Here is a 144,179-nt window from a genome sequence, read left to right as displayed (position 1 = left end):
CTATTCTCGTCCTTGATTTCAAATCTCCCTATGGGCTCACCTCTCCATATCTCTGTAAGTTCCTCCAGCCTCTGGGAATTATGTAGGAGACATTCATTAAGGTAATACCCAAGATGGGAGGCTTTAGTCATGAGGAGAGACTAGAGAAACTGGGGCCCTTTTCATTAGGAAAGATGAGGAATTCTAATAATGGAGTTCAACATTAAGAGAAATTTTGATAAGGTAAATTTGGGAAAAACTCTTTCTGCTAGTTAATGTTTGAATTCCTCCATTCAGATTTCTGCTCCAATCAAAGTACTGAATCAGTTCCTATTGAAGAGACAGAGGGAGACAGACAGAGACAGATGGAGACAGACAGACAGAGAGATGGAGACAGACAGAGAGACAGAGAGTGAGAGAGAGACGGAGGGAGAGGGAGACTGAGTGAGAGAGAGAGAGAAAGACAGAGAGAAAGACCAAGGCAGAGAGACAGAGTGACCGAGATAGAGAGAGAGAGAAAGACAGAGAGAAAGAGAGACTGAGAAAGAGAGTATGCGGGGGATAGCCAGGTGAACATGCAAGAGAGGGGTCTGTGGGTTCAGTGACTGCCTCCTGGGGAGCAAACTGAGGGTGGGCATGGTAGGAGGAAATGGTGAGAATGAGAGGGGGCAAAGGGATGGGAAGGGTGGGAGGGTGAGGGTGTGTCGGTAGCGGTAGAAGGGACGGCGAGGATGGTTGGCAGGGACTTGGAGGCAGACACGGACACTGGGGGTGGGAAGGAGGAGATCAGGGAGGTTAATGTGGATGGGGGTGGGATTCTCAGGAAGGTAGGGAACATGTACATTCACCTGGACATCCTGGAAAGACAAGATTTTGGTTTGGTAGGTGATGGTAGGGAGGTGGAAGGTGGTTCAAGGGGGATCGACAATGATGAGGAAAGGACATGGGTGGCTGGGGGAGGGGTAAGGACAGGGGAGTTGAGCAAAATTTTGACTACGACCATCGTTGTCGAAATCAAAAGTGAGCGGAGCCTCGAGTTGGATGGGCATAGGTCAGCTCAGATGGACAACTGAAAGAGAACCCCAGCAGGCAGCATTGAAAATGCTCTGGACAGTGAGATGAGTGTGATGGATGAAGGCTCCATGTGCGTGGGAGAGTGCTTGCATGAGGCTCCAAAAGGATCTGCCAAGTACACTTCTCCCTCCAGAATTGCTCGTGGTCCAGCTGCAGGCAACTGAACTGCTAGTGGGGGAGGGGGGTTGGGGGGTGGTGGGGATGCAATGGAAGGACTCACGAAGCCTGTCAGTGAAGCTGAAAGACAACTTTACACATTATTCAGTGAAGGTGAATATATTTTCAGATTATAAAGTGACAAAAATGTGTTCACCCGTGCAACCGCTTGTGATCAGAAATTCTTAACTTTTCTAGGCCTACCATTTTTTTCTAGGTGCTGCCCTAACATCCGCAGAAGGGGTGAAGACAGCATGTGCAATGCTTGGCCCTGCTGCTTCTGATGACTTTGGCATGGGTCCTCTGGAGAGCCAAGGCCTTGAGGGCCCTGGTTTGCTTTGGCTGCTCTCCTGTGGGCCAGCTGCTCCCTTTGTAGTGACAGAGGATGAGGTTGAGGGGGGTCACAGGCAAAGAGGACTCAGAGGGAGAGGACAGCCTCTGAGATTCCTGAGTGGATGATTCAGGAGTGCCCAGCTACTGCTCCTCCCTTCGGGGTAGAGTACATCATGGTGGCCTTCCACTGCATCCAGCAGGCATCCCAGGGAGGTGTCACTAAATTTGGTGGTTGTTGTCTTCTTTGCTTTCAGGGCCATCTGTCACCTGGAGCAGTCCTGGTCTGTAGATATGAAAAAGGCTGCGCTCTGGTGTGCTTTAAATATGGTGCTCGGACCAAGGAAGCGCTGAGGTCACGCCATAGTGGGCAAATCCGAATCCCTTGCCAGTAATTGTCATTTTTATGTTTTGGGCTATTGGGTTCACTTTGTCCAACGAATGTGAGCTGCGCCCTTGATATTCACACATTAGTTGGTGCTTGAAACAATACAGGCAGAGAAACCGATTAACTGAACAAACACAGGTGGTTTATTGGAACTATGAACTGGACACTAACACAATGTGTGCTTCTTTAATCAGCTCCAGCTCTAGATTTACATTTACCCAAGTAGACCCTGCTGCATAGCGATTGGTCGATATAGTCACATGGTCAGTTAACTTCATTCTCTTAAATTAAAGGTACATAGCACTCCACTTTACCATAGGCATTTTCATGTGAATGCATTATTAATGAGGTGGGAAATGCCGGAAATGGGATGATATGGCGCAAAAACACGCCATTGTGGCTGACGGGTAAAACAACTTTTTCCCGCCCACTACCACACTTTGTGCAAATCTGGGACGACTCCACCCTAAGATTGGAACACATGATTCATTTCCCTTCTATAGTGTGGTAATGCTGGTATACCTTAAAGGCATATTACAACATCCTTATTTCCTTTTAAAGTTACGTTCCCCATTTCCAAAGAAGTATAAATTGTTACATTACATGTTCATGTTTGGTTACCATCACATAGGTGTATAGAACTGATGAATCTGTCAGTCTTTAAATCGTGGAGGTAATCTGCTGGTATGCCCAGACCTTGTGATGGTAACCTTGTCTGGAGGTTTCTTTGATTGCTCACAGTGACCTTTGGAATTGTTATTTTTTCATGTTGGTTGCATTCGGGATCTTGTCTGAGATGCAGTAGGACAGTACAGTGGTTGAGGAGCCGGAATGGATCTGATTTACCCTCAGTTACGTCTCACTGTTGCGCCTCTGTGTGTAATGACTTCATAGGACCTTGGTTCCGAACAAATCCTTGTCACCCTGGCTGGTTGCCCCATGTCTTCTGTGGGATCCTGGATGTGAACTTGTTGTCCCAACTGTAAACTTGTCAATTCTGTATCCACATATTTATCATGCACGTTGGTCATCTTCTCTTGCAGTTTTAAAAGTAGATCTCTAGTTTCTGGGAGAGTAGAACGGCTAAGAGTAGGTAAATTGGTATGCACTGGTCTGCCAAACATGAGCTGTGCCGGTGATGGAATAGTTGCACTTAAAGGTAAAAACAGAATACTGCGGATGCTGGAAATCTGAAACAAAAAGAATTAACATTTTGTATTTGACTCGGAACGTTAATTCTGTCTTTCTCTCCACAGATGCTGTCAAACCTGCTGAGTTTTCCCAGCAATTTTTGTTTTTGTTGCGCTTAAAGGTGTTGGTCTCAGATGTTACATTGCAGTGTATAGATTTGGTTGGTCTGTTTACATTTGAGAATTAGGGATTTCACCATGTGGATCATTTGGCTAGGCCATTAGATCTAGACTAATGAGGAGAAGAAGTAGTGTGATTGATATTGCACTTCTCACACATATCTGGAAATGGCTTACCAATAAGCTATGGACTGTTATCTAAAATGATCTCTCTAGGCACATGAAACAAAGTGAAAATAACATTTAGAGTGTTGTGATAGTTGCGCTTGATGTTGTATGCAATTGTCGGATAATGAGGCACTTGGTAAAGTAGTCAATGATGGGTAATGAATTCAGTGCCATTGTCATGAAAGAGGTCAGATGCAATTTTGAACCAAACTTGGGTAGAACTTCATGTAGAATCAATGGTTCTTTGTGCCGACTTGGCATATGCTCTTGACAAGCCTTATACTTCTTGACGATGACTTCAAGGTCATTGTTCATACCTGCCCAATTGACTGTGTCTCTTGCAAGTCTTCTCATCTAATTTATACCCATATGTGATTGATGAAGTTGAAGAATATCAGGTTGCAAAAATTCCGGTATGATGACCTGCCTGCCTTTAAAAATGATTCCCCGGGAGATGCCTAGTTTGTCCTGGTAAGGCCAAAATGGTCTCATGTGTTCATGGACGTGCTGAATTGAATCAGGTCATCCTTTGATGATGGTTTTCCATAGTTTCTGAAATGTAGAATTTTTTGCTGTTTTTTCTTTTAGTTGTTGGCATTTTGTTGTGCAAAATGTACCAGGTCAATTTGGAGAACATCTTCAAGTTCAATGTCAATGAAGTTAACTTGTAGATCCAATGAAACATCTTCTGCTTTCATGGGGTTAGGCAATCTTCTAAGTGTATCTGATGTGACCATCAAGTTACCTGGTTTGTACCTAACATCACAGTCATAACCTTTAATCTTTATCAAGAGACATTGCAACCTTGGCACTGCACTGGTCAATGGCTTTTTGCTGAACCATCTCCAGTGGCTTGTGGTCGGTCTCTACTACAAATAATTTGCCATATAGACAGGTATGAAAATGCATGATTCCAACACTAAAGCTAATGCTTCCCACTCAATGTTGGAGTTCTTGGATTGTATTACAGACAGAGATTTTGAAGCGAATGCAATCAGTTTTCCTTTTTGTAGCATGCATGCTCCCAGACCTTTCTGTGAGGCATCTATCTCCAGGGTAGTTGTCTCCCTAGGATCGTAAAATTGCAATGTCGATGCTTTTGATAATGACTGTTTCAGAGCTTTGAAGAGGTATTGGTGGTCTTTGTGCCACAGGAAAGGCACATCCTTTCTCAAAAATTCCCTTTAGATTTTAAGTTTTTGAGCAAAATTGGGAACATACGGAGACAAGAAATTAAAGAGATTGAAACATCTTTGAAGATTGTCCTTATCTTGAGGAGTTGACATGCTTTAATATTTTACTTGGATTGGGACATTTGCCAGCACTGGGATAAACAGAACCGAAAAATTGATCGGCTGCCTGTTGTTGATGTCACATTTCAGACTGTTGAACACAAATCCTTCATTACATGGCCCTTGCATAAATAAATGCAGATTGTGGTCATGTTCTTGCTTTGTTCTTCCCACAACTGCTATATCATTAGCAATACAAAGAGATTCTGGCTAACAGACAGCTCGAAAGGAAGTCGCTGAAAATAGTATTGTCCGATTGGGGTACAAAATGTAGTAAGCTCTTGGGAGTTGTCTGCGAGACGTACTGACCAGTAGACATGCTTGGATTCAAGCTTCAAGGAATATTTTGCACCTGCAAATCTCGGATTTAATCTACTAATGTGGACATTTTGTAAGGACGACGTTTTAAAGCCGTGTTTAAACATTGTGGATCGAGGCACATTTTGTAATCCATTCTTCTTTGTGGCACATGTTATTGAGCTGCACAAATCTGTGCGCTCCTGTACTCTTCTAATGATTCTGTCTTTCTCAATTTTGTCTAGTTCGACCTGCAATTTGTCTTGTATATGGTGCTACACTCGTGGTGATTTGCATTTTCCTGCAACTGTGATGTTGCAGCTCCCTTGAAACTGCCCATTTTGTCAAAACATTCTGGATATTTTGATGTCAGGTCGTGGACTAACGTGATAGGAATAGTTTCTGAGGTTGATCTCCCTTGTGATGTTTAACTGCACTGTAACTCCTGCCAATGCAAGATGACCAGTCTGTGCATGCGCAATGGCCTGAGCATCAGCAGAACATCGGTGATGTCATTCCTCTGGGCCTAGCCTGCCAGTACACCTCTGTGCATGTGTGAAAAGCTTTTATATCTATATGGACAAACTGCCTGCAATGCATGTGGTTGGGAGTTTAGGTTTAGCCTGAAGAACAATAAAGTTATCTATTAATTAACTAGGGGCAGGGTCAGGTATCCTTCCAAATTCCAATGCTGAGCCAGCCAAACTCATTAGACTGTCCTGGTATACTGTGTACATCTCTGACTCATGTGTCAAATTGTTCAGTCTGCCAGAGAGGATAGGCTGAACCCCAATCTTCCATGGATAGAATTCATATCTAAGGAGACCCTGCTTAACAGGAGCTGCATGAAATTACAAGAACCCAAAACAAGCAGTAATGACACATAAAAGATTTTGAAGATTGTTTAGCTGATCAAGAACCATTAAAATGCTTTGTGTGAAGCACCCCTTATTTCAAGACTGGACTTCAAGCTTGCTATTAAATTTTGTGCTTAAATTCCACTTGCATGAAATCATATGCCTAGTTTAAAAATAAAATGCTAAAATGAAAGTATCCAGTTTTTTTCCTGACCACTTTACTGGTCTGCTGCTAACTCAAATATGAAAAACTACAAATACAAGAAATCTGAAATAAAGTCAAAATATTGAAAACACAGAGTAAGTCTGTTGGTATCTGATAAGAGAAAACCAAATTCCCGATGTAGAATCTTTGCCAGAGTAGCAGTTGAACAGAATTCTTCTGCTCCTAAAGCTTCAATAGGTGAGTTTGGAAAATAGAAGCACAGTACTGTACAGGTCAAAATAAAAACAGAATTACCTGGAAAAACTCAGCAAGTCTGGCAGCATCGGCGGAGAAGAAATCAGTCAACGTTTCGAGCCCTCATGGCCCTTCAGCAGAACTGAAGCATAGTTTCAACAAGGGAGAAATATAAATTGGTTTAAGGTGGGTGGGGGGGAAGAGACACATTGAGGGTGTGGTGTGAGCAGATAATCAAAAGATGTCAGAGACAAAAGGGTCAAAGAGGTGTTGAAGGTGGTGGTCTTTGTCTGAGAAAAGTGCTAATTAAGAATGCAAGACAGGATATTCAAAGTACAGCTCTAGTGGGGGTGGGGTGGAAAGACTAAAGGTTTTAGTTTTAGATTTAAAAATAATGGAAATAGGTGGGGAAAGAAGAATCTATATAAATTATTGAAAAAAAGGCGGGTGGGGGGGGAAAAGAAACGGGGTGGGGATGGGGGGAGGGGAGTTTAAGATCTAAAGTTGTTGAATTCAATATTCAGCCCAGAAGGCTGTAAAGTGCCTAGTCGGAAGATGAGGTGCTGTTCCTCCAGTTTGCGTTGGGCTTCACTGGACAGGTATTCAGTTGCAGATTGCATGCGTTATGGTTATACAAATCACTGCCGGTATTTTTAGGTTTGTGTATGTACACATCTGAAAGTCCCCCGAATTCAGACTCTGTAGGCTGGCATTAAAAGACATTAAAAACACCATTTTAAGTTGTCTGTACAAACCATGATGCATTGGATGTTTTTATGTGGTAAATTTAATATTGACGCCAGGTTTAAAATAAAGAGGATACGTTTTAAGATTTCTGCCTTTCTTCTTAAAAAGATATCAGCGAAGTCATTATTTATAAAGGTAATTAATTTGAGTTCTGAACTGAGAATTGTAACATCTTTAAAATGGGGGTGGCCTAAATAGAGGAGAAAAACAGCTGTGATTATTTGAGTGGCACCATTTTTGGTCCTGGCTGCTGCCGACGCTGTTGCTCGCTACGACACAAGGGAGCAACAGAATCAACTGCACATGCCTGGCATTGCTGTGGCGTTAGCAACAAATGCAGCCTTGTTACTAATGTGAGGTCCTGAAATGCCAGTAGACCTGCGATCGCTGGGCCTTTAGTTTCCACGAGGTAAAACATCTGTGACACCCAGGAAGATTGATTGTACTTGCACTCCGGGACTAAGGATCCTGCACATAGAATTAGTGAACTGTTGTGTGCTGGAAGTTTCACAGCGGTAGGCTCCATCATGTCTGTGGATACAAATATTTTAGAATTCGCAGAGGTAGTGTGTTGTTGGCACTTGCTCCTGTGTTAGTCTTGGTTAATAATGAATAGTTACCAACTTTCTTCGCACAGATAATTTGAAATTGGCAAACATTTCGGATGGTGTGATGGCATGAGATTGACAGTGTGAAACATGTTCACTGCTCTTCGTCTCGTTGTGCACATCATCATCATTTTCTGGTTTGTCAATCACCTCATGTGTATCTTTCTGAAGGGATACCAGACGGTCATTCCTATTACTTGAAGGTACCCGTTGTGTACGGTTTGTTTGGACCAGTACATGGCTGTTTGCAGCTGCATCTGCCTTTGCTTTAGTGCACTCCCACTGCCACATGCCTTACAGAATTGATGAAAAGCTGGGCATTTCCTTGGTGCATGCAGAAGGCCACACCTCTCAAATGTCTTGCTAGATTTGGGTGTTCTAGTGAGTGTGTCAACAATTGGGGTTGTACTTAGGACCTGTAAGCATTGTCAAGCTGTGAGGATCGCTTCGTACTTATAGCCATCCTTGAGTAACTCTTCGATGACATATGTTTTGGGCTCGTCTAGCAGATCTTTCTGGAATGCTTCTATGGGAGTGGGTTTGACCATCAACTCAACAATTCTGCTAGCTCTGCGTTTGAAAAATCACAGTATGTACCCTTTTCTCTGCATTTGCTGACCAAGTAGTCTATGGATTCCGTAGACTGTTGTCGAAATGACATGAACTCTAGTCGATGACCACAGAAATTTAACCTGATTCAGAATTGGTCTTCCAATGTAGTCCATATCTTTTGAAATCCATTAGCTCTTTTTTTGTTAATCCTGATGTGTTCAGCCTGTGTAGACCTTCATTCCCAATTGTTAGGCAAATTTTTATGGCTTGCTTATCTGGTTCAGATAGACCTGAATCAGGAAACTATAGCTCTGTAAGCCATTCAAACATTTTGATTTTGGATAGTAGGTCAACTACATCCCAATTCAAACTGGGGAATTCTGTGGACGTTCTGACAATATCCTTTTGACATTCCTTCTTCTGTAGTACCTGGGATGAGGGTTGTTGTAGATGCTTTCATGCACTTTTCCAAAGCTCTCTGCCCATGCAGATGAGTTGTGATAGTAATGCACTATAGAGTAGTGGTGTCTGAAGAAGGTACATCCTCCGATCCTGCAACTATCACATAAGCCAGTTGAAGAGGAGAAGTTACACTCTCCGATCACACAGCGACCACAGAGACTCAGGCTTCCTTTAACTGGTTTTATTCAAGCATATGCAAGGGAGCCACAATCATTCCTAAGAATGAAGGCCCAGCTCCCAGTTTGATTACATTTCATTACTTTTGTACTTTTCCTTATCATAATACATTTGAGTACATTTGAATACATCCAATCGGTAACCAACACACCGGTCCCATGCTAATTCTATCCTATTGAGTACATAAACATGTGATTTTATTAACCAATTATTCTAAAGGAGGTATACATAATTATATTATCCAATCAGAATTAAAACACGTACGCAAAGACCTTGGTTCTCACAAGTCAAGACTGTTTGTGTTTCATCAAAGCCCCCTCTTTGTCCATTGTTCATCTTCCCATATCTAAGTTAAAACCTATGTGAGAAGGGAGCACACTTAATCTAATTTATGTCCTGCTTGTGTCTCCAGTCTGACTCTCAAGGCTGTGTAATGTTCATCTGGTAATCTTCAACTCTTAATATGTTTAGCAGCCATATCTGCCTGGAGATTTTAAGGGTTTTTCAGTAAATTCTTACAGTGTTCTCTTTTAGCATTTTTAATTTCCCCCTAACAGTGCCCTTGCTTTTCATTCAGTTTATTGTTCAGCAACTCCCACACCCACCCCTTATACTCACAACCTTCTCTGGCCTGATTTTTATGATGACTTTTTTTTGGATTAATTCTCCCTTGCTTGCTATCAATCCAGCCCATGTCCTGGTCACTCACCTTTCCTGATTGAGCTAACCCAGTGGCAGTCCTCTTGATGCGTTGTTCCACTCACGGAACTGACAAGCTATGCGCTGCAATCTCTCCACGAGGGATCTGCCTGTTTACCAGCTCTTTATTCGAGCATTAACTCAGCGCTGTGTCTCCAAAGCTTTTCTTCCTAGTGATCACGCTGTATTTTCAACACTTTCTGATGCTGCAACTTTATTGCGACTTGACCAAAACGTCGAGGGTCTTCTCATGCCATGCAGCACGATCCAAGGCTGTTCACCATGTTGTACCTGTGCTTAATCTTGCTGCCACCGGCCTTACCACTGCTGATCACCATGTTGTGTTATTTTAATGATATAAGTCCTTAAGCTTATTTGGTGTATAAGACACAAAGCACCACTTGCGCACTGCGGGTTCATATATTAAGACTAGACACATGAGAACAGTTGGATAAAGCTTCAAGACATCAGAGCTGTGTGTGTGCTCTGCTCAAAGTAAAAGTGAAACAAAGACTGGATGACATGACACATTTCCCTTCTAGTGATGTCATGTATCAAAATAATATTACAACAATGACACCCAGCTCTATCTCACCATTACCTCTCAACCCCTCCACTCTCTTTAAGTTATCAGACTGCTTGTCCAACATCCAATTTAGGATGAGTAAAAATGTCTTCCAATTAAACACTGGAAAGAGTGAAGACTTTGACTTAGGCTCACACTACAAGCTCCATTAACTCTATCTCCCTTCTTGGCAGCTGTCTGAGGCTGAACCAGATTGTTCGCAGCCGTGGCCTCAAATTTGACCTGAAGATGAGTTTTCTATAACATATCTGCACCATCTCCATGAACACATATTTCCACGACTGTAACATCACTGGTCTCTACCACTGTATCGTCTCTTCTGCTGCTGAAGACCTCATCCATGACTTTGTTACGTCCAGACTTGATTATTTTAATGCAATCCTGGCCAGCCTCCCATATTCTGCCACCTGTAAACTTCAGGTCATCCAAAACTCTGCTGCCCTTGTCATAACTCACACCAATCTCACTCACCCATCAACCCTGTGCTCACACTGACTCCTAGGCAACTCCTCAATTTTAATATTCCAATCCTTGCTTTCAAATCCCTCCACGGTCTTGCCCATCCATTTCTCTGCAGTCTTCTCCAGCCCCACAATCCGAGTTATCTGCAAATTCATTTAATTCTGGCCTCTTGAGCAACCCTGATTTTAATCGCTCCACCATTGGTGGTCATGCCTTCAGTCACCTAGGCCCTAAGCTCTGGAATATCCTTCCAACACCTCTCCGCTTCTTTACCTCACTTTCCTCCTTTAAGATACTCCTTAAAACTTACCTCTTTGACCAAGCCTTTAGTCATCTGCCCTAACATTTCCTTCTGTGGCATAGTGTCATATTTTGTTTTCCAATGCCTTTGTGAAGCACGTTGGGACATTTTATTACATTAAAGGTGCTACATAAAACAAGTTGTTGCTGTAAGAATTGGTAACTAGAGGGAAAACAGCACAAGAATACTGGAAGAAATTGAAGGTTTTTTAATGCAGAGAGTTGTAAGGACATGAAATAGGTACCCTACTAAAATAGTGGTGGCGGCAGAATATAAATAAATTTAGCATTGAGGTAGACAAATATATTAAATAGAAAAGTTCACAGGATATGGGAAAAGGTAGGAGAACAGATGGCTCTTTCAGAGAGCCAGCATAGGCACAATGGGCTGAATGGTCTCTCTCAGTACTGTAAAATACTGAGATTCTCAACCATTTACTTTTTAAACCTTTGAAGTATACTGGCCATGCAAGAATAATACACTAATCAGCTAACATCTGAATGGTATCTTAGTGTAATAATAGGTTGCAGAATCACAGTGTAGGATCTAAATTTACTTATTTATTTTCCAACTAGATAGTACAATATTCTGTGGGGCTGCTGGTGGTCCAAGAGTTAATGGAAAACTGTTTTCGTTGTGATTGATAACTCCTGTAGAAAAATAGAACTGCTTGTACTTGACCTTTTTTGAATCGATTTATCAGGTTAATTTGGATGAATGAAAGGCTGGCTGCACTGTCAGTGCTGATCAGTGCTGATGTTCAACATTCCAGTTTCCCTGATGTTCATACTGTTCAGGGCTGTGGCTTAACACTAGAACAACTGCCCATCAAATGGTGGGCAGGTAACTCAAGCAACAGTCATGTTAACTTTTTACTTTAAAGAATTTTCTGTCTAAAATAATGTGATATCCATTAGATAATTGGAATTTTAAGAAGTAAGAAAGGACATTCTGTATTTGGGACAACAGAATTGAATCCCTAGCAAAGGAATCTCATCATTAGGACCTTGTAAAAATGAAATGGTTGGGCAATTGAGGAATATTTTTTCTTTAAACACTCCTGTTTCGCCTTTAGGTGATGCAAAGGTTTAGTTACTGCACTTTCTGTGTGGTGCTATTAAGTAGACCATTGGCCTTTCACCTTTGGGATCTAGGTTAAATTCTAGTTCAGACTGGGAGGAGTGAAAGTCTCCTCTGTCTGTTGCCTGGAAGACTTCTTATTGTGAAATGAGTTTGAATAGTTTCAGTTATAAGTGGGCCTGCAGCTAATTTGACACCACGGGCCTGACACCAACCCAGAGGCAGGCTCTGAGTGGAATAACGTGGCGATTAGCAGCAAGAAACCCGGTAGAGTGTTTGGTACGTACATCAAAATGTCTGACTGCAATTGTAATTTTTATTCCATATTTTGCATCTCCGTTGATGCACATCCATAATCTTAACTCTTTAAATGGCCAATTCAAAAATGAAACTTGGAAGATTTGGGAGATTTTAGAAAGAGATGGCAAGCATATAGGATTGACCATCGATGTTCAAAAACATTTTTTTCTTAATTTGCGGATTGTGGGTGTTGCTAGAGTGCCAACATTTATTGCCCATTCCTAATTGTGCTTGAGAAGGTATGGTAGAACTGTTGTAGTCCAAGTGGATTATATGATGCCACGATTTAATGACACCTCACTTGAAGTACTGCTCCATACAGTAAGGAGCAGAAAGTAGATAATCTTCTCCGGTAATGTGAAAAGGATACCTGCTGCTGTCACCATTAGAGGTGACTGAGGAGGTCAGCTGCAGGAATATTGTGGCCTGTATCTGGATTCAGTGCAGGTAGGAGTTTAACGACCTAATGAGGCCAGGCAAGGTGAGTACAGTTACAGAGTCACCTATCTCCTGTAATGTATGCCTCCAACCCTCTCGCTCCGCCTTGTTAAGACTACTCCATCAAACCACTCATATCCACTTAAGTTTGAAGAGTAGCTAGCATTCACTTTCTGTGCACTTCCTCAAATCTATTTATCTATTTACCACTGGCACTCACTCCAATCCTAATGGAGTCTAATGCATCTGCCTGATGGGCACCCTCACTAGATGCACTTGATTTATCAGGTGAAGACATTCCTTACAGGCACTCATGGGTCTGTCTTTTTCCCCGAGGAATGAGAATAAAGCCCAGGACACAAGAGAGCAGGAGAGAACCTGGCCTGTGAAAAATTGTACAGCTAACATCATCAGAGGAAGAGGCTGTGGAGATCAGTGACATAACTATAACCCTGATCACTGGAGGTGGAGAGACTGGGACTTTGCAGCTCCATCATGACAGCACGAACAATCTCCACCCAGGTCTGGTATAAGACTCAATGATGTTGATGTAATTTCAACAACAAGTGAAATGTGATCATATTAATTAGTAGTAACATTTTTACATGACCACTATTAATTCATATCCATCTCTTCTCTGCTCCAGGGCCTTCATGTAAAGAACAGCAGTTGGTGGACCTTCCGAATAGCAATTACTCAGAGGTAGGTGCTGAAGGGTTCTCAAAATTCCCACATTTTTCATATCATCAACAAGGATATGATTTTTGGACTTTTATGGCAGAGGACCCAACTGCTGAGTTAAGTGTAGAACCCTGCAGACAGGAGGCAGCCCATGAAGGCCTGGGGCTGGACATGCCCAGGCTTGTTGCGTGCAGTGTGGATTGTTGCCTGTAACCAGACAATGAGAGGAGACATAATACGCATTCTTCCCTTTAAAACAATCAACCCAGAGAAAGACTTTATCTTACACGAAACTAAAGCCCATCAAAATCTTGCATAAATAATCACTACTAACTACTAAGGTAGGAAGGCAACAATCAATGCAATTATGCAAACCCAAAAATACTCCACATATACAATGGCTTTCAGTTCAAAACTAGATACAGGGGCAGGAAGACAATGATACACATCATGCGAGCCCATTAAAAACAACGAGACAACAATCACCTGAGAAGCCCACCAAAAATCAGATAAAGAACTAACCTTGATTGGATTTGGATAAGAAATTCAAAAAAAAAACAGTATAACTGGGCCACCAGTTATGAAGGTGGAGCAGTTAAGGAGGGTGAGCAGTTTTTGGAGTGGTTGAAGCAGTGTTTAAGTAGGGAGAGGTAACTGAGCCAAGCGGAGGGAGGAGATCTGGAGGTTTGCAGGCCCGCAGGCAACATTACTGCGAGGGCCACGGGGTGGCAGGCTCAACCGAAGACAATAAGGCCACAAACGCAGCCCTCCATGAAGATCGACCACCCACAACCGTGCCCTCCACCCAACTGAAGAACCTTCGCAGATTCCACAGACCAGGACCACGTGGGGACGGCAGGCCCCAGAGGACACAAAGAGCGTACCCCAAAACTGCAACCGGCTTACCTGGCTGGATTTCAAACTGTCAAGGAATCCTGGTTGGTTAGCATGGTCCCTGACCTCTCCTAGTTCAATTTAGTTAGGTTTTGGGAGTGGGACAAGGGTAAGGGGATTAGTAGCGTGATTTTCCCTCGTTATGCCGTGTGTTCCCCATTCTTAACTAAGTGTGCTTTGTAGGTCTGTATAATCTCAGTGTAATCCTAATGTTATAAGTTCATTTGTGACTTCAATAAATCCAGTTTTTTTTCTTGCACCAAAACCAGTTGTCTGCTGCACTTTGTCACAGCCCCCAAATAAGTCCAAGGTCTAGAACCCAGGGAGTGGGAGCAATTCGAACCGCTCAGAAATCAGAGGTGAAGCTGACACACACACCACCACCCCCTACAGTGCATCATTGTAGACCCATGGTAACCAGGCACCAGTGCAGATACTTGTACTTCACTGGGTTTAGTTTGACTGATCATTGGGTTAACACCTGATGACTCTCATTTCATAAGTGAACACAAGAAGCTGTGGCAGGGACAGCTGTAAGGAGCTCTTGATTGAGGATGCAATCCTGTCCAAAGAACAGGACGCCTAGGGGCATTGATGAAAAGGATAATCATAGGGGGACAGTGACAAATCTGAGAAGTACTGGTGATGCATACTGTCTACAATGGGGAAGGAGATGGAGGAGTTCAGCTCAAGCAATTTTGGATCTATGTCTTAAGGATGTTTTCTTCTATGGATGGACTGATCACCTCCTAACCATGGCAATCAAATGTGCCTATGCTGCAGACCTTTAGCTGTCAACATGATTGCTGCCTTAAACAGGATGACAGATACCTAGGCATGTCCTTACAACATGCCACTGATCGGCACCAAGCTACTCCACTGCGGAGAGGTAGGAGTGATGCACTGCTGGCCCAGGAGGAGCTGAACTGTGTATCAAATGAACCTATTGAAACAAGTTTGATTGTAAGTTATCAAGATTACTTCATAAGTTGGGAAGTGCCAGGGAAGGAAAATGGCTAAGATAAAAGCAAAATACTGTGGGATGCTGGAAATCTGAAATAAAAACAGAAAATGCTGGAAAAACCCAGCAGGTCTGACAGCTCTGAAGAAGGGTCATACAGACTTGAAATGTTAACTCTGTTTCTCTCTCCACAAATGCTGTCAGGCCTGCTGAGTTTTTCCAGAAATTTCTGTTTTTATTAAGGAAAATAGCTGTTTGGCTCCATGAAGCTCGTGCCTCCCTCTCAGGGAGTTTTGAAGTTTACCATGTGTCCTGGGCTATACCAGCATTGTCATTGCTCATGGCTTATTCACAAATCCTGAATCTGTGGCTGGGATTTTCCGTGCCCGCTGGCGTTGGGTGTGTTGGGCGATGTGAGCAGGCAATAGGGCACGATTGCGATCATCCGCTGAGCCCACTGATGGCGGGCCACGTTTCCCACTATCGCACGTTGGGAACCTCATTGTAATACATCTGCACATCATTATTAGGCCAGCCCACTGGAATCGTCTCCCCCCCTCCCCCCCACACCGCTGAATCATCTGCCCAACGCTAACGTGTTTCACAACAGCATGTATAATGTGTGCTCTTGGCAGGCTGCGCTTTGCTTGGGACATCAAGGTTTGTTTGCCTACCTTGCTAGAGTCAGCACTTGCATTCATCAGTGCCAGGCTTCACAGACAGCATCAAATCACTTTAGGGAGGCTCACAGGTAGGTGTCTACCTACTCGATCAGCGATATGTGGGGGGCTTTTCAACGACTGCAGGGAAGGTCTTGCTTGGGGAAGGGGGAGAAGTGGCCTCAGGCAAGAGAAGAGGCTGTAAGATGAGGGCTGTACTGGGGAAGGAGGGTATCCCAGGGTATGTGTGGGGACACATGTTGATCTGTGCAAATGACCTCAAGAGGGTGAGGGCTGAGGAAGCAGTCTCCAGAGGTGATGAGGTCAGATAGAGATGTGAGGGTATGTGTGTGAGAATGGGTGGTGATGTCCTTTGAGCTGGCAGTGAGGGAGATGCCAGTGAATGTGTGATGGGCTTGAGTGTGTGGGTTTAGAGTGATGAGATGGTTATCTTACCCTGGCAGCAGGGATGAGTTCATTCATCCTCTATCTGCATTGGATGGCCAACACTCTTCTGTGCAGCATTGGCACTGATCACCACCGCCATCACCTACCAAGCCGGAGTAGTATTGTAGCTGCCCCTCCTGTGGCCAGAGTGGGGGTAGAGGACATCACAGTGGGCCTCCACGGCGTCCAAAAGGCACTCAAGGGCTGCAGTCTTCTTGCCGTTTGGGGAGATGTCTTCTTTGCTGCAGTCCTGGGCTGGAAGCATTGAGCACGGCTGTACTTTAAATGTGGTGCTTGGCGTGATGAAGTGGCGAGGGGACAACGTTGCAGACGAATCAGAGCCCACCCGCCATGGAAATGGTGTGTATCCCAGGAAAGCATCATTAATACGGCGGGTTTGGGATGATCTGGCATGAAAAGCCACCATTGTGGCTGGCGGGTAAAGCATCATTTTTCCAGCCCGCTACTGCACTTAGTGCAAATCTGGGACAATTCTGCCCTGTGGATAGTCTTGCTACATGAAATTTTGCATGGAAAATAAAAAATACAGATACCTCTACCTTCTCTGAATCATGCATTCAAATTTTCTGTGGGCATGATAAAAAACTTACCTGACTTGTGTCATGACCATGGGTCATAGCCCCGAATTACTTACAGACATATTGGACACCCCCAACCAACTGGAAAGGATAGAGGTGGGGAGAGTGATAGGAAACTGAGCACCCATGGGAGCGAGGGAAATGCTGGGAGCCCTCCCAGGACAGAAAGGGTGGCGCTGAAATGAAAAGGGTGTTTTAATTGCCGGAAGGTAGGGCACATCTGGGCCAGCTGCTGGAGGTTATGGGAAAAACCAGTGGGATTTATCGGGGCCCATAAACCCCTATGCTGAGAATGGGAGTCAGTCAGACGGAATAGCAGACCAGGCTATAGTTCTGACTGTGGCTGCAAATCCCTGTAGATCCACCCCCGAGAGTGCGGATGAGGTCAAATACCTGAGAGTTACAAGGATTTTGTACCCACAGGAAGGATGGCCACATTTCCCTAGGGTGAGGTGAATAAACCTGTAGTGATACTGAGGGGCACAGGGGCTAGCCAAAATCTACTGCTGGGAAAAGGCATGACCTTCCCACCAGAGAGTGCAGTAAGTGCCAAGGTGTTGGTAAAGGGGTTGAAGCAGGGTACATGCCCATCCCCTTATACTGGGTACATCTGGAATGTAACCTTGTGTCAGGACCAGTGACCGTGGGAGTTGTCCCCAGTTTGCCTGTGGACGGGGTAAACCTGCTCCTCAGCAATGACCTGGCAGGATCAAAGGTTATAGCATCCCCAGTGATCTCAGAGTAACTGACTGAGGCCAGGGAGACAGAACAGCTGTGGGAGAAAGTGCCTGGTATTTTCCCTGACTGTGTGGGAACATGGTCTGTGGCCAGACAAGCTCCGTCAGTGGAGGCTGAAGTGGCACTGCAGACAGAAGACCCTACGGTCTGGTTATCAGGAACCTTTTCCGGAAGTCTAGAAGACCCTAGGGATGTAATAAATAGATCTTCCCTGGTTGCAGCCCAGTAAGCTGACCTACTGTTAAAAACATTGGCCTAACTTTGCGCTCGGTGGGCACGCGCAATCAGCGGGCCCGGGAGTGGATGGGAAATGGGCCCCTGACCACGATTTCATGCCGACTGGCCAATTAGCGGCCAGCCAGCGTGAAACTCGACCTGAGAAAGGCTCAGCACTGCCAGTGGGGGTGGGAAGAGGGCGGCCTCACCGCAGGTGCGGGTGAGCACTTCCACTGAGCTCCCTGAAGGCAATCAGCTGCCTCACGGAGCTGCAGACCTCCAAATAATAAAAGAAAGCCCAAAAACGCTGCAAAAAATGCCCATGCAGCACAATCAAGTACCTGAAAGCAGACCTCATTAAAATGCTGTCCCCAGATATCTCTTTTTATTTTATGTCCTAACAGAGATTACATCTCGCCCTCGGATGGGGAAATGATTAAAACGTGAATCCCGCCCACCCCGCTTTGCCCGTGCGAGCGGCTTAAAAATCACATGGACAATGTAAAATTGCAGTCAATAGACATTTTAATGACCTTTATTGGCACTTTAATTGTCGGCGGGTGCTGCTCTGACCCCTGCACGCTTCCACCGACCTCAATATTTAATGTGTGTGTGATGACGTTGGGATGCACGCCTGACATCTTTTCGCGCAGCTTTATGTGCGTTTGGGTCAGGCGCGCGCCCGACCTCGGAATGCAAGATTCAGGCCATTAGCTCAGGCTGCAACACACTGAAGCTGAGGCAGAAGCAGCTCCTGGATGCTACTACATCAAAAATGAAGTGCTGACGAGGAAATGGAGACCTCCCCACCGGCCTGCAAATGAGGAATGGACAGTGATCCACCAGGTCGTGGTGCTGCCAAGGTACCGTAGACAAATGTTGCAGCTAGCTCACAAAATTCTGATGGCTGGGCATGTCGGTATATGCAAACCCCAAGCCTGCATCAGCCAGCATTTTTACTGACCTCACCTCCAAAGGGATGTAATAAGGTTTTGCAGAACCTGCCACACCTGCCAGGTGGTGGGGAAACCCGAGCCTGCAATAAGACCTGCACCTATGATTCCCGTGCTGGCTTTTGGGAACCATTCAGCAAGGTGTTAGTGGACTGTCCAAAACAAAAGGGGGCTACCAGTATATCCTTAGCATCATGGCTACCCGCTCCCCAGAGGCTGTTCCCCTGAGAACAATATTTGGTGAGGGAATTCACCCAATCCTTTACTTGGTGTGGTCTGCCCACTGAGATCCAGTTGGATAAGAGCTCAAATTTCATGTTCAAAAATTCCAGGAAGTCATGGGTAACCTGGGCATGACCCAGCTGAAGTCTTCAGTGTATCACCTGCAGTCGCAGGGGGCTCTAGAACGGTACCACCAGACCCTTAAAAACAATGATCGGGTCATGCTGCCACATGTACCCCCATGACTAGGGTAAAGGAATAGGGCCTTGCGTTTCAAGGTCAGGCGTGTGCCTGAACCGAATGCACATAAAATAGTCCAAAAAGATGTCGGGCGTGCGTCCCAATGTCACCACGCACGGGTGCACTATTAAGGTCGGCAGGCACGTGCAGGAGTCGGAGCAGCTCCCGCCGACAATTAAAGGGCCAATTAAGGCCATTAAAAATCCTATTGACTGCGATTTTACATTGCCCGTGTAATTTTTAGCTCATTGCATGGGCGGAACGGGTGGGCGGAGTTCATGTTTTTATCACTTCCTCACCACCGGTAGGATAATAGGACCCTGGAGCAGCAGCACTTTCTCTGTCATTGCCCGTCCTTTGCTGTGTGAGTACAGAGTTGCGCAGAGTTTCTTGGCATCTCATTTGATTGTCAAGCCTGCTTCTCAGCATCTCAGGTCTTCATCTTCCCTGAGTATTGCAGCACAGCGCTCCTTCATTTTCAAGGCACTGCTTCTCTGCATCCCATCTAATGGGGATAGTGTATTCCGCAGGTGGAACCCGCTCTGAAGAGGAAGAGAGGGGCAGGAGGGAGAGGAGGCCAGGTGGACGTGGGCAGCATCCCAGGGACAGACCTTCAAGAGAAGAGACACAGACTCAGTTGATGCAGGGCCAGTAGGGAGGCCAAGGCAGGAGGGCACGCCAAAGATGCCACTACCCAGCATCTAGAGTGTTCAGGCAGCGGTCCAACTACCCCCAGACGTCCGACGTCCAGTGTGGCAGGAGGCTCCGCCTCTCCAGGGACACAGTGACATCAATATGTCACATGATAGATCTGGAAATTGCCTCCAACTGTGTCATAGTGGCCCTCAATGTCTCTGCCTCCGGTCCTTTGCAGGCCTCAGTGGGAGGCTTGTGCAGTGTTTCTCAATCAGCTGCACACAGTTGTGTCAAGTTCATGACTGATGTTATCTTTAGACACGTTCGCACGTTCATCCACTCCCAGACAGATGTGGCGAGCCAGGCAGAGAGAGCACGAGGCTTCGCTGTGATGACTGGGTTCCTCCGTGTAATAGGTTGCACTCATGTGGCCATCAAGGCGCCAGCAGGTGAGCCTGGAGCTTTCGTAAACAGAAAGATGTTCCACTCAATGAATGCTCAGATCGTTTGCGACCACAGGACACAGATTCTCCAAGTTTGTGCCCGTTACCTTGGGAGCTCACACGATGTTTACATCTTGCAGCACTTACAGGTACCAGGACTGTTTGTTGCTCCTGCACTAGTGGATGGATGGTTCCTGGGTAACAAGGGCTACCCCTTGAAGAGGTGGCTGATGACAGCACTCTGTCACCCAATAACTGAGGCCAAGGAGAGCTACAACAGGAGTCATGCCTCCACAAGGGCAGTGGTGGAGAGGACCATCGGGCTGCTGAAGATGTGCTTCAGATGCCTGGACCGGTTAGGGGGAGCATTGCTGTATCCTCCAGAGCGTGTCTCCCTCATAGTCACCGCATGCTGTGCCCTGCACAACCTGGTTCTGGCAAGTGGGGGGGACCCACTGAAGGCTGAGGAAAGCAAGGAAGTTCCACAAGCCACTGTTAGGGGAAAATTAAAAATGCTAAAAGAGAACACTGTAAGAATTCACTGAAAAACACTTAAACTCTCCAGGCAGACCTGGCTGTTAAACATATTAAGAGTTTAAGATTACCAGATGAACATTGCACAGCCTTGAGAGTCAGACTGGAAGACACAAGCAGGACATAAATTAGATTAGGTGTACTCCCCTCTCGAGTTTGTTGCAGAATGGGGAGGTGACCTTCACCTCGCCAGGAAGCATAGAAAGCTGATCAGCAAAATGAAACAACAAGTGTGGCAGCTGAGCGACCCAGTGTTACGATCCAAGGAGTGGTGGAAGCTCAGACTAATGATAAACCTGACAAAGCTACAGTATTCATTCTGAGTCTGTATCTGCAATAAACTAATCTAGAAATATCTCGGTTGAACTGCGCCAGTCACAGCGGCAGATTGATTTCTCCCAGGGGCCACCAACAGATATTGGGAATATGTGGAAGGATAATTGGGACTTGAAAAGTCCCCTACTGAATTTTTGCTAAGTTTCAAGAGCTGCTTGTGCTGAAGAGAGAGAGAAAGAGAAAGAGGGGACCCCTAAGGGTGTTATTGAGCACTGACAGGCAGCAGCAGAGAAAATGTGAGCTACAGTCAGTTTGATTGTCCCTATAGGTGGAGCCTCCAAGATCTCTTTATTCCCCCCACTGCTACTTGAAGCTTCATTTAGAGTTAAGTTCAATATTATAGGAATATAAATACATACCTTTATATATGTGTTTGTTTGTGTGCAAGGAAGCATTTGTATGTGAGCTTTAATGTGTTTTCGTCCCTGAATTGTCTTTTGTGTGTGTAGTTCAGCACTTTAGAGTCGAAAGCCCCATATTAGATTAAAGGAAAAGTATACTCAAACATTTCAAAGTTTTGAGTATAAGATTTGAGTTGAGATTTCTGGCAAAAATCACAATTTGAAGGTATTGTAAAGATAAAACAGGGCTTGCCTTTGTTTGAGATGAACCAACCCTTGTACCACCCCCTTGCAGACTAGTAGGGAATAACCCTTATCATCAGCTTCCAAGCTGATTGGGATTGGTACATACGAGTTGGTGTTCTAAAATTCTGAGGGAAAAAAAGATTACCTGAAATTCAAAAGGATTCTAGGAAAACCAAAATACGTAAACACACGGTCCAGGTGGTTCCAATGGATAAAAAGGGGTTTATTTTGAAGAGATGAATTAAATATTAAAGGAAATCTGCATTCCAAAAGCACTCTAATTTGAATTTGGGACAATCTTGAAATGTAAAGTGCAATGTAATTTAACAGGTTACTTTTGAATAACGAGGATGCTATCCAAAGATAAAGAATATGTCGATAAACATATGGGACTTTCAATCTGGATACAAATCATTATACATGAAAAAGAGATTGTTTTAATTTTGATAGTGTAAATTACAGTTCTTACAAAGTTTAAAATTTTGAGGTTTGGTTCTTGATAAAGTTATCAAAAGGGAATTTTTATTTTAAAAGGTTTTTGACAACAATTGGCACTAATTCAAATGCTGCAAGCTTTTGTGTTTGTAAGTCTGTTCTCAAAATGTGAAGTTAAGCTCAAGACCTTGACAAAGTTTTGCAGAAATCCAATTTTTGGCCGAGTTAATGAATCTGGGATAGTGTAAAAAGAAGTCAGACATAATTTAGTGGGTTACTTTTGAGACAATAAGATGTTGTTTGAGAAGAAGATAAGGAAACAAAACATGTCAATGTCCGATTTCTGCTTTAAAACTGTTATGAGAATACTTTATTGGACTGTAAGGTCTCTCCAGACAACCTGAACAAGATAAGATGGTAGCTATTGCATGTGTAAAATGGTATGAGGAAAGGATTAAGGGTAGAAGAAAGAGTTAGGGAAAGAGGACACCATAATGTACAAACTGTTTTAAGGGAACTGAATTTGATAATCTGGCCATCAACTGAGACATTGGAACTGCACAGGGGAAGATAAGCAAAGATCTAGAGACAGAGATCCCCATTGACATGGAATAGTTAATATGGCCTAAAGAGTAAGGAAACATTTAAAATGATCAAAACAATAGGGAAACTGACCTCTAGAGAATCTTAGGATGATCGTGGTCAGGGAAAAAGAAGTGTTAGAGGTAAAACTATTCAGAATCTGTAGTTGAGGCAATTGAAGGGTAAGGAGAAATAATACTTAACAACAATTTACCACAAGATGGATACAGGCAAAGGGAAAGCTGGGAAAAGGCTAAATAGATGTATTACTGAATATATTAATGTGCATGCGAGCTACAAAGAGTAAGACCACAGGATTAGCACCCTGATGACAGGTCGAGTTAAGCGGCTCCCAAAGAGAACTGCCACTGGAAGTGAAGATACTGAGGCTTCGAAAGATAGGATAAAGAAGGTACATTTTAGAGTTGCGTGGGCAGCTTAAGGAATTGAGGTCCGACATCAGACAGCAGCAGGAGATAGTAAACTGGAAGGAGTGGGGGTGCCTACCCAGATGGATTCAGATCAGGGAACTCATTTTACGGGGGTGGGGGGGAGGGGAGGGGTGGGGGGGGTGGTGTGTTATTAAAGAAACGTGTAAACTCATGGGGATTAAACAGAAGTTCCATATTCCTTACCACCCGCAGAGCTCAGAGATGGTGGAAAGGATGAATCGAACTTTAAAAAATCTATAGCCAAAGCAATTCAGGAGACAGGGAACAGCTGGTCACAGAGTTGCCCAGCATTCTGATGCCCCTTAGGGCTACCCCAAATAGGACCACCGGGTTCACCCCATTTGAATTGATGACAGGCAGGGCCATGCAATTACCCGAAGGGATTATAGTAGGAGGAGGAGGTGTAGGGCTGCTGAAAGGAAGAATATGGGGCAATGTAAGGGAATTAAGTAAGTAATTACATGAGTTGAGAGAGGAAGTTAGACAGATGATTAAGGATATGGAAACAGGCAAATCCAAAGAGCAACAACGGACCCCCCAAGTGGGGAATAAGGTGATGGTAAGGTGAGCCCTGAGCGAACAGGATTTGCCCCAGGTGGCATGGACCATACGAAGTAATTATGACAGGTGATACGTGTGCACTTGTAGATATGAAAATGGGAAATAAATGGAGGCATTACACACAGTTAAAGATATATGATGAATCACCAAGCGGTAACCTGGACAACGGGAGCCAATGTTAATGTTTCCACAGGTCCGTGATCCTGGCTATGGGCGTGTCAGCGCTGGCATTGGAAGCACCAATGGTCAAAGTCAATAATGACACCTGCCTTCACCCTGGGCAGTACGTACTACTTCCTCAAGGAGGAAGTGGGGAACGGATAAGAAAGCCCAACACCTGGATTACGGATCAAGTCACCACATGGACACATCAAATGAACAGTTGGGAACAGGACCCCCACGTGTGATCACACAAAAAGTTGTAAGAGTACTTTACATATAACAGCACCAGGGCAGCTAGTTCGATTGACACCACTCGAGTGTAACAACGGGAACTTCACGGGATGGTGATACTTACCCAAGGGTAAAGACAATGATGAACGTACGCGCCCCCTACCAGTTTTTCATCAACAAGCATTTGGATGTATCAAGAGATTAATGTGACTGCTGGATGGACAGACCTACCTCCCTTTGTTTGGGAACCGGGTCTTGAGGGACAATATTGTCAAGAAACATGTAAATATGTAATAGATAGGCATGATTGTTATGGTACACAATGTTTTACTTTGACTATGTGTGGATATCAAAGACCCACTCAATGTCCAGATGTAGTAAGTCCCCCGGATGGGATAGTCAGGATAGGAAAGTCAAAACCACTATTACATGATGTAACTATGAAAGTGAAATATAATGTCTCAGAACTCCTGTCAGTGTTACATACTACTTGTCACAGCCACCAGAATGCCATAAAATGGGCTAGAAGCCAACTGAAAAGGGTAGTTAAAGACTATAAATTTTGAATCGTCCCGGGAATTAGAGCAAAAGCACAGGTTAGGTTAAAAAGAAGTATATTAGGAGACATCGGAGGGCTATTTGGGAGTGCCAATTCCATACTTAATTTCGGTCAGATCTATGGCTTAAATGATGATGCCTCCTGGGTGGCTGCTGAGACTGCCCGAGGACTGCACTACAGTGCACACGGGACAGGATATACCCTGACAGCCATGGAGCTACAAGGAGAAGGTCTGCTACGGATCCTTAGGCAGACCGCAGACGGGATAATAGACACAGCCGAATCACAAGCCACAGGGAGGGCATGCGATATGCTAGCACGAGATTTAATTGATGGGGTAAAATCTGACATTGAGGATATCAGGTTCGGAACAATTCCCGAACACATGTTTGAGTCAGTTTACCAATTAAACCTCATAAATTTACGCAAGAAGCGGCAGGAATTGGTAATTACGCAACCTCAAGGTGGAGGAGAGGATGGAATTATAAAATTTATCATGGCCATTCCCCAAGAACATCATCCAAACAGGGCTTTCCTGAACAGCTATAGGTTCGAGTCCCTAGGAGTAGATAAAGGGGGGATGGTATTCCGTGTAGGGCTACGTGGATATATATTCTATGTAAAAGACATGGTATTGATGAGTACTAGAGACTGTTGTTCAGAATCAAGAAATTACATTGTGTGCTCATGCCAAATGCTGGAGGTATTTACAAACACAAGCAAAGTTTCACTCACCATTTTACTGATTCAGGAAGCATTTAAGACAATGGAGCTTCCTCAACTCAATGGCTGAGTTCCTTTATGGGGACTTACTTTGTGCTACCAACATAAAACCTGGAAAGGGACTCTCCAGGCACAGACAGTAACAAACCAAAGGTGTGCATCAGTTCCCCGACCTATGTATATTTCAAGGGGGAGGACAGGAAAAGGGAAAGTTATGTTATACAACCAGGTGGTTTAGGATTCCTCTGGCGATCTGGACGACTGGCCACCCAAAGGACCAGAAGAGGAATTCTCAACTTAAGGTGTGGCCAGCTTGGGCTTTGCCAAGGGCCAATAGGGGGGACTGTTAGGGAAAATTAAAAATGCTAAAAGAGAACACTGTAAGAATTCACTGAAAAACACTTAAACTCTCCAGGCAGACATGGCTGCTAAACATATTAAGAGGTGAAGATTACCAGATGAACATTGCACAGTCTTGAGAGTCAGACTGGAAGACACAAGCAGGACATAAATTAGATTAGGTGTACTCCCCTCTCACATAGGGAAGGGGCAGATGGTTTTAACTTAGATATGGGAGGGCATACAATAGACAAAGAGGGGGCTTTGATGAAACACAAACAGTCTTGAGTTGTGGGAACCAAGGTCTTTGCGTATGTGTTTTATTTTGATTGGATAATATAATTATATATACATCCTTTAGAATAATTGGTTAGCAAAATCACATGTTTATGTACTCAATAGGATAGTTTTAACATGAGACCGATGTGTCAGTTACCGATTGGATGTATTCAAATGTACTCAAATGTATTATGATAAGAAAATGTACAAAAGTAATGAAAAGTAATAAATCTGGGAGCTGGGCCTTCATTCTTAGGAATGATTGTGGCTCCCTTGCATATGCTTGAATAAAACTGGTTAAAGGAAGCCCGAGTCTCTGTGGTCGCTGTGTGATCGGGGATTATAACTTCTCCTCTTCAACTGGCCTAGGTGGTAGTTGCTGGATTGGAGGGAGTACCATCTTCACCATGGAGGATGACTCGAGTGCTGGCTCAGAGGAAGAGCCTGGGGAGGCGCAGGGTGAGGACCTCGAGGCTGAGGACAGGAACCCTCATGGAGGCAGGGACACCAGGGACCCTTTGATCCAGCAAACTTTCTGTTAGGCATCCAAGGCATCGATGCCTCGTCAAGCCATTGACACTGTCTCCTCTGCTAACAACCAGTAAATGAGAACCCAACCCAGTACATCAGCACCACAAAAAACTACACTTTTAGAAGCCTGTGCTGCATCTATTCAAACCATCCAACCTACTCAGCTCAGTTAAGCAAAATAAATGTTTATGGTTCTTAACATGAACAAAGAACAAGCAAAGTGTCCATCCCTAACATGAGAGAAAAAGAAAACACAAAAAACACCCCTGTTGTGTTCAAGGTGCCTTTAACTAATGTCTGCGAGTGCTGCGTCTTGGTGCCCCTCCCTATCACTGGCAGTGGCGTTGGAGGCAGCCTGCTGACTGCTTCCTGGTGGCCCTGATGACATTGACGGTCGTCCTCTGGCCATCGGAGCCTGAGTAGGCTGCGCCTGGGAGGCTGCATCCAGCCCCAAGGCTGGGCACTCTTCAGATGTGGAATCATCAGATACAGCAGCCAAATGGCAGCAGGGTGGAGGAGCTGGTGCTGTCATCCAGAGCACCCTGAGAGAACTCCACAGAGATGACAGGCAGCTCGTCTGCCAGTGTTAGGGGCGTTTGCACCTCCCTGCTTACCATTGATGGACAGGGACCTAGCAGGGAGACTAGGTGCCTCATCCACCTCTCACAGTGGCAGTGACCTCCTGAGACCACTGACTGTGTGAGGGCTTGTAGGCCTGAGTGCAACCCCAGGGACCCCTGAGTCTGCTCCTGAAGCTGCATCTCCATGAGAGCCGCCACTCTCTCAATGAAGGAGGCTGTGCGCTTGGTGTTAAGGGCCAATGCAGAACTTAAGCTCTGCATGATGGAGACCATGGCACACAGGCCCTCATGGATCTCCGCCAGCTCCCTTGTGCATCCTGCTGGTCATCCAGCATCTGTCGCTTGATGGACAACTCCAGAGGCTCGTCATCTGCCTTGGATGCAGCATGGTCCTGGTCTCCAGCTGTGCTCTCATTGTCTGCTCCTTGGGGCCTCTCAGCCTCTGCCAGCTCCTCAAGCGAGTGTGATGTGCCTTCACCGCTCTGCATTACCCGTGGAGCCGAATAGCTAATGCCACCGACATGTGAGTATCTGCGCTGGAGCCTGTTTCAGAGACACAGTGTGACGCTGATACAGGTATGATGTCTTCCTTGGAGCTCAGTGGGGGGTCCTCAGGGTCACTGGCAGTCCCTGCGGATGACACATCTGCAGGAGGAAGGCAAAAGATCAGGACATTCAATCATCAAAGTCACTATGCACGCTAGGCGGGCTGAGGAGACAGTGGAGACCTGCTGCATGGTGCCACCTGCATTGGAGCTTCAATGGGCTCTCTGGCTACGACAGTTCAGTTTCTGATGAGAGGAGCCCGTTATGTTTCCAGTACCCACCGTACACGCATCTGTCACCTGCACTCTTACCTTCATCTGAGACCCCCGCCTCACCACGACCAGAGGAACGAGCTGGCCAGTGGCATTCCACATGCAGTGCATCACTCTCCTGCTTCGTGAGGAAGCAGATTTGTCACTCCTCCCACCAGTTCTGCAGCGCTCCGCAGTGTTATGACTTCTCTTCTCCTGACAGGGAAACATAGCCTCATTATTGCTCCCCCTCCCTGAAGGGTACTTTCCTGGTTCCAACCCATCCTCCCACCTGGGCATTAGGCAGGTGATGTCACCGTGGCACATCTGTGGCAATACACTGAGGCCAGTAGTGCTGTATCCCAGCCTTGGGCAGGACAGGCTTAAGTGCTAAACACACTCTTTGACCCCTGAATGTTTGAGAAATGGGCATCTGACTAAAGTTCCCCGCATGGTCCATGCCATTTCTGCACTTACCCTTGCTGACCACAGCAGATCATTGAACCTTTTGTAGCCCTGAAGCCATGTGCGACACTCCACATCGTGTCCACTGACCTGGGTGGCAACATCTATCCAGGCCTTCTTGCCCGTCCTTGGGCATTAAGATGTCCGGCACTAACCTCCTCCACCAGCACTCCCTGGCACTCATCTGAGAAACAGGGGGCAGGGTGACAACCCAAGTTACCCTCCCGCCTTCCATGACTTCCAAGTGCTGATGCTATGACTGTACACCAGTCTACTGCTTGAGCAGCTTCCAGCCAGCTCCCTCAGCCTCCCCACACAACTCCTGGCACCCTTCAGGGAGCTGTCTCTTCTGTTTCTGAACACCCTATCGGGTCTCCATTGGACCCGGCACCTGATGCGTTCCCAGCGCACGGAGAACGCATGCGGCAGCCACGTTTCACACTGGGCAGGCCTTAATTGGCCACCCAGCAGAAAATCGTGTTCACAGTGCGATCTCGGCCAGGAGCGGGTTTTACAATCACTTCCAGCCGCGCTGCCCTTGGGCGCCCCCCGAGGGTAAAATTCAGGCCTAGGTTTTCTTCTGTTCACTACCGGGGTCTCACTCAATGAGTCACCGGTTTTGCTAGGTTTGAATTAGTTTACAGGTATCAAGTGCGAGGGCCTCTGAAACTAATCAAGGAGCAAATTTTAGAACAGAAGGAGGAAGTTTATGAAGCAACAGGCAGACAAACATGCCAGGGCCCGAACCTTTCAGCCAGGAGATTGTGTGTTAATACTCCTACCGAAACTGGGTGAAACCTTAAAAGCCCAGTTCAGTGACCCTTACAGAGTAGCAAAGAAGCTCGGAGAAGTAAACTATCTAACTGCGACCCCAGATCAGGGGAAAAAGCAAAGGCTGTGTCATGTCAACATGATAAAGCTATATCACAGTCGAGAAGGGGACAAGTAGGTAATGGTCTGTCCCATTGCCACTGACCTAGAGGATGAGGGTAGCAGTGGGGTTGGATTGGAGGGAGACGTGGGTGAGGCCCACATTCAACCTCCTACTATCCAGCTAACCAACACAGAGATACTAGTGAACTTAGACTCCTTATACACCCACCGAAGTGCAGAACAGCGAGCAGACTTGATGAGGCTGCTCATGGTGTTTAATGATTTATGCAGGGATAAGCCAGGCTGCACCACACTAGCTTTACAAGATCTGGGTGTGGGAGAGGCCCCTTCTATAAGACAACAACCCTATCATCTAGGCCCAGGGAAGCTGGCCCAGGTTTAGCAGATTAACTACATGCTGGAGCACCAACTAATAGAGCCTAGCTGCAGTAGCTGGAGTTCCCCGGTTGCACTTGTGCCCAAGCGGGATGGCTCCACAAGGTTCTGCATTGACTACCGAAAAGTTAATGCAGTGACTCCTACCCGATACCTCAGCTGGAAGACTGCATAGATAGGGTAAGTAAAGCAGCCTACATTACAAAGATAGAGTTACTCAAGGGATACTGGCAGGTTCTCTTGACTGCCCGCGCGAAGGAGATATCCACCTTTGTAAGTCCGGATGGGTAATACCAGTGTTGAGTCATGTCATTTGGACTCTGAAATGCCCCAGCCACCTTTCAAAAGCTGGTGAACAAGGTAGTGGTGAGTTTATCCAATTGTGTAGTGTACCTAGACGACCCCCTAGTGTACAGTGACACCTGGGAAACTCACTTTGGAAGCCCTCTTCCAAAAAGTACAGTCAGCAGACCTAGCTGTCAATCTGGCAAACAGTAAGTTCGCTAAGGCTCAGGTGACCTATTTTGGACACCTAGTGGACCAAGGAGAAGCATTGCGCAAGGCTGCAAAGGTACAAGCATTAGCACGGTTCCCCATTCCCACAACAAAATAGAAAATCATGAGGTTCTTGGGGATGTGTGCGTTCTATCACAAGTTCGTCTCAAACTTCAGCACAGTAGCTGCCCCACTGACAGACCTACTGCAGAAAAAAAGCAAAGGTAGTATGGACTGAGAAATGAAAGAAAGCTTTCCAAAAGCTGAAAGCCATTTTAATAGGCGAGCCTGTTCTTGCAACTCCGAACTTTAATCAAGCATTTAAAGTAACCACCTATGCGAGTGACATCAGGGTAGGGGCTGTCCTTCTCCAGGAAGATGAATCAGGGGTAGAGGGACCAATTGGTTACTTCTCCAAAAAACGAAAAAAGCATCAGAGATGGTACTCCACAGCAGAGAAGGAAACCCTCGGTTTATTCTTTGAGATATATGTCCGAAATGGATACAAAGAGGCCACAGTCTATACTGACCACAACCCATTAACCTCTGTGGAAAAGTTTAAGACACGGAATGCCAGGTTATTCTGTTGGAGTTTGTTTCTCCAACCGTACTACCTAAAAATCACCCACATCGCCAGGAAATCAAATGCAATTGCAGATGTCCTGTCCAGAACTTAGAGAACCATTAGAACTGAAGAGATAACCAAGGCTAGGAGAATGAATATGTGTGTGAGTATGTTTGTTGGTTTATATTTAATTTTTTTTCTCCTTTTGTAATGAAATGAGAATGCATCTCATTTCATTTGTCATATGGGGAAGTGTCATGACCGCGGATCATAGCCCTGAATTACTTATGGGCAACTTTTGAGTAAGATGTGTTTTTTTAAAAAGGGCCTATAAGCAAAAGCTGGTTGAGACCGTAAAGTAACCACTTGCTGGAAAATTCCTATGTGAATTACTTATGACCAACTAGTCCAGAGAGAACTGAATGTCATACCTAAAAAGGCATCAAGGCCTCCTTCAGACAGAGACACTACAAAGGAAGAGATGCAATGCAAAAATAATTGATTACCATCTCAGCCGAAACCATCTCCTGTTGAGTTATACCCTAGAGTGTGAACATGATCTGAGTTGAAAGAAAGCAGTTTCTGGGTGAAAGACATGTTTGTTTATCCCTTTCAGGAATACACAAAAAAGCTAACTGCAACCCTAGTGACTGTGTGCTAGGTTTGGTGTTTTGTTCTGGTGCTAGTGTGTCCTGTGCAGGTCACAGCTGAAGAACATCAGCTAGGCATCTCTGTGCTTGCAGGTAAAACGTCTCTCTCTGATTGCTGGAGCCAAGTCACAAGTCAGCAAAGCCGCAGTTGAAAAGGAAACAGGAAAATTCTTTTCAGCAAACCTGCAAAACCCAGAATCTCCAAACCAACTGTTCAACCGCCAAAGTCAGTTTTACCGGAATCATTCAAATTAAGGGCCACCACGTTTCACTATGTACTCCTCATGGACAAGCCAAAGGCTGATTGATATATCTTGTTTAACTTTTATTTTTGGAATCACTTTTCATTTCTAATATCTGTGTATGTGTTACATTTTTATTAGTTTTCTTGTGTTTAGTAACTGTCACAACTCACTGGGGATAGTGCGCTGTAATATCAAGCCTCACTGTTCCCCGAGCGATGACAAATGTTAAAAAGTTTGATCAAACCACCAGATTGCCCCAATTCCGCCTAATTGTTTAATTTAGGTTAACAGAATACGAGCACCAGGTTTATAAACTTAATAAGTAAATAACTGTTTATTGAACAAACTGTCATTAACCAGTGGCAAAAGAAAGAAATATGAACTGCTAACTTCTAACACTATAACTTAGACTCTACCCACTTCTTAAGTCCCTATACACATACATACAATACACTTAGGACACACAAAAATATGGATTTTAAGCGTGGGATAAAACAGTTCAATAGCACCAATTCCGGAGTACAGGATTCAATGGGTTGATTTTGATCGATGTCTTCCAAATTCCTTTCAGTTCTTGTTGATGACACGAGGTGGTCTTCCAGTACTTTTAGTATTTAGTTCACTGGTTGAGAAATTGCCTTTCAATGTCTCTAACAGTGATATTCCCCTTTGCCTCTTGACAAGGGTTTTCAGAGAGAGCAGGTTATAGAGATATGAGGAGAAAAAAAACCAGCTAACTATTATTGTGGTATTACTGGAATCTTCAACACACAGGAGAAAGAGATTTTAGGTCTTGTTCCTTTCAGGGTAGGAGCTATTCTGCTCTGCTCTCACACAAAACCTGGTCACCTGGTCAGGAGCCAATTAAAATGCTGTTGTCAAGCAGCTCCCTTGGTCCAGGACTCCTTTCCAGCACCATCCTGTCTTTCATGGCACACTCTGTTCCAGGACTGCAACATTGTGTATATCTCTCATCCTGTTCCAGCGGACATGCCCTTCAACCTGCAGCCTTCCAATTCCAATCCACAGTCCAACAGAAAATAAAAAGATATGTTCTTTACAACAGCCTAACAGAAATAAAAAGATATGTTTGTTACATAACTAATAAACTCGCTCTTCCTTTGACTCAAGACAGCCTGTTTAAATTAGCTCCTTCTAAAACATAAATGCATTTGGACTGGGAAAAGGTAATCCACGAGAGAAGGGATCCCTTTTAAATGAACTTTGTTGCGACCAACCAAGGGGGTTGAATAAAGAATGTGAGCCAGTTCATTCTTCCTCACCCAGGAGCATAACAATTTGGGATACGTGGTCTGGGATCATAACAACTTGGTGGAGCCTCACCCGTGGACCAGTTATAACAAATGTGAGAGAATCACAAGTATTAGCAGTGCTTCTGCACAGAGCTATACCTGCTTTTAATATGCAACAATAAGTTCTCGCATGTTGTTCAGCATTGTGCAAAGTTTCATTTGAATTAAGTAATAAATTAGTCTTCAGAACCCATCCTGGAGTTGAGATCTGGGCCAGAATTCCATTTTACAAATATCCAAGAGTAATCAATTCAAAGGAGATCAATAAAGGAATATTTTATGGTTAAAATATGGTCATTGCAGTAAAAATATTGGCCCAGCATTTCTGTTCTCTGGATGGTTGTACCCAGGCAGTACCCCCCAAGTTGCGCTAGAGGACCCCTCGGAGGTCCCCATGCACTGACAATGCAAGAATCGCCTGGGAAGTCTGGACTTCCTATGGGCAATTAGTCTGCATCTGAAACCCTCCAAAATTCAGAGTTAAAGTTGGAGACTTTAGATGCTTTTCACTTATTTACCAGTATAGTTACCCAGGAATAGTTAGAAGGATTAAAACCAGTTTTAACTCCTGGGTAACTATACTGCTGACTCCCGGACTACCACCCCTGACTACCCTCCACTCCGCTGACTACCCCTCCACCAACCGATTACCCCACCCACCCCCTGACAACCACCCACCCCTCGACTACCCCTCACTCTCCCCCCACCCCCCGAATGCCGCCACCCCCCAACTACCCTCCAACTACCCCCGGATCCTCTCGACTATGCCCCCCTACCTGACTACCTCATTGACCCTACCCCCATGACCTTAACTTGCTGAATGCTAGTGCTGTAAAAAGGGGAAGCTTGGCTTCCCCGGATGCTGCTGCATGATTAAAGAGGACTCCACTCTCCATGGGCAGGATTTCCTGCCTACCGGGTGGGCGGGTCCGACCCAATCTCCGGCGGGCGGGGAGCCGATCCCTGCCGGAGAAGCGGGCCCCGCTGCCATTTTACGTGGGCGGGCCAATTAAGGCCTGCCCAGCGTGACGTCTGGTGGGTTTGCGCTTCCTGTGCGGGCGGGGGGGGATTCCCCAAATGCGAGAGTGCGCTCTTTTGCGCATGCGCACAAAATAGCGCACATCTCCCTGAGGCTAAGTGCTGCCTCAGGGAGATCGCTGACAGCTGTTTAAATTTTAAAAATAGAAAAAAAAAACTCTTAATGTGTCCCCCTCATGTGATAATGTCACATGAGATGGGACATGTTAATAAATTTCACTAAAACTTTTTTTAAACCCTACATGAAACCTCATCCCGCCGGTGGTTGAGGTTTCATGTTTTTTCTATTGCCCGCTGGGGCTCCTGGCCTGCCCGCCAGCCTTAAGGTTGGACGGGCAGGTCCTTTAATTGTTTTAATGATCATGTCAATGGCCTCAATTGACCACTGACAGGTCGGCGGGCACACAGCTGATTTGGCTGTGCCCCCACCTTCCTGAAAATTTAAATGTGACTGGGATGATGTTGGGGGTTCCCCCTGACGTCATCCCGCGTCATTTTGTGCGTCGGCGAGTGGGCCCTGCCCCCTGCTCGCCAACGGAAAAATTCAGCCCCACATTTCTGTGGAGGACCGGTTCAGAAGTTTGGATGGGAAATATGGAGATCTCGTGGAAGATTAGTAAATAGGAGCGGAGGGGCAATCCGACAGTCATTGCCACTCCTTGGAAGATTCTGCCCATAGTTATTTTAAGAAAACAGACGTGTTTCTGCAATTGTGAGAATAATAGAGCCAATTGTTTACAGCAAATCCTTTGTAAATTAATGAAATTACTCATAAATTATATTAAAAATGAAAGCAAACTGTTATAAAATTGGCAATGTATTGAAACCTTGAACATATTCATTTTAAAATGATTGTTCTCATCTTATATTTAAATGACTTAGAATTACATGGAATTTAATGCACAGAAACAGTCCATTTGTCCCAACAGGTCCATGCTGATGTTTATGCTCCACACAACCCTCTTTGCACCTTTCTTCAGGTATCTCACCCCATAAACATAACCTTCTCATCCTTTCTCCTTCATATACTTATCTAGCTTCTCCTTAAAAGCATTTACGCCATTCGCCTCAACTACTCACGTGATAGCAATGTCCACATTCTATCCACTTTCTCAATAAATAAGTTTCTCCTGAATTCCTTATTAGATTTATTAATGACTGTCTTATATTTATAGCCCCCAACTTTGGATTCCTTGAGAATCAAGGAGACACTGGATTATAGGGAGTCTTTAGAACACAACATTTCATCTTATTAAAAATGCTACAACTGACAGATGGATTAAAGTGCCAGATAGAAGTCCTTTGTCAAGACACCTTTGTAGTACAAAGGGTTAACAGATGGGATGTGCTAATGGATGATGTAGATAATGATGTACCACTGACACCAGTCGGTCATGTGTTAGACCAGGGATCACCAACATGACAATCGTGAGCAACTGGTAGCTCACCGTCTGCCAATGAGTAGCTCGCAATCAGATTTGGAAAAATAACCAATAGCATTACAGGGTTCAAGTCATCTACTTATTTATCTGCTGCAAATTAACTAGTTTGCCAACTTTTGTAAACGACACCAGTGCCTGAGACAGGGTCATGCCAGGAGTGCGAGTCCGACCGCCGTAAGTAATAACATGCGATCTGCCGTAAGTGAGGATTGCCATAAGTCGAGGAGCATCTGAACTAGCACAACTCTGCTGGGACATCATGGATGCAGAGGCAGGTCCATCCAAAAAAAGGCAAAAGACATACTATTTCATCAGGAGTGGGAAAACGATTTTTTATTTTCAACAAATACTTTAACAAATCATCTGCTTAATTGATCGCAATGAAATTGATTCAAGTATTAAATTGGTGATTTAATGGTGACCTATAAAACCTGCTGGGCTGGGGGCTCTCCAAGAGCAGTGTTGGAGATCCTGGGTTTAACATGTACCCTTATCAATCCATATATTTTCAATATATGTTTTAGTAGCTCGGGATATTTTTCATTAATCAGAAGTAGCTCTCATTAAAGAAAAGATTGGTGACCCCTGTGTAAGAGTCTCTCAGGGAGGTTGGAACACCATGCCAAGAAGCAACATGCCTACTCCGTGGAAGGGTCATTCAGGCTCGAAATGTTAACTCTGTTTCTCTCTGCACAGATGCTGTCTGACCTTCTGAGTTTTCCCAGCGTTTTCTGTTTTCATTTCAGATTCCCCGCATCTGCAGTATTTTGCTTTTATGCCTACCCTGTAACCTGTTTAGAAGTATGCTAATAAACAAGTGTTAAACAGATACCAGAGTATGTCTACAGTCTGTCTGCTAACCAAGTACCACACCTAAAGTCCCTTGATAGAAGAACCATCTTAGAACAGCCTTCAGTATCCTTCTCTGTGTCATTTAATAAGGAGAGCTGGGATTCATGCTCACAGCTCCAACCAAACATTCATGCAGTGCGAACAAGCCATTTGTTTCTCAGGCTCATTTGTGTGCTCTTCTGTTGTGACAACTGAAGGATAGGCCACAGAGTGGGAATGACAGTTTCTGTGTTTTTTTTATTTTCCTAACAAGATCTTTGCTTAGATCTTCCTCAACATTGAAAACTTAGTTCTGTTATATTGAAGTGTGAGAAACTCTCTCCCTCCTGTGTTGGGATGCTGTGCATTGCGCCTATCATTAAAGCTTCTTCTTGCAAATTTTTTAAGGCTCCCTGGATTAATCAGTCAGTTTATCCAATATATATCAGTATGTGAACTGTACACATCAGTACATTCCCGTATGGTAAAGGGTTAACTCTAATAATAGCTACTGAGCATGTAGGTAAGGAGCTCTGTCATAGTGAGGTCACTCACTGAGAGAAGGCGAATGAGAAGCACCTAGGAAAGGAGCTGTAGCTCCCTCTTAATGTTCTGTAACCTTGTATCTAGTTAGTTATGTAAATAAAAGAGTTTTGAAGTAAAGACGATTGCCTTTAGCAAGATCTCTTCTAGAGTAAGAAAACAAGTATCACCCAAGATAGCCCACCAATAATAGAAATCCCTCAGTTATGTTCAGTTTGCTGCTCTCAGCAGGGATGGCAAACATGGGTTCTACAATTTGACTCAGAATACCTGGGCTAGGGGGGTGAAAACAGCCATAGGCAAAAAGTGGCACTTCTCAATTGAATGACCCAATGACCCCCTACTGAAAGTCCACACATTTGGACATTCGATGAGGTCAGGATGGGCTCAGATATGGATAGCCTGGCAGTTGATTGGTTTGCCTGCACTCGCTGTCAATGTTGCTTAGGTGGGAAACCAGACTCTGCACAAAGGTCAACAACTACAGAGTAAGCAGGCAGGAGAGAAAATTAGTCAAGGAAGAGAAAATAAAAACTTCAGAATAATGAGGTGTAATAGCAAAACAAAAACTAGAGAAAGCTAGGAAACTGCAAACTGCAAGATTATTATGGTCTGCTGTATGCTTTAAAAGGAACTTGGTGATTTCAAATGCTTTGAAGGTGATGGTCCGAATACACGATAGTAACACTAAAGTATGTTATGCTATTAAATTTTTATTGTTTATACCCCAGTCAACAAATGGAGATCATTTTGAACATGGATTTGTGTAGCGCTTTCTGAAAAAAGTCACTATTGACTGCTATTATTGGTCTGTTCGACTGTTGGAGAAACTGGGACTTTGCACTTATCCATTAAATAATTGATTGAGAAGTTATGAAGCCATACTAAAAGATAGACAAAATCTGCAGGCTATGTGAATTCATCCACCATTGGTGTAATGGCCAATGCAGGCAAGCCTAGTAAGCAGTACGGGCAGTATGAACTCATGCACACACTAAGAAAATGCCCAACTTTTAATGCTGTTTGCAAGGCATGTGGCACCAGAGGACATTGGAAATGTCAATGCAGAAAGCAAAGGCCAAAATAAGTGGTTCAATGTCACAGAAGCAACAAACAGAGGCTAGATAGATATAGCATTCTAAATAACCAAGAGCACGTACCAAACAAGATCTATGAAATGTCTAGCCAAGCTACACAATAAGACGATAAGGATGACCAGGCCATCGACACACAAAGTGAGCCAACATGCAGCACAGGTGAATATCAAAGAGTGTATTGGCACAGTAATACCAATAGAAGGCTTTGCCACCATCAAGATTGTATGCCCAGAAATAAAGGGTCAGCACAACCTGTACACAAAACTGGATACCAATGCAGATGCAAACATTCTTCAATTTTGTACACTAAAATATATGTGCCTAGAGAAGTGGCAAGTGATGATTGAATCAACCACAGTGTTGAGCTGGGCTGCTCACGGTGGGCAGCCCTGGGTGTTGAGCTGGGCTGCTCATGGTGGACGCCCTGGGTGTTGAGCTGGGTTGCCCGCGATGGGTGCCATGGATGTTGAGCTGGGCTGCTCACGGTGGGCGCCGTGAGCGTTGAGCTGGGCTGCTCACAGTGGGCGCCATGGGTGTTGAGCTGGGTTGCTCACGGTGGGCGCCGTGAGTGTTGAGCTGGGCTGTTCATCATGGGTGCCGCGGGTGTTGAGCTGGGCTGCTCATAGTGGGCACCCCGGGTGTTGAGCTGGGCTGCTCATGGTGGGTGCTGTGGGTGTTGAGCTGGGCTGCTCACGGTGGCTACTGGGATACTCTGGGATGACAGCATTGTGTGCTGCAGGCCTCAGGCAGGGTCGCACTCTAAAACAGAAACCAGCATGGCGACCGGTGGGCGGGGGAAGCAGGGTGTGGGGGTTGGGGGTGGGAACCAAAGATGGAGAAATGAGGGTGAAGGAGGGTGGTGTTTGGTGGTGGTGGGGGTGGGGGTGGGGGTGGGGTGGGGCATGATGGCAGGCAGAGGGAAGATTGTGGGTGGGGAAGCTGGAGCCCAACATGGAACACCAGAGCACAGACACGGAAGGGGAGTGGATGGGACTGGGATTGCATGAATGCAAGGGGATGCACGCAGACTCTCGAGTAGGAAAAGGTGGGGTTAGTGGAGGTAAGGGTTGCACATAGACTCATGAGTAGTGTTAAGGGGTAGCGGTTGATGCTTGCTTAAGAGGGACAGAGTCTCATGGAGGGGAAATGGTCTTGCGCCAGTCATGAAGGAACCGGAGAGCTGAATGAAAGACAGACATAGTCCTTGCACTGGAGCAAGGAGGTTTGGCTGAAAGATTAAAGGCAGCCCTAGGGCTTCACAGGCCATGCTAAGGGCTATGCATGGCACGCACATTATCTTCCTGCCCCAGGGAGGGGCAAGGCCTGTGTGCTCAATGGGGGTCAGGTACAGCTTGGCGTGCAGGATGTGGTTATAATCTCACATTTGGGGGTGATAGGGGAGTCTGGCTTGGTGCTGAGCTGCAATTGGAATGGTCATGGTCAGGGGGGCATCTGCAGCCTGTAAATTGGGAAAATGTAATGGGGGGGTGGTGGGGTGGGGGACGCTACTCGAAGCTCTCTTATGGGGGGATTGCCTCTATATGTCACTGTCCACACAGCCTCAAGATGGGGAGGGGTGAGGTCCACATGGGGACATTAACAGTGATGGGTTCCGGGAGGAGGGCAGGAATGACAAATGGATCTAGGGTCACCGGAGGAGGCTGGAGAATCACTGGAGGGAGTTCTACCTGTACATCGTTATGTTTGCAGAAGATCGGGGGACCCAGACACTGACAAGGGGAGGGTTGAAGCTGGTCTCGAAGTAGCAATGAAACACCATCATCTTGAGACCTCAAAGTTATGATGCAGTTTAAAATTAAAACTGGAAAAGAATCTGCATGAGAGGGATCTGAGGCAGTGTGGGACAGCCCACAGCTGGACTCAGGGGCATTCTCAGGGGATACCCTCATACCCACAAACTGCTTAGAGGAATAACATTGGAATAAAGTCTGAGCTGATAGAAGTCTGGAAGAGTGTTTTGAGAAGGTGCAATTGGAACCATGGACATTTGGAGCACTTTAACTTGAGAGTGCAGAACTCATTGAGGTCACAATAAAAGAGATCAATTTGAACATTAACAGAGACGAATGTGAGAATGGGAGATGCAGCCAGCCATTAAGAGAGCACAGCTGCCCAATATCTGCAAGATGATCAACGAAAGCCTGAAAGTGCTTTCTCCAATTGGCATGGCTAATGGGCCAAAGGTCATCCAGTCATTCCAAAAGTGCTAGTTAGGCATAATCAGTGTACCAGAGCCGGCTTAGCAGGGGTGCCTTTGGTAAAGTTGAACGTATCATGGATGCCTCTTTCAATCTCTCAGGGATTGAGATGTCAAATATCTGGGGTGGCATCTTGGTCACCTAGATCTGTGAGGTAGCATCTCAGCAAGAATACTGGGTCAGGGAAAGGCGAGCAGTGCAAACGCATCTCGAAGGTATGACAGTGGTGCTCTGATTACAAATGGGAGGTCGACTATAGTTGCCCATCATTCATCAATGTGTTGCATCTATCTGTCCACAGGGAGAAGGAGTGAATAATAGAGCCTGCACTCAGTGCTGTCTTCTTGATGGCTGTGTCCCAATTGAGGAGGAGAAGAAGGGCTCTGTGCCACCTAACGCAGTTTCGAGAGGAGGCCAGGCCTGAGGTCCATGATCCAGGGAAGCCCCAACAACACCCAGAGGAGAGGAGGTCAGCTCCATCCCATGGAGGCAACTTGCACAACCAAAGGTCTACTGAAGACGCCTTCCCTATCTGGAGATGAGCGAGAGACAGTGCCGTGCACGTCTACACTTGTCAAGAGATGTGGTGGCTTATACCTGCCACGTTCTGCAAGAGGATTTCATGCCAATGGGTTGTTCCAAGGATCTACTGGGGACCCACGCAGCATTTCTCAGTCCTCAACACATAAATGCATAAAGGAGGTGACAGATGCTCTTTACAGTAAGGCTCATCATTATGTGAGGTTCACACTGGATGAAGCTAGCCAGGCTGCTAGATTTCTGGGGTTTGCAGCTATCTTGGGCTTCCCTAGGATATAGCGTGCAATCAATTGCACACATGTGGCTTTGAGAGCTTCATGGCAGCAGCCCCTGATGTTCAATAATAGGAAAGGGTTCCACTCCGTAAATGTTCAGCTGGTGTGCGATCATCAGAAGTACATCATGCACATCTATGCCAGGTACCCTGGTATATCCCATGATTCCTACACCCTGAGTCACACCCAGGTGCCTCAGATATTTGAAGGGCCGCAGCGCTTACAGGGCTGGCTGCTGGGTGATAAGGGGTGCCTGCTGAAAAGATGTCTCCTGACACCCATTTGTCATCCTCAAAGTGCCTTGGAGGAGAGATACAATGCCATGCTTAACTCGGCAAGATCCATCATACAGGGGACCACTGGAATCCTAAAGGTGTTCTTCTGATGCTTGGACTGCTCAGGTGGGCTTTGCAGTATTTCCCACAGAGGGTGACCCGCATAATAGTGATGTGTTGCACCCTACACATTCTGGCACTTCAAAAGGGAGAAGACTTGCTGGACCTTTCAAGGCAATTGAGCATGTATAACTCCATGGCGTCTCCATGGCAATTTGCAGTCACCGTCAATAAAGAGCTTGACACATCTCTCTGACATTACACATCGGGCAGGTAACTTAAATGAGTCAGCTAGACATCACATGAATTGAGGCTCGCAAAAGGAAGTGATCATGGAGTGGGAGCTTGGTCAACCTCGCAATAAGAGGACACATAGATGCATGTGAATGACGCATTCAAATGACTAAACCATTGTCAGAAGCAACAAATATATTTACAAAGATGCATGATATAAAAAGTGAGTGAACACCTGTGACCCAGAAGTGATATCGATTTTTTTTAATCTTTCTAACCCTACCACTAAGTCTTGGTGCATCCCTGACATCTGCAGCAGAGGTGGAGGCAGCCTGCTGAATGCTATGCCCTTTTGTCTTTCATGACTTTGGCTGCCATCCTAAAACCATAGAACCATAGAAATGTCATGGTGCAGAAAGGGGTCATTCAGCCCATCATATTTGTGCCAGCCAAGTAAGAGAAAAAAGAAACTAGCCGCTCATTTTAATCCCATTTTCTAGCACCTGGTCCATAGCCTTGCCAGTTACAGCACTTCAGATGCAGATCCTGGTATATTTTAAATGAGTTTAGCATTTCAGCCTCAACCACCAGTTTAGTCAGTGAATTCCAGACACACACTACCATGGGCGAAAAAGATTTTCCTCATGTCCCCTCTAACCTTTCTATCAATCACCTTAAATCTATGCCCCTGGTAATTGATCCCTCAGCTAGGGGAAACAGGTCTTTCCTGTCTACCCTATCTAGGCCCCTCATAATTTTGTACACCTCAATTAGGTCACCCCTTAGCCTCCTCTGTTCCAAGGAAAAGAACATAGCCCATCCAATCCCTCCTCATGGCTCCAATTTTCAAGTAAATCTCCTCTGCACTCTCTCCAGAGCAATTATGTCCTTTCTGTAATGCAATGACTAGAACTGTATACAAAATTCCAGCTGTGGCCTAACCAGCATTTTATACAGTTCCATCATTACATCCCTGCTTTTGTATTCAATATCTCGCTCATAAAGGAAAGGATTCCAAATGCTTTTTTGACCACCTTATCCACCTGTCCTGCCACCTTCAAGGACCTGTGGACATGCACTCCAAGGTCTCTCACTACCTCAACCCCCCCTCAATAACCTGCCATTTATTGAGTATTCCCTTGCTTTGTCTGCCCTTCCCAAATGCATTACCTCACACTTTTCTGGGTTGAATTCCATTTGCCAGTTCTCTGCTCACTCAACCAAACAATTGATATCATTCTGGAGTCAACAGCTATCATCTTCACTATCAACTACACGGCCAATTTTTGTGTCACCTGCAAATTTCCCGATCATGCCTTCCACATTTAAGTCTAAATCATTAATATATACAACAAGCAGCAAGGGCCCCAACACTGAGACCTGTGGAACGCCACTGGAAACTGTTGTCCATTCGCAAAAACATCCATCGACCATTATCTTTGGTTTCCTGTCACTGAGCTAATTTTTGATTTAACCTACCACCTTCCCCTGTATCCCATGCAAGCACAATTTCCTGACCAGTCTGCCACGTGGGACCTTGTCAAATACCGTACTGAAATCCATGTAGTCAACATTCACTGCACTACCATCATCAATCCTCCTTGTTACTTCCTCAAAAAATTTGATTAAGTTAGTAAGACACAACCTTCCCCTAACAAAACCATGCTGACTGTCCCTGAACAATCCGTGCCTTTCTAAGTGACAGTTTATCCTGTCTCTCAGAATTGTTTCAAATAATTTATTAATTTCAATAATAAGGGGAGGCGATGGAATAGTGGTATTGTCGCTGGACTAGTAACCCAGAGATCCAGGGAAATGCTTTGGGGACCTGGGTTTGAATCCCGCCAAGGCAGATGGTGGAATTTGAATTCAATAAAAATCTGGAATTAAAAGTCTAGTGATGACCACGAAACCATTGACAATTGTTGTAAAAACCCATCTGATTCACTAATGCCCTTTAGGGAAGGAAATCTGTCATCCTTACCTGGTCTGGCCTACACGTGACTCCAGACCCACAGCAATGTAATTACCTGGAATTACCTAGTGCCATTTTAACACTCTACCCTGCTCTCTTGCCCACATGTCTGTCCTTGGCGAGCTGCATTGTTCCAGTGAAGCCCAACGCAAACTGGAGGAACAGCACCTCATCTTCCGACTAGGCACTTTACAGCCTTCCGGGCTGAATATTGAATTCAACAACTTTAGATCTTAAACTCCCCCTCCCCCCATCCCCACCCCGTTTCCTCCCCCTCCCTTTTGTTTTTTTCAATAATTTATATAGATTTTTCTTTGCCCACCTATTTCCATTATTTTTAAATCTACAACTAATACCTGGTCAATCTTTCCACCCCCTCCCCACTAGAGCTGCACCTTGAGTGTCCTGCCATCCATTCTTAATTAGCACTTTTCTTAGATAATATCACCACCTTCAACACCTCTTTGATCCTTTTGTCTGTGACATCTTTTGATTATCTGTTCCTATCACTGCTTGCTTGATCCTACAACCACCCCACTTCTCTCCCCCCGCCCCCCACCTTAAACCAGCTTATATTTCACCCCTCTCCTAACTATACTTCAGTTCTGTTGAAGGGTCGTGCGGACCCGAAACGTCGACTCTTTTCTTCTCCACCGATGCTGCCAGACCTGCTGAGTTTTTCCAGGTAATTCTGTTTTTGTTTTGGATTTCCAGCATCCGCAGTAGTTTTTTGTTTTTGCCACAGCAATGTAGTTGACTCTTAAATGCCCTCTGAAATGGCCTAGCAAGTCACTCAAGTTGTACCAAACTTATACAAAGTCGCAAAAAAGAAATCAAACCAGATGGACCACCCAGCATCGATCTAGGCACCGGAAACAACAACGGCAAACTCAGCCCTGTTGACCCTGCAAAGTCCTCCTTACTCCTGGGGGCTAGTGCCAAAGTCGGGAGAGCTGTCAATCAACAGCCTGACATAGTCAACCTCACGGAATCGTACCTTACAGATAATGTCCCAGACCCCATCATCACCATCCTTGGGTATGTCCTGTCCCACTAGCAGGACAGGCCCAGCAGAAGTGGCGGCTCAGTGTATACTGTTGTGAGGGAGTTGCCCTGGGAGTCCTCAACATTGACTCTGGACCCCATGAAGTCTCATGGCACCAGGCCAAACATAAGCAAGGAAACCTCCTGCTGATTACCACGTACCATCCTCTCTCAGCTGATGAATTAGTGCTCCTCCATGTTGAACACCACTTGGAGGAAGCACTGAGGGTGGCAAAGGTGCAGAATGTACCCTGTGTGGGGCACTTCAATGTCCTTCACCAAGAGTGGCTCGGCAGCATCACTACTCACCGAGCTGGTCAAGTGATAAAGGGCATAGCTGCAAGACTGGATCTGCGGCAGGTGGTGAGGGAACCAACAATATATTTGACCTCATCCTCACCCACCTGCCTGCCGGAGATGTATCTGTTCATTACAGTATCAGTAGGACTGACCACTCCACAGTCGTTGTGGAGACAAAGTCCTGCCTTCACATTGAGGATACCCTCCATCGTGTTGTGTGGCACTACCATCGTGCTAAATGGGATAGATTTTGAACAGATCTAGCATCTCAAGACTGGGCATCTATGAAGCACTGTGGGCCATCAGCAGCAGCAGAATTGTACTCAAACACAATCTGTAACCTCATGGCCGACATATCCCCCACTCTACCATTATCATCAAGCTAAGGGATGAACCTGGCTCAACGAAGAGTGCAGGAGGGCATTCCAGGAGTAGCACCAGATATACCTACAAATTAGGCGTCAACCTGGTGAAACTATAGCACTGGAGTACTTGCATGCCAAACAGCATAAGCAGCAAGTGATAGACAGGGTTAAGTGATTCCACAACCAACGGATCAGATCTAAGCTCTGCAGTCCTGCCATATCTAGTCGTGAATACTGGTGGACAATTAAACAACTCACTGGAGGAGGAAACTCCACAAATGTCACCAACCTCAATGATGGAGGAGCCCGGCACATCAGTGCAAAAGATAAGGCTGAAGCATTTGCTACAATCTTTAGCCAGAAGTGCCAAGTGGCTGATCCATCTCGGCCTCCTCCGGTGGTCTCCAGCATCACAGATGCCAGTCTTTAGCCAATTTGATTCAGTCCACGTGATATCAAGAAACGGATGAAGGCACTAGATACTGCCAAGGCTATGGACCCTGACGATATTCCAGCAATAGTACTGAAGACCTGTGCTCCAGAACGTGCTGCGCCCCTAGCCAAGCTGTTCCAGTACAGCTACAACACTGGTATGTATCTGGCTATGTGAAAAATTGCCAAGGTATGTACTGTACACAAAACATAGGACAATCCAACCGTGCCAATTACCGCCCCATCAGTCTACTCTCGATCATCAAGAAAGTAATGGAAGGGGTCATCAACAGTGCTATCATGTAGCACTTGCTTAGCAATGACCTGCTCACTGATGCCTAGTTTGAGTTCCGCCAGGGCCACTCAGCTCCTAAGCTCATTATAGCATTGGTTCAAACATAGACAAAAGAGCTAAACTCCCGATGCTTGGTGAGAGTGACTACCCTTAACATCAAGGCAGCATTTGACAGTGTGGCATCAAGGAGCCCTAGCAAAACTGGAGTCAATGTGAATCAGGGAGAAAACTCCCCACTGGTTGGAGTCAAACCAAGCACAAAGGAAGATGATTGTGGTTGTTGGAGATCAGTCATCTCAGCTCCAGCACAGCACTGCAGGAGTTCCTCAGGGTAGTGTCCTTGGCCCAACCATTGTCAGCTGCTTCATCAATGACCTTCCTTCCATCATAAGGTCAGAAATGGGAATGTTCGCTGATGATTGCACAATGTTCAGCACCTTTCGTGACTCCTCAGATACTGAAGCAGTCCATGTCCAAATGGAACAAGACCTGGACAATGTCCAGGCTTGGGCTGAGAAGTAGCAAGTTATATTTGCACCACACAAGTGTCAGGTAACGACCATCTTCAACAAGAGAGAATCTAAGCATCGCCCCTTGATGTTCAATGACATTACCATCACTAAATCCCCCACTATCAACATTCTGGAGGTTACCATTGACCAGAAACTGAACTGGACTAGCCATACAAATACTGTGGCTACAAGAACAGTTCAAACGGTAGGAATCGTGCGACAAGTAACTCACATCCTGACTCCCCAAAGCCTGTCCACCATCTACAAGGCACAAATCAGGACTGTGATGGAAAACTCCCCACTTGCCTGGATGAGTGCAGCTCCCAGAACACTGAAGAAGCTGGACAGTATTCAGGACAAAGCAGCCCGCTTGATTGGCCCCACATCCACAAACATTCACTCCCTCCACCACTAACACAAAATAGTGGCAGTGCACACCAGCTACAAGATGCACTGCAGCAATTCACCAAGGCTCATTTGACATCACCTACTTAACCCATGACCACTACCATCTAGATGGACAAGGGCAGCAGATAGATGGGAACACCACCACCTGGAAGTTCCCTTCCAAGTCACTCACCATCCTGACTTGGAAATATATCGCTGTTCCTTCACTGTTGGGTCAAAATCCTGGAACTCCCTCCCTAACAGCACCATGGGTGTACCTAAACCACATGGGCTTTCGCGGTTCAAGGAAACAGCTCACCATCACCTTCTCAAGGGCAATTAGGGGTGGGCAATAAATGCTGGCCCAGCCAGCGAAGCCCACACCCTGTCAATGAATAAAAAAAAAAAATTGCCCACCACCGAAGTCAGACTGACCAGCCTATAATTCTCTGACCTATTCCTTGCAACCTTTTTAAACAATGGTGCAATGTTCGCAGACCTCCAATCCTTTGGGACCTCGCCTGTATCTAGTGAAGATTAGAAAACGATCCCCAGAGCACCCGCTATTTCCTCCCTGGCTTCCTTCAACAGCCTGGGATACAATCCATCTGGCCCTGGTAATTTATTCACCTTTAAGGATGCCAGTCCCTTCAGAACATCCTCCCTCACTATGCTTTTTGTATCTAATATTTCACACTCCTCCTCTTTAACTAGAATGTCTGCATCATCTCTCTTCTTAGTGAAGACAGAGACAAATTACTCATTGAGAACCCTGCCCACATCTTCAGCATCAACCCACAAGTGACCATGTACATCTCTGATAGGCCCTACCCTTTCCTTAGTTATTCTCTTGCTCTTAATATGCTGGTAAAACATCTTAGGATTTTCTTTGATTTTACCTGCCAATATTTTTTCTTATCCTCTCTCTGCTTTCCTAGTTTTCATTTTGACTTCATCCCTGTACTTTCTATACTCCTCTCGGATTTCTACAGTATCAAATCTTTTGTAACTGTCATAAGCTTTATCTGCTTTATCTTGGCCTGTCTGCTTCTGGATAACCAGGGGGCTCTAGATTTGGCAGTACCACCCTTTTTATTTGTGGGGCCAGGCCTACACTGTGCCCGTAGAATCTCGTCTTTGAATGTCTCCCACTGATTTGACACAGATTTTCATTCTAATAGCTGTATCCAGTCCCCTCTTGCCAGCTCACCTCTCAGCTTTGTAAAATTTCCCTTCCCGCAATTGAGAACTTTTACTCCTGTTCTATCTTTGTCCTTTTACATGCTGATGCTAAATCTAACTGTATTATGGTCACCGTCTTCAAAATGGTCCCCCACTGCTACTTCGTCCACTTGACCAGCTTCATTTCCTAAGACTAAATCTAGAATTGTGCCCCGTCTCATTGGGCATGTTACATGCTGGCTAAAAAAATTCTCCTGAGTGCATTTCAAGAATTTCGCACCCTCTGTGCCCTTCACACTGTTCGTATCCCAATTGACATTAGGTAGTTGAAGTCCCTGACAATTACTGCCCCATTGTTTTTGCACTCAGAAATCTATCTACATATTTGCTCTTCTAATTCTCTTCCACTATTTGTGGGTCTATAGTACACTCCTAGCAGTGTGGCTGCCCCATTTTTATTTCTGGGCTCAATCCATATGGCCTCATTAGATGCTTCATTTAGTATATCATCCCTCCTCACAGCTATATTGATTCTGTAACCAATGGTGCTACACACCTGCCTTTTTTTATCCCCCTCTCTATCCTGCCTGAAAACCCTATAACACAGGAATGTTGAGCTGCCATTTTTGACCCTCCTTAAGCCAAGTTTCTGTTGTGAAGCCTCCGGAGGATTGAGACCTGGAGGCCCTGGCTTACTTTGGATATCCTGCTGTGGGGCAGGTGTGCCACCCTTGGCCTGTGCAGCTGGAGGTGAGGGGGTCACAGGCAAAGGGGTTTGTCATTGGCTGGACACGCTCGGAATCACGTGAATGGATGGCCCCGAGGTGTCCAATTGCTGGTCCTCCTCCCTTTGGGTGTCCGAGGGCCCCTGCCTAACTCCTTGAGGTTACAATGTTCCCCCCACAACCGCCCCTCACCCCACCTCCTGCCTTGATGGGCCCCACCAATGCCTATAGCGATGGAGTGCAGGTCCGAGCGCAAATCTGGCAGAATCTGCTGGATCAAGGTCTCCAATGTGGCTGCCACCCTTACCATGGAGACCTCAAGGTGTTCGCATGGTGGGGCCATGACATCAGAGAGAATGCAGACGGACACCTCCGCCTTTTGCTCTAGTCTATTGACTGCCTCTTGCAACTCTGCCTGCTGTCCCGCCGCCTGTCGCTGCATCTCCAGCATGTTTGCGACGGCCATTCCCAGAGGCTCATCATCTGACTTGGACTCAGCGGGTTCCTGTTCTCCAACAATCCTCCGAGTATCAGAGACCTAGGCTGCCAGTGCCTCCAACTGCTGTGGAGATGTGCCAGTGAGGCATTCCCCAGAATGTGGCCCTGAGCCTAATCTAGATCTGTGACTCACCGGGGCATGTGTCTCTGCACTAGTGGAGGGTGCAGATAAATGCAGTGACTTGTCTTCTTCATATGAATCCTCATCAATTTCCTCTGAGGTGGTCTGGGGGGTTGGGGCTTATGTTGCCTCTGCTGGTCTGTCTGGACCTGCTGCTGCCTGTGAGAGAGAAGAGAGATTTGCTTCATGAACAGGTTGAATACAACGTTGCATGTCATTCACTGTGAATGTCAGAATGTGATCAACTCATGAAGGGGCCATCTGTACTGGCTTGCTGGGAGAGGCCGATCTGACCGTCACCACAGGAGTGATCTCTGTCCTCCCCTGCCAACTTGGTGGCAGCCTCCTCGAATTTGGAGAGTTCCTGGATGTCAGCAATCTCTCCTCCAGTCTGGGATCTCTCTCTCTTGTTGTGGGTAAGATTGACCTGCATGAAGCTAAATGGATGGGATGTGATGAGAAGGGGTGAAGCAAAGGTTTAGAAGCATACATGCCTACTGTGTGTGCTGAGCCCTCCCCAGTGAGGGCTGAAGACACTGTTTGTGCAGGATGATAAATGAGATGTTGGTGAATAGTCTTTCAATGCTGATATCTTCCCCGCTAATATTGTGTGAGATCCCTGAGCTATGAGACGCTTTGAGTACATAATGCCACGATGAGAGTGTGAGTTTGGAGTGAGCTGAAGGCTGACTTACCCTAACGGAGCAGATGAGATCATTAATCCCCTTCCTGCACTGGCTGGCGGTTGCCAGCGGAGCTGACCTCCTTCACGACCGCCTCCCAGGCTGGCAAGGTGAGGTTGGTGGATCTCCTGGAACCACGCCTGGGAAAATGAACTGCCCAGTCCTGCTGGACACCTCTAACTAAAGCTTCCAGGGAGCCGTGGCTAAACATTGATGCACACTTGTTCCTTGAGGCCATCTCCGGAACTTCTGACCACACATCGGTCTGCAGAGAGTAACGTATGTGTTTGGGTGGCATTAAAATGTGGCGGCAGGAACTTTGAACCCATAAGGTAATGGCGGGCCGGACGAATCAGTGCCCAGCCCGCCATGTGATTCGGAGTGCTTCTCACCGATGCATAATTAATGAGCTTCTGAGTGTGAAATTGGACATGATCCCCCCCCCCCCACCCCAGTCGCTTAGCAGGAAACGCATTGCGAAAGCCACCTACCACCGCACTTAGTCTCTGGAATGGAAAATTCCACCCGGAGAGTGGGAATGATCAGATTGTTTTCAGGTTGGCAGGCTGTAACTAGTGGAATGCCACAAGGACCTCAGCCATTTACAACCTATATCAATGACTTAGATGAGGGGACCCAGTGTAATATATCCAAGTTTGCTGGCATTACAAAACCAGGTGGAAACGTAAGCTGTGAGGAGGACACGAAAATGTTATGAAGGAACATAGACTGGTCACGTGACTGCACAAGATGATGCGAGATGGAATATAATATGGGAAAATGAGAAATTATCCCCTTTGGTAGGAAAAATGGAAAAACGGGATATTTTTTGGAAGCTGAGAGACTTGTAAATGTCGGTGTTCAGAGGAATTTGGGGACCCTTATACACAAATCTCAGGAAGTTAACATGAAGATATGGTAAGCAGTTAGGAAGGCAAGTGAAAGGGTGTTGGAGTATAAGAGGAAAAAAGTCTTTCTGCAACTATATGGTGCTTTTTTGAGATCACACCTGGAGGACTGTGTACATTTTTGTTCTCCTTACCTAAGATGGGATATACTTGCTTCAGAGGAGGTGCAATGAAGGTTCTCTAGATTGTGTTGTGACAAATAATGACACTAAACCTGAGTTTGAGAAGTCTTCAGCTCCTCTACTTTTCATTAATGTCCAGGTTAATACTTTTGTGACGGTCGTGTCATGTTTGTAAAGATATTTGGGCAGTGGACTCAGTATTTTGTTTTTAAAATAGTAAGAAACATGGAATAATGGACAGCATGCCCTCTCAAAATGGTTGCTGTAAAGTCAGATGAATTCCATTTGTGGTTTCTGGGCACACAGAGACCATACGACTGGAAAGTTACTTAACGGGGTTACTTAATGCAAATGGGTTTTCCAGGAGTAAATTGACTGCCCTCACCGGCTCAATGGAAGAGATTTAACAGACAAGGGTTGCCAGACCTGTCGGGATCATGAGGATGGCATATCAAACAAAGTCTCTCAGTGAGTTAATCATGACTGGTATGATTATTGGGGTATCGATCATCATTCCCTCGCCATTGTGTATCAAATACCTCAGCTCCAACCCATTATGCAGACAATAGGAGACACCAAAACTTGCCATCAAATGATCAAAACTATCTGGAGGGCAGTCGAGACCTTATTACTCCACAGGAGAACCCAGCAAGGCAACCTGGGACCAACAGGGCAGAGGGATCATCACCCACAAGAAGAATTGGGAACCCTGCCTATACAGCCAGTCATCTTAGGCAGTGAAAAGAGGGACTAATTTATTTTCACCAGCAAGATTATAGTTTCTTCTCTATAGAAGCTCAGCCACAGTTTCACATGAAAAACCCTGAAACTTCCAACCTCCATTATCTCCAAAGAACCAAGAGAGAGAGCCATTTCAGACCTGTAATGCTGTTTTATCTTTAAAGACTGGCTACGAATACATGACTTGTTTATTGCCATTCTGTTAGCAATCTAAGTGCATTCTTCAGCTCCAGAACTCATTTTTTGTTTTTTTGAGGGAGTGGGTGTTGCATTGTGTTTACATTTTGGGTGTTGTGTAAATAAACATTTGTCCTTTCCTTTGAATTAAACTTATCAGAAATCTTGTTCTGTGTGTATTCTTTAAAGTCACAATACTTAAAAGGTTTAAAATACTCCTTCTCAAAATATATATCTTGTTGTGGTCAACTCAGTGGTGAGGTAAAGAGGGAAAACTTACCCCACCACCACTTCCTGTCCACAACACCTTGAAGCAGTTGGGACCACCTCATCGCATGTGCACCATTTTGTACTGCAAGCCAGTTAATAATCTTGAGATGTTGTGAACTGATCTAGCAGCAACAGTAACGCATAATTCCTGATTTTTAGGCTCCCCACATCCCCTGTTCTCCGACATCCAGAAACCCATACTATTTGACAGTAAATGAGCATACATCATGCGGTCAGGTTGGCTTACAAGATTCCCCAGCAGTTTCAGCAGTGCACAAGGGACCGTTAACAATTGATGTGCTTCTGGCTTTGTTGTTGCCTTTCATTTCATGGATGCTAGCACCCATCAGTGGAACAGGACTAATAATGAAGCTATAATTTAACAAGTGTAGTGGGAGCTAGTGCTAAGACTTCAAGGGGCGAGACTGTGTTGGGTTCTGTGCTTGTCATCCATATATTGAACTGCTCATTGGATTCTAGCCTGAATAAATTCCAGTTTAAAGGTCCTTAGGACACTTCACAAAACGTAGGAACAGTTTTGCACTTATGTGGGTGTCAGATATGTACACAAAGTGGATGTAACATTTTCACTGTTAAATACCCGCTTAAAGTCTAGGCTCATGTCTGAACAGATTAGCTAATTATATGACAAGATTAAGGATGGAACTGTACTCCTGAATCAGTCGTTATCTTCAGGAAAGGTGGGCAAGGGGGACAATATTGGAGATGAATTAAAAAGATATACCTTGCTTGGTAACAAACTCTTGTGGTTTAGGCTACAGTTCAAACAGTGAAGGATAACATCTTTGTCATAAATAAAAACAAAAAACTGCAGATGCTGGAAATCCAAAACAAAAAATAAAAAATACCTGGAAAAACTCAGCAGGTCTGGCAGCATCGGCGGAGAAGAGTACAGTTGACATTTCGAGTCCTCATGACCCTTCAACAGAACTAAGTAAAGTTAGGAGAGGGGTGAAATATGAGTTGGTTTAAGGGAGTGGGGGGGGGAGAGAGAGAGAGAGAAGGAGGGGTGGTTGTTGGGACAAGCAAGCAGTGATAGGAGGAGATAACCAAAAGATGTCACAGACAAAAGAACAAAGAGGTGGTGATATTATCTAAAAGAATGTGCTAATTAAGAATGGAGGCAGGACAAGCAAGGTACAGATAGCTCTAGTGGGGGTGGGGTGAAATAAGACTAAAAGGGCATAAAAGGTATAGATAAATGATCAGTGGAATACATTAAAAATAATGGAAATAGGTGGGAAAAGAAAAATCTATATAATTTATTGGAAAAAACAAAAAGGAGGGGGAAAAAACGGAAAGGGGGTGGGGATGGAGGAGGGAGTTTAAGATCTAAAATTGTTGAACTCAATATTCAGTCCGGAAGGCTGTAAAGTGCCTAGTTGGAAGATGAGGTGCTGTTCCTCCAGTTTGCGTTGAGCTTCACTGGAACAATGCAGCAAGCCAAGGACAGACATGTGGGCAAGAGAGCAGGGTGGAGTGTTAAAATGGCAAGCGACAGGGAGATCTGGGTGATGCTTGCGGACAGACCGAAGATGTTCTGCAAAGCGGTCACCCAGTCTGCATTTGGTCTCTCCAGTGTAGAGGAAACCGCATTGGGAGCAACGAATACAGTAGACTAAGTTGAAGGAAATGCAAGTGAAATGCTGCTTCACTTGAAAGGAGTGTTTGGGCCCTTGGATGGTGAGGAGAGAGGAAGTGAAGGGGCAGGTGTTGCATATCTTGCGTTCGCATGGGGAGGTGCCGTAGGAGGGGGTTGAGGAGTAGGGGGTGATGGAGGAGTGGACCAGGGTGTCACGGAGGGAACGATCCCTACGGAATGCTGCCAGGGGGTGGGAAGGGAAGATGTGTTTGGTGGTGGCATCATGCTGGAGTTGGCGGAAATGGCGGAGGATGATCCTTTGAATGCGGAGGCTGGTGGGGTGATAAATGAGGACAAGGGGGACCCTATCATGTTTCTGGGAGGGAGGAGAAGGCGTGAGGGCAGATGCGCGGGAGATGGGCTGGACACGGTTGAGGGCCCTGTCAACGACCGTGGGTGGAAAACCTCGGTTAAGGAAGGAGGAGGACATATCAGAGGAACTGTTTTTGAAGGTAGCATCATCAGAACAGATGCGACGGAGGCGAAGGAACTGAGAGAATCGGATGGAGTCCTTACAGGAAGTGGGGTGTGAGGAGCTGTAGTTGAGGTAGCTGTGGGAGTCGGTAGGCTTGTAATGGATATTGGTGGACAGTCTATCACCATTCCGTAGGGATCGTTCCCTCCGTGACACCCTGGTCCACTCCTCCATCACCCCCTACTCCTCAACCCCCTCCTACGGCACCTCCCCATGCGAACGCAAGGTATGCAACACCTGCCCCTTCACTTCCTCTCTCCTCACCATCCAAGGGCCCAAACACTCCTTTCAAGTGAAGCAGCATTTCACTTGCATTTCCTTCAACTTAGTCTACTGTATTCGTTGCTCCCAATGCGGTTTCCTCTACATTGGAGAGACCAAATGCAGACTGGGTGACCGCTTTGCAGAACATCTTCGGTCTGTCCGCAAGCATCACCCAGACCTCCCTGTCGCTTGCCATTTTAACACTCCACCCTGCTCTCTTGCCCACATGTCTGTCCTTGGCTTGCTGCATTGTTCCAGTGAAGCTCAACGCAAACTGGAGGAACAGCACCTCATCTTCCAACTAGGCACTTTACAGCCTTCCGGACTGAATATTGAGTTCAACAATTTTAGATCTTAAACTCCCTCCTCCATCCCCACCCGCTTTCTGTTTTTTCCCCCTCCTTTTTGTTTTTTCCAATAATTTATATAGATTTTTCTTTTCCCACCTATTTCCATTATTTTTAATGTATTCCACTGATCATTTATCTACATCTTTTATGCCCTTTTAGTCTTATTTCACCCCACCCCCACTAGAGCTATCTGTACCTTGCTTGTCCTGCTATTCATTCTTAATTAGCACATTCTTTTAGATAATATCACCACCTTCAACACCTCTTTGTTCTTTTGTCTGTGACATCTTTTAGTTATCTCCTCCTATCACTGCTTGCTCGTCCCAACAACCACTCCCACCTTCTCTCTCTCTCTCACTCCCCCCACCCCCACCCCCACCCCCACTTAAACCAGCTTATATTTCACCCCTCTCCTATTTTTACTTAGTTCTGTTGAAGGGTCATGAGGACTCGAAACGTCAACTGTACTCTTCTCCGCTGATACTGCCAGACCTGCAGTTTTTCCAGGTATTTTTTATTTTTTGTTTAACATCTTTGTCAACTCTCACCAGCCTATAATGCTGCTGTGTGATTATGTCCCACGTATACACTGAATTCTGTAGTTACTTAAACAACAAGTTCATTGTAAAGTGAGACAGTGTTGTAAGCCCCCACCAAAAGTTTCTTTTCATTTTATAGTTGTTATTAAACTTTACCACTTGATGGCAGCAAACAGTTGAGCAATTCGGCAAGAATTCCTTATCTATCTGAAATGGCTAGACTGCTTTCATTGTGCGTTGTGCAATTCTTCTGTACTGAAACTGCAAACATGGTACATATTCCACTGACCAAATTTGAAGAAGAAATTTAATGGTGGCAAGCGGGAAAGAATTCTATTCCACATATGTATTCCATGAATTATGTTGGAATAACAAAGAATGAAGCTGAGGAACATCTAAGAGTCTTAGTGGACTTGATGCTTATCAATTCAATTTTCTAAATATATTTTTAATCATAAATGCCCCTCTCAATGTTAACACTTTCTCATAAATGCCCCTCTTAACATTGATAGTGCTGATGAAGTTAGAAGTTATATTTCATCTTGACCTTCTGTTACTGGATCCTACTTTGATATGATAAGTCCATTTATACTGATAAGATGCTAAAATCACTGCTCTCTAACCACATTACTAAATGAAATTACATTCAGCGTATAATGAAATGATTGACTTGGCAGAATAACTTGTTCAGCTGTACTTAGTCTAAGGAGTGTTCATTCATATGCATCAGAAAAATGACAGATAGAACAGCTTGTTCTACAGCTGGATGAAACATTATTCACAATTCATTGAGCTAACATTTCAGGTAAGTACAGCAGTCATTTCAGAAGTGCCCTAATGCAGTATATACCGAGTGATGATGGTGTAGAGATTAAGTATTGTGCACAGTGCTCTACATGCTCTGTAGTGTTATTGGACATGCAATTGCAACTATTTTTGCAGTACTTTACAGCACAAATGCATTTTTTCTTTCAAAGTGCCTGTTACAGAAAATTGAGTTGATAACGGTTTAGGCAGTAAGAAAAGGACTATGTGAAGATATCTCGGTATTTCCCGGGTGAAACTCTTTGAAAATTTATTGCACCTCATATCCACAGGTGGTTATCCAAATCGCTTTCATCCTGGCCAATGTTCAACTTCACAGATTATATTTTTTTCTGAAGTTAAAACCTTTTTTGTTTTTGCAAAAGCTGATACTGAATTATTGTTTCCTCAACTGTGTGTAAAATTAAAATGGTTAGTTATACTCAAATGTACCTGAGTTAATAAAGCAGCCTGGTAGGTAATAAGGCAATTTCAATTAAGCTCACTCAATCATTGTTCAATTTAAATTCAGATGTAGAAAGTGTCACCTAATATCGCTTATCTTGGATTTCACCATCAATCTTTCTTCAATTGTTGACATTCTCCCTGACCTTAAACAGGAGTCCGCTGGCAAAGCTGCTTCTAGCAAGCTGGGATGTCAAACATCTTGACAAGTCTTAACTCTCTTGGGGTTTAAATCTCTCGGAGACTTAAATCTTGTTCTCCTGTAAACGAGGTTCATCTGGGAACTTGATTGAATTCATGGACAGGACACAAGAAAAAATGTCTTCTGGCAGGCATTCTTTTCTCACCTCTGCTCTTCAACCCTCCTCTCTCTCTATCCTAAGCTTTCTTGTCTGTCCTTTGCCATTGATAAACTATTTTAATTGCTCGTGTACACATTCCTTTCTTTTCATTCCAAGCTGCAAATAACCCATCCTACAAAACTGTTCTTTGCCTCCATGTGTTCCTTACTCTTACAATCTATAAGCTTTTAAATCCTCTTGTTGTCATCATTTAACCAAAACTCTTTCATTCACTATATCTTTTAACTTACTGTTGTTGGTGACCTGTGTTTTTAGTTCTTACCCTCTACCTAGGTTTTGCAATAGCAAAAAGTGGACAATAATTTAACTCTTTCAGCCATAGCACAGTTTGTAGCACTGAAGCCGAAGTTTCCAGGTTCAAGTCCCACTCTAGCACAAAAATCAAGGCTGACACACCAGTGTAGTACATGGGGAATACTGCACTTTCAGAGGCGCTATATTTCTGATGAAACATTAACCTGAGGCCCCATTTGCCCTCTCAGGTGGATATAAAAGATCCCATGGCGCTATCTGAAGAAGAGCCTGTGTCCTGGAGTTCTTCACTCAACATCAGAAAAACAACTTATCTGATCACTATCATATTGCTGTTTGTGGGAGCTTTCTGTGCAGCAATTGGCTGCCACATTTACTACATTACAACAGTGGCTATACTTCAAAAGAACTTTATGGGCTGTAAAGATCTTTGAGTCATCCAGTAGTTGTAAAAGGCACAGTATAAATGCAAGTCGTCATTGTCTTCCTTGCGCAGAAACACCCATAATTTAATCCTGTGCTCAAAATTGTTAACAAGCACCATTATTTGATTTCCAAAATGCATTTGGCAGCTTCATATAAAAAGCCATCAGTTAAACTGAAAGCTGTGGGGATTCAGGTATGGGTAAGAAACTGGCTGAAGAGCAGAAAATAACCAATACAGAAAATGATGGAAGCATTCTGCAGGCAAGTCTGGCAGCTTCTGTGGAGAGAGGAAGGTTAGGTTAACATTTCAGGTTGAGGATCTTCCATTAGAAGTGATAATGGTGTGACAAAAGAAGGCAATAATAAGATGCGTCAAAGAATACAGCAGAATAGGAAAGCAGCAGGGAATCATGTTCCTGTCATTTTATTATCTCACATCCTCCACTTAAACACAAGGACACAAGATTCTTATTGTCCTCCCTGCCCCTTTTTCCTCACCATTTTCCTCATTATAAACCGGTCACCTATAACATCTCCCAGTTCTGATGGAAGATCATTTAACCGAGATGTTAACCCTATCTTCCCCTTCCTGCAGATGCCGTCTGACCTGAGGGTGTTTCTAGCATTACTCAGATTATTTCAGATTTCTAGGATCTGCAGTTTTTTTTTATTTTTTAATTTCATTGTGTTACGCTGGCCCCTGGGCATGGTCCTCCAATTTGTTATGATCCCGGACAAAATACCCCAAATTGTAAACTTCCCGAATGGGACCCCAATTTTGTTGAGCTCCCAGATGAGAAGGAATGAGCTGGCTCCCCTTCTTTACTCATGGATACCTTTTCGTGGATACCTTTTCCCAGTCCAAATGTATTTATGCCAATTTATTGACATTCTCCCTGACCAATTTAATCAGGCTTTCTTGAGTCGAAGAAAGAGTAAATTTACTAGTTTTTAAAAACCCGAGAAAAAATAATAAAAATGCAACACACATACACACAGATCAGAAATGGGATGTTGAGTCCAAAACTAAAAGTTAAAAAGATATATGAACCAGTCTTTGGCTTGTCCATAAGGAGTAGATGGCGAAACTTGTGGCCATTAAGTTGGGTGATTCTGGTAGAGCTGACTTTGGCAGTTGAGCATTTGGTTTTGAGACACTGGGTTCTGCAGGTTAGCTGAAGGAGCTTTGCTGACTTGCCTTGAGCCACAGAGAGAGAGAGAGAAAATACTTTTCCCTCAAGCTGCAGGGATGCCTAGTTGCTGTTTTTCTGCTATGACCGTCACAGCACATACTTGCACACCTGAGCTAGAATACACCGATCAGGTTTGCAGCTGGCTTTTTAACCCCTTTTCTTGTGTATTCCTGGAAGGGAAAAACCAAACATATCTTTCACCCAGAATCTGCTTTCTTTCAACTCAGATCATTTCCACAATCTGAGATATAACTCAACAGGAGATGGTTTCTGCTAAGATGTTAATCAGCCTCCATTGTATTCGTAACCACAGGAGTCTTTTGTATTGCATCTCTCCCTTTCAAGTGTCTCTGTATGAAGTAGGCCTTGACACCTTTTTAGGTACAACATTCCAGGGCTTCTCTGGACTAGTTGGTCAAATATAATCCACATAAGGGTTTTCCAGAAAGTGGTTACTTTACAGTCTTAGCCAGTTTGTGCTTGTATGTCTTTTTTTAAAAAAAAAACGTATCTTCCTCAAAAATGTTCAATATGTCTATAAGTAATTAAGACTGTAATCCACTGTCATGACAATTGTTAAACAACTAGTATACTTTGGAGGAGTGCAGATGTGGGACCACTGACTGGGGTGGGGGAGAGATGCAGGGATTAGTGTTGGAATCACTGCTTTTCCAATTTACATCAAACATATGGAATCTGAAATTCAGTGTAATTTGGTCAAACTTGTAGATAATAACTACCCAAGAGAAGCAATAGCATTTGGTATCACTGTTCAGAAATTACTGAAGGAGTTAGACAAAATTAGTAGGTGGGCAGAACAATAACAGTTGAAAATTTAATGAAGACTAGTGCAAATTATGTTACATCAGAATAAACAATAGATGACTGATATATGTATGTTTTGAAATGTTGAATAGCTAGGAATCTGAGTAAACTCAATGTTCATATGTCCAACCGATGCAGAGCAGCAGTAAACACAGCAGAATATTGAACAACATAGCGAGAACAGAAGAATACAAGCCAGAGGAAGTCATAATCCACGTTGAGCACCGTGTGCAATTATGGTCACCAAGAAACAAAAGCCATGCAACAACTGCAGGCAATGCCATTGAAAGCTGCAAGACAAACTCGTGTGTTAATTCAAAGATTTGAGGAAAAACTAGAGGTGGGTGTGGGGTGAGATATACACAAGATAGGAGGATGAAAAAGGTAAGTTGGGAATATTACTTTAAATTAAATTGCAGAAGTAGGAAAATGATTTTTGAGATCTTAAACAAACGTACATCTTTTCAAGCCCAGGTCCTAATGCCTGATCCAGTGAATTTCTCTTTCCTCAGCTCTCTTACTCTTTCTTACTTGGGCAAGGAGCACAACCACAGTCGGTGACATGTTGGTTACACTGGTGTGATGCTGGGGGAGGATCTGCTTGGAACTCTGCTGTTTTGGATCTCTCGGTCTTGCTACAGTTGCGACAGATTAGGCAATCTCTGGCTGCTCGTTACTCCAAATCTGCTGGGAGTGGAGCAACCCTTTTAAAAATCATCGGTTATGGGTGTAAAATAATTTAAAGGGGGAAAAATAATCACTGGGTCAACATCTAGCTCTAACCAGAGTGACCAATCATCTGAACCTTCCTGACTTGACATGTATGCAACAACAAGGTATTTTTAGCAACGACCATTACCAGATTGAAACTTTGCTATTCAACACTGCCTGCTGCCTTCTGTTCTGGGTCCCTGCCTCCTCCTTATATGATGCTGCCTCTATACCACAGTACTGCTGCCTGCGGTAATCAATCTTTAATACCCTTGCACCAGAGCCCAGGGTAATTATAGCATGGCATTTGCTGTAAGGTTTCTGTGGTCCCTTACCTGAGTAATGCAGTTTTTTTCATTAACATGAACCATTTCTCAAATACAAGCAACAGTCTGGAAGCTTAACCTTTTCCCTTTTAGTTCTGATCCTGCATTTCTCACGTTTTTCTTCTTTTTTTTGAATTTTAAGTTAAGAATGGCATGGATAGTTTGTAGAGTAAAGTACTGTCTATTTTGCCCAACAATAGACCTCCACCCATACTGTAGTTGAGCACCGCAGAGTGACCATTGTAACATAATTTCCACTTCTCACACCAGTCATCCTGTGTCTTTGAGTGAGATTAGTGCTAAACTGGGGGAGGTTTTCCCACCAGGAACTACATTGAGATGGCCTAAGCTCATTCTGAAGAGAACTCTGATGGTCAACAGACAGAAGCAAATTTTACTAGTCAGCCTGAGTTACATTTGAACTAAATCCCACCAGGAGAGGCAAGTATCAAACCCACTGCATCCCCTAGCCCCGTCATTTCCAACTGTTTACAAGTCATCTCTGTATGGTGGACATGTTACATTTTCCCATTGCCTGCTAATCCTTTCGGAGGTAGAGCTCAATCACATATAATAGATAGATTTTCTTCTGTAAATTCATTTTAATCAGTTAAGAATGCTATGATTAAGTTAAGAAGAGAAGCAGAATTTACTTAAATCTTAGACTATTTTTGCTGTGTATCTGCACAAATGGATTCTCTTGTGTTCTTGAGGATGTTAAGCACTCTGACCCAGAGAATATGAATCAATGGAGCTTTGTCTGCTAACAGATCATACTTCCATCCTGTTAATCGTATTTGGAAACTCTGTCACTATATATTTGTTCAATGCTGATGGATTTGCATCTGAGGCTGCAGATGGGATATTTAAATTTCAAAGTTATTTTGCTCAATGGAAATAATCACTTGTTTGTTCTCCAATAAAACACAAATTCTGGATGCATTGACATTTTCTTATTTTAACTGCCTATTGTCTCTCATTTATTGTAATACCATTCATTCAGTGAAATCACTGAAGCTTTCCAATTGCAAACATCAAGGTCAAGCTTAAATTCACAGCTATCAAGGACTGGCAAATGTTTACAGGAACAAAAATATTGAAACCAGATCACCATTGGCACAATCCTCAAAAAGCCTTGGGGCGGAATTTCCTCAGAAGTGCACAAAGTGCAGTAACGGGCGGGTAAAATGGTGTCCTACCCAACGATGAAAATGGTGGGTTTTCACGCCAAATCTTCCCAAGCCCGCCTCATTATATATTCATTCCCGCGAAACATGCCGCTTCCATGGTGGGTGGGCTCTCATTCGCCCGCTCGTCATCACCCTGCTGTTGCATCACGCCAGCCGCCATCTTTAAAAGGCAGCTGCCAGCAAAGCGCTCATCACCACCAGCTCACCACCGCTGCCTGGGAGACATGGCCAGGAAAGACAAAAAGACTGCAGCCCCCCCGCTTCAACGACAAGTCCCTTGAGTGACTGCCGGATGTCGTGGAGGCCAGCCGGGATGTACCCACTATACCCCTGCTCTGGCTGCAGGATGGGTAGCATCCAGTTTGGGAGGCGGTGGCAGCGGTGGTCAGCGCAAACGCCCTGCAGAGCAGGACAGCCACCCAGTGCTGCAAAGGATGAATGATCTCCTCCGTTCTGCCAGGGTAAGTCACTCTTTTCATCACTCCCAACTCACACACTCACAACCTGATCACACACCCACAAGGCCCTCACTCACTGCCAGTGCAAGGGACATCACCATTCAGTCTTTCACACACACCATCATTATCCTCATCCCGTCCATGGGGCCACTCACCACTCACACAGGCCAGGCATACTTATCATCAGATAAAAGCAAAAAACTGTGGATGCTGGAAATCCAAAACAACAACAAAAATACCTGGAAAAACTCAGCAGGTCTGACAGCATCTGCGGAGAGGAATATAGTTAATGTTTTGTGTCTGAATGACTCTTCATCAGAACTAAGGAAAAATAGGAAAGAGGTGAAATATAAGCTGGTTTAAGGGGGGGTGGGACAGGTAGAGCTGGATAGAGGGCCAGGGATAGGTGGAGATGGCCAAAAGATGTCCCAAAAGGACAAAGAGGTGTTGACGGTGGTGATATTAGCTGAGATAAGTGCTAATGGTGACATTAAGGATAGAAAGCAGGACAAGCAAGGTACAGATAGTCCTAGTGGGGATGGGGTGGGGGGAAGGGATCGAAATAGGCTAAAAGGTAGAGATAAAACAATGGATGGAAATATATTTTAAAATAATGGAAATAGGTGGGAAAAGGAAAATCTATATAAATTATTGGAAAAAGGGGGATCGGAAAGGGGGTGGGGATGGAGGAAAGAGTTCATGATCTAAAATTGTTGAACTCAATATTCAGTCCGGAAGGCTGTAAAGTGCCTAGTCGGAAGATGAGGTGCTGTTCCTCCAGTTTGCGTTGAGCTTCACTGGAACATTGCAGCAGGCCAAGGACGGACATGTGGGCACGAGAGCAGGGTGGTGTGTTGAAATGGCAAGCGACAGGGAAGTCTGGGTCATGCTTGCGGATAGGCCGAAGGTGTTATCATTATCAGGCCTGGCAGGCGTCCCGATACACTCTCCCCATCTCTATCCATGCTGAAAAAATTGGCTCACAACAGGAGGGAAAGGTCGCGGACAGGTAGAGGGATGCTGGAAATCAAAGTTCTGACAGGATTTGAAAACCGTTCCTGTGCTAACAGTGAGGTCGGCGCTGCTCTACCAAGTGGGGATTCAGCAGTGCAACATCCATCAGACAACCATGCTGTGAGTGATGTGTCCTGTTTCACAGGCCACTGCCATGCGCCAGTTATCTCCCCTTGCTTTCACAGGCACATCTGCCAAACAGCTGACAGAGTCCATGACCCAGGGCCTCCAATCAAGCCCCGGAGAAATCTCTGAAGAGGAATTTGAAGGCACCCTCCCCGAAATACCATCACAGCGCTCATCCACACCCTCCATCAGCGCAGAGACACACACCTCTGTGGGACCTAGCTTTAGAGTAGCCTCAGGATCACAATCTGGTGAGCACATCACACCATCTGATCCACAGCAGGAGGAAGCAGGTCCCTCCCCAGGTCCCTGGCCCTTGGTGGACTGCTGGAGGCCAGAAAATCGCTGAGTCCAAGTCAGATGACGAGCCTCTGAACTCGGTCATGTCGCAGTTGCTGGAGCTGCAAAGGAAAGCTCGGGAATATCGGGAAGGGATGTCTGCTGCACTCCTCAGATTGCAAGGCACCTTGAAGGAGTCTGTCCGCCTTCAGGCTGAGGTGATAGCGCCGGCATTGCAATGCACCGAGGTCAACACTGGCAGGATGGCGGCCGCCATGGAGGCTTTGGTCCAGGACATCACTCCTGCACTGCTGCGCGGGCTGAACTTCATCACTGATGCCACAGTTGGCCTCCAACAGTGTGTATGCAAGAGGGGTGCTGGGCAGCTTGATCTCACTCCAGCTACCCTTCTGCTCACGGAGTCAGCCAGGGGCCCTTGGGCACCCATAGGGAGGAGGATCAGCAGGAGTACACGCTGGGGCCATCCACTCAGGTGACTCTGGGAGTGACCGGCTCATCTAACTCCCCCTCTTCCCGTGACCTCTGCAGATCCAGCTTCACAGGCTGAGGAGGGTGCCACTGCCACACAGCAGGACCCCAAAAGCAGGCCGGGGCCCTCCAAGTCTCGACCCTCCAGAGGACGCCCACTAAAGTCATCACAGACAGGGTGTCACAGTCAGCAGGTTGCCTCCACCTCCGCTGTGGATGTTCGGGGAGCACCATGAAGTAGCGGCAGGGTTAGGAAAGTTAGATAAAAGTAACTCTTTCGAGTTATCAACAGTCACAGAATGTAACTCTTTTCGAGTACATTCACAGTTCTTGGTTTCCGGGAGTGGGACATGAACCCGCAATCTTCTGATTCAAAGGCGAGGGTGCTATGGACTGAGCCACAGAAAGTAACTCTTTTGAGTCAAAACAATAAACTAAATTAACAAAAACAAGGGAAGCCACAGAAAGTAGTTGCACAGCCTGGACAAGGGTGTTGATCACTTGTACATACTATTCACTATTGTCAGCAAACTCCTAAGAATGTCACCCTGCCTGTGGCTGGCTCCTTGTTCTGATGAGCAGTGTTCTTGTCACTCAGATGTGAAACCTTTCTGCACAAGATAAAAGCAGGTGTCTCAGTCCAGGGCCTCTTCAGACCACAGTGATGATCCAGCCTCACACTCCCTGGAAACATTATTGAGGCCTGCACCTCGGCAGTACTGGTCATTGCTGCCAGAATGTAGTGGGTAGGTGCCACAGAGTTCCCTCATACTCCCTGTGCTCTCAGCACCTTTAAGATGGGGCTGGCCCCTATCACACCAGCCTCTGCGACCAGTAATGTTGTGCACCAGTTCCTGAAAGGTTGAGGTGCTGAAGGCGAACACAGCAGCAGATGATTCTAATGTTTCATGGCTGCGTCTCTGAGATGGCCCTGATCATGGAGCGAAAGCGAGTTGCCCTCGGCCAGACAGGAATCAGACATTCTCAGAGGCCATGTGAAGATCTATGGAGTGTCCTCACTGCATGTTGTCATCATCCTCCTGTGATCGAGCAACTATTAGGGCCTCCACTGCATCTCCATGACAGGAGCATTCTCACAGAGGGTATTGGCGCTGCCATAAGCCAGACTGGAGTCAAAAGTTCACAACTGTAATGTGAGGATCTATGGAGACACCTCACTGCATGTCGTCATCATCCTCCACAAATCTGGCAGCTATGAGGGTCTCCCCAGTGTGCCTGCCTCGTCTAGCCAGTACGAGGGTCTCATCCCCATCGTCATCACTGCCGAAGACCCCCTCACCCTCATCCCCATCGGTGTCCTCCTCATCGGAGGAGGCATGCAGCTCCCCCATCTCCTCCTCAGCCAGCTCCTCACCCGGTTGCAGCGCCAGGTTGTAAAGGGCACAGCAGACGACGATGATGCATGATACCCTCTGCAGACTGTATTGCAGGGCTGCACCAGACCGGTCCAGGCACTGGAACTGCATCTTCAGCATCTCGATGATCTGCTCCACCAAGTTGCGAGCTGCAGCGTGAGCCTCATTATACGATCACTCTACTGCAGTCTGAGGCCGCCGCACGGGTGTCATCAGCCATGGCCTCCGTGGGTAGCCTTTGTCCCCAGTGAGCCAACTCTGCAGCTTCTGTGGACCCTGGAAGATGGCAGGGATCTGTGAGTGACTCAGGATGTAGGCGCCTTGCACACTCCCTGGAAACCGTGTGCACACCTGCAGGATGCGTTTCTGGTGGTCACTTACCAGCTGCACATTGTGTGAGTGGAAGCCCTTGCGGTTGATGAAGTCCACCGAGTGTAGTGATGGAGACCTGAGTGCCACATGAGTGCAGTCAATCGCACCCTGCACCTGTGGGAATCCCGAGATCTCAGCAAATCCAATGGCCCTTGCATCCTGGCTGTCCCGGTCCCAGGCAAAATGCACAAAGTTGTGTGTCATGGGAAGATGGCATCTGTGACCTCATGGGTGTATTTGTGAGTGGTGGATTGTGAAATCCCACAGAGGTCACCTGTGGAGTCCTGAAAGGAGCCACTGGCAGAGAAATTGAGCACCGCAGTCACTTTCATAGCCACTGGCGGTGGGTGCCCTCCATGTCCCCTTGGCGCCAAGCCCTGCAATAAGTGGCAGATGTGAGCCACCAGGTCCCTGGACATGCGCAGTCGTCAGTGACACTGGTTCTCAGTCATCTGCAGGAATGACAGGCGGCGTCTATAGACCCTGGGTGTCGCTAGGCACTGACCAGCCATGGCTCACTGTCACTCCTGGGCAGCGTGTGCGAGAGCTCTTGCTGCCCCTTCTTCATGAGGTTGCTGCTCTTGCCTTTGTGCAGCCAGGAGCCTCAGTCACTCTCTCCTCCACCTTCTATGGTCTCTGTAGGCCATCAGGCATACAGTTAGGTCACCAGGACCCATGATCCTGACGTGGTCCTCCTGCAGCATGAAAGAGAGAGAGACGTGGTTATCATGGCTGTACTTAGCACCTTGCCTGGCCCTGTGTGACCATCTCTTAATGCTTCCCAGAGAGTGCTGGTCACCCCTTAGATGGCCAGAGATGGGTGCGCTGCATGGGGGACACTGGGGGACACTGGTCCAAACCAGGATGCTGAGATTGCAAGGGGCTGTGAGCACCTCCAGCAGTGACTGCTACATGGCCAGCGTTGGCGAGGAGATTGTACAACGTGTGCAGTCCAACTGCTCCGCGGTCCAGTAAAGTTGTGGCGGACTCGAAGTCTGTGCCGGGGATGGGGATGTGGGAGAGCGGAGTAAGTTATGGAGCGCTTGGTAGCCCTTTGGTGCCTCTGCGTTGCTTGCATGGGCGGGCAGGCTAGGAGCCTGACACCAATTATATCACTGTGGCTGTGCCTGGTCTGTTTCAGTTGCGGAGGCATGGTCAATTTGTACAGGTATCCCTAGTGCATGGCCACTCCCCTCACTTACCCTGCCCCCCCCCCCACCTCGATTGCCCGTGTGCGAGGTACAGCGCCAAGGCAGCATTTGACCCACCCTCCTCAGCAGTCACCTCCGAGGCTGGCCAGAGTTGCCCCCAGAAACCCCCCACCCCTCCAGTTGTCTGTGGGGCCAGGCATCAGTTTCCCCAATGCCCTGGCACCCCTGAGGCCTGTAAACAACGGGTGAGCTGTGGAGAACGCTGCTGCTCACTCACCTCAGTTCCCCCAAAGTGAAGACCACCAAGTGCACGTCGCCTGTGTGCTGTTGTGAAACACGTCGGCGTGCTTTCCCACCGACGTGGATGGACAACATGGCGGGGTTCCAAGAGCCTGGTCGGATGGATGGCCTTATAGTTGTATGCTAATACATTACCATTAGCTCCCCGCCGGCCGATAGCGGGAAATGCGGCCCATGTCAGTGGGCTGAGTGGAAGACCGTGACCTGTCTTTACACCGTCGTGAAGTGGATCCCGCCACATTTTCCGCGCATGCCACCTATCATGGCCGCCGTCAGCGGGCTGGGAAAATTCCGCCCCAGGCTTCACAATAACTGTCAAGTAAACATTTTTTGTATTGTGTTCGTAAGCGTGAGAGAGTTGGAAGAGATGCCATAGAAAATTGGATGGAGCTGTGCTTCGTAGAGTTTGGATTTGCATCTGAGACTACGGATGGGATGGTATTTAATTTTCTAAATAACTTTGTTCAATGGAAATAATCACTTGTCTTTTCTCAGATAACTAACAAGTTCTGCATGCATTAGGATTAAGTTCAAATGCAAGTCAGGCTGACTAGTTAATTTTGCCTCTGTCTGTTGACAGTCAGGGTTCTCGACAAAACCAGCTTGTGGGTAAACCTCCCCCAGTTTAGCACTAAACTCACTGGGCAGAATTTTTCCGTCGGTGAGCAGGGGGTGGGGCCCGTTCGCCGATGCGTAAAATGATGCGGGATGATGTCGGGCGGAAGCCCTGACGTCACCCTGCCCCATTTAAATTTTCAGGAAGGCGGGGGTGCAGCAAAATCAGCTGTGGGCCCGTCGACCTGTCAATGGCCAATTGAGGCCATTGACAGGATCATTTAACCAATTAAAGGACTTGCCCATCCAACCTTAAGGTTGGCAGGCAGGCCAGGAGCCCTGGCAGTGTCGGAGATTAATCACACCAAGGCATCACTTAGTACTTAGAAACCCCATTTATTACTTGTGCTCAAGGGAGACAATATAACGAGAGCTATTGTACCGTCTCGTAGCAGAATACACGCAGACCTGTTAAAAGCATTTTTACAGCCAATCAGTAAATTTTGCACAAACCTATCCGCTTATTTGCATGGTTAACTGACCACTCCATATTTCAGTAAATTTTCATTCCCAGCACAACAGATGTTGCGCTTACGCAAATGCTTATCACCATCCTGATTACATTCGGCCTGAGAAAGAACAAAATAGAATGTCTCAGCGCTCATCCTACAACTGTGGTCAGACAAGATGGTATTATTTCTCAAGGTTACAGTATTTTCCTCTTAGGCCTAGGCATATAATTCAACTTCCCCATTAACCCTTTTAGCACTAAATGGGTTCCCTGTAGTTGCCTCGGCCACCACACTGCTGGCCCGCCAACCTGTCAATGGCCAATTGAGGTCATTGACAGGATCATTTAACCAATTAAAGGACCTGCCCGTCCAACCTTAAGGTTGGTGGGCAGGCCAGGAGCCCCGGCAGCAAATAGAGAAAACATGAAACCTCATCCACTGGCGGGATGAGGTTTCATGCAGGGTTTTAAAAATTTTAATAAAGTTATTCTGTAAATTATGAACATGTCCCAACTCATGTGACATTGTCACATGAAGGGGACATGTAAGGGAATTTTTTTTTCTGCTTTTAGTATTTTTCAAAGTCCAGGCGATCTGATTCTCGATTTCAGGGATTCCCCCCCGCCCGCACAGGGAGTGCATAGCGCTTCACGCCGGACGTGACGCTGGGCAGGCCTTAATTAGCCCGCCCACTTAAAATGGTAGCGGGGCCACTGGAAAGGGTTGAAACCTGAAAAATCTTCATTGGTCACAAGACTAAAATATTATAACCCATTCACTTGTGGGTTTCAAAGGACATTGTCTTCATAAAGCACCCGTAAGATCATGTTAGTTTTTAAGATTTAACTTAATTAGGTTTTCTTTTTTTTATAGGTTTGCATCTGTTTTACTTACATTGGCTCCGCTTTGCTTGTTCCTAACCATTTTAAAAATGGGTCAAATATTACATCTTTCAAATGATTTTACAGATCTCTAGCCAATTTCCTTGCCTTTCAATATGTCAGAGAAAATCTTGCTTCTTCAAGTCTAACCAAGAAAATGCCATCCCTTGCCTTTGGCTCCACCTTTCTCCATCCCTGTACGTACTTAATTTCACTTTTAATGGAACTCACACATTTCCTCCATTGTTAAAAATGCATCTATGAAATTTGACCTCCATTTTAAAGGTAAATACTTTCTTTTCCCTCAACAACTCTTCTCTCTATGAAGCCCAACTCCACCCAATGTTCTAGGGCATCTCTTCCAACCCTTTCCCCACGTTCCTGAACACGATATAAAGAAATATTTTCTTGACATTTATTGTGAACATAAGGCTTTTTGAGAATTGTGCCAGTTCTTGACAGCTATGAATTTTAGCTTGACTTTGATGCCTGCAATTGGCAAACTTCAGTGATTTTACTGGCATCTGCAGAACAGCTTTACTAATAAAGTGAATTGATTTAATTAAAAAAAAACACGCTATAAAGACTGATGCACTAATATTCCTAAATTACAAACGGAAAGATGCCATTTTGAATACAGGCATATATAATAGGAACACTGCTCTGTGAATATAGATTCAAAAACAATAATTTATAAACAAATCCTTAAAGAGTAAATAAATAAGAAATTTTGTATTAAACATCTGAACAGATCTTTGAAGCCTTCTGTAATAAATAGAGTTTCAGTCACCTTGCATCTCAATGGCACTCTTTGCATGCAAACAACAGAACTTATTATTTCTGTACCAATTTAGGTTCATTTGCATGTCTCCGATATAATTTGCCCACTTTCTAGATAGGCAAAGGTAGATTATTTGCCCAGCAAAAAGAAATAATGAAGTTTTGAATTGGGTCTGTCCATGAACAATTTGTTCAACATCAAGCTGTTACTAAAGACATTTTGAAGTGCATTTTGAGGCAAAATCTAATTGTGCTTTGTGCGCCTAGGTCAACTGATATTAGCCATTCTGTGTTTGGGAATCAGTGCTGAAAGTAAAACTTTTCAACATCTTGAGCAATCTCATTGGAATTGTTATTTGCTTCTTTTTGTTGATTGGCTGAATACCTGAGCAGAGAGCCAATAAGAGACTGCATCCCTTAAAGGGAAGATGCATTGCAGGTGAAGCAGATGCTGGCAGTTATGCAGGAAGTGAACCTGGCCTGTGAAACATTGAATAAATGCACATCATGGAAGAGAATAGGCTCCAAGGTTTCTGGAGGCTGAATGCAGTCCTTTGTTGGGGAGGTGGAAAATAGGAGAGATATCCTGTATCCACAGGAGGCCCTCCATACACCTACTCATAAGGAATTGGGAGCAGATAGCTGTGTGGTCACTGCCAGTATCGAGCTCCAGAGACCTGGATAGATGACCTCACATGAGTGGCCAAGGTCATTGACTACATCTTCAAATGCCACATCCCACCACCTGCACTATCAGCCTCACACACTGCTCAATTTATCACACTCCCCACCCGCCTACCAACAATATTATTAATCGGCCTGACATTCACGTGCTCCACCATATTGTCACACATTGCAGCAAGCCTTATGCCCGAATATCACACTGCCAGCTATTCAACCATGACAGCCACATCACATAAAGAAATTGCATGACAAACACTGACGGACTTTTCCTCTCTCTTGCAGGACAAGCACAACCAGAGGCAGCCAGAGCTAACTAAAAGCTAATGTCAGCATAATCTAAACCCCCAAGGAAGAGGTGGGACTGACCATTATTGGGACCGACGCTGTAAAGGCTCTGACCAGCACCGGCGCTGAGACTCTCAAAAGTGTTGGTTTCTGGATACGTAATTTTTTCTGCTCACATCCCACTCTCCTCTAATTAACAACTGCAGATGGTGTAAGGATGTAATTCTTACTTTCCCCCACCACATTCCCACTCTTGTGTCGTTCTGTTTCCAGACACCCAAGAAGTGAAACCTGCTAAGGTAATGGAAGAGCAGCAAGAAGACAGTGACGATGAAGTTAGACCATCACTTGTTCTAACACTCTCAGTCACCAGTGCAGATACTGACCCTGATAGTGATTTAGAGGTGGGATCTGAACATGGTGAGACAACCGGCTGCAGGCAGGGCAGGAGAACTGCGGGTGCCAGCGCACCAGACACCAAGGTCGGACGAGAGTTCTTCTGTAGAGGACCCAGATGAGCATTTTGATAAGGCAGATTCTGAAGAAGGCTGATGGGTATGCACAACAAAATATTTGGTGCTTTGGGAGCCTGCCAGAAAGCCTGTGTTCAATGACAAGAAGCGTGGAGGAGTCAGGGTTTTGCAAAGAGCTTGGAACCCATTCATTCCAGCATGGAGGTTGGGACCATCTCCATTCTCACACTTGTGAACGCAACCATGATGGAACATCTGATGGCTGATTTTGCAGCTTCTGTTGCAGCAGAAGCAGCAGCGATACGATGTCTGAGTAATGGAAGCTCTGACTGATGGCATGCTAACACCATGGCTTTGGATTACAGTGTTTATTTTTTATTCATTTATGGGATGTGGGTGTCACTGGTTAGGCCGGCATTTATTGCCTATCCACAATTTCTCTTGAGAAGGTGGTGGTGAGCTGCCTTTTTGAACCGCTGCAGTCCATGTGGTGTAGGTACACCCACAGTGCTGTTAGGGAGGGAATTCCAGGATTTTTACCCTGCGACAATGAAGGAACGGTGATATATTTTCAAGTCAGGATGGTGAGTGGCCTAGAAGGGAACTTCCAGGTGGTGGCGTTCTCATCTATCTGCTGCTCTTGTCCTTCTAGATGGTAGTGGTTGTGGGTTTGGACGGTGCTGTCTAAGGAGCTTTGGTGAGTTCCTGAAGTGCATCTTGTAGATGGTACACACTGCTGCTACTGTGAGTCGGTAATGGAGGGAGTGAATGTTTGTGGATGTGGTGCCAATCAAATGGTCTTCTTTGTCCTGGATGTTGTCAAGCACCTTGAGTGTTGTTGGAGCTGCACTCATCCACGCAAGTGGGGAGTATTCCATCACACTCCTGACTTGTGCCTTGTAGATGGTGGACAGGGTTTAGGGAGTCAGGAGGTGAGTTACTCGCCGCAGGATTCCTAGCCTCTGACCTGTTCTTGTAACCACAGTACTTATATGGCTAGTCCAGTTCAGTTTCTGGTCAATGATAACTGCCAGGATGTTGATTCTGTGATTTTAATGCCATTGAATGTCAAGGGGCGTTGGTTGGATTCTCTCTTGTTGGAAATGGTCATTGTTTGACAATTGTGTGGCACGAATGTTACTTGCACCTTGTCAGCCAAAGCCTGGATATTGTCCAGATCTTGTTGCATTTGGACATGGACTGCTTCAGTATCTGAGGAGTTGCAAATGGTGCTGAACATTGTGCAATTATCAGCGAACATTCCCATTTCTGACCTTATGATGGAAGGAAGGTCATTGATGCAGCAGCTGAAGATGGTTGGCCCTAGGTCACTATCCTGAGGAATTCCTGCAGTGATGTCCTAGAACTGAGATGACTGACCTCCAACAACCACAACCATCTTCCTTGTGGTAGGTATGACTCCAACCTGCGGAGAGTCATTCCCTGCTTGCCATTGACTCCAGTTTTGCTAGGGCTCCTTGATGCCGCACTTGGTCAAATGTGGCCTTGATGTCAAGGACAGTCATTCTTGCCTCACCTCTGGAATTCAGCTCTTTTGCCCGTGTTTGAACCTAGGCTGTAATGAGGTCAGATGCTGAGTGACCCTGGTGGAACCCAAACTGGGTGTCAGTGAGAAAGTTATTGCTAAGCAAGTGCCGCTTGATAGCACTGTTGGTGACCCCTTCCATCACTTCACTGATGATCGAGGATAGACTGATGGAGCGGTAATTGGCTCCAGTGCACAGAACATACTTGGACAATTTTCCACATAGCCGGGTAGATGCCAGTGTTGTAGCTGTACTGGAACAGCTTGGCTAGGGGGGCAGCAAGTTCTGGTGCACAAGTCTTCAGTACTATCACTGGAATATTGTCAGGGCCAATAGCCTTTGCAGTGTCCAGTGCCTTCATCCGTTTCTTGATATTATGTGGAGTGAATCAAATTGGCAGAAGACTGGCATCTGTGATGCTGGGGACCTCCGGATGAGGGCGAGATGGATCATCCACTCGGCACTTTTGGCTGAAGATTGTTGCAAATGCTTCAGCCTTATCTTTTGCACTGATGTGCTGGGCTCCTCCATCATTTAGGATGGGGATATTTTCACAGCCTCCTCCTTCAGTGAGTTGTTTAATTGTCCATCACCATTCACATCTGGATGTGGCAGGACTGCAGAACTTAGACCCGATCCATTAGTTGTGGGATCACTTAGCTCTGTCTATCATTTGCTGCTAATGCTGTTTGGCACGCATGTAGTCCTGTGTTATAACTTCACCAGGTTGACACCTAATCTTTCGGTATGATTGGTGTTACTCATGGCATGCCCTCCTGTACTCTTCATTGAACCAGGCTTGATGGTAATGGTAGAATGGTGGATATGCCGGGCCATGAGGTTACAGATTGTGGTTGAGTACATTTCTGCTGCTGCTGATGGCCTACAGCACCTCATGGATGCCCAGACTTGAGTTTCTAGATCTGTTTGAAATCTATCCCATTTAGCACAATGATAGTGCCACACATGATGGAGGGAATCCTGAATGTGAAGACGGGACTTTGTCTCCACAAGGATTGAACAGTAGTTGCTCCTACCGCTACTGTCATGGACAGATGCATCTGTGGCAGGCAGGTTGGTGAGGATGAGGTCATGTATGTTTTTCCCTCTTATTGGTTCCCTCACCACCTGCCGCAGACCCAGTCTAGCAGTAATGTCCTTTAGGACTCGGCCATCTCAGTCAGTAGCGGTGTTACTGAGCCACTCTTGGTGATGAACATTGAAGTCCCCAATCCAGAGTACGCTCTGTGCCCTTGTCACCCTCAGTCATTCCTTCAAGTGGTGTTCAACATGGAGAAGCACTGATTCATCAGCTGGGAGAGGGGATGTGCGGGGAAAAGTTTGTGGTAATCAGCAGGAGGTTTCCTTGCCCATGTTTGACCTGATGCCGTGAGACTTCATGGGGGCTGGAGTCAATGTTGAGGACTCTCTCCTGACTGTACATCATTGTGCTGCCACCTCTGCTTGGTCTGTCCTGCCAGTGGGACAGGACAAACCCAGGGATGGCGATGGTGGTGACTGGGATATTGTCTGTACCGTATGATTCCACGAGCATGACTATTTCAGGCTGTTGCTTGACTAGCCTGTGAGACAGCTCTCCTAATTTTGGTACTAGGCCCCAGATGTTAGTAAGGAGGACTTTGCAGAGTTGACACGGCTGGGTTTGCCATTGTCATTTCTGGTGCCTAGATTGGTGCCAGGTGGTCCATCTGGTTTCATTCTTTTTTATTGACTTTTTTGCAGTTTTATACAACTGAGTGGCTTGCTAGGTCATTTCAGAGGGCATTCAAGAGCGAACCACATTACTGCAGATCTGGAGTCGTGTGTAGGCCAGACCACATGCGGACAGCAGATTTCCTTCCCTAAAGGGAGTCACAGCAATCTGGCTTCCAACAAAATGCTAGGATTGCTGAGGCACTGCCCTAGGGCTCCATGAAGCACAAGCTTTCTGTCCTATCTCTAGACAGCAACATTCATCCTCCCATCCTGCTACTTGGTTAGTGTACTATGGTTGTCTGCCACCCGATGTTGATGCCCCACATGCTCAGATGGCCCAGAGCTCCTTGGTGTCAGCCTCCAAAGCCATCTGCAGTCTCCTCCACTGAAAGCCCAGCAGCCTTTCCCCAGCCATGCTGCAGTCACTAGGGTAGCACTGTGTGAGAGCATTTGGACAGGTAAAGCCACATGGAAGACTTCAGGCACTGAGGGGATGTGCAAGGGTGATTGTTGACTTCTGTATGCAATATAGTATGCTTTTATTTATAAATTTGGTTTGGAGTATTTATTTTCTCTTCACTTTTCATTGAGGTCATGTGGTCCTGTGATGTTCAGTAACACAGGGAAGGCCTGGAATTGTTGGTGAATGTGAAATTAGGCATTGTAGTTATGCAGTTACTGGTAGTTCAGTCAGATGAATTCTCCCGGATAGCCGAAGCAATTAAGGGCTGACCAGGTTGCCTCCTTCCTTCCTAGTCTCTTTCTCCCTCCTCTTCCTCCTTCCCCTCATGCTCCTGTTCCTCCGCTGCTCACTGAATAATTGGTGGCAAGGGTTGACCTTTCATGATGGTGAGGTTGGGCAGCCTTCAGCAGACCACTATGGATCTTGACACCCTCTCTGCCGCATTCTACAGGACTTGGGCAGAGCGGTTCAGGCAGTGGAAACATTGCTTCAGCACACCATTGTCTGCTCTTTTGCCTTTTGTACGCTAGCAAGGCTTTCATTGTACATGTGCTGCATATGTGTGCATTTTTTGTATTCTGTAGTCATCAGCTATGGTCTCAGCCCAGTAACCACCATTTGGCTTGCTATGATGGCTGAAATACTGCTGGCACCACAGACTGCTACAAAATGAAAGCATCATGACTGTTACTAGGATACCAGGAGTTGACCTGCTAGGTCGGTGCCAGGTGGTCCATCTGGGTTCATTCCCTTTTATTGACTTTTTTGCAGTTTGATACCACTGAGTGGCTTGCTAGGCCATTTCAGAGGGCATTCAAGAGTGAACCACGTTACTGCAGATCTGGGTCACACCAGCTGGTCATTGAGGGAATGGAAACCCTTTCTGTTCCGTATATGTCAGAGTTGACATGTGCCATCCACAATGCTATTTGCATGCAGACGATGGCAACCTGGTCAATGGGAAGCCTACAGTTCTCATGATGTTGCGTGCTCGCTCATTTTGCTGTTCTTTGGCAAGACAGAACGAAAAGTAGTCAGCTTTCATCGAGTAGAGACTCTCAGTGACTCCCTGTGGATGTCAAACTGTGAGATCACAGAATCACAGAATTTTAATGGCACAGGAGGAGGCCATTCAGACCATCGTGTCTGCACTGGCTCTCCAAATGAGCATTATGACCTAGTGCCATTGCCCTGCCTTTTCCCGGTACCCCTGCACATTGTTTCTATTCAAATAATCTTCTAATGCCCTCTTGAATGCCTCGCTTGAACCTGCCTCCACCACATTGCGAGGCTGTGCATTCCAGACCCGAACCACTCGTGTGAAAACGTTTTTTCTCAGGTCACATTTGCTTCTTTTGCAAATCACTTTAAATCTGTGCCCTCTCGTTCTTGATCCTTTTACGAGTGGGAACAGCTTCTCCCTATCTACTCTGTCCAGCCCCCTCATGATTTGAACATCTGTACCAAATCTCGTCTCAGCATTCTTCTCTCCAAGGAGAACAGTCCCAACCTCTCCAATCTATTCTCATGGCTGAAGTTTCTCATCCCTGGGACTATTCTTGTAAACCTCTTCTGCATTCTCTCCAATGCGTTCACATCCTTCCTATAATGTGGCGCCCAGAACTGTACACAATACTCCAGATGAGATCTAATGAGTGTCTTATATAAATTCAGCATAACCTCCTTGCTCTTGTATTCTATGCCCCTGTTAATAAAGCCCAGGATTGTATATGATTTATTAACAGCTCTCTCCACCTGCCCTGCCACCTTCAATGGTCTATGCACAAAAACACCCAGGTCTTTCTGATCCTGCATCCCCTTCAAAATTTCAGCCCTTATTTTATATTGTCTGTCCATGTTCTTCCTATCAAAATGCATTACCTCACACTTCTCTGCATTGAACTTCATCTGCCATCTATCTGCCCACTCCACCAACTTGTCTTTGTCCTTTTGAAGTTCCACACCATCCTCCTCGCAGTTTACAGCACTCCCAGGCTTCATATCATCCGAAAATTTGAAATTGCCCCCTGCACACCAAGATCTAGATCATTAATATATATCAGGAAAATCAAGGATCCCAATACCGACCCCTGGGGAACTCCACTACAAACCTTCCTCCAGTCTGAAAAATATCCATTGACCATTACTCTCTGCTTCCTATTTTTTGTATAATTTTATACCCACATCGCTGCTGTCTCTTTTATTCCATGAGCAATAACTTTTCTCACACGTCTGTTGTGTGGCACTGTATCAAATGCCTTTTGAAAGTCCATGTACACCACATCGACAGCATTACCCTCATTGACCTTTTCTGTTACCTCTTCAAAAAACTCCAGCAAGTTCATTAAACATGATTTCCCCTTTAGAAATCCATGCTGATTTTCCTTATCAACCCATATTTTTCCATGTGACTACTAATTCTATCCCGAATAGTTGTTTCTAAAATCTTGCCCACCACTGAAGTTAAACTAACTGGTCTGTAATTGCTGGGCTTATCCTTACAAGCATTTTTGAACAAGGGCATAATATTTGCAATTTTCCAGTCCTTTGGCACTTCCACTGCAAGGTACTGCAAATATCTCCATCACCAGCTCTAACCTGGAAGGAGCCAGAGGCATAAATATTCATCACCACCATCACCTTCACAGCCTTTGGCAAAGTGGTCTTTTCCCTGCTCTGAAGTTGCAGTTGTGGATGCAGCAGGTGGCAGATTTCAGTGAGGACGTCCTTAGTGAAACACAGATGGCTGACACCTCCTTTCTGAGGTTCAGGTGCGAGAATTGCTCTCTGAAAACAATGGGCAGATGTGGCCTCCTGCTGAAAGCCCATCTTCCCTTCATCCTCCTCACTCTTCTAACAACTTGTCCTTTTCTGTGTTCCCTCTGCTTATTCTCCAAGTCATGCTGTATTCCAAGGAGAATGCCTATTAGTATATCCATGTTTGAAAGCAGCTGGTTTGTGCAGGAGCCTTGAAGTCAGCAAAAATTCCTTCAGAACCTGCCACACCACTCCCTGTAGATGAACTTGAAACAACTACAGAAATACTTGTGGAATTGAAGCAACAGCCAGAAGAATTCAACCAAAACCATCCCATAAGCAGTACATTTAAATAACACTGGCCGGATTTCTTCCTGCTGTTGGACAGTCGTGTGAAATTAAGAGAAGGCATTAACTGGCGCATTGAGCTCTAAAATAGCACAGCTGACATTGAATCAGAGTTGTTAGCTGATTGACATTATGATCTGCCCGCTCTGCACACTTTTGATGGCCATTCATTGCATGCTTGCTAATGCTCTGAATAATATGGTTCTGGTGCAGCTTGGTTAATTGGCACAAAAGTGTGCCTGTACCACAGGCACCATTTTGGAGGTCTAAGGGTACTCTTAACTCAAAAAAGAGTGCAAGTGATCATAATTTCTCACCCTGTAATTCTCTTGCTTTCCATTTCCTCTCTAACATATCGTATCTTCACCCTCTTTCACTCAGTGTTAAATTCCCCATAGTCGTTTCAAAGAACCCAAGTTTCATGTCTTCATCAATACTCAACTTTTCTCAGAATTATTCATAGATTACTTTAGTCGAAGTAATTAAATTACGTAAACTATAATCAGCTCACAAAAATGACAAGCGTGTATAGTATGCTTTCAACCGAGAATACAAGTCGGGCAAGTGTGCTCCTGCAAACCCCAATGCTGTTGTGACGTGATCAATTATTCTGACATGGATACATCAATCTATCAGTCAAACATATTGAAAATTGGCTGTGTCTACTTGCTTGGAGAGACTTTGGTTCTGCTTGTAGGTAGTCTTTCCTGATGAATTAATCCTTAATGAAGTAATTGGCTCTGGTGTATTAGTTTCATCCTTATTTAAGTCTGAGCTACAATTCCAGAAATGAAGGACCTATTTTGACAACTTACTTGTGAGAACACTGAATCCTCCAGAGACTCTGTTGTATTAAACTGAAGTTAGTAATGTGCTTGTTAATTAATCAACATGCATTGCATGATTTCCTTCTTATGACTTTGCTTGACAGGTTAAACTTATTTTTGGTACTTCTGCATCTTTCATAAATTGATTTGGTGACTAATATTCTCTGCTTTATTATAGGTAAGGGGGAATGACGCGAATGCTCAAAGGTCAGCCACTGCATACCACTGCAAATATTAAAGGAAATGCAGGAAATGAATGTCTAAAGGCATTCACCATGTATCATAGCAAATGAGTGGTGAATGATGGAAATGTGAATGACTCAGTCCTAACATGTCAAAATAGAAATGATTGCTAGAAATATAAGAAAGAACTTGTATTTAAATAGCTTTACAGCCAATGAAGTAATTTGTGGTGCAGGACTCCTTATAATGTAAGAAAGTGGCAGCCAATTTGCACACAACGAGCTCCCACAAATAGCAATGTGATACTGATCAGATAATCTGTTTTTAAATTATACTGGTTTTGGATAAATATCGGGTAGGGGACCAGGGATAACTTGTCTGCCCTTAAGGCCTATGTGTGGATGACTGTATAACACTTGGTGTGCTAATGAGCTTTTTCACAAAGCTGTTTAAGACTGGCCTTTCCCTCGATTCCCCATATATGGATTTTCTATCATAGTTTTGCAATTTAAAGCAGGGAGTCTCAAAGAAAGATTGCAAATTTGAAGATCCAAGTGATCACAAGTTACTCACCATCTAATGGTCACTTATAGGGAAGCGGGCAAGAGTTGTGATGAAGGAGTGCAGAAAAAATAAAGCAAAGTATGAAGAGTGTGCCAGCCAAAACCTTGGGTAGTCTAATCATCATCTATAGTGCCATAGAGCCATTAAAAAACAAAACAAAGGAGGCCATCTGGTCCAATCTGTTTGTGCTTAGTTTTTGCACGAGCAATCCAAAGCTAATCATGCTGGCCTACTCTTTCCCATGTGCCTGTGTCTTCCTTTGCTTCAAAAATAAATCAATTTTTTCCCTTAAAAGATGTAATCAAGTATTTTATTTTAAAGTTTGTCACCCTTTGCAACTTAAGGGTTAATTCTCTTGCATTTTCTGTCATCACTGAGGGAATAGTCCAAATAAATTATTTGCTTCTATTTAATCATGCATTAACGTGCATGCATTAGAAAAATTATGAATTTATTGCTGCCCTCCACTGCAATGAAGCATTTATTTTGGTTCTTGTGTTGATCTTTCAAAATTGGTTGATAATTTTCCCGGTAACTGTTGCCCTGGCATAATTTAGTTGTTAAATTAATTGTAGGTCTCATGTTACAAATGGCTTATATTGTGTTCCATGACATTAAATGGGAATTGAAGTGATAATTTGTCATATAGGTAACACTTCCAGTGTCAGTTTCCAGCTGTACTAACTAAATATTGTACAGTATCAGAGATTGTAGAGCTATTACCATTCATCATATTGTCTTTAAAACCAGTTCAAATTTTATTTATCAAAGGGTGCAATTTTTATCAAATGAGAGAGGAAGGAGTTGGAAGAGAATTAATTTATCTTGCTGCAATTGTGTCACAAGGAAGTTTTACAATTATATTTTATGACATAGAAATTATTGAATTATATAATGACATCTATGTCACAGGCAAAGCCATTTCTGACCATCATCTAATACCCCTCAGCATCCACATCCCTACACTTTCCCATTCCACTTCCTTCTAACTCCAGCACTTGTCCCCCAAGTCACTTACAATTACACTATGCTCCCTACATCCATTACCATATTTCTGCAGCTGTCAATCTGCTCAACTACTGCCTCTCCTCTGCCTTCGTAGCCTGTCATAGCCTTTACTATGCCTTACCCTGATCTTTCCTTTAGTATGGCCTCCATGTTCACTCCCACAAATTCAAGGAAAGCAGATTCGATCTGGTACCCAGCTGGTTTAGCCAAACATTACCAAATTTGTCAGGAGCACATCGACTGAAATAAAAAGAGAAACTCAGCAGATCAGGCAGCACCGATGGAGAGAAACACAGAGTTAATGGGCTGAATTTTCCCCCCGTCGAGGGAGTTGTGCGTGGGCGGGCAGGAGTGAGCGCGAACCCGATCGGCACCCCTGATTGGGTGCGCGCCGCCATTTTACGTGGGCGGGCCAATTAAGGCCCGCCCAGTGTGATGCACACCCAGAAGTGGTGTGCGCTCCCTGTGCAGTCGGGGGGGGATTCCCTGAGTCGGGGCCTGCGCTCCTTCGCGCATGCGGGCAAAAGAGCACAGAAATCTCCCTGAGGCACGGTGGTGATTAGCTTATATCTTGAAAAATGTAATAAAGGTCAAAAAGAATTGTAAGGACATGTCCCCTCATGTGAAACTGTCACATGAGCTGGGACATGTCCATTAATTTTTTCAAAAAATTTTATTTACTTAATGAGCCCTTCATGAAACCTCATCCCACCCGTGGATGAGGTTTCATGAAAAATGTGAAGGCCGCCTGGGCTCTTCGCCTGCCCACCAATCTTAAGGTTGGACAGGCAGCATTCTTAACAACTTCAATTGCTTTCTTAATGGCCTTAATAGGCCTTTGACAGTTCGGCGGGTGCACAGCTGACGCGGCTGCACGCCCGTCAAACTGACAATCTAAATGATGCGCGGTGACATCGGGATCTGCTCGCTGATGGGAAAATTCTTCCCAATATTTCAGCTCTGTGACATTTCACTACTGAGCTGCACTGTCCCAAAACGATATGGTTCCAAGTCAGGATGGTGTGAGGCTTGCAGTGGAACTTGCAGGTGGTGGTGTTCCCATGCATCTGCTGCCCTTGTCCTTAGTTGAGGCAGCGGGTTTGGAGGGTGCTGTTGAAGCAGGCTTGGAGAGTTGCTGTAATGCATCTTATATATGGGACACTCTGCTGCCACTGTACTTTGGTGGTGTAGGGATTGTGCGGTTATAGCTTTTCTTTTTTCATGGGATGTGGGCTTCGCTGTCTGGGCCAGCATTTATTGTCCATCCCTAATTGCCCTTGAGAAGGTGATGGTGAACTGCATTCTTGAACCACTGCAGTCCATGTGGTGTAGGTACATCCACAGCACTGTTAGGAAGGGAGTTCCAGGATTTTGACCCAACAACAGTGAAGGAACAGCAATATATTTCCAAGTCAGGATGGTGAGTGACTTGAGGGGGAACCTCCAGGTGGTGGTTTTCCCATAAGTCTGCTGCCCTTGTCCTTCTATATGATGGTGGTTGTGGGTTTCGAAGGTGCTGTCAAAGGAGGCTTGGTGAGGTCCTGCAGTGCATCTTCTAGATGGTACACACTGCTGCTACTGTTCGTTGGTGGTGGAGCGAGTGAATGTTTGTTGATGGGGTGCCAATCAAGCAGGCTGCTTTGCCCTGGGTAGTGTTAAGCTTCTTGAGTGTTGTTGGAGCCGCATGCATCCAGGCAAGTGGGGAGTATTCAATTGCGCTCCTGAATTATGCCTTGTAGATAGTAGATGGGAGGCAGGAAATGAGTTATTCGCTGAAGAATCCCCACCCTCTGACCTGCTCTTGTAGCCACAGTATTTATATGGCTCATCCAGTTAAGATTCTGATCAATGGTACCCCGCAAGATGTTGGTGGTGCAAGATTCTTTGATGATAATGCCACTGACTTTCAAGTGAAGATAGTTAGATTCTTTCTTGTGCCACACAAGTGCCAAGCAATGACCATCTGCAACAAGAGAAACACAGAAACATGGGATATAAGATCAGGAGTAGGCTATTCGATCCCTCAAGACTGCCCTGCTAATCAACTTGATCATGGCTGATCTTCTACCTCAACGCCAATGTCCAGCACTATCTTCATATCCTTTGATATATTTAATATCAAGAAATCTATCGATCTCTGTCTTGAACATACTCAATGACTGAGTCTCCAAAGCCCTGTGGGATAGAGAATTCCAAAGATTCACTGCCCTATGAGTGAAAAAACCCCTCCTCATCTCAGTCCTAAATGACCCACCCCTTATTCTGAGATAATGTTCTCTGGTTCTAAACCTCACCCCAACCATGGGAAAATCTTTTCTGCATCTACCCTGTTGAGCCCTGTAAGAATTTTGGATGTCTCCATGAGGTCACCTCCCATCATTCTAAACTCTAGAGAATACAGGCCCAATCTCCTCAATCTTTCCTCATAGGCCAATCCCACCATCCCAAGAATCACTCAGGTGAACCTTTGTTGCACTCCATCTATGGAAAGTGTATTCTTTCTTAGGTAAGGAGACCAAAGCTGCACACAATACTCCAGCTATGATCACACCAAGTCTCTACACAATTGCAGCAAGACATCTTTACTCCTGTACTCAAATCCTCTTGCAGTAAAGGCCAACATACCACTCCCCTTCCTAATTGCCTGCTATACCTGCATCTTATGAACAAGGGCACCCGGGTCCCTTTGGACATCAATACTTCCCAATCTCTTACATTTAAGAAATAGTCTGCATTTCTGTTTTCCTACCAAAGTGGATAACTTCACTTTTTTTCTACATTATATCCCATCTACCATGTCCTTGCCCACTTACTTAGCCTGTCATTTCCCCTTAAAGCCCCTTTGCATTCTCCTCACAACTCACATTCCCAGCTAGTTTTGTGTCATCAGAATACTCCAAAATATTACATTTGGTCCCCACACCCAAGTCATTGATTTAGATTTGGCCCAAGCACTGATTCTTGTGACACCCCACTAGTCGCAGCCTGCCAAGCTGAGAATGACCCATTTATTCCTGATCTGTTTTTTGTTGTTAACCAGTTCTCAGTCCATGCCAGTATATTATCCCTAATCCCACGAGCTCTAATCTTGTGTGGGACCTTATCAAAATCCTTCTGAAAATCTTAATACACCACATTCACTGGTTCCCTCTTATCTATTCTGCTAGTTACATCCTGAAAGAACTCCAACAGGATTGTCAAATGTGATTTCCCTTTCATAAATCCATGTTGACTCTGCCCAATCATATTATTATTCTCTAAGTATCCCTGTTATCACATCAATTATAATAGATTCTAGCATTTTCCCTACTACTAATGTCAGACTAATCGGTCTGTAGTACCCTGTTTTCTCTCTCTCTCCTTTCTTAAATAATTAACTTACATTGGCCATCTTCCAATCTGCAGGAACGGTTTCAGAATCTATAGAGTTTTACGTGGGCAGGGCAATTAATGCCCGCCCAGTGTGATGCGCACCCAGAAGCGCTGAGCGCTCCCGGTGCGGGCGGGGAGAGGAGGCTGAGTCAGGGCCTGCGCGCAAAAGAGCGCCAAAATCTCCCTGAGGCACAGAGCTGCCTCAGGAAGATCAGTTTGTGTTTCAAAAATTTTAATAAAGCAAAAAAAAATTTAGGACATGTCCCCTCATGTGAAAGTGTCACATGAGCTGGGACATGTCCATGAATTTTAAGGAAAATCTTTATTTCGCTTATAAATCATTCCTGAAACCTCATCCCGCCTGTGGATGTGGTTTCATGAAAAATGCGAAGGAAATCTGTCGCCCTTACCTGGTCTGGCCTACATGTGACTCCAGACCCACAGCAATGTGGTTGACTCTTAAATGCCCTCTGAAATGGCCTAGCAAGTCACTCAGTCACTCATAAACTACAAAGTCACAAAAAGGAATGAAACTGGACGGACCTGACATCGACCTAGGCACCGGGAATAATAACAGCAATCGCAGCCCTGTCGACCCTGAAAGTCCTCCTCCCTAACATCTGGGGGCTAGTGCCAAAATGGGGAGAGCTTTCTCACAGACTAGTCAAGCAACAGCCTGACATAGTCATCCTCACGGAATCATACCTTACAGATAATGTCCTAGACTCCACCATCACCATCCTTGCAGAGGTGGTAGCACAATGGTATACAGTCAGGAGGGAGTCGCCCTGGGAGTCCTTAACATCGACACCGGACCCCATGAAGTCTCATTGCATCAGGTCAAACATGGGCAAGGAAGCCTCCTGCTGATTACCATGTACCGCCCTCCCTCAGCTGATGAATCAGTGCTCCTCCATGTTGAATACCACTTGGAGGAAGTACTGAGGGTGGTAAGGGTGCAGAATGTACTCTGGGTGGGGGGCTTCAATGTCCATCACCAAGAGTGGCTCAGTGTCACCACTACAGACCAAGCTGGCCGAGTCCTAAATGACATTGCTGAGAAACTGGTGGCTAGGGAACCAACAAAAGGGAAAAACATACTTGACTTCATCCTCGCCAGCCTGCCTGCTGCAGATGCATCTGTCCATGACAGTATCGATAGGAGTGACCACCGCACAGTCATTGTGGAGACAAAGTCCTGCCTTCACATTGAGGATACCCTCCATCATGTTGTGTGGCACTACCACCGTGATAAATGGGATAGATTTTGATCAGATGTAGCAACTCAAGACTGGTCATCCATGAGGCACTGTAGGTCATCAGCAGCAGCAGAATTGTACTCAAACACAATCTGTAACCTCATGGCCTGGCATATCCCCCACTCTACCATTACCATCAAGCCAGGGGATCAACCCTGGTTCAATGAAGAGTGCAGGAGGGCGTGCCAGGAGCAGCACCAAGCATACCTGAAAATGAGGTGTCAACCTGGTGAAGCTTTCACACAGGACTACTTGCGTGCCAAACAGCATAAACAGCAAACGATAGACAGAACTAAGTGATCCCACAACCAACGGATCAGATCTAAGCTCTGCTGTCCTGCCACATCAAGGTGTGAATGGTGGTTGACAATTAAACAACTCACTGGAGGACGAGGGTCCACAAATATTCCCATCCTCAGTGATGGAGGAGCTCAGCACAGCAGTGCAAAAGATAAGGCTGAAGTAATCGCAACAATCTTCAGCCAGAAGTGCAGAGTAGATGATACATCTTAGTTTCCTCCAGAGGTCTCCAGCATCACAGACACCAGTCTTTAGCCAGTTCGATTCACTCCACGTGATATCAAGAAATGGCTGAAGGCACTGGATACTGCAAAGGCTATGACCCCTGACAATATTCTGACTTTTTTCCAGAACTTGCCGCACCCCTAGCCAAGCTGTTCTAGTACAGCTACAACACTGGCATCTACCTGACCACGTGGAAAATTGCCCAGTTATGTCCTATACACAAAAAGCAGGACAAACCCAACCCAGCCAATTACTGCCCCATCAGTCTACTCTTGATCATCAGTAAAGTAATTGAAGGGGTCACCAACAGTGCTATCAAGCGGCACTAGCTTAGCAATAGCCTGCTTACTGATGCCCAGTTTGGGTTCTGCCAGGTCCACTCAACTCCTGACCCCATTACAGCCTTGGTTCAAACATGGACATAAGAGCTGAACTCCCGAGGTGAGGTTAGAATGGCTGAACCTCGACATCAAGGCAGCACTTGACCGAGTGCGGCATTAAGGAGCCCTAGCAAAACTGGAGTCAATGGGAATCAGGGGGAAATCTCTCTGCTGGTTGGAGTTATATCTAGCACAAAGGAAGATAGTTGTGGTTGTTGAAGGTCAGTCATCTCAGCTCCAGAACAGCACTGCAGGAGTTCCTCAGGGTAGTGTCCTGGGCTCAACCATCTTCAGCTGCTTCATCAATGACCTTCCTTCCATCATAAGGTCAGAAGTGGGGATGTTCGCTGATGATTGCACAATGTTCAGTACCATTCGCAACTCCTCAGATACTGAAGCAGTCCATGTCCAAATGCAGCAAGACCTGGACAATATCTAGGATGGGCTGACAAGTGGCAAGTAACATTCGCACCGCACAAGTGTCAGGCAATGACCATCTCCAACAAGAGAGAATCTAAGCATCGCCCCTTGATGTTCAATGGCATTACCATCACTGAATCCCTCACTATCAACATCATGGGGGTTACCACTGACCAGAAACTCAACTGGACCAGCCATATAAATACTATGACTACAAGAGCAGGTCAGAGGCTAGGAATCGTGCGACTAGCAACTCATCTCCTGACTCCCCAAAGCCTGTCCACCATCTACAAGACACAAGTCAGGAGTGTGATGGAAAACTCCCCACTTGCCTGGATGAGTGCAGCTCCCACAACACTGAGGAAGCTGGACACCCCCTGGGACGAAGCAGTCTGCTTGATTGGCACCACGTTCACAAACATTCACCACCGACGCACAGTAGCAGCAGTGTGTACCACCTACAAGATGTACTGCAGGAATTCACCAAAGCTCCTTTGACAGCGCCTTCCAAACCCACGACCACTATCACCTAGAAGGATAAGGGCAGCAGATAGATACGAACACCACCACCTGCAATTTCCCTCCAAGTCACTCACCATCCTGACTTGGAAATATATCTTTGTTCCTTCACTGACGCTGGGTCAAAATCCTGGAACTCCCTTCCTAACAGCACTGTAGGTGTACCTACACCACATGGACTGCAGCGGTTCAAGAAGGCAGCTCACCATCACCTTCTCAAGGGCAACTTGGGATGGGCAATAAATGCTGGCCCAGCCAGCGAAGCCCACATCCCATGAATGAATTTAAAAAATTAATTTATTCAGCCATGTGTTCATTTTGGAGTAATCCTGAGATTACTTTGAAGTCCAACATTTTAATCTCTTTCCCAGCTCTCTGACATCTGCTTTCAGGACCTCATCCCTCTTCCTACCTATGTCATTGGTATTGATGTGGACCACAATCTCTGGCTGTTCACCTTCCCTCATAAGAATGTCCTGCAGCCACTCAGTGACATCCTTGGAATTTTGGCATTTATTGCTAAAGGAATAGAGTATAAAAATAGGGAAGTGTTGTTGCAACTATACAAGGCATTGGTGAGACCATACCTGGAGTACTGTGTACAGTTTTGGTCCCCTTCCTGGAGGAAGGATGTAGTTGCATTGGAGGCGGTTCAGAGGAGGTTCACTGGATTGATTCCAGAGATGCGGGGCTTGTCTTATGAGGAGAGATTGAGCAGTTTAGGCCTATACTCGCTAGAGTTTAGAAGGATGAGAGGACATCTAATTAAGGTATATAAGCTGCCAAAGGAGATAGACAAAGTAGACATGGAGTGGATGTTTCCCCTTGTGGGGCATTCTAGAACAAGAGGCCATAGTTTTAGGCTAAGGGGTGGTAGATTTAAATCAGAGATGAGGAGGAATTACTTTTCTCAAAGGGTCGTGAATCTGTGGAATTCACTACCTCAGAGTGGAGTGGATGCCGGGACACTAAATAAATTTAAGGAGGAGATAGACAGATTTTTAATTAGTAATGGGTTGAAAGGTTATGGGGAGAGGGCAGGAAATTGGAGTTGAGGCCGAAATGAGGTCAGCCATGATTGTATTGAATGGCAGGGCAGGCTCGAGGGGCTGAATTGCCTACTGCTGCTCCTAGTGCTTATGTACTTATGTTGACCCTGGCACCAGGAAGGCAACATACCATCCTGGAGTTACACCTTACAGCTGCAGAAACACCTGTCTGCTCCCCCAACTATTGAATCCCCTTCTACTATTGCTCTTCCACTCTTCTTTCTCCCCTCGTATACAGCTGAGCCACTCGTTTTGCCATGGACTTGGTTCCAGTCCTCTCAGGAACTGCCACCCTCACAAGTATCCAAAATGGCAAACCAGTTGGTGAGCAAGATGGACTCAGATGACTCCTGCACTATGTGCCTGGTCCTCCTAGACTGACTGGTGGTCACCCATTCCCTCTCTGCCGGCACTCTCTTAACCTGTGGTGTTATCACCTTCCTAAATGTGTTATCCACGTACTTCTCAGCCTTGCGAATGCACCATAGTGACTCCACACATCGCTCAGATTCCAAAACCCAGAGTTCAGTTTTCTGCAGCTGGTGACACTTCCTGCACTTCCTGGTTTCCAGGCCATAGGGAGCGTCTACAATTTTCCACATGCCAAGGATGCAGATTCCATGTGGCCAAGCTGCCCAGCCATACCTTAACTTTACAGACTATTTATTATAAACCGGAGACGAGGAAGTAGGAGGTAGAATTACTCACCAGCTATTCACCAACCAGCTGTTTCCCCTGTGCCTTCCCCTGTAATTAAACCTTACTAATATAATATTAGTAAACCTTACCATTTAAACATAGAATAAAACAGAAGACTCACCAGTTTCTTATTTGTCTTTTGATCGCTTCCCTAGCTATAAGGAAACTAACTGAATTTTTTACATTTTTTTAAACTGCAGATAATTTACACACACTCTCAAAGAGTTCTATAATCACCAACCAATCAACTTATAGAATTCCTGTGATGTCACTGTTTGATTTTTTTTTCACTTCTTTCCAAGTTCAGCATGCTCTCCGACTGCTATCACACCCGAGTGCTGCTCCTCCCACAGATCTGCTTCTCTCCCAGCTTCTGAATGTAAGTCATAGGCCCAAAGCTTGGCACTCTATCCACTCCTGAGTGCTGTTCCTCCCACAGGTTCACTCCTTTCCCGACTTCCAAAGGTAATAGAGAATCTAACTATTTCCCATTGACAATTAATGGCATTACCATTGATGAATCCTCCACCATCAACATCTTGGGGGTTGACCGTTGACCAGAAACTGGCCTAGTCATATAAATACTGTGGCTACTAGAGCAGTCAAAGGCTGGGAGTTCTGTGACGCTCACTTCCTGATCCCCAAAGCCTGTCCATCATCTACAAGGCACGAGTCAGGAGTATGGTGGAATACTCTTTGCTTGCCTGGATGAGTCCGGCTCCAACAACACTCAAGAAAAGCAACATGATCCGGGACAAAGCAGCCCACTTGATCACCACTCTATCCACCAACTTAACCATTCACTCCCTCCGCTACTGATGCACAGTGGCAGCAGTGTGTACCATATACAAGATGCACTGCAACAACTCACTAAGCTTCTTTCCAAACTTGCAACCTCTACCGCCTGAAAGGACAAGGGCAGCAGATGCATGGGAACATCAGCACTTGCAAGTTCCCCTCCAAGTTGCACACCATCCTGACTTGGATCTTTATCGACATGACATTAGGGTTCAGCAGTGAAAGGTCACAGTGCTGAAATGTTACAATGTTTTTCTCTCCACAGCTGCTGTCTGACCTGCTGACTATTTCCAACCTTTTCTGTTTTTATTTCAGTCACACTTGATGTGGTCCTGATAGTTTTGGTAACGTTTGGCTAAACCAGCTGGAACTCATGCTCTGTAATTGCCTTTTTAAACGTCCCTGCTTCTCCAGGTCTCTCTCTCCCTCTCTCTCCTCATTTAACACTCTCCTTAAAATCCACTTCTTTGACCAAGCTTTTGTTCACTTATGCAAGTACCTCCCTCTCTGGCTGATCCTCCAGCTTTGGTTTGACTATGCCTTCATGAAGCACCTTGATTTTTGTTTACCTTAAAGTTAATACATAAATGCAAGTGTTTATTATTGTTCTTACTTCCAATGGCAAAATCTCCTCTATCTTTTCTGCATAGATAAACAATCATTTATGTTGAGTGTAATGATGTATTTGCAATTGGTTATGCAAGTTGAGGCTTGGCCTAACGTCACACATGAGACAACATCAATCTAGACTGTAAACTGGTCTTTTCTTCTTGCTGAACACTCACCCATCGAAGCGACAGGAGAATCCATCAACAGGAAGATGTGGGTGCTGTTTAACATCTCATTTGAAAGATGGCACCTCTGAAATAGTCTCTTCGCACTGCAGTGAAGAGATTTGGGAAAAGAATTTAGACCAGAGGCAGATGCTGCTGTATAGACGGGAAACCTTTATCTTGGTAACAGAATACCAAGAAAGCTGAAATGGTTAATCACTTCCTGACTTGATCGGGCTGTGAACCAGAATTTTTGAACGATCGAGGTCAGAAACATGTAGCTACTGGTAGGAGCCAGAGGGTGGCTTCAGTTTTGCCAAGATTAAGCTTGAAGAGATTTAATAACCCTGACTTTAAGGGATCTATATTAAATTTTTAATTCCCTTTGGTTTGCTGTTTGCAGTATCTTCCTGAGGTATTTCAATTACGCTTTATGACTTTTCTCTAATACCATTCATTTGAGGGGCAGAGGCTATATTAATTGGCAAGTCAGTGAATTTGCGTCAGCAAGGCACACTTAGAGGTCATTTAAAAGCTGCAGGTACTGCATTAACAAGCAGAAAGTGGGTGGAAGGCACACTGTAGGCTTTATTTCATAATGTATATGAGGTTGTGAAATGTAAATGGTCATAACCAAAGGAGTGTTAGTAGCAAGAAAGGAAGCATTCTGTTTTTACGTATGTCATTTACGGAAATTCCAGTTACCATTACTCTGATCTGTGGTTCTGTGAAGCCTAATGGAATGCATGACTAGGCCTTTTGCCAAATTTATTTTATGACCTGCAAAGCAGGGAGAAGGTCATAGTTGTTACTGGTTTCACTGGGGTGGGGGAATAACCTATGTGTGAAGCTGACTGGGAAATCATATTGTAATCCAAGTGAGTGCCTTTTTATATGTAAGGTATTGGACCATAACTTCCTCGGAGTGGCAATCAGCGTTGGATTGCCACTCTGTGCCCAATTACTTATGGGAAATTTCTTCCGTGCCTGTCTCACCAGTCTCCTGACTCAGGCTGGGCGAGATCTAAGCAGCGGAGCTGTCTTCAAAGTCCGACATTGCAATCCAGCAGAGTCAGGGTTGAAGAAGAACACATCCCCTTTTTTTGCGGCACTAGCTGCCGTTAACCAGGTCAGTTTAAAGGTCCCTTTGAAATTGACAGGCCAGGGAGAAGGTAAGTCTCTAAGGTAAGTGGGGGGGTCTGAGGGATCGGAGGACAGGTGAGGTTAGGGAGGGTTGGACATTGGCAGGATGAGGGGGTTAGGCATCATGCGGGGTATCGGACATCGGGGTGGATGGGGGGTGTTGGGCATCGGTGGAGTCGTGGGGGTTGCATATTGAGGGGGGTGTCAGACATCAGGAGGGGGTTGGGGGGTTGGACATTGGGGGAGTTGGACATTGGCGTTCTCGGGGTTTGGGTAAGGAGGGGAGTAGGGCCTGTGCGTTTGGGGGGTGGGGGTGAGAGGTGGGTGTCTGGTCAGATCGGGTGGGGGGAGGGTTGCTGGGACAGCAGGGGTGGGGGTTGGGTCAGGGGGGTGGTTAAGTTGGGTCGGATTGGGGGGAATCCTAAGGGGAGTTGGTGGGGAATACCGTGTGGGTTGGGGGGGGACGGGTAGTTCGGGGTGGAGGGAGAACCCGGGGGGCTCGGGGGTGTTGGGGGAGTCCAGTGGGGGAGCCAGTCTGTGTCTTTACAATAGTTACCAGGAAGTTAGAAGAGGTTTTAATTCTTCTGACCTTTTCTGAGTAACTATTTGTGTAACACAGCTGGAATCATCCAAAGTTTGCAATTTAAATTGCATTTTCTGATGGTTCCTAGAGCAGGGCAATTGCTTAGGGGAAGTTTGCATTTCTGGGCAATTGCGTGCAAACCCTTACCTTTGAAGCTCCGAGGGGGAGCTTGGTATCTCCCAAATCGGACGCTGGGGAGCCCAGAAGTTATGGCCCATTGTTTTAGCTTAGCCCAGTTGTGCCCAGCAAGAAAAGGCCTGCAGTACCAGTTTTACACCAGAATCTAAGGCCTAGATATTCGATCATGCTGGAAATCGAGCTCACAAATGGCAGAGCACGCACATAATATTTCTGTTCCCTCCTCATTATCATCAGTTAGACTTGTAACCAGAGCTAATCTATCTTATTCTAAAGCGGGCATCTCTGGTGCTATCTAAAGGCAACCAGCTCCCTATACACCAGAGGTGCATTCTTATAGCACACATCAAGGAAAAACCACTTAATACAGGAATGGCTGCAGCAAGCAAAGGCAGAACACTGTTAATAATACGTTAAATGTATTAAGATATACAGGTGAAGGAAATTGTTTGCTTAAGTACTAAGAGCGCTTATAAAGAGAAACTTACATTCACATCCGGGTGTCCTTGGAGAGGAAGCACGAGGTTTCCACTAGCATTCTTGAGGCCTTTCATGAACAGTGGGCACGTGGGGGCTGGAGTGCATAATTGGCTCCCAAAATGGCGTATTGCATTAGTTTGTTAAGTTTCCTTTAAATCCTTATCCTTTTGTTACAGAGTCCCTTCAAGGGCTGTCAACTTGTTTAATCCATTTAATTAGTTTCATTAGTCTGGTTAATTTCACAGATGCTCAAAAGTTCACATCCAGGTGTCCTTGGAGAGGGAGCATATAGTGCCCACCAGCATGCTGGAGGCCTCCCTTGAATGGTGGTGACCACAGGGACTGAGATGCAATGCTGGCTCCAAAATCATGTTTTAATTTAAAATTTGTAAGTTTCTTTTGAGCTTTTGTATTTACAAGGAGCATTGCTGCATTGTAACTCTTTCAACTATTGCGAAGAAGAAGAACCTTCTGCAAAACCTGGTTTGGCACCAACTTAAACCATTTTCACCTGGATGCCTCGAGAGAAAAAAACAAAAGAATATAAAGAGAAACTTACGTTCGCATCCGGGTGCCCTTGGAGAGGGAGCACACGGTTTCCACTGGCATACTTGAGGCCTTGGGCGATCAGTGGGCACCATAGGGGGCTGCAGTCCATCATTGGCCCACAATACAACATTTTGCTTTAGTTTGTTAAGTATCCTGTAAATCCTTTATCATTTCCTTACCATGCCCCTCTATGGGGCTGTCAATTTGGTTAATTTGATTCATTGGCCTGGTTAATTTCGCAGATGCTCAGAAGAATATAAAGAGAGATTGTTTGTTACAGTGCCTCTTTCAGCGATATCAATTTATTTAACTGGCTTATTTCATCAATCAGTCTGTTTAATTTGATGGGCACTCAAAATAAAAAAAAAGAGAAACTGGAGGGTGTTGCATGCAGCAACTGTACAATGGTAGAATACAATGGTTCATGGACTCCCAGGCCGTCTGTATTTTCTATGGTCTTGAGGAGTCCGTGTTCCATGTTTGTGTGGAGTGCACGGAGCTGCTGCCCCTTTTTAGCTTTTTGAAGGGGCTGCTCCTCAGGTTATGTCTGCACTTTGGTCCCACACTCCTGATACATGGCCACCCGACACAGAGTGGGGTGCGCAGGGAGGACGACCTCCTTGTAAGCCTGCTCCTGAGCCTGGACAAGGTGGCCACTAATAGGTCCAGGCAGTGGGTGGTTGAGGGGGTTGTCCGGCCCAACAGTCTGCCCCTCTTCTGCGGCTACCTTCGCGGTGGGTGTCCTTGGAGAGGGAGCACACAGCGTCCAGTGGCATGCTTGAGGCCTTCCATAACTGGTGGGCACCACGGGGGCTGGAGTGCATCATTAGCCCCCAAAATGACATTTTATTTTAATTTGATAAGTTTCCTTTAAGATTTTGTCTTTTATTACAGTGTCCCTTTAAGGGGCCATCGCTTTAATTAAATCTGTTAATTTGGTTGTTTGTTTAAAGTTGTACTCAAAAGGGTATAAAGAGAAACTGGGTGGTTGTATGGGCTAAGGATAAGGTGCCTGATGTCAGTGAGGATTGTGATGGTATAAGAACATTGTAGATTTGAGTCCTGCTGCGATTGTTTAAAGCAAAAGGGTATAAAGAGAAACTGAGCCTGCTCCTGGGCCTGGCCAACATGGCCATTAACAGATCCAGGCAGTGGGAGGTTGAGGGGGTTGTCCAGCCCGACTGTCTGCCCCTTTTCTGCAGCTATGTTCATACCCGGGTGTCCCTGGAGAGGGAGCACATGGTGTCCGCTGGCGTGCTTGAGGCCTGCTGTGACCAATGGGCACCGCAGGGGCTGGAGTGCTTCCTCAGCCCCCAAAATGACATTTTAATTTAGTTCATTTAAATTTCTGTGCTTTTGTTACTGTGCCCTTGAGGCTATTTGACTAATTGGCTGGTTTAATTGGGTCATCTGTTAATTAAGTCTTTTATTTTATTGGTATACTCAAGAGTATAAAGAGAAACTTAGCGGAGCTAGTGGTAATGTCATTGAGCTAGTAATCCAGCAGCATAGGTTAATACTCTGGGGCGTGAGTTCAAATCCCACAACAGCAGTACATGGAGTTTAAATTCAATTAAAGAATCTATAAAGAGAAACTTTCATTTGTGGCAGGGGTCCTTGGAGAGGGAGCATGTTGTGTCCACTGGCATGCTTGAGGCCTTCTGTGACTGGTGCCTGGCCCTGATTGCATCCTTGGTGTCAAGGCAGCTCAAGTGTGCAGTGGACTCCTGTCTGAACTGACTCCCATTCCACTGGATACAATTGAACATTGGCCCCAAGCCCTGAAGCCTCCCTTGGGAGCCATGGCCCCACAATTTGAGCCGTCTCATGGAAATTCCCTCCATGCCTTTTCTTTCAGCATGGAGGGGTTTCCTGTATGGGCCGCTGCTGCACATCCTTCATATTCCTGCCCTCACCAACCGTCCGGACTCGCCGTGGCGTTTCATCCTGCTGCCCGATGGTGGCGAGGGTCCCCAGTGGGGCTCTCTATGTGGGAGTCCCCTTTTCCATCGGGGATCTGGCATGGAGAGTGTTGCATGCAGCAGTCCCATATAACCGTAGGTTACGATGGTTCATGGGCTCCCAGGCTGCCTGTATTTTCTGTGACCTTGAGGAGTCCATGGTCCATGCGTACCTGGATTGTAGTAGGTTGCATGCCCTTTTTAATATTTTTTGAAGGAGTTACTCCTTAAGTTTTGGCTGCACTTCAGTCCCACGTTCCTGATCTTTGGCCACCTGGTGCGGAGGGGGTGGGCAGGGAGGAGGAACTCCTTGTAACCCTGCTCCTGGGCTCACACTTGCACACACATCACATTTTACGTAATTTATTCCAGTTATTCCATCATGGTCAGCAGTGTCTCTAAACACCTCACCGGACTCGCTAATAGGCTCCTTTCTTTCTTGCAGGAGAAGATCATGCAGAACTCCAGATGAGTTCCTGCTCACGTCGGCCATCACCATCAGAATCATGGCAGTGGTTTACTGGGTTTCTTCACATTTTATCTTCTTTTTCTGTTTTCTCACCATATCCGCCATGACAAACTTCAGGTGCTTTCACCGGATACCTTTAGGGATTTAGTATTGGTACTCATATTCCTTGTGAGGCGAAGGAATGACCCAGAATTGCGTGTTTTTGAAATATATTCTATATTTATTTTGGAGTGAAGGGAGGCAATTGGATGGTTGCAGTAAGCATAGTGATTGTGAGTGTGACTGGTGATATATTGGGGATGGGAGGGTTGGTTCTGGTGAAACACTCTTGGGTGAACTGCCCGCTGAGAGCTCTTGCAGCCAGGAGCACTGGTGATCGATGCCTCCCCCAAGCTTCTTCTGTTTCCTCTTCATGCTATTCCTCCTCCTCAAATTCTTGTTGCTTACAAGAGGGTAGGGCTTATCTCTCATGGTGGCAATGTTATGGAGCATGCAGTAGACAATCAGAAATCTGTATATCCACTCAGGGTTGTGCTGATCTTATGGAACGGTCCATGAAGCAGAGCCATTGCTTGAACACGCCCATTAATACAATTAATAAATCTTTGGCACTCTACGTTGTTTCAGCTGCTACAGTACAAATTGTGGAGGGGAAAGGGGTTCCAAAGTGCTATCCGGCAGATTAGGGCATGATGCATTTCCATTTTGATTTCTTGAACCTTTTCAAATCCCTCTGCATCATATACACTTTTCACAGTTTTATTTCTCTTTACAGGGGAAGAAAGGCTTCTTTTTTTTGATGAAGTTCCTTGTGGCCTAATGACTCTGTTCGTAGGCCTGCTCTACAGCTGTCTCTGGGTCCCTGACAGGAATAATGAGCCATGTCCAAAGGGCATATCTCTTATTGGCCAGTAGCCAGCCCAAACCTCGACAGTCTGGTTGGAATAGAGGAGTCAATGAAATAGAATGAATAGAGGAGCCTATGAAAGAGTCATAACTACTGCTAGGATATCGGGGACAGACTTGTGTGATGTGCTGGCTGTGGCCACAAGCCAGCCTCAGGTTGAAAGAATGGGAATCCACTTTTTTTATTGATAAAGATGCTAATTTGGTGGTGGGAGCATGCAAGGCAATGTGAGTGCAGTCTGTGATACCTTGCATTCCTGGGAGAGGTCAGAAAGTAATGTTGACTTGAACAGAATTGGTGGTTGTATTGTTAAATGTGGTGTTTTAACTGAAGTTGTGCAAGGATTATGAAAACAGGCAACTTCTAAAATTTAGAAACTCTTTCGAGTTATCAACAGTCACAGATTGCAACTCTTTCGAGTACAATCACAGTTCTTGGTTTCCGGGAGTGGGATGTGAACCCACAACCCTCTGATTCAAAGGCGAGGGTGCTATGAACTGAGCCACAGCTGACATCTCTTCTAAAATTTAGAAGGTGGACCACAGAATTAATTAATTAATTAACTATGTTATGCTGCTCAGGCAGTTTGAATTAAGGGAGAGGCAGGCACTTGGGTGAATCATTAGTTGTGTTATTAAGTAGATTCCTGTAGGTGTATATAATAAGGTTGTGCCAGTAAGAGGTTCACTGAGTGAAATACAAGTACAATGTACTTTCATTCATTGGTGGCAGTCATCTGGAAGTTTAAATGGTGGATAAGTAAGTTTTCATTTTAGTATTAAAATGGTCAGAGCAAGTAGCACTGAGTTTTGTGTGTTTATGTTAAATATATTCTATATTTATTTTGGCTTTCTTGCACAATGATTTTTACCATAAGACCATAAAACATAGGAGCAGAAATTAGGCCATTCGGCCCATCGAGTCTGCTCCGTCATTCAATCATGGCTGATAAGTTTCTCATCCCCATTCTCCCGCCTTCTCCCCGTAACCTTTGATCCCCTTACCAATCAAGAACCTATCTATCTCGGTCTTAAATATATTCAATGACCTGGCCTCCACAGCCTTCTGTGGCAATGAATTCCATAGATTCACCACTCTCTGGCTAAAGAAGTTTCTCCTCATCTCTGTTCTAAAAGGTCTTCCCTTTACTCTGAGGCTGTGCCCTCGGGTCCTAGTCTCTCCTACTAATGGAAACATCTTCCCCATGTCCACTCTATCCAGGCCTTTCAGTATTCTGTAAGTTTCAATCAGAATCCCCCTCATTCTTCTAAACTCCATCGAGTATAGACCCAAAGTCCTCAAACGTTCCTCATATGTTAAGCCTTTCATTCCTGGGATCATTCTCGTGAACCTCCTCTGGACCCTCTCCAGGGCCAGAACATCCTTCCTGAGATATGGGGCCCAAAATTGCTCACAATATTCTAAATGTGGTCTGACCAGCGCCTTATAAAGCCTCAGCAGCACATCTCTGCTTTTATATTCTAGTCCTCTCGAAATAAATGCCAACATTGCATTTGCCTTCCTAACTACCGACTCAACCTGCAAGTTAACCTTAAGAGAATCCTGGACTAGGACCCCCAAGTCCCTTTGCACTCCAGATTTCTGAATTCTCTCCCCATTTAGAGAATAGTCTATGCCTCTACTCTTCCTATCAAATTGCATGACTTCACACTTCCCCACGTTGTATTCCATCTGCCACTTCTTTGCCCATTCTCCTAACCTGTCCAAATCCTTCTGCAGCCTCCCGGCCTCCTCAATACTACCTGTCCCTCCACCTATCTTTGTATCATCTGCAAACTTAGCCAGGATGCCCTCAGTTCCTTCATCTAGATCATTAATGTATAAAGTGAAAAGTTGTGGTCCCAACACTGACCCCTGCAGAACTCCACTAGTCACCGGCCGCCATCCTGAGAAGGACCCCCTTATCCCCACTCTCTGCCTCCTGCCAGACAGCCAATCTTCTATCCATGCTAGTACTTTGCCTCTAACACCATGGGCTCTTATCTTACTGAGCAGCCTCCTGTGCGGCACCTTGTCAAAGGCCTTCTGGAAGTCCAAGTAGATAACATCCATTGGCTCTCCTTTGTCTAACCTACTCGTTACCTCCTCAAAGAATTCTAACAGATTTGTCAGGCATGACCTCCCCTTGATGAAACCATGCTGACTTTGCCCTATTTTACCATGTACTTCCAAGTATTCTGAAATCTCATCCTTAATAATGGACTCTAAAATCTTACCAACGACCGAGGTCAGGCTAATCGGCCTGTAATTTCCCATCTTTTGCCTCACTCCCTTCTTAAACAGGAGGGTTACATTAGCGATTTTCCAGTCCTCTGGGACTCTCCCTGACTCGAGTGATTCCTGAAAGATCACCACTAACGCCTCCACTATCTCTTCAGCTATCTCCTTCAGAACTCTGGGGTGTAATCCATCTGGTCCAGGTGACTTATCCACCTTCAGACCTTTCAGTTTTCCTAGCACCTTCTCTTTGGTAATGGCCGCCATGCTCACCTCTGCCCCCCCGACTCTCTTGAACTTTGGGGATGTTACTCGTGTCTTCCACCGTGAAGACTGACGCAAAGTACCTATTCATTTCCTCTTCCATTTCTTTGTTCCCCACCACTACTTCTCCAGCGTCATTTTCCAGCAGCCCAATGTCCACTTTTGCCTCTCTCTTACACTTTATATATCTAAAAAATCTCTTGCAATCTTCTTTTATATTACTGGCTAGTTTACCCTCATATTTAATCTTCTCCCTCCTTATTTCTTTTTTAGTTGTCCTCTGTTAGTTTTTGTAGGCTTCCCAATCCACTGCTCTTCACTGCATTGTATGCTTTCTCTTTAGCTTTTATGCTGTCCCTGACTTCCCTTGTCAGCCATGGTTGCCTCGTCCTCCCTTTAGTATGCTTCTTCTTTCTAGGGATGAATTTTTGCTGTGTCTCCCAAATTACTTCCAGAAACTCCTGCCATTGCTGTTCCACTATCTTTCCTCCTAGGCTCATCTCCCAGTCAATTTTGGCCAGCTCCTCCCTCATGCCTCTGTAGTTGCCTTTATTCAACTGTAATACCGTTACATCTGATTCCAGCTTTTTCCTCTCAAATTGCAGGGTGAATTCTATCATATTATGGTCACTTCCTCCTAAGGGTTCCTTCACCTTAAGCTCCCTTATCAAATCTGCCTCATTACACATCACTAAATCTAGAATTGCCTGTTCCCTAGTGGGCTCCACCACAAGCTGCACCAAAAAGCCATCTCGTAGACATTCCACAAATTCCTTTTCTTGGGATCCACTACCAACCTAATTTTCCCAGTCTACCTTCATATTGAAATCCCCCATGATCACTGTAACCTTGCCTTTCTTACACGCCTTTTCTATCTCCTGGTGTATCTTTTACATTGAACACACAATATGAAGGTCCATACCTCAGGACACCAAAAAAGTTTGAAAAGAGAAGAGCAGGAGAATAGAGGAGGCAAATTGCTAGTTTGAGTGGGGATTAGCTTGGATTTAAATAACTGCAGATAAATGAGGAAAGGAAGTCTTAGAAATGTAAGAACTTTGCCAGTTTGAAGGCAAAGAAAAGAATGAGTTTGAGTGGAAGACGTAATGATGAGTCTTAATGGTAACACTGTAAACTGATTTAAACAGCATTTTCAGGAGTTTTAGGACATGTACAAGCTTAAAGAAGATATGTTTGAGGCATGCATTGATATATTCAGCACTTACGCTGTGAGCAAATTGGATTTAAGTGTTGAAGCAATCTGTTTCTATTATCCCTATGAATCACTTGGCTTGAAGAGCTCTCTCGTGGTAATGGGGAGTTCAAAACAAGTACAACTTTAAAATTAGAGATAGGACAGCAGAAAAGACCTGAGGGATTGAATAGGCTACTTCTTTTCCTATGTTGCTGCTGGTTGCAATGTTCAGTTGTTCAATCAATCTGTGTTTGATTATGAGTCTGCTTATTATTGATGCTCACTTGAATTATTAATGGACTACTTTTGAATGAATTAATTTAGTTTTGAGAATTTCTAATCATGTAAAAATTGTCTGGCTGTTTTATTTCGTCTGCGGAGGAAGTGACCATACGAACATACATATGAACAAGAAGCAGGAGTAAGCTATTCAGCCCCTTGAGCCTTCTCCACCATTTAATAAGATCATGACTGATTTGCTAGTAACCTGAAATCAGCATCCCATCTATCCTGATAACCTTTTCTTGCTTAGCAAGAATCTATCCAACTCTGCCTTAAAAATATTCAAAGATTCTGTTTCCACCACCTTTTCAGGAAGAGATGGATTTGTATGAGACGATGTCTGCATGAAGCATATAAAATTAATTAAGTGACAATTCTTCATATTTGAAGGTGTTGTCATAGGTTTTGAATTTTACTTAGCTTCATTGTTAATTGAATAGATGATACATTTTGATCTCCAAGCAGATTGCATTGCTAATTTTAAATTGCTAACAGCCACATTGAACTAAATAAGAGGTGTTTGCATATGAACAATTATCCATTATGAATTTCTTTGAAAATTTTAGCTTGAGGGGTTGTCTGTCTGGGTACTTGTGAATAGAGTGAAACCTTCCAGGCTCAAATGTATTTTTTACTGATTAGATCAAGGGAATTATTTCTGTCCTTATTCTCAAATAAAGTTTTATTCTGTGTTAAATTGTAGATGTTTAATCTAATATTGCTTTTCTGGATAAGATCTCAACTTCAAAAGAATAAGTAAGTTAAAAGAATTTGCTTAGAAATTCTTGCAATTTTAAGAGCACCTTGCATTTATATAGCACCCTTCCTTTAACAACAGCTCCCTGGCACTGGACAGTGAAAGGAGTGATCATTGAACTGGGTCTAGCAGAAAGCTATTGAATGTATAGTTGTATGCTATGGGGGGCCCTTTGAAGAAGGGGAAAGAGATGGTAGGGCAAAAAGGTTTAGTGAGAACATTCTGACCACCAAGATAGTGGTGCATGAAGGCCATGTCATTGATTGTAAGGAGAGTTGTAGTGTCAAATGACAAAGGAATGGCTTTCATCCACCTTGCAGCAATACTCAGGATTTCTTAAGCTCCAGCATCTTGTTATATGTCTCCCCACTTTCAAAATCATCATAATTTGCTCAGCTGCACCTTTGATCACTTCCCAGAATTTCTTTCAGTCCTGCTTGGGTCTGGCATCCTGCTCCATTAAGTGTAATATACTTGTTGCCTTTACTGGGACAGGCAGGAATGGAACCAGAAGGCAATAGGATGGAGGCAGACTACACAGGAAGAATGGAACAGCCAATTATATTGACAACCACAGAGGTTAAGGAGCACAAGGGGCAGAATTCTGAGGTTGGCTGGTGGTGCGGTTGGCGGATCTGGAGTGGCTGGGAAATGGCCCGCCGCTCACGATCGGCTCCTGACCGCGATTTCACACTGGCGGGCCAATTAAGGCCCACCCGCGGCTCTTCATTGGTTGGGGAGGTCCGAGTGGGGGCTGGGGCCTGTTGGCCACCGGATCCAATGGTGACCTGGAGGCTGGTTTAAAAATGGCCCAGGCAGCCCCAGAAAGGCTGCCATGGAAGGACATTTGTTCTGCGTTGTCCCGATGGACTCGAGTGCAGCTGGAGATGCTAGGCGGGAGGGCAGGTCAGATGGGAACTCAGTCCCCTGCATTTCTGACGGGTGCCTAGCAGTCCTCTTGGAGGAGGTGGCTGCCAGGAGGGACACCCTTGTGCACAGATAGGAGGAGGAGGCCACCGCACCTCACAGAGGGCATGGGAGGAAGTGGCAGCGCTGATGAGCATCCATGATGTGGTGCAGTGCACATGGTTGCAGTGCTGGAAATGGTTCAATGACCTGCTGCGCTCAGCAAGAATGAGTACCGTTTTGGCATAGGTCAATGTGCAGAGGTGTTAAGGTGTGGCCGTCCCCCTGTAGACCCCAGGCGTGCTAGAGTCTGACTGCCAATTGTCAATGACGCTACAGCTGGCCAAGGGGGTGAGCCCTGGCTGCTTGGACTGAGTGCCTCGAGGGCTATTAATCAGGTATACTTTGTGAGGTGTTCCTCAGCTGGGGTTGGCCAGGCTGCAATGGCGCTACAGGTAGAGAGTGGACTAATCAATGCTCCTCTCTCCTTTCGGGAGAAGACAAACCATAACCAAGCATAGAGGGCACATACAGACAGAGGCCTGCCCAACCTGCTGCGGCTCAGCAGGTTTGAGCAGGACACCATGAAGCTCGAGAGCTGGCACACTTCCCGTGCAAACGGGCATGTGACAATAACATTAAATTTGCTTTGGTTCTGATGGCCTGAGTAGGTTTCACATTTTTTCTTCCTGCCACCAGAATGTAATGCTGGATGTGTGTGGCTGGATACTTCATTGCACAGGCATTGAGTGGACTTTAGGTGCAAATGAAAGGATCATTTCAGACATCCGGGATGGAGGCGGCAGCCCTGGCATGAAGTGGAGCCGGTCTTTGGCAGCCTAGCTGAATGAACTTTGGATCAGGGCATCCCAGGTCCCCCTGCCTCCCTGGAGGTTACCGAGGTCTGCCTCCATGCCCTCAATATTCTCCTCACCATGCTCATCTTTTCACTCAATACGGGACTCATCATCTGTGGCCTGTACAGCTGCATCCAGATCCTCTTCCTCCAGTTTGTTCCCCCATGCCAGAGCCAGATTGTGGGGAGCATGCAACCACAATCAGTGATACCCACTCTAGGGGGTATTGTAGTGCAATACCCCTGAACAGTCCAGGTATCGGAAGCACATCTTGAGAAGACCTATGGTCCTCTCTATCAACACTCTTGTGGAGGCATGGCTCCTGTTGTAACGCTGCTCTGCCTCTGTTCTTGGGTGGCGGAGAGGCATCATGGGCCACATTTTCAGCCGATAGCCCTTGTCACCCAGCAGCTATCCATCCAGTCAGGCTGGGGCACTGAAGAGCCTCGGCACCTGGGAATGTCTCAGGCTATAAGCGTCATGGGAGCTGCCAGGGTACAATCTGCAGCCTGCAGTCACACACTATCATGGAGTGGAATCCTTTCCTGTTGACAAAGGCATCCGGCTGACCCACTGGTGACTTGGTGGCCACATGTGTGCTGTCGATTGCATCCTGGATGTGGGGGAACCCAGCAATCGCTGCAAAGCCTCTGGTTCATTCAGCCTAACTGGCCTCGTTCATGTGATAAAGAATAATGGTCAGCTGATTGGGAGACTCCACACAGATTCCCCCACTGACCCTGGAAAGAGCCAGAGGCATAGAAGTTGATGACCACTGTGACCTTCTGAGCCACTGGCATGCGGTGTCTGCCGACATAGTCGGAGCTGATCTCAGGCCCAATCATCTGACAGATGGAGGTCACTGTCTCTCTTGACAGACGGACCCTCCATCGGCACTGCACCTCAGACATATTGAAGTAGCTGTATCACTGCCTATAAACCCTGGCAGCAGGATATTGGCATCTTCTGCAGCCCCTTCCGCCTTGAACTTCCTGCTGGCCCTGCGACCCTTGTGCCAGTGCCTCTCCTCCCACAGGTCGCTCCCCTGGAAGCTACATTGGGACACCTGGCCTCTTCTCCCTTCTGTTCCTCCTGAGAGGAGGTGCCACCAGCGGAGACCACAATCCCCATTACCAGGGTTACAGAAGGCTGTCTGATACCTGGAAGTGTCCACATCATCTGAAACCTCTGAAGGCCTTGGAGACACCAGCAAGCTCTGAAATGAAGCCTGGAAATGCTAAGAATGAAGCCACAAACAGAGATGAAGCTGCTAAATACCAATAAGTCACCAGCGGCAAACTATGTACCGAACTCCCCACTACTGACACTGGCAATGCTGCCCACCCCTTTTATCCGCCCTTGGATGAGGTTTTTGAAATTGTCAGCTGGCCGCCTGCCTGTGTGATGAGCGCAATATCGCGTGGGCAACAAAAAAATCACCATCAGTTGGCTTTTTAATGGCTTTAAGTGGCCTCTTGATTAATGACGGGCGTGGCTCTGGCGCCTGCTTGTGCCTACCCACCGAAATATTGCGTGAGTGCGCGATGATGTTGGTACACTCTCACCCGACGTCATTGCACGATATTTTACACTCGATCGGGTCAGGCGCGCGCCTGGCCGGGGGACGTAAAATCCTGCTGAAGGAAAGGTAGTACACCGTACTCACAGGATATTGGTGCTATGGGCTGAATGAAACCAAACTAAAGAACCTTAAATAGGGTGATAGATCAGATATGTTTATGTATAAATAAATATTAAAATCTGATTTGAGTTTAATATCTTTTACTTTGAAATTAGTTTGATAATTCAGCATATGACAACATTTAATTCAGTAATTATTTTACCTTACTAGGGTACTGCTTACTTCTTGGACCTCATATTTTCCAAGGGTAGATTAAAGAATAAGTGCCGTTTTTAGTTTGTAGGGAACAAGGTCTGTTTACAGAAACCAATGTACAGCCACCGAGACAGAAAATTGTTGTGTGAAACTGGGAATTGTAACAGATTAAATCTTTAAAAAGTGAACTTGCTTACAATAGTAATGCGACCACTACCACAACCACTTACCAATTTATAGGCATCCTTAATGTAGGGAAATATTCCAAGGTGCTCCACAGAAGAACAAGGGGTGAAATAGTGCAGTGCAAAGAAGGAGATATTGGGAAGGATAACTGAAAGTTTGCCAAAGCAATAGATTTTGAGGAGAGTCTTAAACATAATGAGGAGAGAAAAATGCAGAAATTTGAGGAGAGAATATCAGAGCATGGAGCCGGGCAGCTGAAGGCATGGTCATCAATAACAAGGTTTCAGTGTAAGGATGAGAAACTTAAACTTGAAGCCTTGGTGGACCAAGAGCCAATGTAATCAGCAAGGAAAGGAGTGATGGGACTTGGCGCCTGATGGGGTCCTGTCAACAGAAACTTAGATAGGGTGAAGCTGATGGAAGGTGGAGGATGGGAGGTGCCAAGGAGAACTTTGGAGATAACAAACACATGGGTGAGGCTTTCAGTGGAAGACAGAGTTGAGAGGTGCCTTTCAATGATACCTAAAATATCGTGTTAAGATTTGGGCTTAGATGCCTACCATTTACCGCTGGTTAAATTGTGAAAGAAGTATTATATAATTCAATATTGAAACTGGAAGAAATTACAGTACCCTAAATTACGTTTTATCCTCGTGGCTTTCCCACTCTCCTTGTTATCTACTTGCCTTTACCCAGCTCATTGCCTTTTCTGAGATTCTAACACCTTTCTTGTCATCTTGTCTCCCTGCGCAATCATATCCCTTACCTCCCCTAGCAATGTCTGTATATGTTGCAGATTCCTAGTCTTCATCACTTTCACATTTTTCCTTTTCTTCAACCCACGTGCCTGTTCCTGCTTCTGTTAGAAGAAAAGGATTAAACTAAATTGAAAAATTAATCAAGAGAATTCCTGCTAAAGGATATGATCACTTACAAAAAGACAAAAGAGAAAAGGCTAAAATAAATGGTTAAACTGGCATCCTGTAACATAGGTGCAGATCATGTTTTAATTGTGGATTTGTGTTTCAAGGCGGTTGGAATCTTTGCGTTCCGATCAATAGTTGTACATAGAGTAGTAATGATAGAACTATACTGCAGACATGCTGTCAAAGAATAACGATTTCTATGTTTGTACTGCATCCACACATAAACTGATGCTCATCTCTTACAGCAGTCAAAATGCTGTTTAACTCCAAGGGGCATAATTACTGTTCCTAGTAAAGCTATTGCACAGACAGTATTATACCCAACATCATGATAATTTCCAATAAATCAGTTATACCTTCTGTTATAATCACCTGGCTTCATTACATAAAACTAATTTGTTCTATTTTGAAGTTATGACATTTTAATGATTAAATGAAGTGTATTTAAATAGAGGACCATTCTGTATTTAAATTGTTTTGCCATATTTAAACAGCCCACAGATGATTTATCTCAATGAATTAATTAGCTCGTGTCCAACTTTCCTTAGTCATTATGATGGAGAGAGCTTCTGTTCACAAACAAGCCAGAAAACCACATTTTGATAGCTATTAAATGTTTACTCACTTAAGATACTAATGGGTTTTGCTGACCAATGGAAGTTTGTGACTCAACTTTTGTTAAATTTCAGGGGGATTAAATCTCTATCGTCTACTTCCTACCTGTAGGAAACTCGTTCGAGTTACCAACAGTCACAGATTGCAACTCTTTTCGAGTACAATCACAGTTCTTGGTTTCCGGGAGTGGGACATGAACCCACAACCCTCTGATTCAAAGGCGAGGGTGCTATGAACTGAGCCACAGCTGACACCTCCGGGGAGCCCCTCACTGAAGTTCTTTCACGCATACGTTTTGTGTTGCTGATCTATGGATTTAGTTGGGGCACACACACAGGATTAACATCAAAGTGAGAGTTTTACCCTCTGGGCTTTCTTTTAAAAAGTAAATCTGTCACCTCCTTATCCACTGCCTCTATAACTTTTGTTTATCAGTTCAAAGTCTGAGTTGCTTACCAGAGTTGCTTCTAGTTGGATTGTTTCTGCTTTGTTTACTATGGGTTCTTTGGTACATACTATAACTTAGATCACTCTCATAGGTGAATTCCAACTCTTTGCCTTAAGCAATGTTTTCACAGGTCTTCATGTTTGGGTAAAGTTTCAGTAACAGATCCAGGATGTGAACAGAACAGTTCTTTTGTAAACTGGTTGGTGTTAACTATGACAACCTTCCCTTTTGAAATCTGTGCTGACTAATCTTTACTCTACTCTATTTTTGGTTTCTAGATGTTTTTCTATTACACATTTGAACAAGTACTCCATTATCTTTCCTGCCACCAATGTTAAGATAACTGGTCTATAATTTGCCAGACTTGTTATATCTCCCTTTTTGGACATAGGAATAATAGTAGCTGTATGGCAGTTCTCTGGCACTAGTTCCTGTTATGACCGATACATTTGGTAATGCAAAGTTATTTTTCAAAATCCCAGAGGGAAACTTTAAACAACTGTCAAAACCTATAGTTTTAAGTGTTATGTTTGAGATGCGACTCTAAATTCAGGAATCAGGCCACCAGTTCTCGAGATTTTGCATTAAACTAACTGAAACATTTTATTAATTTACACAGGTTAAATTATATGTACACATGGCTATAAATTACTACTATCATAACTTTTAACAAATTCCCAAACTAATCTCCATTAAGGCAACAGCAACCCATATGCTTAACCAAACACCAGGCAAAGCATTTTCACCTTACAAATTCAAAATGAGGTTCTTTTCACTTTGGTTCCTGTGGAGTCAGTTGGAGGCTTACAGCTTCCTTTTGATCTCACATTGCCTCTGCTCTGCACACCCGAAAACTGCTGAAGTTATACCTACTATGATTGACTGAATGTTAATTCTCTTTCTCAATCAACAACCTCTGAACTAAATCCTTTTAACAATAAAACCCCTTTCGTAGTACCAATTTTATTAGTAATATAAACATATTGCTTGGTAGCTGCTAGATAGGTGTCAGTTTTCACCCCACTTCTTGAATGGTCTATTCAAATAAAAAATGCAAATGCATGCTATCTCTCTTACATATCCAAACTAGTACACATCAAAGCATCCAGACCAACTGGCTTTAATCCAATTAAGACACATCCACAGACTAAACCTCTATTTTAAAAGAAAAATATTTTCCAATAATCTTATATATGTTAATAGCTTCATGACATCTCTTAATAGCTTCATGACATTCCTCAAATATAGATAGATAGATATAGAATATTGGCTCTGCTATCTCTTTTCTAGCTTATTTTAGTACATGTGAATGTAGGAGTTTATCTTCTCTAGGTATGACTAGTTTATCAATTATCTTCTCCCTTTCTATCTTAAATGTCTTTATCTTTTTTGATATCTTCTTCTAAAGCCGTGTCTACCTTGTTAGTCTCAAAATGAATAATGAGGCAAAATAATTATTTATTATTTTTGCCATTTTGCTGTCATTACTTATGAGTTTATCTCCTTCATCCTTAGTGGCCCTATCCTGTGGAATGTCTGGGCTTGTAAAATACTTTATTATTCATTTTTGTATCCTTCAAAAATTTAATGTCATAGCACCTCTTTGCCTTCCTAATTGTTTTTGTTATTTTGTTCCTAAACTCTTTGTATTCCCTTTAGTCATCCTCTCCTTTATTGTCTGTATGCTTAGCACAGGGCTTTTTCTTTAGTTTCAATTTTGTCCTGATCTCTCTACTTATCCCTGGCGTTTCATTATTGGCTACTTTGTGGTTGTTCCTCCTGAACTTCACTGATCAACTTTTTAAATCTTTCCCATTGCTTGTCTACCTTTTAGTTTGTCCAGTTTTCTTTTCTTCCAATTTATCTTTCCCTGTTTCGTTCTCATTCTCTCAAAATTAGCTTTATTTTAATCTATTTCTTTGGTCTGTACCTCATTTAAGTCTTTCTCAATCATTGGGCTGGATTTTCGGAGTCAGCCCATTTCTGGGTCCTTTTAAAATGCCAGATGTGGAAGTCCTGCCCCCATTTCTAACAGTCCCTTTTTAAAAAAATTCATTCAAGGGCTGTGGGTTTCGCTGGCTAGGCCAGTATTTATTGCCCATCCCTAATTGCCATTGAGAAGGTGGTGGTGAGCTGCCTTCTTGCCGGCAGGAGGAAGGCAGCAGGGAAACCCCAACACAGCAGGGCCTTTTAAATTAGTGCTGAGATCAAACAGACCCCATTTTCACTGTTCCAAAGGACTTAGCCTGTCGTGTGGGAAGCACAATTTGATGGAGGATGTGCAAATGCTTGTGAAGGGTGGATAATGCGCAGTTAAATGTCATAATCTAAAGGCATTTGAATCCTCAACCCTTTAAAAATGAGAAAAAATGTATGGCAGCTGTCAGTTGGAGTAAGAAAAGAGATCTGCTGCTGGTGCTGGAGTGCACTGATTGACAGGCCCTTTGGTGTAGCTTAGAAAAAAAAAAAAACATTAGCCATCAGTTCCTGTAGTTTCAAAAGACTTCATTGTCAACATTTTCCTTGGGCTGTTATTGCAGCTGAGCCCATTATGAATGCTTGGCTGAGTTTCAAAAGATCAAAACCCTCTTATCTCAAGAGAGGGGCTGAGTTCACATTTTTATTGACTGTTTTAGGAGGCTATTAAAAGATTAGTTATCTTTGATGTAGCTAGTGAATAGAAGCCTTACACTATTATTTTGTTTTACAATAGATTGACCATTTGAGGGAATTTAACATTTTTGAATGTGTTTCAGAAATGAGAGCTTTTTTTCAGCATCAAGTGTGTATGAGTGAGAACTCTCCTATATTGTTAGAAGTTTAATTTTTTTCATCTCCAGGTGGCCACTGACGTCTACCCACAGTAGATACTGGGTGAGTGGCTATGGAGGTGGGATGGGGATATAAAGGGACATGGTGGGTGGGTAAGGGTGAGGGCTATAGGGCCTAACGGCCATTTATACAACTGGGCCAGAGGCAATGGAGGTGGTATGAGAGGTATGAGTAGAAATGGGGGGGAGGGGGGGTGAGGTGGTTGAGAAAAGAGGACGAAAGGGCCTAACAGATTTTTATACAACTGGCCTGAAATCTGACAGAAACAAAGCAGGCCTTCTAACCAGCCCATTTCAGCACTCACCTACCCCCATGGCTACCTCCAAGCTGCCTCTGGAGATGGCAGGCCCAACTCAATCATGTCTCCACAACCCCTGGGCCAAAAATCATGACTCTGGGAGTTGTTTCCCTGGAGGTAGGTTTGCCAAGTTGGGAAATTTCCCGACATTAGCTTCTTGCTTCAAAATCTGGCCCTTTTATCTTAAAATTTAAGTTGTGATCGCTATTGCCTAGATGTTTTCCTACACTTACCTCTCTTATCTGCTCTGGTTCATTTTCCATTACTAGATCCAGAAGAGATCCCATTCTTAGATGCTGGATAAGAAAGGATTCCTGTACACATTGTAATACCTCCATTTTCTTTCCCCCTTGTATGTTCTCCTCTTCCCAGTTTATTTGTGGATAGTTGAAATCTCCGATTATTATTTTTCTGTCCTTTACTCATTTCATAGTTTTGCTTGCATATTTCTTCCTTCATTTTCCTTCCACTAATGGGTAATCTGTAGAACACCCATATTAGCATGGTTGATTCCCTTGTTCTTTACCTTAATCCATATGGATTCTGTTTCTATCATAATGATAGTCATGCCCATTTTTCCTATTGTCATTATTTTACCTCTAATTGATACAGCTACTCCATTCTCTTTGCCTTTTCTTATTGCTTCTAAATATGTTATAACGTTCAATATTTAACTGCAATTCATGTTCTTTATTCAGTAATGTTTCAGTTATCCATATATTATATGTTGCTTCTTGCACAAATTACTGCCTCCAGTTCCTTCATTTTGTTTCAGGTACTGTGCACATTGGTGTGCAAGCAATTTAATTTGATTTTATTAAACTTATTTTATTTTTAACATTTTCCACATTTGTTCTCTAACTTTATTTGCACCCTTATTTCTTACTTTTGACTCACCTTTACTCTTATCTCCGATTTCTTTTATCTTCAGGCTCATGTTATTTTTGCCTCCCAATGTCCCATTAGTTTATGGTCTAGCTTCATTTATCCTTTTTGCTGGGATTCTGAGGAGCCAGTTCCATTATTACAGCTCCTCTTTATCCCAGCATTGGTGCCAATCGCCCAGGAAATTGAACCCCTCCTACCTACATCACTCTTTCAACAATGCATTTATTTTCTTGACTTCTCCATTCCTATGCCAATTAGCATATGGATCAGATAGTAATCCCAAGATTACCATCCATGGGGTCCTGCCTTTTATTTTAGGTTCCTGTACTCCATGAGCAGGACCTCCTCCATATTCTCCCCTATATCATTTGTTCTGACATGGGCCATGACAACTGGATTGTCCCCATCCAAGCCCATTTCCTTCCCAAATCCTCTGAATTCTTTACCCTTGCAAATGTTTCCATTGAATGTCCGTTTCTATCATTCTTACCTGGAATGATCTATTTCCACTATTGATCCATGACAGGATTTGGTTCTGCCATTGTTCTATCCATGAACTTCCAGGACTGGGTATGAATTGTCATTTCCTACAGTTGCCCTTTCACCAGTGCACATGAAATTAAGATGGGCATTTTAAGGACTCTATATTTCAAGCATTTTACCCAGAGTAATGTGGCCAGACGTCTTAGAATCTGCCCCAACCAAGGGAAGTAAAACATTTACAGCATTGAATACTTTACCTACATCTCATGTTTTCCTGAATATTTTGAGATTTTCTTTCTATTGAGAGGGTTGGGTGGTGGGCTGGGATGGGGGGGTGGGGGGTAGATGTTGAGAATGATTCAGAGTCAGAGAGTGGGTCCCTTTGATTGTCAGTTTGTTTTTGACCACACCAGTAATGTGTGTTCTGAACAGCGTGGAAAAAACAAACAGAATTGTTTGGTGGGAAATCATTGCAATTGACCGTCTTATCTCAGTAGCTAGAAATAAAAACTTGGCAGCAAGTATTTGGGACCGCCATTATCCCCATATTTCGCTCCTCATCACACACCACCCTAACTTGGGAGATATGTTGCAGTTTCTTCATAGTCGCTGGGTCAAAATTCTGGAACTCTCTACGCAGCAGCACTGTGGAAGTATCTTTAACACACAGGCTGCAGTGGTTGGAGATGATGGCTTACCACCATTTTCTCGAGGACAACTAGGGATGGTAAAATAAATAAGAATTGAAAAATTGACAGTGACCATCAGCTCACAACGCTGCCTGGGATGGGGAGGAAGAGACGATCATGGCTGAGACTAATTGGGATGAATTTTACAGAGATGGCAGAAGTTCCGCCATTGAGGTCAAAAGTGGGGTGGGATCCAGGAAGGCATATTCCTGATGGTAGCCAATTAAGATGCCGTTGCCAGGGCTGCTGCCCAATTAAGGATGGGGGCATGCCCCCAAGAATGGACGTTCCAATCAAAGGGCCAGCAGCTCAGCAGAGCCACTGCTAGAAGTGGCCATTGCCGAGGCTGTAGCTGCAGGCACAGGTCTTCTTGATGCCAGGAGCTCTCAGAGAGGGCTAAGTGGGCTTGGATTAGGCTGGGGCCAGGCAATCAGGCCCTGGCGATCGGTGGGGCTGTGCTGGGGGTTTGGGAGGAGTTTGTGAGGACAGATGGCGTTGTTGGTGAGGGGGTGATCATTGCTGCTGGGGTCCCCTTCACGGGCCATGGAAATGAGGCTGCCACTCTCCTCCACCCTCAGAAGTCCCCCAGAGGTCATTAGATTTTGCTGGAGTGGGGGGGTTCTCCTCATAATGTGTTGGACCCCCTGATGTAGGCAAGATGACTGCAGTGGCAGGTAATGAGCTTTAATTGGCCAGTTAAGTGTGCTGTGGCTCAGTCAGTATCAGTCTCACCTCTGAATCACAAGGTTTTTGGGTTCAAATCCCACTCCGGAGCTCAAATCCAAAAATTAAGATTTGACACTCCAGTTGCAGTACCAAAGGAATAGTGCACTGTTGGAGGTGCCATGTTTTGGCTGAAACATACCGAGGCCCCGCTTGCCTGCTTGGGTGGATTTTAAAGATCCCATGTCACTATTTTGAAGAAGAGCGGGGGAGCTAGCTCTGGTGTTCTGGTTAATATTTATCCCTCAGTCAACAATACCAAGGCAGTTTATCTGGTCATTATCACATTGCTGTTTGTGGGAGTTTGCTGAGTGCACACTGCCAGCTGCGTTTCCTACATTACAACAGTGACTACACTTCAAAAGTACTTCATTGGCTGTAAAGCGCATGGATGTGAAAAGCACTATATAAATACAAGCCATATTCCTTCCTTTACTTAAGTGATTCAGTTGGGTTCCTGGTGGATGGCTGATCAGCCAACATTTCTGTCACTGGGAAAATGGCACGGTAGCGGGAAGGCATTGGGCATTCACTGCCTTCCCATGCCATTTTGCTAGCTTTTTCACCTCTCAGCCCGTTTTCAAAATGCTGGTAAAATTCTGGCCATTCTATTCTCACTCATCCACCTGAAACCTAAGCTGTTGCAGGTTTATAAGGCTAAGCTACTCACTATGCAAATCCACAGATCGATCTGAACCCCAGTGGATGAGGGCCCTTCATGCATAATGACTCCATTATTGATCTCCCCTGACCTGTCCCACATGTGACCAATTCTGAAGTGCGTAAGTCTTTCCTAATGGATTATAAGCACTGAACCATTCTCTATGCTTTCTGTCAGGGGTCAGTGTTGGGTCCCATGCTTTTCCTGATATACATTAATGACCTGGACCTTGGAGCACAGTACGCAATTTCAAAATTTGCAAATGATATGAAACTTGGAGGCATTGTAAACTGTGAGGAAGATTGTGTAGAACTCCAAAAGGGCGTCGACAAGTTGGTGGAATAGGTAGACAGATGGCAGATGAAGTTCAATGCGAAGAAATGTGAGGTGATTCAATTTGGCAGGGAGAACATGGAGAGGCTCCACAAATATCCCCACCATTAATGATGTGGGAGCCTAGCACATCAGTGCAAAAGATAAGGCTGGAGCATTTGCTATTATCTTCAGCCAGAAGTGCCGAGTGGATGATCCATCTCGGCTTCCTCTGGAGGTCCCCAGCATCACAGATGCCAGTCTTCAGCCAATTCGATTCACTCCACATGATATCAAGAAATGGCTGAAGGCACTGGATACTGCAAAGGCTACGGGACCTGACAATATTCCGACAATAGTACTGAAGACTTGTGTTCCAGAAATTGCTGCACCACTAGCCAAGTTGTCCCAGTACAGCTACAGCACTGGAATCTACCTGGCTATGTGGAAAATTGCCGAGATATGTCCTGTACACAAAAAGCAGGACAAATCCAATCAGGTCAATTACCGCCCCATCAGTCTACTCTCAATCATCAATAAAGCAATGGAAGAGGTCATCAACAGTGCTTTCAAGCAGCACTTGCTTAGCAATAACCTGCTCATTGACACCCAGTTTGGGTTCCGCCAGGGCCACTCAGCTCCTGACCTCAATACAGCCTTGGTTCAAACATGGATAAGAGAGCTGAGCTCCAGAAGTGAGGTGAGAGTGACTGCCCTTGACATCAAGGCAGCATTTGACTGAGTGGCATTAAGGAGCCCTAGCAAAACTGGAGTCAATAGGAATCAGGGGGAAAACTCTCCGCTGCTTGGAGTCATACCTAGCACAAAGGAAGATGGTTGTGGTTGTTGATGGTCAATCATCTCAGCTCCAGGACATCACTGCAGGAGTTCCTCAGGGTAGTGTCCTAGGCCCAACCATCCTCAGCTGCTTCATCAATGACCTTCCTTCCATCATAAGGTCAGAGGTAGGGATGTTTGCTGATGATTGCACAATGTTCAGCACCATTCACGACTCCTCAGATACTAAAGCAGTCCATGTCCAAATGCATCAAGGCCTGGACGATATCCAGGCTTGGGCTGACAAGTGGCAAGTAACATTCGCGCCACATGACTGCCAGGCATTGACCATCTCCAACAAGAGAGAATCTAAACATTGCCCCTTGACATTCAATGGCATTACCATCGCTGAGTCCCCCACTATCAACATCCTGGAGGTTACTATTGACCACCATCTACAAAGAACAAGTCAGGAGTGTGATGGAACACTCTCCACTTGCCTGGATGAGTGAAGCTCGAACAACACTCAAGATGTTTGATACCATCCAGGACAAAACAGCCCACTTGATTCTCACCCCTTTCCACAAACATTGCACAATGGCAGCAGTGTGTACCAACTACAAGATGCACTGCAGAAACGCACCAAGGCTCCTTAGACTGCACCTTCCAAACCCATGACCACTATCATCTAGAAGGACAAGAGCAACAGATACATGGGAACACCACAAGGTGCAAGTTCCCCTCCAAGCCTTTCATCATCCTGACTTCGAAATATATCGCCGTTCCTTCACTGTCGCTGGGTCAAAATCCTGGAACTCCCTCCCTAACGGTACTATGGGTGTACCTACACCACAGGTATTGCAGCGGTTCAAGAAGCCGGCTTACCACCTTCTCAAGGGCAATTAGGGATGGGCAATAAATGCTGGCCTAGCCAGCGACACCCACATCCTGTAAATGAATTTAAAAAAATGTAGTAAATGCCTCTTTGCAGTAGTAAATTGTTCCTGGAGATTTTTTAAATGTTTTAAAAAAATATTTTCTTAGCTTTTCTCTCTCTTTCTTATTTCTCTCTCTTTATCATTCCCTCTCTTTATTTCCCATTCTGTGTCTACTTTGACTCGAATTCACCCTATTTTCTTGTCCATCACCACTCTATTTCTTTCTCTATCCTTAGCCCTCACCAGTTAGTAAGGTCCAATCAATATTTTTCCCATCAAATAATTTGCTGCCTTTGTGCTGGCATGCAGCAATTTGCAGAGCAAACATTTTTCAGGTTGATGGGTGTGGAGAAAAATTGCAAAAGTTGATGCCCCACTCCAAATTCTGAGCCAATGTTGTACAATTCCAAAAGCACCCCAGCTCAGAGACCTGCCTATGTGGTCTGGTTCAATGGGGGTGAAACTCAAATGGGGGAAACCTATTGAAATCAAGTGTCAGTTTTTAAACAAAAGTAGAAAATGCTGGAAAAACTCAACAGGTTTGAAGAAGAGTCATATGGACTTGAAGCGTTAAATCTCTCTTTCTCTCCACAAATGATGTTAGATCTGCTAAGTTTTTCCAGAATTTTCTGTTTTTGTTTCAGATTTCCAGCATCCGCAGTATTTGCTTTTATGACAGTTTTTACACCTGTACACTGTGGCTCACAGAATGGGGAGAGCTGCTTCTTGAAACAGAGACAGAGAGAGACAAAACAGATACTGCTGCATGGAGGAACAAAGTGGCTCCTGCTGTGAAGAGCAGAGAAGGAATGATTGTGTTCGCAACCAAGCAGGATGTTTGTGAGAGTTGGTTTTCTGTTTGAAAGGAAGGGGACAATACCAATAGGACTTTTGGAGATTCAAGGAACAAGGAGCTGCTGAAGTGGGCCTTGTTGGACCTGGCTGAGTGAATCGACATGAAGGACACTGGGAGTTTTGACCTAGTGCAGTAGGGAACAGTGAGAATGCTGGAGAGCTAGAAGTAACATTGGACTTGTTCTTCAAATGCTACATGTCTGCCAGATGTGCGGTGCACAGCAAAAGAGGCGGTAAGGCCCATCTTGATTGTGTTAGTCAGTTAATGTGAAATTAATTTTTGTTCAGTTTGATGTGCTAGTTGCATATTAAGTAATGTTTGATTTTATGTTGATTTTAGTTTGTTACTGTAAAAGTCTTAAAGTGAAATCCTGTCCTTTAGTTATTTCTGTCGTTTGTTGGGAAATTCGTTTCTTTTTTAAAAGGTAACGGTCTTGACAGGGATCATAGCAATATATATTTTTAAACTTTCTAAATATTGCAGTTTAGCTTCAAAATGCCTTAGTTTCAAAGCATATTTATGCAGTTCAAAATTAAAATGGTTCTACAAAGTTATACCATTGCTGAAGGTTTTTGTTATATTTATTGCACCAACTGAAACAACGCAGCCACTCACAGTCTTGTCTGTGGTTCCATTGAAGTTATTTGACCAGCATCCACCAGGGAGCTTTGTGTCAATACCTTTGTTGAATACGTGGGAAGCTGTCCTTCAGTTATTCACTTTTATTAGATTAACAGAAGAACAGGCATGAACACACGTGTACTCAGGAGACCATCACAACAATTTCACTCCCCAATCCATAGGAAACAGGATGAAAGCTTGGAGAATTCTTTGAAAGAATATGTTTCATTCCCAATTATTCCAATCCATCATTGTTTGCTAAAAATAAGCAACTCTTCAACCTATCGCAACCCCCCTGTGATTGTCTCAGCCACTCATTAGGTTGTCTCTGTAGTAGCGACTTATTTTCAATCCAATTCATTTTAGAACATTTATGTTCCTACTTTTGCTGCATTCGCTACCACAGAAAGTGGTTGAAGCGAATAGTGTAGATGCATATAAGGGGAAGCTAGATAAACATGTGAGGGTGAAGGAAATTAGATGGTTGCAATGATAGAATTAGACCAGGAAAGATGGTAGGAGGCTTGAGTGGAGCATAAACACTGGCATGGACTAGTTGGGCTGTTTGGCTTTTTTCTGTGCCATGAATCCTCTGTATGATTCAGGATATGTTATTGCTATCTGAGTGAAAGTTGGTATTGTGAACAGTCTGCAAGCAGCAGGGTAGAACATACAAACATATGAATTAAGGGCAGGAGTGGGCTATTTGGCCCCTTGAGCCTGCTCTGTCATTCAATAAGATCATGGCTGATCTTATTTCGGCCTCAACACCATCCTACCATCCCCGATACCCTTTGATTCCCTTGTCAGTCAAGAATCTATCGGGTGTCAATGGCGTAGTGGTATTGTCGTGGGGCTACTAATCCAGAGACCCAGGGTAATGCTCTGGGGACTCGGGTTTGAATTCCGCCACGGCAGGTGGTGGAATTTGAATTCAATAAAAATCTGGAATTAAAAGTCTAATGATCATGAAACCATTGTCAATTGTCGTAAAAACCTATCTGGTTCACTAATGCCCTTTGGGGAAGGAAATCTGTCGTCCTTCCTGACCTGGTCGACATGTGACCTACAGTAATGTGGTTGACCCTGAAATGGCCTAGCAAACCTCTCAGTTGTATCAAACCGCTACAAAGTCGCAAAGAAATGAAACCAGATGGACCACTCGGCAGCGACCTAGGCACAGGAAATGACAATGACAAACTCAGCCCTGTCAACACTGCAAAGTCCTCCTTACAAACAGCTAGTGCCAAAATTGGGAGAGACTAGTCAAACAACAGCAACAGCCCGATATAGTTATCCTCATGGAATCATATCTTACAGATAATGTCCCAGACACCACCATCCCTGGTCCCACTGGCAGGACAGACCCAGCAGAGGTGGCGGCACAGTGGTATACAGTCGGGGGGAGAGTTGCTCTGGGAGTCCTTAACATCGACTCCGGATCCCATAAAGTCTCATGGCATCAGGTCAAACATGGGCAAGGAGACCTCCTGCTGATTACCACCTACCTCCCTCCCTTAGCTGATGAATCAGTGCTCCTCCATGTTGAACACCACTTGGAGGAAGCACTGAGGGTGGCAAGGGCGCAGAATGTACTCTGGGTGGGGGACTTCAATGTCCATCACTAAGAGTGGCTCGGTAGCACCACTACTGACCGAGCAGGCCACGTTCGAAATGACATAGCTGCTAGACTGGGTCTGCGGCAGGTGGTGAGGGAACCAACAAGAGGGAAAAACATACTTGACCTCATCCTCACCAACCTGCCTGCCGCAGATGCATTTGTCCATGACAGTATTGGTATAGTGACCACCGCACAGTCATTGTGGAGACAAAATCCCTCCTTCACATTGAGGATACCCTTCATCGTGTTGTGTGGTACTATCACTGTGCTAAATGGGATAGATTTGGAACAGATCTAGCAACTCAAGTCTGGGCATCCATGAGGCACTGTGGGCCATTGGCAGCAGCAGAATGGTACTCAAACACAATCTGTAACCTCATGGCCTGGCATATCCCTCACTCTACCATTACCATCAAATCAGAGGATCAACCCTGGTTCAATGAAGAGTGCAGGAGGGCATGCCAGGAGCAGCACCAGGCATACATAAAATGAGGTGCCAACCTGGTGAAGCTATAACACAGGACTACCTGCATGCCAAACAGCATAAGCAGCAACTGATAGACAGGGCTAAGCAATCCCACAACCAACGGATCAGATCTAATCTCTGCAGTCCTGCCACATCCAGTCGTGGATGGTGGTGGTCAATTAAACAACTCACTGGAGGAGGAGATTCCACAAATATTCCCATCCTCAATGATGGAGGAGCCTGGCAAATCAGTGCAAAAGATAAGGCTGGCGCATTTGCTACCATCTTCAGCTAGAAGTGCTGAGTGGATGATCCATCTCAGCCTCCTCCGGAGGCCCCCAGCATCACAGTTGCCAGTCTTCAGCCAATTCAATTCGTCCCACGTGATATCAAGAAACAGCTGAAGGCACTGAATACTGCAAAGGCTCTGGGCCCTGACAATATTCCGGCAAAAGTACTGAAGACTTGTGCTCCAGAACTTGCCGCACCCCTAGCCAAGCTGTTCCAGTACAGCTACAACACTGGCATTTACCCGGCTATGTGGAAAATTGCCCAGGTATGTCCTGTCCACAAAAAGCAGGATAAATTCAACCCGGCCAATTGCCGCCCCATCAGCCTACTCTCGATCATCAATAAAGTAATGGAAGGGGTCATCAACAGTGCTATCAAGCAGCACTTGCTTAGCAATAACCTGCTCACTGACAACCAGTTTGGGCTCTGCCAGGGCCACTCAGCTCCTGACCTCATTACAGCCTTGGTTCAAAAATGGACAAAAGAGATGAACTCTAGAGATGAGGTGAGACTGACTGCCCTTGACATCAAGCCTTGACATCAATGACTTTCCTTCCATTATAAGGTCAGAAGTGGGGATGTTCGCTGATGATTGCACAATGTTCAGCACCATTCGTGACTCCTCAGATACTGAAGCAGTCCATGTCCAAATGCAGCAAGACCTGGACAATATCCAGGTTTGGGCTGACAAGTGGCAAGTAACATTCGGGCCACACAAGTGTCAGGCAATCATCTCCAACAAGATAGAATCCAACCATCACCCCTTGACATTCAATGGCATTAATATCACTGAATTCTCCATTATCAACATCCTGGGCTTACCATTGGCCAGAAACTGAGCTGGACTAGCCATACAAATACTATGGCTAAAAGAGCAGGTCAGAGGCTAGGAATAGTGCGATGAGTAACTCACCTCTGATTCCTCAAAGCCTGTGCACCATCTACAAAGCACAAGTCAGGAGTGTGATGGAATATTCCCCACTTGCCTGGATGAGTGCAGCTCCCACAACACTCAAGAAGCTTGACACTGTCCAGGACAAAACAGCCTGCTTGATTGGCACAACATCCACAAGCATTCACTCCCTCGACCAACGATGCACAATAGCAGCAGTGTGTACCATCTACAAGATACACTGCAGGAATTCACCAAGACTTCTTCCACCTTCCAAACTCACGACCACTGCCATCTAGAAGGGCAAGGGCAGCAGATAGATGGGAACACCACCACCTGGAAGCTCCCCTCCAAGCCTATCACCGTTCCTTCACTGTTGCTGGGTCAAAATCCTGGAACTCCCTTCCTAACAGCACTGTGGGTGTACTTACACCACATGGACTGCAGCGGTTCAAGAAGGCAGCTCTTCACCAACTTCTCAAAGGCAACTAGGAATGGGCAATAAAGCAAAGCCCACATCCCGTGAATGAATAAAAAAAAATCTACCTCTGTCTCAAAAATATTCAATTACTCTGACTCTCTCTGGGGAAGAAAGTTCCACAGACTCACGATCCTCTGAAAGAAAAAAAATTCTCCTCACCTCTATCTTAAATGGGGAACCCCTATTTTTAAATGTTTTCCCTAGTTCTGGTCTCTCCCACAAGTAGAAATATCCTTTCAGCATCCACTCTGTCAAGCCCCCTCAGGATCTTATATATTTCAATAAGCTCACCTCTCATTCTTTGAAACTCCAATGGATACAGGCCCAACCTCTCCAACTGTTCCTCATAAGATAACCCCTTCATCCCAGAAATCAGTTGAGTGAGCATTCTCCAAATTGCTTCTAATGCAATTATGTCCTTTCTTAAATAAGGAGACCAAAACTGTACACAGTACTCCAGGTGTGGTCTAAGCAATGCCCTGTACAACTGTAACAAAACATCCCAACTTTTATATTCCATTTGCCTTGCAACAAATGACAACATTCCATTTGCCTTCCACTTACTGTCCCTGCATAATATTTTTTTGTGATTCATGTACCAGGATAGCCAGACCCCTCTGTACCTCAGTGTTCTGCAATTTCTCTCCTTTTAGATAATATGCTGTCTTTCTCATAGAGATCTACATCACAGAAAAAGGCCCTTCAGCCCATCGAGTCTGTGCTGGTCAAACAAGTACCTAACTATTCTAATCCCATTTTCCAGCACTAGGCCCATAGCCTTGTATGCCATGGCATCGCAAGTGCACATCCAAATACTTCTTAAATGTTATGAGGGTTTCTGCCTCAACACCCTTTCAGGCAGTGAGTTCCAGATCCCCACCACCCTCTGGGTGAAAAAATTCTTCCTCACATCGCCTCTAAACCTCCTGCCCCTTACCTTAAATCTATGCCCCCTGTTTATTGATCCCTCCACTAAGGGGAAAAGTTCATTCCTGTCTACCCTATCAATGCTCCTCATAATTTTATACACCTCAATCATGTCCCCCCTCAACTCCACTCTCCAGGCAAAATAACCCCAGTCTATCCAATCTCCCCTCATAACTAAAACCCTCCAGCCCAGGCAACATCCTGGTAAATCTCCTCTGCACTCTCTCTAGTGCAATCACATCCTTCCTATAATGCGGATTCCAGAACTGCACGCAATACTCTAGCTGTGGCCTAACCAGCATTTTATACAGTTCCAGCGTAACCTCCCTGCTCTTATATTCTATGCCTCGGCTAATAAAAGCAAGTATCCCATATGCCTTCTTAACCACCTTATCTACCTTTCCCGCTACATTAAGGGACCGGTGGGCATGCACACCAAGGTCCCTCTGATCCTCGGTACTTCCCAGGGTCCTACCATTCATCGTGTATTCCCATGCCTTGTTTGCCTGCCCAAGTGCATCACCTCACACTTATCTGGATTAAATTCCATTTGCCACTGATCAGCCCATCTGACCAGCCCGTTTATATCCTCCTGTAATCTAAGGCTATCCTCCTCACTATTTACCACCCCACCAATTTTCATGCCATCTGCGAACTTGCTGATCAACCCTCCTTCATTCAAGTCTAAATTATTTATATATACCACAAACAGCAAGGGACCCAACACCGATCCCTGTGGAACCCCACTGGACACAGGCATCCAGTTACAAAAATACCCTTCGACCATCACCCTCTGCTTCCTGCCACTCAGCCAATTCTGGATCCAATTTGGCAAATTACCTTGGATCCCATGGGCTCTTACCTTCGTTATCAGTCTCCCATGCGGGATCTTATCAAAGGCCTTGCTGAAGTCCCAGTAGACTACGTCAAATGCATTGCCCTCATCTACACACCTGGTCACCTCTTTGAAAAATTCAATCAAATTGTTCAGACATGACCTCCCCTTAACAAAACGATGCTGACTATCCTTGATTAATCCCTGCTCTCCAAGTGTAGATTAATTCTGTCCCTCAGGCTTCCAATAGTTTCTCCACCACTGAGGTTAGACTGACTGGTCTGTAGTTCCCTGGTTAACCTTTCCTCCCTTCTTAAATAATGGAAGTGACCACCTCACAGTCCTCGTAGAGAGAACTTCTTGTCTTCACATTGAGGATACCCTCAATCGTGTTGTGTGGCACTACCACCGTGCTAAATGGGATAGATTTTGAACAGATCCAGCAACTCAAACTAAGCACATGAGATACTGTGGGCCATTAGCAGCAGCCATAATCTGTAACCTCATTGCCTGACATATCCCCCAATCCCAATACGGTCAAACTGGGGGATCAACCGTAGTTGAATAAAGAATGCAGGAGGGCATGCCAGGATCAGCACAAGGCTTACATAAAAATGAGGTGTCAACCTGGTGAAGCTACCTCGCAGTACTACTTACGTTTCAAACAGCAGAAGAAGCATGATCTAGTCTGAGCTACGTAAACGCACAAACAACAGATCAGATCTAAGGAGGAGGCTCCACAAATATCCCCATCCTCAATGACGGGTGAGCCCAGCACATCAGTACAAATACAAGGCTGAAGCATTTGCAAGCATCGTCAGCCAGAAGGGCTGAGTAGTTGATACATCTCAGCCTCCTCCAGAGGTCCCCAGCATCACATATGCCAGCACTTAGCCAATTCAATTCACTCCATGTGATATCAAGAAATGAGTGAAGGCACTGGAAACTGCAAAAGGCTACAGGCCCTGACAACATTCCAGCAATAGTACTGAAGGCTTGTGCTCCAGAACTAGCTGCACCCTTAGCCAAGCTGTTCCAATACAGCTACAAAGCTTGCATCTGCACAGCAATGTGGAAAATTGCCCAGGTATATCCTGTACACAAAAAGTAGGCCAAATCCAACACGGCCAATTACTGCTCCATTAGTCTACTCTTGATCATCAGCAAAGTGATGGACTGTGCTATCAAATGCTACTTGCTCAGCAATAACCTTCTCACTGATACACTGTTTGGATTCTGCCAGAGCCACTCAGCTCCTTACTGCCTTAGTCAAAACATGGGCAAAAGAGCTGAACTCAAGAGTAGAGGTGAGACTGACTGCCTTTGATATCAAGGCAGCATTTGACCGAGCATGGCTTTGAGGAAGCCTAGCAAAACTGGAGCCAATGGGAATTGGGCAAAAACTGTCGACTGTTTGGAGTCATACCTAGCACAACGGAAGATGGTTGGGGTTGTTGGAGATGAATCATCTCAGTCCCAGGTCATCACTGCATGAGTTCCTCAGGGCAGTGTCCTAGGCCCAACCATCTTCAGCTGCTTCAACCATGACCTTCCCGCCATCATTAGGTCAGAAATGGGGATGTTGATTGCACAATATTGAGCACCGTTGGAACTCCTCAGATACTGAAGCAGTCCATGCCCATATGCAGCAAGATCCGGACAACATTCAGGCTTAGGTTGATAAGTGGCAAGTAACATCCATACCACATAAATGCCAGGCAATAACCATCTCTAACAAGAGAGGATCCAACTGTCTCTCCTTGACATTTAATGGCATCACCACCACTGAATGTCCCACTATCGACATCGTGGGGTTATCATTGACCATAAACTGAACTGGGCTAGCCATATAACCACTGTGGCTACAAAAGCAGATCAGAGGCTGGGAATTCTGTAGTGAGTAACTCACCTTCTGACTTCCCAAAGCCTGTCCACCAACTACAAGGCACAAGTCAGGAATGTGATGGAATACTCTCCACTTGCCTGAATGAGTGCAGCTCCAAAAACACTCAAGCAGCTCAAAACCATCCAGGACAAAGCAGCCCACTTGATTGGCACCCCATCCACCAGCTTCAACATCCATTCCCTTCATTGCCGATGCACAGGGGCAGCAGTTTGTATTAGACACAAGAAGCACTGCAGCGAGTCACCGAGGCTCCTTCCATAACACCTTCCAAATCTGTGACCTCTACCATCTAGAACGACAAAGTCAGCAGACGCATGGGAACACCACCACCTGCAAGTTCCTCTGCAATCCACACACCATCCTGACTTGGAAATGCATCACCGTTCCTTCACTGTCGCCAGGTCAAAATCCTGGAACTCCCTTCCTAGCAGCACTGTGGGTGTACCTACACCACGTGGACTGCAATAGTTCAAGAAGGCAGCTCACCACCACCTTCTCAAGGGCAATTAGTGATGGGCAATAAAAATGCTGGCCTAGCCAGGGACACCCACATCCAGAAAATAATTTTTTTTTCCCCACATTACACTCCACCTGCCAAATTTTTGCCCATTCACTATATCCCTTTGATTCTTCAGAAACTAACTGGACTAGCCATATAAATACTACCGCTACAAGAGCAGGTCAGAGGCTAGGAATTGTGTGACGAGTAACTCACCTCCTGATTCCCCAAAGCCTGTCCACCATATACAAGGCACAAGTCAGGAGTGTGATGGAATACTCCCCACTTGCCTGGATGAGTGCAGCTCCCACAACACTGAAGAAGCTGGACTCCATCCAGGACAAAGCAGCCCACTTGATTGGCACAACATCCACAAACATTCACACCCTCCACCACTGAAGCGCAGTAGCAGCAGTGTGTGCCATGTATAAGATGCACTGCAGGAATTCACCAAGGCTTCTTAGACAGCACCTTCCAAACCCACGACCACTGCCGCCTAGAAGGACAAGGGCAGCAGATAGATGGGAACAGCACCACCTGGAAGTTCACCTCCAAGTCACACACCATCCTGACTTGGAAATATATCGCTGTTCCTTCACCGTCGCTGGGTCGAAATCCTGGAACTCCCTTCCTAACAGGACTGTGGGTGTACCTATAACCACATAGACTGCAGTGGTTCAAGAAGACAGTTCACCACCACCTTCTCAAGGGCAACTAGGGATGGGCAATAAATGCTGGCTCAGCCAGCGCAGCCCACATCCGATGAATGAATTAAAAAAAAAGATTGGATGTACTATATATAGCCTCTTAGTAAATCTATCTGTATACAGTCTCATCTTCAAATCAAGAATGCACGTTATTATTTCACCAATCCTTGTGTCTGATTGGTACAATTATGTAGAAGAAAAGAAGAACATACCAGTGCCCAGGTACATGCATGGCTAGTATGAATTAAAGTGAGCCTGCACTTCTTAAATGCAGATTTCACCTCTTAAAGGGGAGGTTCATTCAGGCTCTTGCCACTGGGATGGCGCTGCATAGGAGAACTAGACCAGGCAAAAGTACACGCAATAAAAACAGGAAGTGCTGGAAAAACTCAGCAAGTCTGGCAGCATCTGTAGAAAGAGAAACAGAGGTAACGTTTCAAGTTAAACACCCAGAAGACAGGCAGTAAGTGGATACACAAGGATGAATAATTTAGTTTTGTAGTTATTTGAAGTGTTGTTGGATAATGTTGCTATGGAATTTTTTTGGGGCTGTTTCTTATTTCAGGATTTGTGCCAAGAGGATGCTGTGATGGCGACAGGGGATGGGGAGAGGCTGGAAAGGTGGGGAATTCTGGAGCAATGGTGACATGACAAATGATTTTAGGGGAATTGGAGTCTGATTTACTGTTCATGGTCAGCCCATTTGGAATGATGGGAACTTGGAAGTATCCTCCCTTTTTCCTCCCCTTCCTCCTCCTCCCGAGGCCCTTGCTTAAGGCCTTGTATACAGGGCCTCTGTCACATCCTTGATGCAGTGACACATGGCAACATGTGAAATGTTGGCGATGTTGCTCACTCCAGTCTGGAAGGATCCTGAGGAGTAGAATTTGAGGGTGATGGTGATCTTGCAGATCACTGACAGCCCTATCACTGCCCTGCTTTGTTGTTGCAGGCCTGGTTGGAGAAGGTCGGTCACCACCACTTTCATGAATTGTAGCCGCCTCAAACTATGCTCCAGGCTGAGGTGAGGTAGTTCGGAGAAATGCCTCCTGAAGACCCTAAATGGGTATAGCCTTCTATTGAGAGCCCTCCTCTTCCTCTTTCTGTGCATAGCTTTCCCTCTCTGCTGCCTCTGCTCCATGCCTCTGTCATGCTGCAGCCCAAGAAGGACTGTAACTATAGCCACCATTCGTGACAGTCGGGTTTTTGCCTCCAAACACCTTTAAACTCCTTGTAAATGTTCAGTGCCACTACCTTACAACTCCAAAAGCTGTTCAGAACTCCTCCAACAACACATAAGACAGTACATCCACTAACTCTTTGACAGCAAAAGAAAGTCAAATTCATTTCACCTTGAATTAGCACTATTGTATGTGGGGGTAGGGAGATCTGGAGGGAGGATCTCTCTTGCAGAGCGTTCAAGTAAGGGTGTTAACATGACCTGCAAGATCTAAATGGCAGGTCGAGTGTCAGATCAACGTTACCCACTAAGTGACATCACAACCTGCCCGCTCTGCGCAGTTCTGGCGTGTGCACAATATGCCCATCCTAGTGCCCTTACAATCATGGTGTGCCATGCAGGCCATGTTAGAAGTGGCCAGATGTGGATCAGCAGCCATTTTTGGGGCTCCAGGCTCCTTTAGCATTACAGAGCCCTTTAGGACTACAGGGCCTAATATTGCAGTCATGGGATTTAAGCCTCAATCTGGTTGAGGATAGGGTGATCATTGATGGGCCTAACAGATTTTTTCTCATCTTTTTTGTATGTTCAGAAATAAAAAGGACACCATCATTACTAACAAGGAGTGTCATGTTCAGTTGAACTAAACTTCCGTGTTTACTCCAACCTGTGATCCCATTGAGCAAGATTCTATGTAAGGAGTAGAGTCTGCAGGAAGTTACCCTAATAAGTAGCTGAAGCTTCAGGATGGGCTTGGTACTTCATTTAACCTCTACCTCTTTAAACAACGCAACTCATTTGCCCTATTTCCTTCCCTTGTAATTTGGACCGTACATATTTCCAAAAAGCCCTAAAAATGGAACTATTTCTGCAGATTGTGATCGAATTTTTTGGATCAAATGCAGCAGTGCATTAAGGCACAACCATTCAAAAGAGGATTATAATCATGACCTAAAGTTTGAAAATAGCAAAAACCTGAGAGTAAATCTGAGCACCAGCAATGTATAAGATTTTGAGGTGGTTCTATCATTGTGCAAGTTTTGGGTTTCTCCAGTTGCCTGAGTTGAGTTCCTAGAGCCTCTTTTAGGGAAGGACTGTCAAAATAAGTGCCACTGAGATACTTAACTAGAGAACAGTGGACCTTCCCCAAGATCAAGAGGTCGAGGACCATGCATGGGCCTTCCCACTATGGGTTTAATCAGGGTGGAAGCAGGAGGCTGGAGGGGCCCCACCTGCGACCCTTCTGACTGATTAAGCCACTCCCCAAACTCATCCTGGGGGGGGGGGGGGAATAAATTCTATCCAGTGTGTGAGACATCCCTGCTTCAGTAAAGATGTCCTCAATGAAATCTGCAGCTTGGTGCAGCCACAACTGCAACCTCAGAGCAGGACAAGGACCACACTGCAGGTGGCTGCGAAGGTCTCCATGGTGATGAACCTTTATGCAGCCAGCTCCTTCCAGGTTGGAGTTGGAGACATTTGCAACACCTTGCAATTTTCAGCCCATTTTTATGTAAGGGAGGTCACTGAGTCTCTACTCAATGAGAGCTGAGTGATCTTCATTCTCTCTTGCCAAAGGTGAGCAGGTGGAGCAAACATATGGGCCTTTGGGGCTCCAGGCTTTCCCAGGGTGCAGCATGTTCCTTTTTCAGTTGCCACATGTCAGCACTACTCTATCCAAGAACCGAAAGGGATTCCGCTCCCTCAACTTCCAGATGGTGTGTGACCATTGGCAGTGAATCATGCAATTCGTGCCCAGTATCCTGGCAGTCATTATGGCTTCATTCTGTGGCAGTCTGCTGTGCCAGCTGCATTTGAGCCACAACGGGAAAGCAAGGGGTGGTTACCAGACAACAGAGGCTATCCACTGGTGACATGGCTGATGGCTCCAATGTGTAACCAGGTCTTTGGGGATTGAACCCTGGTGCCCATCTCCATAGTTATCTGCTCCAGCTGCCTTCTTTGCTATGTGGACAGCCTCCTGCTCCACTCCCACTACAACCCCGCAAATCCAGGACATCACCCCTCCTTTCCACCTCCTCCACTGGGATCTCCAGTGCAGCATCTGAAAGCCTTGGATCCCGCTCTCTCCCAGCTTGTGTGTTCTTCAATGTTTGCCAGATCAGATTCACTTCCAGCATTCTGCCAGCACCTGCTCCAGCCACAGTGCACCTCTCCAGAGGTGCAAGCTAGCTTTATGTGTTGCTACCTAATTAAGTTGAACGGGCGGGGGTTAATAGAGCATTTTGATTCTGTTCCGGTTTGCAGGAGGGTATTCAATTTCCTCCCCCTCCAAATTTTATTTCAGGGGAAACATTTTCTTCTGCTGGTTTATAACTGAAAATCTCTTTCTTTTCAGTATTGCTGCTCTTTTCTGTAATTTTCTCTCTAATTCCTGATACAGTTTGCAGCAGTGCCGAACAACCTTTTTGAAGACAACTGCAAGTTTTAGTGTCCAATTTGACGCTGCAGCTGGCAGCTTTGAATTTTGTTGCACTCTAATTGCTCCCGAAAAGCATGTGCTTAATGCACATCAGGGAATGATGCTCTTCTCGACTCAGCTAAGGCTGCAACTTTCCATAAAATAGCCTAGGCACTTTGCAACAAAATGATGTGACCAGATGTGACATATAGTGAAAATGTGCAATGTCCTTTCGGAAGCTTTAACATTTTGCTATGTTTGGTGAATGGATTCCCTAGATATGTAACTTTCTTCAGATAAAGAGCAGGTGTGTGCACATGAGCCCGTGTGGATCAGGCTTGTAGTTGAAGGTGTGGACTATTATTTTTAATTATCAGATCATTCTCCCAACTATTGAAAATGAATATTTGTTTCCGAAGTGCTTTACAGCCAGATTGGGTACTGCTGTTGGCTCAAGGTATATATCAGCTGAATGCCAGATTTCCCTCTCTTAACATTTTAGCTTTATTATGCAGTCTTTTAGCACCTGGATTTCTGCTTTGTTTGGTTTGTGGTTAATAAACGGAGATTATTCTGTCACCAGCTGCAGGCACGTACATTACTGAATGACTTGGCACTGTGTGCATGATGGCATGCTAAAGGAGTGAACCACCTCAAAACGAAAATATACATGACTAATAATGGAGCAGGGGTTACACTTCCAGATTTGAGTTTTCACGCCTGGAGTATCTCTTTATTTTTTTTTTATTCGTTCATGGGATGTGGCATCACTAGCTAGGCCAGCATATATTGCCCATCCCTAATTACCCGGTTCAGAGGGCATTTAAGAGTCAACCACATTGCTGTGGGTCTGGAGTCACATGTAGGCCAGACCAGGTAAGGGCAGCAGATTTCCTTCCCTATAGGACATTAGTGAAGCAGATGGGTTTTTACAACAATCGACAATGATTTCATGGTCATTGTCAGGCTTTTATTTCGAGATTTTTTATTGAATTCAAATTTCACCATCACTATTACGTTACATTTTCTTACTAAATCAACAAAGTTATCACCTAAGATTGCAAGAAATAAACCTAATCAGGAAGTCTTTCAAACAAACCCTTATGTGTCAATATACATTACAATCTAAATGACACAGTAGAATTCAATATATTTTCATCCGTTGCTATCACTTGTGAACCTAATCATTTGCCAATCAATAATTTTGACTAAGAACATCTTCGGCAGGATTAAACAACAACATACATCAAATTTCACAGCAGATAGCAACACACCAATGATGAGCTTGGCAGTGGAGTGTGAATGAAATTATCGTCCTGGGACCTTGTCAGTGAAATGAATAAACTGAAATGAATTTAACTGGAGCTTCCTGCTGACTTCTACAAAAAACCATCAACCGAAATGAAAAGTCATCGTGTTGGATGAATATGTTGTGATATAGTATGACACAGAAGATACTTTCCATATTTATTCTGTGAATCACTCTTCTTTCAGTTTCTAATAATGCAGTTTGAGAATAATAAGTTGCTGAGTAAATGGTTAGCCAGATGATGCCTGCTGGAAGACTCTGGGGCAGAATTTTACATTCGGCATGTGGGTGCACGCCCGACATGTTCTGTAATATGACACGCGATGACATTGGGCGTGCGTCCCAATGACATCGCGCTGCCTCGCGATATTTCAGTTCAGCTGATAATTGAAAGGCCTATTAAGGCCATTAATGAACTAATTAACTTTAAATTTCCAACCTAATGGTTGGCGGGCAGGCGATAAAGCCAAGCGACCTTTACATTTTTTAGGAAACCTCATCCACGAGCGGAATGAGGTTTCCTAAAGTTAATACTAATTAAATAAAAACTTTGTTTTGTCATTAAAAACATGTCTCATCTCATGTGACATAGTCACATTAGGGGACATGTTTCATTCAATTTTTAACATCTTTAATAATTTTTTTAAAAAGCGCTTCAATCTCCCTGAGGCAGCTCCGTGGACCTCATACTTCCGCCTCCCCCCCGCCTGCACAGATAACGCTCTACCGCTCGAATCCACGCAGATGGGCCTTAATTGGCCTGCCCGTGTGAAATTGCGGTGCGGAGCTGATTGTGGGCGGTGGGCGGCTCTGCAACCACCCTCTCCTGCTCCCACCGAGCCCACCCAACGGCTGGAAAATCCTGGCCCTGGATTTTAAAAAAACCAGGGCTGCTTTTCGCTTGTTATTTGGGGACAATTGTATATTTCAACTTGTTAGATTAGCCAAGGATGCAGAAAGTAATTTAGTTAATTTTTGTACTGTTACGGACAGGAGGGGGGTTTAATTTAATCAGCCCTGGTTTCTCCACTCACCATCCAACCATAAACAGAAAGATGTTGTTTGATTTTTGACTTCCTCCTTTATAAGTGATATTTACCCCAACCCTTCAGTTTTGGAAAGATCCAATCCTCTGTTAATAACCCCACAGCAAACTCGAGGTAAGGTAGAATCAGAGGGTTAGTTTATTTTACCCACACTCGTAATGTGGGGAGGGGGTATCACTATGTAACCCCGGTAAATTCACACAATAAAAGAGGGATCAGGGAAAGATTGATATACAAGGCAAAGACCACAGACAAAATAAGAATTTTTGTTTCACACGAGTCCAGAATCCAGAAACAAAAGTCCAATGGTGTATTCCTTCAGAGAGGTTAGCAGGCTGAAGCTGATGCAGGATAATCCACTTTCCCATAGCGCTGACTTCCACGATGGGAGAAGCACGTAGAGGCGAATTAGTCTTGTAGCACGCGCTGGTACAGAAGGTCAGATTGTTGCTGTAGAAACAGTAAAAATGGCGGCCAGGCAATTTAAACCTGAACAGAGCTCTGGTTCTCCTGCTGTTTGGTTGATGGAAGATGGCAGTCTGCCTCTTTCAGCTCCCCAGGGCAATATTACAGGCTCTAGCAGCTTGTGGGGGAGGGGGGACAGTCATGTGACATAACTTCCACTTCTTCCCTTTGGTTTCGACAAAGGTTGTATATTCCTGGTCTGGATTCTTGAAATGGTTGTTTCATCCATTAATATGTTTAACAGAGGTCTCAGGGTCCTTTTGTCCTTGCAGATATATTGTCTCCATTGGCTGGAGTAGACTCATATACTCAGGGACATTTACAGCACAGAAGGAGGTCATTTGGCCCATCATGTCCATGTTGGTTAACAACGATCTGGCTACGCTAATCCCATTTTCCAGCACTTGGCCCATATCCCTGGAGGCTATGGCAACGCAAGTGAATATTTAAATACTTTGTAAATGCTACGAGAGTTTCTGACTCAACCATCCTTTCTGGCAGTGAGTTCTAGACTCCCACCACCCTCTGGGTGAAAAATGTCTCCTCAACTCCCCTCTTAGCCTTCTACCTCTTGGCTTACATCTATGCCCCCTGGTTATTGACCCCTCTACTAATGGGAAAAGTGCCTTCCTATCCACCCTATCTACGCCCCTCATAATCTTATACACCTCTATCAATGTTCACTGCTCCAGAGCTTGGCTTAGAAATGAAAAGGGTCTTTGTGCATTTCCTTGGAATTTGATTTTTGCAGTCACAGTGAGCATTAGCACCTCTTTCGAGCTAACAAGGCCCCTGCTGTTTTCTAAAGGCTAGAAATTACTTCTGTGTGAGTCAAAGCTAGTCAGGCTTCAGTTAGTGGAAAGCCTTTGTCCATTTTAAAAAATAATAATAATTTTGTAAAGTAGCCAGGGTGATGTAGATATATATATATTTTCATTCATGTGTTCTGGGTATGACAATATGAATGCATGAGGCTGGGAGAATAGAGGTGATACTGTGAGGAGAATGAAACACAAAGGGAAAGAAATAATCGATAAATGTTTAAAAGGATAATAAAAAAAAGGGGAAAAGCTCTGTGTTTGTTACACTAATATTGCGAACATACACAACATGTAAGTGCAAGTGGAAATGTGTGTTGAAGAAATAGTATAGTGTGATGCATTCAGATTAACAAAGGTTTGCTTAAACCAGAACATGGGAACAGGAAGATTGGGATAAGTGAAGAAGTGAGAAGGGAATTCAGCAAATGTTTTACACACATATCCTAATATTAGGAAAGGCTAATGAAATGAACAGCCTAAAAACAATCTGGTTAATATCTCATTGCTGTCTGTGAGAGCTTGCAGTGGGCAAATTGGCTACTTTGTTTCCGATGTTACCATAGTAACAAAACAACTCGGATTTATATGCTGTCTTTGACGTAGTAAAATGTGGTAAGGCACTGAACAGGTGTTATCAAACAAAATTTAACACCGAAGAAGATATTAGGGCAGATGATCAAAAGCTTAGTCAAAGAAATAAGTTTTAAAGAATGGCCAGAATTTTACATTCGGTGCGGGCCTGACAGGCCGGAATGTAAAATGACGCGCGATGATGTGGGGGTGTGCGTCCCGATGTCACCGCGCGTAACCGTGATATTTCGCTAGGCGGGCGCGCGATGAAGCCAGAGGCACGCCCGCCATTAATTAACAGGCCAGTTAAGGCCCTTGAGGCACCAATTGTCTGATTTTACGCAGCCCGTGCGATTTTCAGGGTGTCACACGGGTGCAATGGGCAGGCGGGTAGGTCACATTTTCAAAAACCTCATCCACGGGGGGATAAGAGGGGTGAGTGGGCTCGCTAATGCAAGTTGTTTTGTACTTTAGCTTATAAGTTGCTGCTGCTTGCTTGTGCGAACAGGACAACTTCATTTCGCTTCAGAGCTGCTTTGGCAGAAAAAAACAGGCTTCAGCTCAGGACTCCGAAGGAGTCATACCACTTGGGGCCTTGCAGGTATCAGACAGCCTTCCCTTACCCTGGGAATGGGGATTGTGGTCTCCGCTGGAGGCACCTTCTCTGAGGAGGAAGAGAGAGCCAGAAGGGGGAGGAGGCCAGGTGTCCCTATTCAGCCTCCAGGGGAGCCACCTGTGGGAGGACGGGCGCAGGCACAAGGGGCACAGGGCCAACAGGAAGTCTAAGGCGGAAGGGGCCACAGAAGACGCCACTATCCTGCTGCCAGGGTTTACAGGTGGCGATGCAGCTACCTCAATATGTCTGAGGTGCAATGCCAAAGGAGGCTTCGCCTCTCCAGAGAGACAGTGACCTCCATCTTTCAGCTGATCGGCCCTGAGATCAGCTCCGACTGTCTGGGTGGACACCCCATGCTAGTGGCGCTGAAGGTCACAGTGGCCCTCAACTTCAGTGCCTCCGGCTCTTTCCAAGGGTCAGTGGGTGATCTTTGTGGAGTCTCCCAATCAGTTGTCCACAGTTGTGTAGAGCTGGTGACAGACGTGCATTGATTTTCGTTCACTACCGCATGGAAGAGGCCAGCCAGGCAGAGCGAGCCAGGGGCTTTGCAGTGATAGCTGGCTTCCCCCATGTCCAGGGTGCAATCGGCTGCACACATGTGGCCATCAAGGCGCCAGCTAATGAGTCGGGAGTCTTCGTCAACAGGAAGGGATTCCACTCCATGAACGTGCAGATAGTGTGTGATCACAGGATGCAGATTCTGCAAGTCTGTGCAAGGTATCCAGGCAGCTTCCATGACGCTTACATCCTGAAAAACTCCCAGGTGCCGAGGCTCTTCAGTGCTCCAGCCCGGCTGGATGGATAGCTGCTGGGCGACAAGGGATATCCCTTCAAAAGGCGGCTCATGACGCCTCTCCGCCATCCAAGAACAGAGGCTGAGCAGCGGTCCAAAGTAGCCACACCTCCACAAGGGCGGTGGTAGAGAGAAACATAGGTCTTCTCAAGATACGCTTCCAATGCCTGGACCGTTCAGGAGGCGCACAGCAATGCCCTCAGATCATGTGTCACTGAAAGTGGTTGCATGCTGCACTCTCCACAATCTGGCGCTGGAAAGAGGGGACGCAGTGGAGGAAGAAGTTGTTGTCGCAGCTGCTCTAGCAGCAGACGATGAGTCCAGTAGTAAGTCCGAGGATGAGCACGCTCAGGAGAATGCTGAGGGGATAGACGCTGACCCGGGCAATCTCCAGGGAGGCTTTGATCCAACGTTCTTTCAGCTAGCCTACCAAGAAGAACCACCACCACATACCAAGGCTGCAGGCTCCATACTCGATACCTGACAGGGACATTTGCTTGGTGAACAACATGCACTATGTGCCATTTCAATAAAGTTCAATGGGAAACAAGTCACTCATAACATCATGGGTTACCCTGCACCTGCAGAACTAATGAAGACCCAGAGGCTTGTTGAACCTACCTCACCATTGCACTCGGCGGACATTGAGCTCCCAGCCCCGCCCACCCCTTCTCGCTGTTGCTGTTGTCACGTATTACGCTGGGCGGGCCTTAATTGGCCTGCCTGCGTAAAATGGCAGTGCAGAGCCTATCGCGGGCGGCGGTCAGGTTCACAACCGCCCCCGCCCTCTCCTGCCGAGCCCACTTGACGATGTAAAATCCTGGCCAATGTCTTAAAGGATGAGCGAAAGATAGAGAATATAGTTTAGGGAAGCATATTCCAGAGCTTAGGGCCTTGGCAGCTGATGACAACCAGTGGTGCAGCGATTAAAATCAGGAATGCTCAAGAGGACAGAATTAGTGAAGTACAGATATAGCTCGGAAGGCTGTAGGGCTGGAGGAGATTACAGAGATAAGAGGGCTGAGGCAATGGATGGATCTGAAAACAAGGGTGAAGATTTTAAAATTGAGGCATTTCTTAAGTGGGAGCCAATATAGATCAGCAAGTACAGTGATTTTACAGAGGAAATAGGCGGTCCTAGAATGATGGTGGTCAGAAGCTCATCTCAGGGTCGCATATGACACCAGCATTGCGAACAGTTTGGTTCAGCCTCATAGTTGACAGGGAGGGGGATGAAGTCAGTAGCTCAAGAATGGAGTTTGTAGCTGAGACCAAGGACAATGGCTTTTGTTTGCCTAATGTTTGTTGTACGATATCTCTCCTCATCCAGTACTAGACAAGCAGTCTGGCATTTTTGACTACAATTCATTTGCTATAAAGTGCTTTGTGAGGCCCTAAGATTGTGAAGGCACAACATAAATGCAAGAAAGGAAAATGTACTGCATATCCAAAGGAGAGGGATTGTGTGAAGAGGTGGGGAAGGGGGTAGGTGAAATTGATTTCCCCAAAACTTTAGACCTAATGGTGTCAATGAATTTGGTGGAAAACTCACTAGTGAGATTATTAGACCTGGGATTTCAGATCTTCTGGGCCTATTTCAGCAACAAAGGATGAGTTTTGTACCAACCCCACTATCTACCTACCTTTTCTTTATTCTTTCATGAGGTGTTAGCATTGCTGGAAAGGCCAACGTTTGTTGCCCATCCCTAATTGTCCAACACAATTCATGACTGAATGTCGCAGGACTGCAGTACTTTGACTTAAACCGTTGGTTGTAGGATTTTTTAGCTCAGTCTATCGCTTCTTCTGTTTGGCATGCAAGTAATTCTGTGTTTTAGCTTTCCCAGGTCATTTATAGGTATGCCTGGTGCTGCTCCCAGAATGCCTGGTATTAGGAAAGCCTCCCCATCCTTTTTGGGAGATCAGAAATCTGTGTTCTGTGATATCATTTGATGCTGTTGGAGAAGCCTTTGGCATGGTAAGATGTTGCTACAGAACCCAGAGAGCAACTGTGATTAGTGGCACTGAGAGAGGATCCTACTGGGGATCTTATTGTGGGTAGATCAAGAAAGATTACCCACCATGATGAATAAATGAGAACTAGGGAACAGGAACCAAAATGTCTCACTGGATGTACCAAGAAGGAAGGGGAAAAAAAATGGTTTCTTGAGTTGAGGGCTATTAGTCTGTGGGATGCTTCACAACACAAAAATATCGAGGCTGAGAAAGGGTAGAAATTAGTTTGCACAATTTTGGGTCTGTGCGTCACCATTTGTGACCTGTTCGTGCTGGGTCAAAACAAGATGGGCAGCCCCCCATGATTCTAACATGGTCACTAATGGCTCTGGCGATGAACTGCTTTCTGTAGCACTCCTCGTGGCTTTTACGCACTATGGGGGGGCAGGGGGTGAGTAGCATTCAGAAATAGCAGCATACTCCAGGCAGCCTTCTTTTTTTAAAGGCACTGTCCTGACAAAGGGATAGATTTTTTTTTTTAAAAATATACTTTATTCATAAAATATCTTCAATCACATTCCAAACCATTTCAATAACAACATTACAAGGGTACAATCCAGGTTAAACTTTTACAAAATGTATCACCAGGTGCATCAGTACAAACAATATTACAATCATTTACAGCCTTTCATTTTGATCTGTACAGCCCGAGGGGCTCTAAACAGTTCCCAGTCTCTCGGTGCGCTGTGGTAGAAAGGTCTTAGACAGCGACCCTTCCCCATTGCGCCTTTGCGGCAGCTGCCCCAAGCTTTAGTGCGTCCCTCAGCACGTAGTCCTGGACTTTGGATTGTGCCAGTCCGCAACAATCGGTCGGGGACAACTCTTTGTGCTGGAAGACCAACAAGTTTCGGGCAGACCAAAGCGCGTCTTTCACCGAGTTGATGATCCTCCAGCTGCAGTCGATGTTTGTCTCGGTGTGTGTCCCTGGGAACAGCCCGTAGAGCACAGAGTCCTGTGTCACAGAACTGCTCGGGATGAACCTCGACAGCAACCACTGCATCTCTCTCCAGACTTTCTTTGCAAAGGCACAATCCACAAGGAGGTGAACAACGGTCTCTTCCCCACCACAGCCACCTCGAGGGCAACGTGCAGAGGGGGTGAGACTCCTGGCGTGTAGGAAGGATCTGACGGGGAGGGCCTTTCTCACCACCAGCCAAGCTACGTCTTGGTGCTTGTTGGAAAGTTCTGGCGATGAGGCATTCTGCCAAATGACTTTGACAGTCTGCTCGGGGAACCATCCCACAGGGTCCACCCTCTCCTTTTCCCTCAGGGCCTCTAGGACGTTACGTGCTGACCACTGCCTGATGGACTTGTGGTCAAAGGTGTTTTTCTGCATAAATTTTTCCACCAGGGACAGGTGGTACGGCACGGTCCAACTACTTGGAGCGTTCCGCGGCAGCGTGGCCAGACCCATCCTTCGCAACACCAGGGACAGGTAGAACCTCAGCACGTAGTGACACTTGGTGTTTGCGTACTGAGGGTCTACGCACCGCTTGATGCAGCCGCACACAAAGGTGGCCATCAGTATGAGGGCGATGTTGGGCACGTTTTTTCCCCCTTTATCTAGAGGCTTGTACATCGCGTCCCTGTGGACACGATCCATTTTCGACCTCCAGATAAAGCGGAAGATGGCTCGAGTGATCGCCATCGCGCAGGAGTCTGGAATGGGCCAGACCTGCGCCACATACAGCAACAGCGAGAGTACCTCACACCTGATGACCAGGTTCTTACCCGCAATGGAGAGGGAGCGTCGCTCCCACATGCCCAGTTTCCTTTTCACCATAGCCACTCGCTCCTTCCAGTTTCTAACGCATGCCCCGGTCCCTCCGAACCATATCTCCAGCACCTTCAGGCCGTCAGCCCTGACAGTGAAGGGGACAAAGGATCGGTCAGCCCAGTTCCCAAAGAACATCTGACAAAGGGATAGATTTTTTTTTTTTTTTTGTAAAAATATACTTTATTCATAAAAAATCTTCAATCACATTCAAAACCATTTCAAAAACAACATTACAAGGGTACAATCCAGGTTAAACTTTTACAAAATGTATCACCAGGTGCATCAGTACAAACAATATTACAATCATTTACAGCCTTTCATTTTGATCTGTACAGCCCGAGGGGCTCTAAACAGTTCCCAGTCTCTCGGTGCGCTGTGGTAGAAAGGTCTTAGACAGCGACCCTTCCCCATTGCGCCTTGGCGGCAGCTGCCCCAAGCTTTAGTGCGTCCCTCAGCACGTAGTCCTGGACTTTGGATTGTGCCAGTCCGCAACAATCGGTCGGGGACAACTCTTTGTGCTGGAAGACCAACAAGTTTCGGGCAGACCAAAGCGCGTCTTTCACCGAGTTGATGATCCTCCAGCTGCAGTCGATGTTTGTCTCGGTGTGTGTCCCTGGGAACAGCCCGTAGAGCACAGAGTCCTGTGTCACAGAACTGCTCGGGATGAACCTCGACAGCAACCACTGCATCTCTCTCCAGACTTTCTTTGCAAAGGCACAATCCACAAGGAGGTGAACAACGGTCTCTTCCCCACCACAGCCACCTCGAGGGCAACGTGCAGAGGGGGTGAGACTCCTGGCGTGTAGGAAGGATCTGACGGGGAGGGCCTTTCTCACCACCAGCCAAGCTACGTCTTGGTGCTTGTTGGAAAGTTCTGGCGATGAGGCATTCTGCCAAATGACTTTGACAGTCTGCTCGGGGAACCATCCCACAGGGTCCACCCTCTCCTTTTCCCTCAGGGCCTCTAGGACGTTACGTGCTGACCACTGCCTGATGGACTTGTGGTCAAAGGTGTTTTTCTGCATAAATTTTTCCACCAGGGACAGGTGGTACGGCACGGTCCAACTACTTGGAGCGTTCCGCGGCAGCGTGGCCAGACCCATCCTTCGCAACACCAGGGACAGGTAGAACCTCAGCACGTAGTGACACTTGGTGTTTGCGTACTGAGGGTCTACGCACCGCTTGATGCAGCCGCACACAAAGGTGGCCATCAGTATGAGGGCGATGTTGGGCACGTTTTTTCCCCCTTTATCTAGAGGCTTGTACATCGCGTCCCTGCAGACACGATCCATTTTCGACCTCCAGATAAAGCGGAAGATGGCTCGAGTGATCGCCATCGCGCAGGAGTGTGGAATGGGCCAGACCTGCGCCACGTACAGCAACAGCGAGAGTACCTCACACCTGATGACCAGGTTCTTACCCGCAATGGAGAGGGAGCGTCGCTCCCACATGCCCAGTTTCCTTTTCACCATAGCCACTCGCTCCTTCCAGTTTCTAACGCATGCCCCGGTCCCTCCGAACCATATCCCCAGCACCTTCAGGCCGTCAGCCCTGACAGTGAAGGGGACAAAGGATCGGTCAGCCCAGTTCCCAAAGAACATCTGACAAAGGGATAGATGCAGCAGGGCACTGCAGGCTGCAGGTTAACCACACTGAGGAACAAGAAAGATGTCGCACTATGCTAGGAAAAGGTCTCACATTTTGGTGACACTGCTCTGGAAGCACTGGTCAGACAGGTGAAGGCCAGGAGCCAGGAAGCCATTTAGAATGAGTCTCAGAAGAGCATGCAGGCTGGTGTCAAGGTTGGTTAATGCCCAGAGTGTTGCACCCAGGACATAACAGCAAGAATAATAACCTCACTCAGGTGGTCAAGGTGAATAAATGCATCTTCACATCACATTTCACACTGGCTACACCACTCAGCTTTCACGCTGCTCAATACATCACACCCCCATCACTCCCATAGCAGCATACCTCGAAGGTTTTTCCTTATGCCACACCTCACCCACACACACCTTCCAATCATACCAGCCACGCACACACTTTTACACACCTCTGCAAACCTATTCAACTATTGCAGGCATATTATCCAAGCACACTGACACACATTCACTGCCTCTTTTACAGGAGAAGGTGGCCAACAATGGGTGTGATACCTGTAGGTTTGGCGGAGGACCAGCAAGCCTGCATTCTGTCAGCACCTTTTTTTCTGTTACTGGTGTGTTGTTGGATGAAGTTGTTGCATGAAGATATTTGCTGTTGGCCTTTATTGAATGATATTGGCCAAGAGAACTTTGTAATGGGGAGTCTGACATTAATGTACTGTCAGGGAATGGTGGCTCCGTAGTGGCATGGGGCAATTAATTTCATCTGAAGTGAAGCCTCACAATGTGGTCCCTCTTGCTCTGCCCGGTACCACGTAGCCTCCTCCCTGCCTCCTCTCCCTCCTCCTGCTCATCTTTTTCCTTCTCCTCCACCTTTAGAGGTGGCCTCCAGATCCCAGGAGGAAGCAGCTGGGCCTTCAGCATTGCTCTTTTGTAGAGGGAACAGCACACCATCACAAACATGGAGACCTTCTTAGCCGTGTCCTGCAAGATATCCCTCAGTGTGATCTAAGCAGCATTTGCTTGAGCAGACTGCTAACTTGCTCCATAGTGTTGTGGTGGCTCCATTGCTTTCATTGAAGGCCCTCTGACCTCACAGGTCACAGGGTGGGATGGAGGAAGGGGCTCATGATGGGGCTTGTCACCAAGCACATCCTTGGTGTATCTTGGAGGCTCAAAGATGGCCACTATTGCCGACTGGTGCAGAATAATGCACCGTGGGTGCTGCCAGGATAGCAGGAATTCACTGAGATGAACTTCCTTCTGTGGTCACACACCACTGCACACTGACAGAGTGATATTCCTTATGGTTGTGGTATCGCTCTCCGTTGATGTTGGGGGCTGGTAGAGTCACATATGTGCAGTCAATGGGACCCTGCGCCATCAGGAAGCTCATTAGCCTGGATGATCCGCATGCCCTTTCATCCTGGAGTTCCCTCCTCACTGAGAAGAGAATGAAGTCCCCTATCCTTCTGTAGACTGCCACTGTCATCACCCCTTCCATGCACAGCAAACTGCAATATGTTGCTAATATCTAATGCTTCTGCCTGGAGTGATCCAGTAGCATAGAATTGCAAGGCCAACAGTGAACTTCACAGCCATTGGGAGGGCTGTCCTCATCCTGGATTTGAAGCTCCAGGTCATTGTGAAGGAGGTGCCACAACTCTTTCTAAACCGTTGACTCCTCAGGCACTGCTCCTCACTCATTGCTGTGTTGGAGTGGTGATCCTGGAAGACTGTGTGTGGGTAGGGTCTTCTGTGGAAAGCCCCCCTCTCCTCCATCCTCACAGAGCTTCCCTTCTCTGCCTCCTCCTGCTCGTGTTGCTGAGCAAGTGCAGAACAACTACTGCCCCTATACCAATTCGAGGCTATGTTATTTCCTCCCTTTCTGTGTTCACAAAAGCCTCCAAATTGCTCCAGCAACTCACCACAGTGTTTCCACAAACATTGCCTCAGCACAAATAAGTCAAAAGCACCGCAGCTGGAACTTGTTGATTGGACATTTAAACAGCCCCAGAAGGCGGCCTGTCTCCCTTCAGAATGCTTGCTGTTCCAGGAGTGAATAACCAAGACGCTGCCTGCACGTGTTGACTAAATTGGTATCTTGATAATGCAGCAGCCCATTTGGGTTGCTGAGGTGATGGTCTCGTACTTTCAATGTCTTCGGGCTTATCAATACCATTGAGTCATTTACAGCACAGAGGAGGCCTTTCAGTCTATCGAGCCTATGCTAGATTTCACAAACACTGCAAGAGTCATGCAGTAAGCAGCCAGAGGCACATCACACACATGAAAAGCTGAGAAACACCTTTGTATTGCTGCTAGAAGTACCATTATGCAACTAAACTTGAAAAGGAGGAGTATAAAAGGATTCTGTGGAAAAAGGGATTACAAGAGAGATCACCAGTATCAGGGGTTCAATGGCCTCCTCCTGTACTGTAATTTGTAAAGTTGTTCATCTAAAAACAATACGGAGCAACATTTAGAGCATAGAAGATATCTAAATGAATACTGTGTTTTATCGTCCACAGAGAATTGGTTAAGGCATCAAGGGCTGTTCATGGGCTAAATTAAATCTGGATGTAAGGTATATGCAACGTCAAATCCAAAGTAATTCTTGTGACCTCAGCCTTCAACAGCATTGAGAATTACAAAGGCATTTGGCTGGAGGGAGTCTGTTATATCAAACCAGAATTTATGTAGAATTCAATCTATTAGAGAGAATGGCACTAATTGGTTACCCGCCTCTCTTTTGAATTCATCAGCTAGTGATTAATGAAAACTTCTTATCCATTTTAATCTAAGAAATATAATGTTCAATTTCTTTTCATTCAGTAACAAATTAAAGGTTTGACATCATTCATCTTTAATTCCTTGTTAAGTGGGAACAGCACATAGCAGCACAGTAATCAATTTATCCTAACTCTAGTGAACTCAGATACAGAGACTGCATTAATAATTTGTTTATCTTATAACTATATGGAATGGCACACCT

Source organism: Cetorhinus maximus, chromosome 8, assembly GCF_964194155.1.
Source record: "Cetorhinus maximus chromosome 8, sCetMax3.hap1.1, whole genome shotgun sequence".
Lineage (NCBI taxonomy): Eukaryota > Metazoa > Chordata > Chondrichthyes > Lamniformes > Cetorhinidae > Cetorhinus > Cetorhinus maximus.
Note: the sequence above shows the minus strand (reverse complement) of the source record.